General features: G+C 43.8%; 3 protein-coding genes across 3 annotated transcripts; 1 reads left to right on the top strand and 2 right to left on the bottom strand.

Annotated features, from left to right (window-relative positions):
- Window positions 1-28,208: 28,208 nt before the first annotated feature.
- Window positions 28,209-84,256, bottom strand: septin3 (septin 3). Its single transcript, XM_084319076.1, has 10 exons — window positions 84,154-84,256; window positions 82,024-82,374; window positions 75,889-76,017; window positions 48,082-48,163; window positions 46,556-46,693; window positions 41,417-41,534; window positions 40,572-40,667; window positions 32,551-32,647; window positions 30,042-30,093; window positions 28,209-29,782 (listed from the first exon to the last, which is right to left on the bottom strand). Exons 2-10 carry the CDS (start codon window positions 82,370-82,372, stop codon window positions 29,653-29,655), a joined length of 1,191 nt encoding a protein of 396 aa, XP_084175202.1. The 5' UTR covers window positions 82,373-82,374; window positions 84,154-84,256; the 3' UTR covers window positions 28,209-29,652.
- Window positions 84,257-92,921: 8,665 nt separating this feature from the next.
- On the bottom strand, window positions 92,922-111,112 carry serhl (serine hydrolase like). The gene is made up of 12 exons (XM_084319077.1): window positions 110,904-111,112; window positions 108,081-108,218; window positions 106,859-106,972; window positions 106,057-106,098; window positions 105,828-105,847; window positions 105,550-105,624; window positions 105,323-105,426; window positions 105,144-105,223; window positions 104,719-104,753; window positions 104,550-104,626; window positions 99,879-99,966; window positions 92,922-95,504 (listed from the first exon to the last, which is right to left on the bottom strand). Exons 1-12 carry the CDS (start codon window positions 110,971-110,973, stop codon window positions 95,358-95,360), a joined length of 990 nt encoding a protein of 329 aa, XP_084175203.1. The 5' UTR covers window positions 110,974-111,112; the 3' UTR covers window positions 92,922-95,357.
- Window positions 111,113-115,749: 4,637 nt separating this feature from the next.
- mb (myoglobin) lies at window positions 115,750-116,860 on the top strand (the record flags this gene model as incomplete). The annotated part of the gene is made up of 3 exons (XM_084319079.1): window positions 115,750-115,837; window positions 116,269-116,488; window positions 116,720-116,860. The coding sequence occupies exons 1-3, from the start codon at window positions 115,755-115,757 to the stop codon at window positions 116,858-116,860; spliced, it is 444 nt and encodes a 147-aa protein (XP_084175205.1). The 5' UTR covers window positions 115,750-115,754.
- Between the last annotated feature and the right edge of the window lie 13,020 nt (window positions 116,861-129,880).

The raw sequence follows: 129,880 nt of genomic DNA on the forward strand, positions 1-129,880 counted from the left end.
CGTGTCCGAGTTCAATTTCATGGTCGCCAATATCCCGGCCTGCATGAGCACGGCCCATCCTGGCATTTCCTTGTCTGTCTCAGCCGAGACTCCCCCTTCCTCCGCCTGCTCCTTCTCGGTCTCGCCTCGGGGGTTCTGCTCCATCGAACTCTCCTCTTCCTGTAAGTTCTCCATTTCTCTTTCCTTCATATTTGTTTTCTCCTCCTTCCTTCTCGTTTGCATCTTCATTTTTAATCACTTTTCGTCACTTTGCGGGTCCTTATTTCTCCGTTTTTCGCTCTTTTGACCAGGAGCCTCACCGCATGCATGCTACTCCTCCGCTCTCATACCGGAAGCCCGGAGGGCAGTGTTTTAAGAAGATTTAACTCTGTCCCCAAACGCCGCTTGCCGCTCTACTAATGATGGTGAGTAGCCTGTGGAGGAATTTTGTTTGCTTTTTTATGCACCTTATTTTCGTCAGTTCAGTTCAGTTCGTTAGTGAATTCAGAAGTGTTGAATAAATGGAGACTTTTCAAAGATATATAATAGAATAGATGTTATGTGGGGGTATGTTTGTGCCCTGATCAGGCGCTCCTAATGTGAGTTGTCATGTCTAGATTTAGTCCTCTGTCATGGTGTGTAGTCCCCATTGTTCTCCCCCAGGTGTACCCAATTACCATTACCCCAGGTGTGTGTTGTCTCGTCAGTCCCTTCCGTCTGGTGCTGATCTTGTCTGTATAGTTCTGTGTTTGTCTGTTTATTATTCGATGTTCATTTCCATTACAAAACCATGGTAATTATAAATTAAATATTCTTTATTTAGGTACTTTGGCTGCCGTCTCTTTATTATGTAGCATTGACCAGATAACGAGCCTTCCTGTAGTCAATGGTTACGTAATATGGGGGCTCGGCCAAACGACTCGGAGCAAACATTTGGTGGTGGCCGCTGGGCTGGATCCACACTGTGAGGTATGGTTGACATTGTCGTGTGTGTGACCCATGTTTTAGACCCCCTTGGCAAATACTTCTCCAATAGGGAGCGTTCTCAACCAGCTAGGGCAGTCGGACCATTTTATATATGGTGCCTTCCATCGCCTGGGGACACACCACATGCGGTCGGGGTATTAGAAGGACCCTGTCAGGCTCCTCCTAGGCCGGCGTGTGTATAGTGTTTACTTATATAGGGGTGCTATAGTGAGGGTTGAGAACGTTTGGGGATGGGTTTTTTTTTTTTTTTTTGACACATGACAGTGGTTGATCTGCGAATATCTCTAGGTGTGGAGGCGTTAGGCGGTCATGCCAGTGCTCGCTTATATCTCTTACATACAGTACCAGTGTTTTGGTAGTGGAGCGGTGGCCGAAGTAGGTAGGGACCAGGACTATACAGACACATAGGGTGAAGCCGTTTTTTTTCTTTTTTTCTCTATTTTTTTTGTTGTTGTTCTTTAGGGGTTGATTGTTTCGTTTTTTATATATGGTGGTTATAGATATCTCTCTCTTTCTCCTCCCCTGTTCCTCCCCTGTTCAAAAATGCCAGTGACAGTGACAGACTTTGTGCATAGGCCGACAGTAGGGTTGTTGGGCGTGTGCACGAAAGATGAGCTGGCGGGGATAGCAGAGCATTATGGGGTTAAGCTGCCCCCGGGTAGGAAGGCACAGCAGCGAGGCATATTGGTAGAGGCTCTGACCACTCAAGAGGTGTTGCATGACGATGACGATGAGGAGTCAGACCGAGCCTCTGAGGGCTCTCTGGGGCTGCGAAAGTTGGAGTTAGAATTTAGGTTTGAACAGCTAAAGCAGGCGGGTGCATGCGCGCGAGTTGGAGCGGGTTGGCCGTGACCAAGCCGAGGCGGAGCGCACTCACGCGCGCACGCTCGAACTCAGGAGGCTTGGGGCAGAGGTGTGCCCACACCTTGAGGATAGGTTCGATGTGACCAAATATCTACGTCTCGTACCGCAGTTTTTAGAGAAGGATGTGGATAAATATTTCTCCATGTTTGAAAATGTAGCCACGACACTGAGGTGGCCGGCCGAACACTGGACGTTGCTGCTCCAGAGTGCTCTTACGGGTAAAGCCCAGCATGTATATGCGTCACTGTGCCCGAATACCCAAAACTACGAGGCGGTCAAAGCTGCGATTCTCAGGGCGTATGAGCTGGTGACTGAGGCGTACAGACAGCGGTTCAGGGCTCTGAGAAAGGGCAGCTCGCAGACTTATGTGGAGTTTGCATACGAGAAAGAGCTGTTGTTTGACCGGTGGTGCGCGTCAGAGAAGGTGGACACCCTGCTTAAGATGCGGGAGCTCGTGCTCCTTGAGGAGTTCAAATTGTATTGTTTGCCCGATAATGTTGCGATGTACATGAATGAGCATAAGGTGACTGTCCAATGTCCTGTGTCCTGCAGTGCCACATGTCCCTTCCCCCTCCTAGGCCCTCCCACACCCCACCCTGTGCGTGCAAGGGCGGCGGCCGATAGATTGATGTGGGGGGCCCGCCCCGGGCCTCAGAGGCCCGGGGCGGGCCCCCCCCATCAATCTATGGCCGGCCGCCGCCCTTGCACGCACAGGGTGGGGTGTGGGAGGGCCTAGGAGGGGGAAGGGACATGTGGCACTGCAGGACACAGGACATTGGACGAGAGAGGAAGAGGGGAGGGATTTGCAAGTTCACTCACAGGATCCCCACATGAGGCTAGTTAAGGCTTCATTACTAGAATGAAATGGAGACTTTGAGTAATGAGGGGGCGTGTGCATGTGACGTAGGTTCTCTCTCTCTCTCTCTCTCTCTCTCTGTCTCTCTGTCTCTCTGTCTCTCTCTCTCTCTCTCTGTCTCTCTCTATCTATCTCTGTCTCTCTATCTATCTCTGTTTCTCTGTCTCTCTTTCTCGCTCTCTCTCTCTTTCTCTCTCTGTTTCTCTCTCTGTTTCTCTCCCTTTCTAGTATCTCCTGTTCATTAGAGTCTCCTGTTCATTAGAGTATCTCCTGTTCATTAGAGTCTCCTGTTCATTGAGTCTCCTGTACATTAGAGTCTCTCCTGTTCATTAGAGTCTCCTGTTCATTAGTCTCCTGTTCATTAGTCTATCCTGTTCATTAGAGTATCTCCTGTTCATTAGAGTCTCCCGTTCATTAGTCTCCTGTTCATTAGTCTATCCTGTTCATTAGAGTATCTCCTGTTCATTAGAGTCTCCTGTTCATTAGTCTCTCATGTTCATTAGAGTATCTCCTGTTCATTGAGTCTCCTGTTCATTAGAGTATCTCCTGTTCATTAGAGTCTCCTGTTCATTAGAGTCTCCTGTTCATTAGAGTATATCCTGTTCATTAGAGTATCTCCTGTTCATTAGAGTCTCCTGTTCATTAGAGTCTCCTGTTCATTAGAGTATCTCCTGTTCATTAGAGTCTCCTGTTCATTAGTCTCTCCTGTTCATTAGAGTATCCTGTTCATTAGAGTCTCCTGTTCATTAGTCTCTCATGTTCATTAGAGTCTCATGTTCATTAGAGTATCTCCTGTTCATTAGAGTCTATCCTGTCCATTAGAGTCTCCTGTTCATTAGAGTATATCCTGTTCATTAGAGTCTCCTGTTCATTAGAGTATCTCCTGTTCATTAGAGTATCCTGTTCATTAGAGTCTCTCCTGTTCATTAGTCTCCTGTTCATTAGTCTCCTGTTCATTAGTCTATCCTGTTCATTAGAGTATCCTGTTCATTAGAGTCTCCTGTTCATTAGAGTATCCTGTTCATTAGAGTCTCCTGTTCATTAGAGTCTCTCCTGTTCATTAGAGTCTCTCATGTTCATTAGAGTCTCCTGTTCATTAGAGTCTCCTGTTCATTAGTCTCTCCTGTTCATTAGAGTCTCATGTTCATTAGTGCCCGCCCCATCAATCTATGGCCGGCCGCCGCCCTTGCACGCACAGGGTGGGGTGTGGGAGAGCCTAGGAGGGGGAAGGGACATGTGGCACTGCAGGACACAGGACATTGGACGAGAGAGGAAGAGGGGAGGGATTTGCAAGTTCACTCACAGGATCCCCACATGAGGCTAGTTAAGGCTTCATTACTAGAATGAAATGGAGACTTTGAGTAATGAGGGGGCGTGTGCATGTGACGTAGGTTCTCTCTCTCTCTCTCTCTGAATGTGTGTGTGTGTGTGATTAGTGGTTTTGGATCACTGCCTTACATCTATGTAAGGCTCATGCAGATGGGTACATTGCACCACTTCTGAATACAGTCTATGGTTAGTTTATGTAAGATGGCAGATGAACAGGAGAGACTCTAATGAACAGGAGACTCTAGTGAACAGGAGATACTCTAATGAACAGGAGACTCTAATGAACAGGAAACTCTAATGAACAGGATAGACTAATGAACATGAGACTCTAATGAACAGGAGAGACTAATGAACAGGAGACTCTAATGAACAGGAGACTCTAATGAACATGAGAGACTCTAATGAACAGGAGAGACTCTAATGAACAGGATACTCTAATGAACAGGATACTCTAATGAACAGGAGACTCTAATGAACAGGATACTCTAATGAACAGGATAGACTAATGAACAGTATACTAATGAACAGGAGACTAATGAACAGGAGAGACTCTAATGAACAGGATACTCTAATGAACAGGAGATACTCTAATGAACAGGAGACTCTAATGAACAGGATATACTCTAATGAACAGGAGACTCTAATGGACAGGATAGACTCTAATGAACAGGAGATACTCTAATGAACATGAGACTCTAATGAACATGAGAGACTAATGAACAGGAGACTCTAATGAACAGGATACTCTAATGAACAGGAGAGACTAATGAACAGGAGACTCTAATGAACAGGAGATACTCTAATGAACAGGAGACTCTAATGAACAGGAGACTCTAATGAACAGGAGATACTCTAATGAACAGGATATACTCTAATGAACAGGAGACTCTAATGAACAGGAGACTCTAATGAACAGGAGATACTCTAATGAACAGGAGACTCAATGAACAGGAGATACTCTAATGAACATGAGAGACTAATGAACAGGAGACTCTAATGAACAGGAGATACTCTAATGAACAGGATAGACTAATGAACAGGAGACTAATGAACGGGAGACTCTAATGAACAGGAGATACTCTAATGAACAGGATAGACTAATGAACAGGAGACTAATGAACAGGAGACTCTAATGAACAGGAGAGACTCTAATGTACAGGAGACTCAATGAACAGGAGACTCTAATGAACAGGAGATACTCTAATGAACAGGAGACTCTAATGGACAGGAGACTCTAATGAACAGGAGATACTAGAAAGAGAGAGAAACAGAGAGAGAAACAGAGAGAGAAAGAGAGAGAGAGCGAGAAAGAGAGACAGAGAAACAGAGATAGATAGAGAGACAGAGATAGATAGAGAGAGACAGAGAGAGAGAGAGAGAGAGAGACAGAGAGACAGAGAGACAGAGAGAGAGAGAGAGAGAGAGAGAGAGAACCTACGTCACATGCACACGCCCCCTCATTACTCAAAGTCTCCATTTCATTCTAGTAATGAAGCCTTAACTAGCCTCATGTGGGGATCCTGTGAGTGAACTTGCAAATCCCTCCCCTCTTCCTCTCTCGTCCAATGTCCTGTGTCCTGCAGTGCCACATGTCCCTTCCCCCTCCTAGGCCCTCCCACACCCCACCCTGTGCGTGCAAGGGCGGCGGCCGGCCATAGATTGATGTGGGGGTGCCCGCCCCGGGCCTCTGAGGCACCCCCACATCAATCTATCGGCCGCCGCCCTTGCACGCACAGGGTGGGGTGTGGGAGGGCCTAGGAGGGGGAAGGGACATGTGGCACTGCAGGACACAGGACATTGGACGAGAGAGGAAGAGGGGAGGGATTTGCAAGTTCACTCACAGGATCCCCACATGAGGCTAGTTAAGGCTTCATTACTAGAATGAAATGGAGACTTTGAGTAATGAGGGGGCGTGTGCATGTGACGTAGGTTCTCTCTCTCTCTCTCTGAATGTGTGTGTGTGTGTGATTAGTGGTTCTGGATCACTGCCTTACATCTATATAAGGCTCATGCAGATGGGTACATGGCACCACTACTGAATACAGTCTATGGTTGGTTTATGGAATATGGCAGATGTCTTCTAATATGACCTCTTTGACATGCTGACGTGGCCTTATTAAATGAATGTTATTGTGAATAGGATACAGATGAATACCTTTGCGTTAATGATTCTTCATTGAAGAACAATGACATATTTATGCAGCCCATTACGGTGTGTGATGTTACATTATTATGTTGCCATCTTGGGTCCTGTAATCCGATATGGCCCTCTTTGACATGCTGACATGTCTTATTAAATGACCCTTATTGTGAATAAGATACAGACGAATACCTTTGCGTTTAATTATTCTTTATTGAATGACAATGACATATTTAGGTATCACATTACATTGTATGATGTTACATTAATATGTTGCCATCTTGGGTCCTGTGATTTGATCCCTCTTCCAGTATTGTGCGTTCTGGGCGACGACAGAGGGGGTGATACCGCCTGCAACTAGGTTCAGACCCCCCGGGCCCGGGGCATTGGAAATGTACCCTGCCCAGTTCTGTCTTGTGTGAGGCGTCTTCTTAATCTTCCATAATATGGATACCTTTACTGTGCAGCTGACAGTTTGTTTCATCTCAGACATACCATCAACACCTAAGGTGGGGAGAACCCGAAAGAATACCTGTGGAGGCGGGCGTCTACATACTGGAACCCCCATATTGGAACATGTTACGTCACTGTTGGCAGGGGCCGGTTTGAATATAGGTCTGTTCAGGTCTATCTCTCTGGTATCGGTATTGCCCACTCTACCTCTTGCACCGTCGCTATCCGCTGACCCATACGTCTTTACCTCGTCCTTACCGGCTACCTTTTGTACCCTAATTGCTTGGGTGAGCCCTGCATGATGTGAGATACGTCCCGAGAATGTTGGATCTAATTTGTATAGTGCGCTCGTACTATTGTTGTTACGTTCATTCATCAGAAGCGTGGTGTTCTCAAATAGCATGGGGAACGTGTTCTCTGCTTCTAACTCTCCGACGACAGCGGTCCCTGTGCCCATCATGCCAATGCACTCTGAGGGATTAGCCCTTCCCGGTAGAAAGGAGCATAGCTTCTGAGGATCCTCTGTCATGATTCTATTGAGGTCGTCACTATTACATCTGTAGGCGTAATCAGGCTGCCATGGTGGGGTGGTATAAATGTTGTTCTGAACCCATTCACATTCCAGACCGTACCTCACCTTTATGTTCCCCTGCTGGTTGATAGCCTCCACTACACCTGCCTCTATCACTGGCACACTACAATCCATCTGGCCGGCCTTCATAGATGTAATGGGAGAATTCCACCACACGTTAAACATCCTCTTGGGTGGCGCTTGTATGATGTTATCGGCCCAGTTCGTTTTCTTGTCCCATTCCTTGTTATGCGAGTCATATTCCATCTGATATCCTGTCATGACAAAGGGGAATTCGTCATTAGTCCTCCTGGCAACAGCGATGAGACCCGTAGGCATAGGGGTTGTAACCTTGGTTCCACCTATGTCGGTCTCCGTCACGCACTGGAAGTTTGCATAATCTGCTTCCACTATCATAGGCTTGTAACAGTCATAGTCCATTAATAGCCTTTGTAGATCATTGGGCTGCCACTGTCCCTTCATGCTGTTATAGTCCGCATAGTACCAGTCATACTTCACAGATCCCTGTGTATGTACGGCTCCATTGGGCTGTTTGGGGACGGTGTTTGATTTCCATGACTGCATCGTGCTTTCATTTAAGAGTCTTTCATTGTGGAAGAAGAACCTCCTTGTGGATGTTGTGATCACATGTCCGTCTCTCTCATTCCATATAGCCCGATTTACAATCAGGACCGGAGGTGGTATCGCACCTCCACCTCCTGCCGGTTCACCTACCGGTCCCTCTGCTGGATATGGGGCAACATCAACAACATCCGTACCCTCAGGCCCGGTATCGACCTGAGTAATATCCATTTTGATTACACCATCGGTCGACTGAGGGGTCTGAGATATTGCCGTTTCTTCATGTCCTACCGTCTCACCGCGTATCCTTTCGTAGGATGTCCGGTGTTTTTGGTGGGATCATCCTCTTCTCCCCTCCTCCGATTGGACTATCCTGTAAAGTGGGATGGCCGGTGGAATGTATCGTGTCTTCTAAACTCCCTGCCACTGTAGGGAGTATCCCCGCCTCCCCTAGCCTTATATGGTTTCCTCCTCCAATTGGCCTATCCTCTACAGTGGGACGGTCGGTGGAATGTATCATGTATTCTAAGATCCCGGACACTAAAGGAAGTATCCCGCAACTCCTATCTTTATACGGTTCCTCCCTGCGATTGGCCTATCCTGTACAGGGTGACGGCCGGTGGAATGTATCATGACTTCTAAACTATCTTAAAAACGATCACCCAACAGAGAACCATGATAGTCAAAAACAGTACACTATTGATGATGAATGTAACAGTCTGATATAATTATATCACACAAAACAGAACTGGGCAGGTTACATTCCCAATACCCCGGGACCGGGGGGTCTGTACCTAGGTGCAGGCGGTCAACCTCCATCTATCGTCCGCCAGAACGTAAAATATTGGGAGGATAATCAGATTACAGGACCCAAGATGGCAACATATTAATGTAACATCATACAATGTAATGTGATACCTAAATATGTCATTGTCATTCAATAAAGAATAATTAAACGCAAAGGTATCCGTCTGTATCTTATTCACAATAAGGGTCATTTAATAAGACAGGTATTCGTCTGTATCTTATTCACAATAAGGGTCATTTAATAAGACATGTCAGCATGTCAAAGAGGGCCATATCGGATTACAGGACCCAAGATGGCAACATAATAATGTAACATCACACACCGTAATGGGCTGCATAAATATGTCATTGTCCTTCAATGAAGAATCATTAACGCAAAGGTATTCATCTGTATCCTATTCACAATAACATTCATTTAATAAGGCCACGTCAGCATGTCAAAGAGGTCATATTAGAAGACATCTGCCATATTCCATAAACCAACCATAGACTGTATTCAGTAGTGGTGCCATGTACCCATCTGCATGAGCCTTATATAGATGTAAGGCAGTGATCCAAAACCACTAATCACACACACACACACATTCAGAGAGAGAGAGAGAGAGAACCTACGTCACATGCACACGCCCCCTCATTACTCAAAGTCTCCATTTCATTCTAGTAATGAAGCCTTAACTAGCCTCATGTGGGGATCCTGTGAGTGAACTTGCAAATCCCTCCCCTCTTCCTCTCTCGTCCAATGTCCTGTGTCCTGCAGTGCCACATGTCCCTTCCCCCTCCTAGGCCCTCCCACACCCCACCCTGTGCGTGCAAGGGCGGCGGCCGATAGATTGATGTGGGGGTGCCTCAGAGGCCCGGGGCGGGCACCCCCACATCAATCTATGGCCGGCCGCCGCCCTTGCACGCACAGGGTGGGGTGTGGGAGGGCCTAGGAGGGGGAAGGGACATGTGGCACTGCAGGACACAGGACATTGGACGAGAGAGGAAGAGGGGAGGGATTTGCAAGTTCACTCACAGGATCCCCACATGGAGCTAGTTAAGGCTTCATTACTAGAATGAAATGGAGACTTTGAGTAATGAGGGGGCGTGTGCATGTGACGTAGGTTCTCTCTCTCTCTCTCTCTGTCTCTCTGTCTCTCTGTCTCTCTGTCTCTCTCTCTCTCTGTCTCTCTGTCTCTCTGTCTCTCTCTCTCTCTCTCTGTCTCTCTCTCTCTCTCTCTCTCTCTCTCTCTCTCTCTCTCTGTCTCTCTCTCTCTGTCTATATCTGTCTCTCTCTCTCTCTCTCTCTCTCTCTGTCTATATCTGTCTCTCTCTCTCTCTCTCTCTCTCTGTCTCTCTATCTGTTTCTCTGTCTCTCTGTCTCTGTCTCTATCTATCTCTGTTTCTCTGTCTCTCTTTCTCGCTCTCTCTCTTTCTCTCTCTGTTTCTCTCTCTGTTTCTCTCTCTGTTTCTCTCTCTTTCTAGTATCTCCTGTTCATTAGAGTCTCCTGTCCATTAGAGTCTCCTGTTCATTAGAGTATCTCCTGTTCATTAGAGTCTCCTGTTCATTGAGTCTCCTGTTCATTAGAGTATCACCTGTTCATTAGAGTATATCCTGTTCATTAGTCTATCCTGTTCATTAGAGTCTCTCCTGTTCATTAGAGTATCTCCTGTTCATTAGAGTCTCCTGTTCATTAGAGTATATCCTGTTCATTAGAGTATCTCCTGTTCATTAGAGTCTCCTGTTCATTAGAGTCTCCTGTTCATTAGAGTATCTCCTGTTCATTAGAGTCTCCTGTTCATTAGTCTCTCCTGTTCATTAGAGTCTCCTGTTCATTAGAGTCTCCTGTTCATTAGTCTCTCATGTTCATTAAAGTCTCATGTTCATTAGAGTATCTCCTGTTCATTAGAGTCTATCCTGTCCATTAGAGTCTCCTGTTCATTAGAGTATATCCTGTTCATTAGAGTCTCCTGTTCATTAGAGTATCTCCTGTTCATTAGAGTCTCATGTTCATTAGTATCCTGTTCATTAGAGTCTATCATGTTCATTAGAGTCTCATGTTTATTAGAGTCTCCTGTTCATTAGAGTCTCATGTTCATTAGAGTCTCCTGTTCATTAGAGTATCCTGTTCATTAGAGTATCCTGTTCATTAGAGTCTCTCCTGTTCATTAGAGTATCTCCTGTTCATTAGAGTATATCCTGTTCATTAGAGTATCCTGTTCATTAGAGTATCTCCTGTTCATTAGAGTATCTCCTGTTCATTAGAGTATCATGTCCATTAGAGTCTCCTGTTCATTAGAGTATCTCCTGTTCATTAGAGTCTCCTGTTCATTAGAGTATCTCCTGTTCATTAGAGTCTCCTGTTCATTAGAGTATCATGTTCATTAGAGTCTCCTGTTCATTAGTCTCTCATGTTCATTAGAGTCTCATGTTCATTAGAGTATCTCCTGTTCATTAGAGTCTATCCTGTCCATTAGAGTCTCCTGTTCATTAGAGTATATCCTGTTCATTAGAGTCTCCTGTTCATTAGAGTATCTCCTGTTCATTAGAGTATCATATTCATTAGAGTATATCCTGTTCATTAGAGTCTCATGTTTATTAAAGTATCCTGTTCATTAGAGTCTCATGTTCATTAGAGTCTCCTGTTCATTAGAGTCTCCTGTTCATTATAGTATATCATGTTCATTAGAGTCTAATGAACAGAATACTCTAATGAACAGGATACTCTAATGAACAGAATACTCTAATGAACAGGATACTCTAATGAACAGGAGAGACTAATGAACAGGAGACTCTAATGAACAGGAGATACTCTAATGAACAGGAGACTCTAATGAACAGGATACTCTAATGAACAGGAGAGACTCTAATGAACAGGATATACTCTAATGAACAGGAGACTCTAATGAACAGGATATACTCTAATGAACAGGAGAGACTAATGAACAGGAGAGACTAATGAACAGGAGATACTCTAATGAACAGGTGAGACTCTAATGAACAGGAGACTCTAATGAACAGGAGACTCTAATGAACAGGAGAGACTATAATGACAGGATACTCTAATGAACAGGAAAGACTAATGAACAGGAGACTAATGAACAGGATACTCTAATGAACAGGAGAGACTCTAATGAACAGGATACTCCAATGAACAGGATACTCTAATGAACAGGAGAGACTCTAATGAACAGGAGAGACTCTAATGAACAGGATACTCTAATGAACAGGATACTCTAATGAACAGGAGACTCTAATGAACAGGAGACTCTAATGAACATGAGACTCTAATGAACATGATATACTATAATGAACAGGAGACTCTAATGAACAGGAGACTCTAATGAACAGGAGACTCTAATGAACATGAGACTCTAATGAACATGATATACTATAATAAACATGAGACTCTAATGAACAGGATAGACTCTAATGAACAGGATACTAATTAACATGAGACTCTAATGAACAGGAGATACTCTAATGAACAGGAGACTCGAATGAACAGGATATACTCTAATGAACAGGAGACTCTAATGGACAGGATAGACTCTAATGAACAGGAGATACTCTAATGAACATGATACTCTAATGAACATGAGAGACTAATGAACAGGAGACTCTAATGAACAGGATACTCTAATGAACAGGAGAGACTAATGAACAGGAGACTCTAATGAACAGGAGATACTCTAATGAACAGGAGACTCTAATGAACAGGAGACTCTAATGAACAGGAGATACTCTAATGAACAGGATATACTCTAATGAACAGGATATACTCTAATGAACAGGAGACTCTAATGAACAGGAGAGACTCTAATGAACAGGATATACTCTAATGAACAGGTGAGACTCTAATGAACAGGAGACTCAATGAACAGGAGACTCTAATGAACAGGAGATACTCTAATGAACAGGAGACTCTAATGGACAGGAGACTCTAATGAACAGGAGATACTAGAAAGAGAGAGAAACAGAGAGAGAAACAGAGAGAGAAACAGAGAGAGAAAGAGAGAGAGCGAGAAAGAGAGACAGAGAAACAGAGATAGATAGAGACAGAGACAGAGAGACAGAGAAACAGATAGAGAGACAGAGAGAGAGAGAGAGAGAGAGAGAGAGACAGATATAGACAGAGAGAGAGAGAGAGAGAGAGAGACAGATATAGACAGAGAGAGAGAGAGAGAGAGAGAGACAGAGAGAGAGAGAGAGAGAGACAGAGAGACAGAGAGAGAGAGAGAGAGAGACAGAGAGACAGAGAGAGAGAGAGACAGAGAGACAGAGAGAGAGAGAGAGAGAGAGAGAGAACCTACGTCACATGCACACGCCCCCTCATTACTCAAAGTCTCCATTTCATTCTAGTAATGAAGCCTTAACTAGCCTCATGTGGGCTGTGAGTGCGAGCCTGGCGGACGAGTTTGTGCTGATGCACAAGACACTCTTTGAGAGGCCAAGTTACCCTGTACGCAATGTGGAGAGTAGGCCGAGGTGGGGTTTCGGCGACAGGACTGTGGGCACTGGTGGTATCAGTGGGGGCGAGACGGTTGAGCGGGGCGCGAGGTCTGAAACACGCGAGTGTTTTAACTGCAGGAAAAGAGGCCATATAAAGGAAAATAGTTTTGCCCTTACTCGTCCCAGTAAGCAGATTTCGTTGGTGATGGCACCCACACGCACATCGGTTGAGTACGACAAAAGGGGTGAGGATATTAAAGCTTACCTACCATTTATCAGCGGGGGTTTTGTATCCTTGGCTAGTGATGGGGTGAGGGTTCCTGTGACCATATTAAGGGACACGGCTGCATCCCAGTCATTTATTCGGGGGGATGTGTTGCCCTTCGACAGTAGTTCAGAGGTGGATGCTGGGATAACAGTTAGGTCTTTTGGGATGCATGTGATGAAAGTCCCGCTTCACATTGTCCACCTGACATCTGAGTTGGTGTCGGGCCCGGTCGTCATTGGGGTAGAAAGTTGTTTCCCGGTTGCGGGGGTGTCATTAATCCTCGGGAACGATTTGGCAGGGGGTAGGGTCCTCGTGAAGGCAGATGTGACTTGTGTGCCAGCACAGTCTGGTGCTGTAGACACCCTGGCAGAGGTGTATCCGAGGGTGTTCTCTTCATGTGCGGTGACGCGAGCCATGATGGTTAGAGCTCGGGCCGAGGAAGAGGGCGATGTGGACTTGTTCGATACCATAGTAACGGCTGACGGCGAGGAGCCTGAGAGGGAGGGGGTGCTCCAGGGGCAGCCTGGCTCGTTGTTATTGTCTCAGCTTGCCCCTACAGTTGACCAACTTGAGTCTGATGATGTTGTTTCTTCCGTTTCAGCCGGTTCATTGCTGCCCACTATTCCCTCGGCTGAAGTTGCCAGTAGTGCGGCTGGGTTCTCTTTCGCTCGTGAGGAACTTATCGCGGAACAGGGTAGGGATTCAAGCCTGTCGGGGCTTTTTGCGTCCGCTGTGGGGGAGGGAGAGAGTAAGGGCCTTAAAAGCTGTTATGTCCTGGGAGACGGGGTGTTGCTGCGTAAATGGTCCCCTGATCCGGATGCGTCATTGGGGAATGACTGGAATGTGGTGACGCAAGTTGTGGTTCCGTTTAAGTACCATCATGATATCCTTTGTTTGGCTCACGATCATAGGCTTGCAGGGCATTTGGGGGTCAACAAGACATTTGATAGGGTGCTGCGTATTTTTTTTTGGTCAGGGTTAAAACGGGATGTGGCGCAGCACTGCAGGGGGTGTTCTACGTGTCAAATGGTGGGGAAACCCAATGACGTCATTCCACGGGCGCCGCTCTATCCTATCCCGGCAATGGGGGAACCCTTTGAGAGGGTTATTATTGATTGTGTGGGGCCGCTCCCTAGAACTAAGGCAGGTAATAGCTTTCTTTTGACCATTATGTGTGCCAACACACGTTTCCCTGAAGCGATTCTGTTGAAGCGGATAACGGCCAAAACAGTGTCACAGGCCTTGGTGAGGTTCTTCTCTGTGTTCGGTTTACCTCGCGTGGTCCAATCCGATCAAGGGACGAATTTCTTATCTCGTATCTTCTCGCAGGTTTTGAAACAGCTGTATATATCACATAGCTTCTCTAGTCCATACCACCCGAAGTCACAGGGGGCGTTAGAAAGATTCCACTCCACGTTAAAGACTATGCTTCGGGCGTTCTGTCGTGATACAGAGGATGATTGGGATGAGGGGGTGCATTTGATGTTGTTTGCCGCAAGGGAAGTGGTACAGGAATCTTTGGGTTTCAGCCCTGCGGAGTTGGTGTTTGCACACTCTGTGAGGGGGCCGCTCAGGTTGTTGAGGGAGAAGTGGTTGGGGGAGAGCGAGCCGACAAACCTGTTGGACTATGTCTGTGGCTTTAGGGAAAAGCTGAAGAGGGCATGTGATCTGGCGAGAACAAATCTGATCGACACACAAAAATGGATGAAGGGGTGGTATGATAGGAAGGCTCGGGTTAGGACGTTTGTGCCAGGGGAGAGGGTCTTGGTGTTACTTCCGGTAACAGGGTCCAGTCTACAGGCTCGGTTTAGTGGACCGTATCGGGTTAGGGAAAAGGTAGGGGAGCTGAATTACCTTATTGAGACACCGGATCGTGGGCGGAAGACCCGCCTGTGTCATATTAATATGATTAAGCCGTTTCATACAAGGGGTCCTGTGGCCAGTACTGTGGTGGCTGCTATGCCGGTGTCGGCTTGTGTGTTGGCCCCATCTAGTGTCGATATGAGTAATGACAGTCTTTCTCTTTCAGACGGCGGTCGTGGGCTGGAGGATGACGTGATTATCCCGTCTAAAGCGGTTGTGGAGGGCCGTCTTACAAACACGGAGTCTTTGGTCACTCTTGGCTGTCGTCTGGGCCATTTATCAGAGCTACAGCAAGCTGATATCATGGGCCTGGTTAGGACTCATGGCGAACTTTTCTCTGATATCCCTTCGCGCACGAGTGTCTTGTACCATGACATTGATGTGGGGGAGGCAGTGCCCATTAAACAGCACGCGTATCGCGTGAATCCACACAAACGCGCACGGTTACAAAAAGAGGTGGAATATATGCTCGCTAATGGCATCGCTGAGCCCAGCTTCAGCCTGTGGAGCTCGCCGTGCTTATTGGTGGATAAATCTGATAAGACAGACAGATTTTGCACTGATTTTCGTCGGGTAAATAATGTGACTAGGCCAGATAGTTTCCCGTTGCCCAGGATGGAGGACTGTGTCGACAGGGTAGGGGGCGCATCTTTTGTAACTAAGTTGGATTTGCTAAAAGGGTACTGGCAGGTGCCACTTACGAACCGGGCTAAACTAATTTCTGCATTCGTGACCCCTGACAGTTTCCTGCAATACACGGTGATGCCCTTTGGGATGCGCAGTGCGCCTGCGACCTTCCAGAGGTTGGTCAATCATGTGCTGTCGGGCGTGGCTTGTTGTGAGGCCTACCTCGATGACCTCGTCATTTACTCTGACGATTGGGAGGGGCACATAGCTAGTTTGCGGGAGGTGTTTGGACGGTTTGTTGGGGCGAACTTGACACTGAACCTGGCCAAGTGCGAGTTTGGCAGGGCGACCGTCACCTATCTTGGTAAGGTAGTGGGGCGGGGGGAGGTCCGCCCTGTCCATTCTAAGGTGGAGGTTATACTTGGTTTCCCAGAGCCAGCTACACGTCGGGATCTCCGGTGTTTTCTGGGGATGACGGGGTATTATAGGGGGTTTTGTAAGAACTTTTCGGCGGTAGCCTCTCCCCTTACAGATCTGCTGAGCCCGAAGATCCCGTTTCAGTGGACGCCTAGGTGTTCCTTCCCGTTTCAACAGTTGAAGTCCATTCTGGTCAGTGCCCCTGTCCTTGCGGCGCCTGTGTTCACGAGGCCTTTTAAATTGGCGGTGGATGCTAGCGAGTTGGGCGCTGGCGCAGATGATGACAGGGGTATTGAGCACCCGGTGTCGTACTTCTCCAGGAAGTTTAATATACACCAGAGGCGCTACTCGACCATCGAGAAGGAAGCATTGGCTTTGATTCTGGCCCTCTCCCACTTTGAGGTGTATGTTGGCTCCTCTCAATCACCTATTAGAATTTACACGGACCACAACCCATTGGTCTTTATAGGCAGGATGCAGAATTCGAACCAGCGGCTGAAAGAGGCGCTGGAGCCTCTTCCTGCAAGCCTTTGATGTGGAGGTGGTACATGTCAAGGGCAAGGACAATGTGTTGGCCGACGCGTTGTCACAACTGTAGTCAGTGGTGGGGTGTGGGGTTTGTGCTGTGTTTCTGGGGGGGGGGGGGTTGTGTGAGAGGTGTTGTTGTATTGTTTTTGCTTTTTGTTGATTTTGCTCTGTGTTCCAGGAGTCGGGAGTGATGAGGAGTAAGGCTGAGGCTGCCCATTCTCCTTACCTGGTTGATCAAGGACTTTATTGACGGATTGCGGGGTGCAGTGCAGTGCGGTGCAGTGCGGTGCAGCTCAATGTGCACGGTTGTTGGGGGGATGCGGTCCGGAGGGCGACTTTCGTCTTGTTTGCATCGGGGTTCCCCATTTATCGACCGCTATATGTTTTTTTTTCTTCCCCTTTATTTATTTATGTACGGTTTTCCTTGTTTATGTCCATTTCCCCATTTCACTTTGGGGTTATGGCCATAAATTTGAGGGGGGGGTGTTATGTGGGGGTATGTTTGTGCCCTGATCAGGCGCTCCTAATGTGAGTTGTCATGTCTAGATGTAGTCCTCTGTCATGGTGTGTAGTCCCCATTGTTCTCCCCCAGGTGTACCCAATTACCATTACCCCAGGTGTGTGTTGTCTCGTCATTCCCTTATGTATAAGTAGTCTGTCATCCCTTCCGTCTGGTGCTGATCCTGTCTGTATAGTTCTGTGTTTGTCTGTTTATTATTTGATGTTCATTTCCATTACAAAACCATGGTAATTATAAATTAAATATTCTTTATTTAGGTACTTTGGCTGCTGTCTCTTTATTATGTAGCATTGACCAGATAACGAGCCTTCCTGTAGTCAATGGTTACGTAATAATAGAATAGAAATGTATTATCCTGAGGGAAATTTGACACTCCAAATCACTCAACATTAAACATTTAGACAGAACAAGTCACAAATAAGAATAACAAAACAAATGGCCTAAGAATAAAATTAAATAGAATAAAAATAGAATAAAAGATACAGTAAATAAATACAGTAAAAATATACTGAAGTCTACAGTAGGTGTAATATTGCACAGTGCTGTTTAAAAAGTAAGAGTCCAGGAAGATGGTAACTGTCACTCTGTCCTCAGTGATGCAGTGAGGCACAGTGATGCATTGTATAGTCTGATGGCTGTCGGAATGAAGGACTTCCTGTGCCGTTCAGTGCTGCATTTAGGTAGTGTGAGCCTATAACAAGACATGCTCCGCCTGTCAGCCAAGTCTGTGTATAGTGGGTGGGAGGGGTTTTCCCTGATGGCCTGGAGCTTAGCAAGGCTCCTCCTCTCCGCCACCCTCGCTAGGGCGTCCAGCTCCACCCCAACCACGCTACTGGCCTTCCTGACCATCTTATCCAGCCTGTCTGTGTCCCCTGCTCTCAGTCCGCTGCCCCAGCAGGTCTGTTATATATATCAGTTCAGTCTGTTTTTGTATAAGTGAATGTTCTTAAGATAGAGAGAAATTTGATTTTTCAATTGCCTCTCTGCTGTTTAGTTCAGCACCGTGGGCAGCGCCAAGCAAGCCACAGCGCCGTTGTCCCAGCTGAAACGTATAAAAGGGAACCTGTGTTGAAAAACCATTGTGCCCCCCCGAGAACATTTTATGCCCCCCCACTAATTTGTTTCTGCAGCCTGGTCTGTTTATTTATCACATACATACCAGCCAAGGGCATACAGTGCAATGTGGGTGGTCATGCCTGCATCGATTGTGCAATAATACTAATAATAAAATAGACATAAAAAAACAGGTAATAAGAAGACATAAGATGTGCATGATAAAAATAGACATGATAAATTCCTGAGAAGGCACTGGTCCTATGTACAATATACAGTTTTAACTCTGTCATTATGCTATACTTGTGTAGTGAGAACGTTTTTTCAACTAAGACATTTGTTGAAAAAACTTGCTTTTGCGCATAGGCTGACAGCAAGCCTAAATACATTTCCAATCTGTCAATGACAAGTATTTTATTTGAATTAATTTCCACCATTGTCCATTGAAATTAATATTGAGGGTAAACATAGATCACTCTACACAAAGCCTCACCTATACTCCGGTCAGCTCTCTGGCAACAGTTTATAACATGGCAATGCCTGTGTGAATCTCATATGTAGTTGATATACGTTGTTTTATTCAATATTGTGCTGTCAGAACAGTCTTATGTTTGCAGGTTAAGTATTTAAGCAAGCCATTCAGAACAAGCCTAGTGTTTTGGAATCTACTGGTGATTACACTGATTACACAGTCTGATGTGACCCTTGCTTGCTTGTTATTTATTAATTAATTTGTCTACTCTGTCACTGCCTGTCTACTCTCCCAAAGTTACAGGTATGGAGTTCAGGTGTGTGGGAGCCAGAGGAGCAGCTTATTGACATCTGCTTGCTGATGTCATCTATAGCCCTGGCTCAGATGTCATCATGCTGCCAGATTATAACTTTGTGTTTCCAGTCAGTCCTAGTATTTAGCGCTCGTTAGTAGATTATTCCGTTATCCCTGTCTAACCCTGTATTGTCCTTTTCCCTCAGTCCTCTACCTGGCTCCGCATCCTGTTCTCGTGGCCCTGGATCCTGTGTATGACCTCCGCCTGCCTGACTACTCCTCTACTCCCTGGACTGTCTGAGAACCTGTTACTATCTACGACCCACGCCTGTCTGACTACCCTGCCCCACGTAAGCCCCTGGACTTTATGAGATCCCCCTCCGTGTATGACCTATATCTGCCTGGATATGCTGGACTATTCTTTACTATTTTTGAACAGTTTTACAATAAAAAGACTTGCACAGTCCAACGTTTCAGAAACTAGGCTCAACCTCTAAAAATCTACAAGTATACAAAGCCTTATGGTAGTGTAACTGTATGTTACTTAAAATAGTAACTTATAACAATTGCTTTTATTACTAAGTGATTCGTAAAAGTAATCCATACTAATTAGGCATAATAGGTACAGTCAGGGGTGTAGCTCCAGATTCTGGGCCCCATGAAATAATGTATTTGTAGGCCCCCACTCAATGGGAGCGCGCGTAAGCGCACGAGCGGATTTTTTTTTTTACATTTTTTTATTGATGAAAACGCATAATATGGTTTTTACCTATACATTTGGATCAGCAGTTCAGCACCTGCACTGTTGGTGGGTGAGCCTAGTAAAGGATGTCGCATTGCGTTCATCTTCAATGAATGGACCAATGCAATAGTCTACCAAAGCCCCCCCTCTCTCTATATATATCTCACACACACACACACACACACACACACACACACACACACACACACATACACACCCACACACACACACACACACACATGGCCGCCTAGTTATAGTTGAAAGTGGGGGTGCAATTTTTTTTTTTTTTTTTTTTTTTTTTTACATTTTTTTTATTCTTTTTTTTTTTGCAAGGGGTGGTTTGGAGGGGGTCCGGCACGACCCCCTCCACGGCAGATTCTTTTACATTTAATGAACACCTGTATGTGCAATTTCCTGCAATATAGAGCCTTCAATCTTGACCAAAATAAAGCTGCTCTTTTCACTATAAAACTCAGTTTATATTGCAGTATGATAGCTATAATAATAATAACTTCACTGCGAGGGCTCTTTTAGCTAACGCTAGCTAGGCACGTATGATAGCCAATTACTATTATAATAATAATAATAATAACTTTCCCATCCTCCCAAAGCCCCTCCAGCCCCGTTCACATCCGCAGCACCAACAACAACAACAACTAATTGACGCTATCAATAGCCCCAGTGAGCGCGGCGGCTGAATGAATGAAAACTTTATTTAACAGATTGCAGAATGGGTACAATACAGTACGGCTCAATACACACAATTGTTAAGGGGATGCAGACCAGAGAAAGACGTTTGTCTTGTTTACATCAGGGTCCCCTTTCGTGACTATGTGCTGCACCGAGTGAATCCACAGTCACTTGCTCCTCAATGGGAAACCAACCTAAGATTTACCATGAAGGACTGGTTCTGGCCGAACCGTTCGTTATACAAGTATCACAGAGACATTACAAAGGTGCTCACAGTTGCACGAGGGGTTCGCACAGAGATACGGGATGGTTTGAAAGCTCGGCGTTGCTAATAAATATTTTTAATATTTTTTTATAAACTGCTCAAAGCGGCATTATTTCCGCCGTTGGGTGATCACAGCGCCTGCGCACCATCCTGTATCTCTGGATTCACTCGGTGCAGCAGTGCCGAGGCTCACCATACGAGAAATATTCAGTTTCAATCTGTTTGCGACTAAGTGATGATTTGCTCCATTTTGATGTAAACGCCGAAGAATAATCCTCACGAGTCACAATGTTATCCAATATCCAGCCTGAATTTTTCAAACGCTTTCGAAAAAGCCGCCTCCCCCAAGCAACATGTCGTATACGTCATGCCGACGAACCGTGGCCCGTGGGCACTGGATCAAACCATTAAAGTGGGGGGGTCACACAATCTTTGGAAACTTAAAAACTTGCTATTAAGTGTCATTGCGTATTATTAATTTGATTGAAATTACGTAGTTATGGTTCGATAAGATTTATATATTGGGGGGGATATTTATATCATATGATATGATCAAAAAGTGAGGGAGCAAAGAGACAAGCTTGCTCCCCCAAGTTCAATAGTCCTGGAGCCCGTGCATCGTCTGCTCCGTTAAGTGGGCGCCTATGCACACACACACACACACACACACACACACACACACACACACACTTCAGAAACAAACATAGTATCAATGAAAGCATCAATAATACACCTGAGTGATGTCTAGTAAAAAAAAAAAAAAAAAAAAAAAAAAAAAACTTTTTTTGGGGGGCCCCCCCCAGTGCTGGGCCCTTGGAATCATCCTAAGCTACCCCCCCCCAGCTACGCCCCTGGGTACAGTACCCTTTTACAGTCCTGCAAGGTCTCTCAGGTTTTTAGTTGGCTTTTCCAAGATGGAAGCTGAAAATGCTTCAGCAGTACTTGGCCCCTTGAATCTAGAACCGCCGACTCCATAAGTATCAGATCTGCCAATTCAGGCACATCCTAAAAACCTATGTATTACTCCCAGGCGTACCATATTTTGTATCTTTTCAACTATCGTATACTACTTCCGTGAGCCTGTGGAACATAACCCCCCCCCCCCCCTAAGCCATTTTGGTCGGTGTAACTAAGCACATACACATTTTAGATTAATTATTCCCATCCCTGGCCTCCCCCACACCCAAAAGGGAGAAAAAAGAACATTTATAATCTGGGTAGATTTAGATTAGGTAGATTATCTCACAAAGGGGGATAACTCTGAACAGCTCATAAATCTGAAGACTTCTTTCAGGTAACAGCCATGGCCAAACAAATACCTACGTATGTAATTTCCCCCCAACACCACTATACAGACAAAGAGTTCAAAACCTTGATTCATTCACGAAAGATGGAAAAAGTACCTTTATTAAATAAAGAATAAATTACAATAAATAATACATGAATTTATAAATAACTTAATATAACACTGAAATTACATCTCAAAGTATCACAACAATGTTGAGAAAAATGTGTAGGCTATTAAATGCAAAGAATGCCCACACTGGCACTGTTGTGTGAACTGACTGGCTGGCTGTATGTCTGGAGTGAGCAGGTGGCTACTGGCATGCACGGCATCTGAAACACTGGGTAGAAATTGAGTGATTACGTATTCTGTATCAGTAAAACCACACTATAACTATATTGTGAACAGACACCAAATGGTATCATATCAAACTCACACGATATGTATGATAGTATAAAATATGTTGGGGTTATTAGGGACAGGATACAATTTAGATCCCAAATATTGATATACTGTATATTGAAAGATGTATTTGCTTGTACTCTGGGAATATCTGTGCTCTATTGAAAACAGTGCATAACAAGCCACTATGAAGGTTGATTTCCTGAAGAGACCTAACGTTAGGTAAACACAACATGAAGTGATAAATTGGCTCATTTGGAATGATTACTCTGGTACTCGTGAGTACATATCTGCAGTCACTAACGACTTCATGTAAACTTGAATTTGATATGACTCCCCTTATAGACGGTCTCAACAATAAGTGACAACAATAATATTCTAAAAGGACCCAAGTTTATTTCCTGTTGCAATGTTGGCTGATGCAATCTTTTATCTTCTCTCTTTCTTACACAGTACCGTATATTTGTATGTCTTGTATGTCATAAATGTCTTGATGAATTGAAAATGGAGGACCCTTATGTAAACAAGACGAAAGTATTTTTCTGGTCTTCATCCTCTTAGCAGTTGTTTGTATTGAGCTGTACTGTATTGTACCCATTCTGCAATCTGTTAACAAAGTTTTCAATCATTCAATCAATCAATAACTGACAGGAAATACATTTGGGTCCAAATAGTTCCCTATAGCAACAGAATTCCAGTGGAAACCGTCTATAGTCAGTACCTGAAACAATAAATGAACCTGAACCCTGTAAACCTCATCAGAAAACAACACTGGCCTGGATGGATATGAGCATAAATGGCAAAGAAATCCACCCAGCCAATCTGAGGAGGGAACACGGCTGGCCAAGCGCTTGCAGGACAGGACTCAGGTCTGTTGAGTCACTTATGGAATATAGCAGAGCACTGACACCCAGTGGAGAGGAGGAGGAAGTTGATCTCAAAATTGCATTGGCACAAAAGAGCTTTTGAATGCTCACATTGGCATGGCATGGCACAAGACATCGCATGAAGAATTATAATGTGTTAGATTTCATGCATGTCTATGGTGCATGTACTATTGAAATAACCATAGCTTGATACATTTTCAACCGTTTGGTTTGTTAAAAATGTCAGAGATGTAGTTATCATACTGCATATTTATAATGGACTTTGATATGAAAAAAAACAATTATAAAAAACATTCTTCCACGTGAGAATCATAGCCACGTTAACTCTTTGACGGCCAAACACATACTATTACGTGTTTCACCGCCAACGCTTGAGCGCCAAAAACGTAATAATACGTTTTTAGATCCTTTGATATTTTTCCTTTGATCCCCATTCTAAATGTTCATCTGGATCACTCTAGGTGTCCCTGGCTCGTTTGCCTACGTTGGAATTGCAATGCCGATCGAATCTCACCAGGTGGCAGTATCGCCTACCTTTTGAACTCTGATAGAAAGGGATCAGTAGAGACTGGACTGAACTGTCAAGACTCGCTCTGAGGGGGAGGAGCTCTTGCAGAGCAATCGCTAGGAGATCTGCTCGCCTCAAAACCTATAGCTTCCTGTAAACATGAGGAAATTATATAATGAACGCACTCCAGAGAGTGGTGCGCTCAGCAGAGCATACTACGGGAGTACGGGTATTGCACTACCACCCCTGCAGGACTTATATAACAGGAGGTGCAAATCCAGAGCCTGCAGAATTATGAAAGACCCCCACCACCCCAACAATAGCCTGTTCAAGCTGCTGTGGTCAGGCAAGCGCCTACGGTCACACGCTGCAAGAACAGAGAGACTCCGGCTCAGCTTCTTCCCCCAGGCCATCAGAACACTGAACACTGAACTCTCCACTCACAAGTACACTACACATGAGCACACACAGACACACACACACAAGACTCATGCGGCAACCGCTAAAACAATCACTTTAAACAAAATGTCACTTTAAAAAATAGAAAGTCACTTTAAAGGAAGGAGGTAATGTATAGTATAGTTTAGATACTTTAAGAGTTAAAGAGTTAAAATTGTATATTGTATAGTAGTGTATAATAGGAACCAGTTCTCAGGAACTTAGCATGTCTTTTTTACCATGCATATCTTGTGTCTTACCTATTAAATTTTTTCTATGCCTATTTTATTATTGTATTTTGCACAATCAATGCGGGCATGACCACCCGCATTTCACTGTATGCCCTGGTATGTATGTGACAAATAAACCTCTTGATTCTTGATATAAACGAGTAATCGCGATCGCCAATGGGATCATTGGAATTATTCTTTTTGGAGTACCTTCTGGCTAAGGTAAGGACCCCCTATGTCTATTTTACCGAACCTGAAACATGTTTCTGTAATGATCACAGTGTCTTACCTTTGATTTGGGAGTATTTGGGGTTTCAGGGGATCAACCAGAACGGTTTGGGCTTATTGCATATATAACACGTCTTATCTCGCTATCTATGGGAAAAGACTGGATTATTTTGGAAATGGGCGATGTTTAGCGTGTAATAAACTACAAACTACAGTGTGTAGAAACAAACTATTTTTTACATGTTGGACTAGAAATAATGTCTGTCAAATGAGCCATACTATTGTCTCCATAACTATAATATAGAATATACAATAGATAAATATCAATAAATATCATGAAAATGGTCAAGAAAACCTGGCGCTAGTCAGTGCAGATGGGGATAGCTTGTGGCCGTCAAAGAGTTAATAACATTTGTAATAAACCAAACCGTTTGTAAATCCGTCAAGATTTCAGCAAGTTACAGTAAGAGTATTTTTGTTTGTGCAGATCATCACGTTAACTCTTTGACGGCCACCAGCTTTCGCCATCTGCAGTGTTTGGCGCCAGCGTTAATGACCATTTTAGCGATGTTTGCAGACCCATCGTGTGTTCTGTATTATAGCTATGGAGACAATAGTATGGCTCTATTTACAGGCATTGTTCATAGTCCATTACTGACTAATCAGTTCATTTCTACACACTGTAGTTTGTTACACGCTACATGCTAAACATCGCCCGATTTCCAAAATAATCCAGTCTTTTTCCATAGATCGCGAGATATGACACATTATATGCAATAAGCCAAAATCGTTCTGGTTGATCCAGGGTTTCCGTTAGCCGGTAATTACCGGTATTTGACCGGCAAAATCTGTTGAAGTCCGAGATATTTAATCTCTCCGGTCATAATGTCCGGTGAAAATAATTCCCTCTAAGCACAATTTGATTATTTGAATTGTATTAAAATAGGCTCAAATTAAATAGCCTATGCGATGAACGAAACAATCATTACATTTGTTTCATCGTTGCTTCACCAAGCAGGTCTAATAATGACAACGAGCTTAGTGCTGGGTTTGCGAGTGCATGCAGCTGCAGAGCCACAGAACCCACCAGCTGCAATACTCCAATTCAGCCATTGGCAATTCAGCTGTTGGGTGGGGGGCGCTGCTGAGCGGTCCCCAGATAGGGCCTGAAAACAGCTGAATCTGCGGCTCTGCAGTGGCATACTCTCGCAAATAAGTCGTTGGGAGGTGGAGATTCATCACGCAAACCCACGATAATGTTGCCGTCTCTCTCTGCCAAATTTCTCAGTTCTTCGCTTGATATAATTAATACAAATGTCCAATATAACGGAATTCGTTAGCTCATAAAAATTTGATTATAACAGACTGCTGTTTATTAATGTCGGGCCGACTGCCCACAGACACCTATTTGATTTAAAGTCAGCAGCAGCACGGAGTCTCAGGACTTATTTTATTTGGAATATAATGACTGTATACGCAAAAGTAGCCTAGTTTTAAGTTAAAATATTATAAATCTACATGCCTTGAGGATGTCATTCTTTATATAGCCTGCCTATCAATTGTTTTTAAGCTCAATAAACTCTGACCGGAATTTCTCTCATTTGACCGGTAGATTGAACACTGAGGCCGGCAACAATTTTTTCTAACGGAAACCCTGGGTTGATCGCCTGAAGCCCAAAATAGTCCCAAATCAAAGGTATATACCATGTACATATGTGTCTTCACAAAATAATCAAGGGGGGGCAGTCGTTTTAACTCAAAACTGTGATCGTTACCAAAAGCAAGTTTTACGTCTGGTAAACTACGACACTGTGATCGGTACAGAAGCATGTTTTACGTAAATAAAATACCAGCAGGTTACCTAAGATATACCTTACCTCAGTCAGAAGGTACTCCAAAATAAATAAATCCCAGTCGATCCCATGGAGATCGCAATTACTCGTGTATATTGGGCATGGCTACCATACGGGAAATAATAGCTCTGAGGCACCAAATCTTCCACCGACTGCTATGTTGTGATCCACTCCTAGGCAGAAACAGTGGATCACAAGACAAGTGATATCCCCAGTTCCCAGTTCAAAAGGTAGGCGATACTGCCACCCGGTGAGATTCGATCGTCATTGCAATTCCAACGTAGGCAGATCACCTAGAGGGCTCTGGCTGACCGTATAGAACACGGATCAAAGGAAAAGATCAAAGGATCAAACCCTGAGTATACTCGAGTTTCTGGCACTCAACGGTTGACGAGATAACCCGACTTTACTCGGGTTTGGCCATCAAAGAGTTAAAGCAGTAGTCCACCCTTGCAAGATGGCCACCGGTGAAGTACGCGGGAGACTCCGCCTTGAGCCATCTAGTGGTATATATCTATGGGCTTGTGGGTTAGTCTGAAAAAAATGGGAAATTCTGAAATATTAGCCTACACAAGAACCCACAAATCAAATCAAAACAAACAAAAGTGGGGCCCCTAGAGAAAAGAGCACTGCTATTGCATTATACATTTTAGAACTCCTTCATTGTTTTCTGATGCTATTGCAAGAGTAGCATCAACCTTGTGATAATGAGCACCACAAAAGATTATTTGCACAAGTAGTTTTCATTTCCTCTGAGCCCCACCACCGTGCATCAAAGCCACCTAAACTGTATTGTCTTGAGAAAAAGCATTGAGAAAAGCAATCTCTTTCTGGAAGACATTTGGTCAAATACAGTGAAGCTATGGTCGTGAAGCACTCCTGACATGCAACTAGGCTTCCAATTCTCAAATGACTTATCACAAGCCACACATACTGCAGTCAACCTATTCAGTGAACATCATGCAGCTGTAAATTATACTTTATTTTATTCATTAATTAAATGTTTACGTTATTTTATTTAGCCGAAATAAGTGTTTAGCTAGTCGGGCAGTTGTGATTGAGATCATTAAAGAAAATGCAGCGCATGGGGAATGTCCCACACATAACTGCTATAATTATAAAAAAAAATGAAATCATCGCAGCAAATCCTTACCTTTGTCAAAATGCATATATCAATATACTGAGACAGATGTAATGATATATATATATATATATATATATATATATATATATATATATATATATATATATATATAAAAGAATGTATCCACCAAATTCAAATGTTATTTATTTCTTATTTGTATCCACCTCATGGCAGGGCACTGAGCACAAAAACTATGGTGGCACTTCTTAAAGCCCAACTTGCAGGTTAAATCCTACTGATCAATTCTGGGTAGTTTACATCATTGGTATATAATTTCATTATTAATTTTTTTCCATTTGACGTCGGAAATGCCACTCAGAAATGGTTAAAAAGGTCCACGCACGAATAACATGCACGAGCAAATTAAAAAGCTTATCAGAGCTATCAGGGCCATGACGTCACATCTGGTATCTTTCCCCTACTTCTGATCCACTACAAGGAGTTTTGACGAGTGCAGAAAGCTATTTCCTTGATCCAAATGGACAAGACGCAAATGGCTTTAATCGTCGGAGACTTTGATGGACCAGCTACAACTGGTTGAAAAAAGATAGTTATAATGTTTTTAATGTCGTAAAAAAAAGAACTACATTTACCACTAGGCAGCCTGTTGTTCAGTACAGCAGCGCTACTGGTCTGTGGGCTGTCGCCTGATCCCCGGGTCATAGTACCAAGCTGGCTATATCGCTCTGGCTAACGTTACCCCGCTAACGTTAGCATTATGGCTACTGTCGTGCATGTAAAAGAGTTTTGGGAACGAGTAAAATGTGTAGGTCCTGTGGGGCAAAGCACTGCACACGCATCATGCAAGCTACGTTAGCTACACGTTGCGGCATGTTGATACAATAGCCCCTTTAGCTGCACTCGGTGGATAGCCCCTTTAGCTGCACACGGTGTATATGTACAACGACACAATGATCAAACACCTTATAACTACTATTGTCGTGTCCATAAGTTCCCTGGCAGAATACTTGTGAGGACAAAGGTATACAAAGAGGAGAGAACCATTTTAATTCGGGCTTTGTTAGGAGTTTCAAGAACGGCGGCTACCAAGCTAAGCTACGTTAGCTGCTAACGTTGCATACACAATATGTACAACGACGCAATGATTTACATTATTACAAATATGGTAACGTGGTTGTGGCTGTTACAAATAGTGGTTAGCTTTAGAGATGAATGGCTATGATCACGGAACAATAGTGTTAGGTGAAACAGATACATTTTCATTCATCACTCCTCGGCTAGTAGTAGCAAGGCTCTGCTTCCTGCCACTACCTGCCTGTGAGTCTCAGAGCCCCTGCTGCCCTGCCCCTGATGTGACGTCAGCATTAAGATGACACACGCACGCTATGAAACATGCAATTAAAATATGCATGTGCGTGGAGCTTGTGGTTTGGTCAACAAAATGTTTGATAAAAATGCTAAAACTGGGTCAATTTCTCTTCATGAAAGTCAGCGTTGGCCTAGTCACATTGTTTATTGAACAAAAATACAACCTGCAAGTTGGCCTTTAAGCTTAAACGATATCTGCTTTTGTTGACTATAGGAGGAACTGCTCTTTTCATTTCTAGGAGGGGCCTATGATGTGGATGTGGAGGGATGACCTGCAGAGAGGAGTGTAGAGAAATATGGTAGACATTTGGAATGAGATTAAATTAAATCGAAATAATCGATTCATGTGATTATTATTGATTCAACCTTTTGCAACTGTTGTTCTTCTTGTATCAATTTACAAGATTTTTCATCATTAAGTGTAACATTTGAATCGTGATCTAATTGAGAGGTTCCTGGTAATTCCCCCCATGACTGAATTACTATGATTTCCACAGAAACACAAGGTTCCAAGCATGCAGTGATGCCTTGATGACACAACAGATTCATCAATCAGCTTCATTGCACTGTATTGGTTCTCTCTCTCTACTTCTTTCCCTAACTAACTAATTACAGGTTGCTTTCTTGAGTGCCATTGGAGGATATTTGGTGCAGACCTCCATTCTCGTTGAGTCTCTTGGCACGGTAAGTTTCATAGTGAATGTTGTGGGTGACCTCCTTCAAGTCCTGGAGGTGAGACCTGGGTGGGGGAGTGTGGGAGTGAGAGAGAGAGAGAGAGAGAGAGAGAGAGAGAGAGAGAGAGAGAGAGAGAGAGAGAGAGAGAGAGAGAGAGAGAGAGAGAGAGAGAGAGAGAGAGAGAGAGAGAGAGAGAGAGAGAGAGAGAGAGAGAGAGAGAGAGAGAGAGAGAGAGTAAATACACACACTAAATGCAATAGATATGTATCCCCTTACTGGAGCGCCACGATTATCATGGGTTTGGGTTTGATTGATTATTTTACCTGATTAGGAAATCTCTCAGCAGAGCAAACTCACAGTGGTTGGAGTTTTCAACTGCAACAGAAGAAAAAACAAGGGATAAAGAACTAGTCATGCAACTGAATCTCTCCGCAGTGTCGTGATTGGAGGATCAATAAAAGAGGGCGGGTTTGAGATAGGTCACTCTGTACTGCAGTTTGCGTACAGAGCCAACCGTTCCACGGACGATGCTGTGAACATGGCTCTGCATTACATCCTGGAACACCTGGACACTGCAGGAACCTAGGCCAGGATTCTGTTGGTGGACTTCAGCTCGGCCTTCAACACCATCCTCCCGCACATCCTGGAGCATCAGATGTCCCTGCTGCATGTGCCGGACTCTACCCGCAGGTGGATAACGGACTTCCTGACTAACAGGACACAGCAGGTAAAGTTGGGAATCAACATCTCTTATCCCAAGGTCATCAGCACTGGCTCCCCACAGGGCTGCGTTCTGTCCCCACTACTATTCTCCCTGTACACCAACAGCTGCGTCTCTCTGCATCCCTCGGTCAAGCTCCTGAAGTTTGCGGACGATACCACCCTAGTGGGTCTCATATCCAGGGGGGATGAGTCTGCCTACAGGAGGGAGATCGAGGGGCTGCAGAGCTGGTGCAGCTGCAACAACCTGGACCTCAACGCCCAGAAAACAGTGGAGATGGTGGTGGACTTCAGGCGGAAGGAAGCCCCCCCCACCCGATCATTCTGGGAGGCACCCTGGTGGCCTCTGTGGAGTCCTGCCGCTTCCTCGGCATGACACTCTCCCGGGACCTAAAATGGGAGCTAAATTCCATCGCTCTCAACAAAAAGGCCCAGAAGAGGATGTTCTTTCTACGTCAGCTGAGGAAGTTCAGGCTGCCGAGGACTATGATGGTCCAGTTCTACACCGCCATCATCCAGTCCATCCTCACTCTCTCCATCATCACCTGATTCCTTGCAGCCACGGTCAGGGACAAGGCCAAGCTGCAGCGGGTGATACGCCCGGCGGAGAGGGTGATCGGCTGCTCCCTTACCTCCCTCGAGTCCCTACACTCCACCAGGGCCTTGAGAAGGGCGAGGAAGATCATGGCAGACCCTGCCCACCCGGGTCACAACCTCTTCACCATGCTCCCCCACGGCAGGCGGCTACGGCTGCCCAAGACACTTAGGTCCCGCCATAGACTGAGTTTCTCCCCCTCAGCAGCTCGCCTGGTAAACAAGTCAGGTGTCCCCCTGCTCCACCCCCCCCCCCCCTCCGCGCCCCCCACCTCTATGGCGAGCTGCTAGGGCTGGACTTCTGGACTTGAACTTTGTGCTGCACTGTATCCATGTCCCGAACCACTGCACTTTACAGTCTTATTGTTGTCTCACTGTTCTGTCCTGTTTTGCACTTTATAATTATTTATTTACTGTTGTGTTGTTCTTAACACTATCAGTGCCGACCTTGTTTACCTTTTTACCCCGTTGAATGCCATCATCCACTTCAATGTTAGCGTTAAAAACGCCTAATCTATGTTTTAAATTATGGCTATGTGTCTAATCTGCCCGTCGCTTATCAATGACTTGTTTGCAGTCAACATTGTCGAAACGGATATTTTTTTAATCGGTTCATATCCTTTTTATAGCATTTCGAAAAGCTATCGTTCTCTCGAAAATTTCCGGAAAATTGAAAGATTCCCCCATAAACGGCATTTATTGGAATATTCTCGAATACACTAGACACGTTGTCATTTGTCTGCCTATTTATGAATAGTTTTCAAATAAACGCTAGATTATCGATAGTATATGTGTACTTATGCACGCTATAGAGGTGGGCTGAAAAATCTATTATCCATTTCCTCAAGATCACGCACACACACACACACACATACACACATACGGGACACGCTGTTATCTCAGTGAATACAGGTCTGATTATCCTAAAACTGGTAACATAGACTCCTTACCTTAGATCAGATGTTATCCAAAAAGATTATTCCAATTCCTGATCGCCATTCCAAATATCGATCGCGTTTATTGATTGATTATTGGCTGCTGTAAATATATATTCCAGGCTGCTTTCCATCTCGCGATCAGATCCCTCATCATCAGACGGCTCGCCAGCACAATGGAGCCAGTTGGCCACCCCCACAGGGATCTCCCAGTCTAATCGACTGACCTGCAGTTACACAGGGATAGACGATAGGGGGCGGTTTTTTCCCATCTGAGCTCCTAGAGAGTCTGCTGTACCAACGGGAGACTCGGTTGATGAAATATGAATTCAGATCGCTAATAAAAAAATCAAACGACAATACACGTCGTCGGCACTCAACGGGGGGTCTGATGAGACGAGAATAGTCGTCGTCGGCATTCAAAGTGTTAATTGTGAAAAAAAAGCACTGTAAATGTCGAATCACGTTCCATTTGTACTACAATATGGTGAATAAAGTAATCTGAATCTGAATCTGTACTGTTTAGAGTGCAGAAAAAGGTCAGGGTTGTTGTCAATAATGGGGGCCTGGCCCATAAACCTACCTTCTACCACTCCCCATGCTGTCTTCCTGCCCAGAACCTGTTTACCATTCACTTGGTACTCTTTGTCACTGCCCACCACAGCAAAGGGCATTGCCTCCTGTGAATGGAGATGTTAAAACAAGGATTAATGTACAGAGAAAAACTTTACAAGGTTCACAAAGTGAAACATACACACAAGAGACCCTGACATATCGGCTCCAATGAGAGGCAGTGGCAATTCATTGGCAAAGTCATTTGAATTACAGTTCTGTTTTTTTTTCTGGGATCTCAAATCATTTGTGGGCGGCATTGTAGCTTGAGCTTAATATTTTAGACTTTTCCCAATCTTATTATCATTGAGAGGAGTGTATGAATACTCTGTTGATTCAAGTCATGCATATGACAGAATGTGGCACAAGTAGGGCTGACCCTTATTAGTCGATTAGTCGACTAATCGGTCGAAAGGAGCCGTAGTCGACTGCCAACCTCTTAGTCAAAAAAATTATATATATATATATAAACTTCCGGTTTGAGAACGATATGTAGCGGACACGTTTGGTCAACGATCCGCTCCCGTTAACGTCAATTTCGCTTCAAAACCTTATTTGCACAATACTAAAGTGTTTAAACCTCATCGTATATATTAAATAAGACCTTCTACTAACTGGGCGGCTACGTGGCGTAGTGGGCAAGGCGCTTGCCATGAAATGCTGGAGACGCTGGGCTCGCCTGTTCGAGCCCAGCGCTCCACATTTGCTTTCAGTTTAGCTGGTCGTCCGTACTAATACACATTGGCCGTATTAGGGGGTGGGAAACTGATGGGTGGGGATCGGGCGTTGTGGACAGCGACTCCTACAGGTCGGTTGGTGCGCCTGCGCAGTAGAATCAGGAAGTGTCGGGGGCAGCGTGAGCCTCCCACACGTTACTCCTCGCCACTGAGAGATCGAGCTGCGCAGGTGAAAAGATGCGACTGCTGTTACCTCAAGTACCGGAGGGGGCTTGTGCTATGTATGACTTAGTCCACATTGCAGCCGGCTTGTGGGAGGCAAGAAACAGCGTCCGTGACAGGGGAGGGTTGAATTGGATGATACGAAATTGGGATGGGAGAAAATATAGAAAATGGGAGAAAAAGTGAAAAAAATAAAAGACCTTCTACTAACTATATCAACAGAAAGAAAGATTCAATATGGGACCAAAGGAAAAGAAAGAGACTGGAAAGAGACACGGAGTAGACAGTACAACGGACCCGGCTGTGACACGCTCAGCGAGGGATATAGCAGCGGCCAATACAACGGCACCGGTGTTGACTTGCCCCGTTGGGGAGACAGCAGCTGATAATATAACGGTCCCGATGACGGCTTGCCCCGGGAGGGAGATAGCAGACGACAATATAACGGCACCGGCGGGGACGAGCTTCGTGAAAGGGAAAGCAGTGGAAATTGAGAAGAAAATATCCGACAATACCGCCGCGGCTCCCAACGCTCCTACAACCTCAACTGACACAGGCATGGAGAATACACCACCCGATTTCAAGTCTCTGACTAACCTGATAAAGGATGGGATGGATAAAGCGGACGTCAAGGCGGACGCCAAGGCTGACGCTTTCAAATTACACATCGACGCCTTCAAATTACACATCGATGCTAAATTCGAAGAGGTTATAACAGCGGCCGCAAATCAAACCGAGCGTATTACTGCAGTGGAAAACACTGTGGTCGAAATCACATTGAAAGTCGAGGAGAACAAGAAAGCATTTCACGATGGATTCATGGAGCTAGCGGAGGAGATACAACAGGTGGACAAAGCGCTTTCGAAGAAAATACAAGACAACGAAGAGAAAGCAATGGAGAGGCTGCTCGAGACCGAACGTCACTACCGTAGATATAATATCCGTATTGTGGGATTGGATGAATCAGTCAAATGCACAGACGACACATTTCCAGCAGTGTTAGCTGATATTCTAGGTAAAGAAATCCTCCCCACAGTGCCGTTAGTGGACCATTGTAATAGAATCGGTACACAGGACCCCAACGGCAACAAGACGAGGGTTATCATTGCTACTCTGCGTAAAACAGAAATAAGAGACACGATCATCAGAGAAGCACGTAATCGATGGGGGAGACTGAAATATAATGACAAACCAGTGTCGTTCTACGAGGATTTATGCAGGGAGGCTATAACCCGACGTGCCCCTTACAAAGAGGTGCTGCAGAAACTCTACAGGAGAAAACTCAAACCCAGCCTTCGCTACCCAGCGTCCCTCTCCATCGTGGGAGAAGATGGAAAAAGATTCGGGTTACGCTCGCCTGAAGACGCAGAAGAATACATGAAGCAACATGATACCGGCCCACCGGGGCCGGACGCACCATAGGCCCGTCTCAGAAGACAAGCTTATTCATCTCTTCTTCTTATTTTTTATTATCTTTATTGGAATGACTTTGCCACGGCTCAACTACAAAAGCGACAGCAAATAAGCCTGTAGGCAACATTGAGGTACAACAAGTTTAATACGAAAACGATAGGCACTATATTTATAGATTTCTGGTTTTTGTGCAGGCAATAATCTAACGCTGACATTGGGAACACTCTGGAACATTCTGGATTCCTCTTCCGACCGTTCAGGGTCATATGAGAATATACTGGAAAACACTAGAAGGACATAACTCTTGGACATGAAGAATATTCTGGAACATAACATCAGTGTTTACAAATATACAAGGGTATTCTACAACTTTCTAGAATACACTGTACTCCTACAATGAAGGCCTGTGAACAATAACATCCGGTATGTATATGCAAATGACCAGATATGGAAGTTCAATAAACCCTCATAACGGTTTAACGCCCACACTTGTCGGGGGACGAACTGCATACAAGGTTTTAAAAACCTCATCCTCATCTAAAGGTATAAGTCTGACAAAGTTATTTTAATATTTTAAGCAATTGCTCCACCGCTTTAGGGATTTGCATAATTTAGTTCTAAAATTATATTTTTTTTTCTTCTTTTTTTTCTCTCTTTTTTCTTAAGGTTCCAACATATACATGTTAGTAGAAGGTTCAAATAAATATACCAATGGAGGTATATTTTTCATTTTTCACACTATTTTTATTACATTAATGGGAAGGCGCTCTATGAGTGACATTCTATTAAATTAGAATGAACGTTTTATATCCTATGGCAATTAGCATAGGAAAGTTAAGGTTAAAAGGCTCATTTTGGGCAATCCGGTGGTTTAAGGGAGGGAGTTATACGCGAAGGTTGTGTCTATGGAACACAGTCCAGTACGACTCTCTGAGGGAGGGGATTTAGGGGATTATTTTTATATATGTATGTTTTTGAGCTCGGCTCTCAACGGGACCTCAATAGTTGGATGTACATCCATTGTAGATTCGCACTCCAGAAGCATTACTAACAACTACACAACAACATGTATAGATTATGGCTAGTTTGAATATAATGATATGGAATACTGGGGGAATAAATAATCAACATAAACGTAGAAGCGTGCTCACACTGATGAAAAACAAACAGGTTGACGTGGCCCTGCTAAGCGAAACGCACATTTTAGTGGAAGACAATGCTACGTTAGCGGACAACATATACCATAACATTAGTCACTCTTCATTTGGAACGAGAACCTGTGGAGTTGCTATAGTCGTGAAACGGAAGTTGAATATTGAATTGAAGGGAGTATGGTCTGATGCAGATGGTCGGATAACCATAGCTAAGATTGTACACAGGAATAGGAAAATAGCGTTGGTAGCGGTATATGCCCCAAATTTGTACGAAGCTAATTTCTACACAACACTTACCAGAACAATGTTAGACCTTCCTGAATACTCATTTATAATTGGTGCGGATTTTAATGCCATTTGGGATCCTGGGATGGATAAATCTTATCCCACCTTTTCCAACGAACAGAAAAATTCATCTAATGCGTTAAAGGATTGGTCGAAGAATACAGGTGTAAATGATCTATGGCGATCACTCAACCACACGACTCTGAAGTACTCTTGTCGATCTGCAGGACATAACACACTTTCCAGAATAGATTATGTTTTTGCATCCCGAGATTATTTGATAACTATGACGTGAAATGTCAAGTTAGACCGCGCTCTCAAGATTCGACACTGGGTGCTGAAATCCCATTAAGTATTATATAAAAAAGAAGCAGTGAAGCTAGACCAGCACTCTCAGGTTCAAGTATTTAATGGCAGCCTGAAACAAACATGTTTCGGAATTACATATTCCTTCGTCAGTGTTATAGCTTGCATAACTATGACGTAGAAATGGTACCCAATGCACTATCAGATCACTGTTATTTACTCCTAAAAGGATCATTTGGTATACTGTCATCCCGAGCCCCAAGATGGCGATTTAACTCGATACTGCTGAATAACAAGGAATTCATTACACAACTCAAAGAAGCTCTTTCTGTATTCCTACTGGACCCCAGAATATTATGGATGTCGGTAAAGGGATTGATCAAGGATTTTACCGGGTGCTTTTCCTCCAAAATACGCAAGAATCGTTGCTCAAAACTGGCAGAGCTGGAAACACTTTACTCTACGCTATTTTCTTCTTTACAATACAACTACTCTGTTCGACTGGAAACTCAAATTAATGTGCTAAAAAAAGAGATTAACGCCATTTATAAACAACAATCTGAAGTACAAATACGTAGCACAAGACAACAGCACTACTCTCAGGGTTCTAAACCAAGTCACCTACTAGCTATGCGGTTAAGAGTCAACGCAAAATTTGCAGATATAAATTCCATTAAAGCACAACAAGGACTTGTTACAGACCCTAAAAAAATCAACGAGACATTCAAAGAGTTCTACTCCAACTTGTATAAATCAGAAACGACCTTCGATCAAAACAAAATGGACACATATCTTAATCAAATTAACCTCCCCAAACTATCAGAGGATGACGCTAAACAGTTAGAAACACCCATCACACTAGATGAACTTAGGGAGGCCATATCTGAAATGCAAAGTGGTAGGGCTCCTGGAAGAGACGGTATCCCACCAGAAATGTACCTCTCATGTTGGGACGTAATTGGACCCCTATTAATTAATATGATTTTATACTCAATCAAGGAGGGGAACTTCCATAAGAACGACAATATTGCACTCATAACAGTCCTCCTTAAAAAAGACAAAGACCCCACCGATTGCGGTAGTTACAGACCCTTAAGCCTCCTCGGAACCGATATCAAGCTGTATTCTAAGGTATTAGCCATCAGACTCCAAAAGCATATGACGTCTTTAGTTCATCCGGACCAGACTGGCTTCATAAGAGGCCGCTTGATCACGGATAATATAAGACGATTACTACACATACTAGATGCCAGCAAGGATGACACCACACCTAAGGCGATGCTGTCCCTGGATGCGATGAAAGCTTTTGATAGGTTGGAATGGTCTTATCTATGGGCAGTATTAGAAAGGATGGGGTTAGGAAAAGGATTCATTGATATGATTAAAGTATTATACAAAGACCCATCGGCCATGATTACAACAGGTATAATCACCTCCGAAATCTTTCCGGTATCACGCTCTTCTAGACAGGGTTGCCCTCTTAGTCCCGGACTATTCGATTTATCATTAGAGCCTTTAGCACAATACATAAGACAATCACAATTCATAGAACCAATCACAATCAAGGGCACACAACACAAAATTTGTTTATATGCGGACGACGTAATACTGTTCATGCAAAACCCTAACACCGCAATGCCTCATCTTCTCAAGTTGATTGATGAATTTGGCAGTCGATCGGGATTTAGGATAAATTGGCCAAAGTCGGCTTTCCTTCCACTTAATGCCCCTGCAAAAAATATACTCCTTCCAGAAGAAATACCAATGGTTAAACACTTTAGATGTTTGGGAGTTGAAGCATTCCCTACTATAAGCCAAACGGTGAAGTACAATTACATAAAATTCCAAAATAAGATCAAATACGACTTTGACAGGTGGTCAAAACTTAAAAACTCAGTTCAGGCACGGGTATCAATAGTTAAGATGGATGTCCTACCTAGAATCAACTTCATTAGCTCAATGCTACCGTTACCCCCTCCAGATGGTTACTGGAAAAAATTACACTCTACCGCATACAAATTTATTTGGAATAACAAACCACCACGTATAAAAAGATCCACCGCACAGAGAAACAAAGCCAATGGAGGTATGGCATTTCCAGATTTTTACCACTATTTTAAGGCGTACACTTTAAGACCACTGACAACCTGGTTTGATTCCCAAGCATCAGTATCCTGGAGAAATTTAGAAGTAAATATAGTAGCACCACATAGACTGCAGGACATAGTATACACCAAATTATCAATTAAGCAATGCGAATTGAAATTTGGCCCCATTATTACTCATGCGATCCGGATATGGCGTGAAACACAAAAAAAATATTCTAACCCACATAAATGGCATAGTCATACTCCCATATTCAATAACAATGCACTCCTGATTGGAAAACAACCTATAAGATACCCTAAATGGGAAAAGCAGGGCATACACACATTAGGAGATGTTTTCAACAAACGGGGCTTTTGTATATATGAAGAAATACATAAAAAATGTAATCTCACCAGATCCACATATTATTTTTACGCACAGTTATTGGTATGTTTGAAGGCTCATGGAGTCCCATTAAGGATACCAATTAAACACCACAGATACCACAAATTCTTCTATGAAAGAGAGACATCGAGAGGTTTTGTATCAGATTTTTATCATCAATTACTAACGTCCTCGTATGAAATCCTCCCCCTAGACTCAGTCTGGAGGAGGGATATACCAGACCTGGAAATAAATTTTGATTGGCAAGAAGCCTGGGCAAACGTTCGACTTGCGTCACGTAACCCGGACCATCAACAAATAAATCTTAACTATATTCATAGGACATACCTGACTCCTATAAGATTGAACAGAATGGGACTTAAACAAGACTCCAGATGCTCCTTGTGTACAAATGGGGACGAGGGTACATTTATGCACATGTACTGGGATTGCCCACCAGTTAATATATTCTGGAAAGAAGTGTCCCAGTAATGATCAAATTTTTTAATTCTGGATATACCTGTACACCCCTCTGTATTGCTGTTGAATGATGTTTTTGAGTTTGCAGTCCCTATACAGCTAAAGAGATTAGTTTTATCAGGTATCACAGCGGCTAAAAAGCTGATAGCATCACGATGGTTTAAACCGGAAATAAATCTCGATGTGATTTATCTAGAAATATCTACAGCAAGGATTTTAGGTGTCAGTGAATCCAAAATTGCAATGTGGTTAGAAGTGGTGGAGAGAATAAAAGCTAGCATATGAATTGTAGTGCCTGGTAAGGAGCGAATGATAATGGATGGATTATCCAAGTGGGGGTCCGGGGGGGGGGAGCGAGCGAGAGCATATGTGTGTAGGGTATTAGATAGCAAGTATTAGGTATATTTCTTGTATAATACATTTATTCAAATGGTGATTTAATTGGAGCTGTACTGTTAATTAATGCTTGTATATCTAATTGTATGTTGTTATGTTTATGTTTATGTGTATGTTTAAAAAATAATAAAAAAATATATATATAAAAAAAATATATAGATTTTTTTATAATTTTAAATTTTTTTTTTATCATCATTCTTTCCAAAAGAAGATAGGCCTAGAAGCGTGGCTAACGCTAATGGCATGCATACCAGAGGCTAACTGCCTACGAAAACAGGCACAGAGGCACTGAAAGAGAATTTCACCCATCTAATGAACACACTAGACTAGACAAATATCAGTGGACCAATTGCATGCTTTTGCAGAGGACAAGAAGCCTTCAGTCAACTCCTTCAGACATTAAGCACCCCCACAGCTCAAATGGAATGATAAAAAAAATATATATATATATATATTATACTTTTAATTTTAATTTTAATTTTTTGTCGACTTATAGTCGACTAACGGCAAATTTTGGCCAATCATAGTCGACTATCCAAATCCTTAGTCGGGGACAGCCCTAGGCACAAGCAAAAAAAATAACTTACTCTGATCTTGTCATTGTCGCTCTTGTCCTCCATGTCGTCGTCAAACTCCTTCTGTGGATAGAATTCTATCCCACACATCTCCAGCTCCTTCCTCACCTACAGGACAAAACAAACATAGTGACAATTGACCTATCTCAAACCCTGCCCTCCAATCACAACGGTTGCTTCCCTGTTTGCCCAGTTGTGATTGGAGGATCGAGGAAAAGAGGGCAGGGTTTGAGATAGGTCAATAAAGAAAAGTGAAGTTATCATGCAATACAACTTTATTCTGAATATCTTTACTTAGCCTTTCACTCAACACATCTAGAGAAATTCCACAAAACAACATTAATCTCATTTACCAGATTAAAGCATAATTGATTAAGTCTCTCTGTTTTTGCAGGCTAAAAGCAATCTCTGCTCAGAAATATCAGCAGTGGAAGGTGCTAATTTGCACACACACATAGCTTTGCCCTCTCAATTTTGAAGAACTACAGTTTCCTGATATCTCAATCATAGCAATGTGTTTCCTGTCAGTTATTGTATTAGCAATGTGTTTCCTGTCAGTTATTGTATTAGACAGGAAACAAATGTGGGTCCATTTAGAATAGCAAGTAGCCATGGTGACATCATGTTCAGTTCTCAAAATTCAAATCTTATACTATGTGATTTTTTATTTTAAAATGTTTGATTGATTTTTTAAAGATAGCTGTTGCCTAGGTGACAACTAATGGGGATCCGAATAAACAAATAAACAAACAAATAAACACCTGAAAGGGTTAAACAGCCATAAACAAAGCTATGGTTGACCGCAGTGCCACTGGCGCTCTGAAAAGGTTGACTGAGTAAACAACAAACTGTCTCACCCTCTGTTTGAACTCCTGCTTCTCGTCAATGGTCATTGTGTCAGACTTAGCTATGATGGGGATGATATTGACCAAGTGACTCAAGTGCTTCAGGAACTCCATGTCCAGCTGCCGAAGACTGGGAGAGAGAGAGAGAGAGAGAGAGAGAGAGAGAGAGAGAGAGAGAGAGAGAGAGAGAGAGAGAGAGAGAGAGAGAGAGAGAGAGAGAGAGAGAGAGAGAGAGAGAGAGAGAGAGAGAGAGAGAGAGAGAGAGAGAGAGAGAGAGAGAGAGAGAGAGAGAGGGAGAGGGAGAGGGAGAGGGAGAGAGGGAGAGAGACAGACAGACAGACAGACAGACAGACAGACAGACAGACAGACAGACAGACAGACAGACAGACAGACAGACAAAGGGGAGACAGGCAGACAGAGAAAGACAGAGGATCAGATGGACACACAGACATACAGATAGAGAGACAGGGGGACAGAAGGGGACACAGGTATACAGAAATGGACGGGTGGAACCACAGACAGAGAGAGACACAGAGAGGAACATATGGACACACATACATACAGAGACACAGAGAGGAACAGATGGACACACAGACATACAGAGAGACACAGAGAGAAACAGATGGACACAGACATAAGGAGAGAGACACAGAGAGGAACAGATGGGCACAGACATATATAGAGAGACAGGGAGAGACAGATGGACACAGACATATAGAGAGAGACACAAAGGAACAGATGGACACAGACATATAGAGAGAGGCAGAGAGGAACAGATGGACACAGACATAAGAGAGAGACACAGAGGGACAGAAGGACATGCATGCAGACATACAGAGAGGAACAGATGGGCACAGACATATATAGAGAGACAGGGAGAGACAGATGGACACAGACATATAGAGAGAGACACAAAGGAACAGATGGACACAGACATATAGAGAGGCAGAGAGGAACAGATGGACACAGACATAAGAGAGAGACACAGAGGGACAGAAGGACATGCACGCAGACATACAGAGAGGAACAGATGGGCACAGACATATAGAGAGAGACAGAGGGACAGAAGGACACACAGGCATACAGAGACAGAAAGGGACAGATGGGATCGCAGACATACAGCGGGACAGAGAGGGATAAATGGACACATAGACATACAGAGAGACAGAGGGGGACAGAGAGCAGAGATGCAGAGAGAGGAAATCAATCTGAATCAATCAAGAGATGTGAGTCTTGCACAAGGCTACAAAGCAATTGTAAAAAAAATAACAAGCACTGTGGAAAAGCGAAGGGATTTGTCATGTTTCATTAAATCACCCAACATTATATTCCCAAGGCCTTGAGGCAATTACACAAAGGCAGTATTTCGTTTTTTAAAAGCAATTTTAGTTGGATTGGATCAATTTCTTATTTCGGCTAAATAAAATAACGTATAATAATAATAGAAAGAAAGAAAGAAAGAAAGAAAGAAAGAAAGAAAGAAAGAAAGAAAGAAAGAAAGAAAGAAAGAAAGAAAGAAAGAAAGAAAGAAAGAAAGAAAGAAAGAAAGAAAGAAAGAAAGAAAGAAAGAAAGAAAGAAAGAAAGAAAGAAAGAAAGAAAGAAAGAAAGAAAGAAAGAAAGAAAGAAAGAAAGGATGCAGGCACAACAACTGTAACACACAAAAGACACATCCATTTATCCGTTAAAGAGAAATTTCACACATGGCATGAGCTGTTTAGAAGAAATAATTTGTGTTGTCTGCGACATGACTATGACTTGTGGTTATGTTGGAATCTGAATTTAAACATGTGTGTATTTGGATGTAAAGAGCAGTGCATCAGGGGAGCCACTGATCCTAGTCAACATCCGGGGCGAGGATGTGGAGGTGTGTACAGACCTACACGTATTGAAGGGACCACATCAACAATAAACAATGAATGAGTTTTCATTGTTGTCAAGACTGGTCTGATAACATGGATGCTCTGTACAAGAAGGGCCAGAGCACACTATTCTTCCTGAGGAATCTCAGGTAATTTACAGTGTATGTCTGTGCCCGTCTGTTGGGGCCAGTGTGTGTGCTGGGAGGGTAACATCAAAGCTAAGGAGGCCGGCAGGCTCAACTAACTGACCGAGAAGCTCTGTGACAGCGCAGAGACTGGACACCCTGCAGGCTGTGGTGGAGGAGAAGATGGGGTCCAAACTCATCTCAATGAATCATGAACAAGGCCTCCCGTCCCTTGTATGATGAGCTGGTGCAGCTAAGGAGTTCATTCAGACATCTCACCCCAAGGCCAAGGAACGCTTCAGGTGCTCCTTTATACCAAGTGCCATATGTCTCTACAATCAGAATGGCGGCGATGGCCCTGACCTTAGATAAAATACCATGCAAGAGGGCCTGGACTCCATCAGACTCATACATTGCTACTCTTGCACGCAGGGCCGCCTCAGGGGGTGTGCGAGCAGTGCGGTCGCACAGGGCCTCGCGGGAAGGGGGGCCTCGCAAAAAAAAAAAAAAAATAAAAAATAAAAAAAAAATATTTTTTATTTATTTTTTTTATTATTTTTTATTATTTTTTTTTATTTTTTTTTTATTTTTTTGCGAGGCCCCCCTTCCCGCGAGGCCCTTTTTCATCACAGACCTAAAATCTAGTTTTGCTTATATGCTTATATATTTCACATTAGACACGTTTGTAGAATGTGTCTGACTTCCTGGCTCTGCAGACTGCAGTTTTCCGGTTTCTGCGGATTTGCTGCTCTACAGATTTTAGGATAGTGTTTCCGGCCCGTCCGCCGACCGCCGTAATACCAAATAGAAGAAGAAGACACACGAGGTAGATAATTCAGCGCTATTCAGAGGAGCGAGGCGAGTGGATGTCTTTTCAAAAGAAGGAGAAGAGAACTTGTGAGCAGATAAATCTGTTAGGCAGCAATATGCCGAAAGGTGTCCAGTCTGCCGGAAAGTACTCGAAGAAGAAGAAGAAGAAGAATTACACCGTGGGCCAAGTCGCCATGATGCTGTCGCCGGCTAGTAGCTAGCTTAGCTAACGGCTAACCTATCCAGAGGAGCGAGGCGAGGCGAGTGGATGTCTTTTCAAAAGAAGCAATACGCCGAAAGGTGTCCAGTCTGCCGGAAAGTACTCGAAGAAGAAGAAGAAGAAATTACACCGTGGGGCCAAGAAAGTCTCCTTCCACGTGACGTTGATACTGCGTTATGGTGAGTGACCGTGAGTCAACATATGATTATGTACCCGCCGTGGATCTGTCTTTCTCTCTCTGGAGCCAAACTGGTCGACTACTGTAGCTAATACTACTAGTAGCTAACGCTAACGGTGTGTGCCTGCTGGTGGTGAGAGCACCTGGCTGTATGCAGCTACATAGAGCCACGTGCCTGATTGAGCTAACTGTTAGCCAGACGCCATGTGTGGGCTGGCTGTCGGCCCACCACGTCCTCCCCACACCCAGTCTCCTCGGCCGGAGCCGTGGCCCCCCGTACTATACCAGGAGGGAGGGGTGGGGAGCGAAGGTGGAGGGAGGCGCGCTGAGGCCTTTCGTCAACGTGGAGACCTGTGTTGCGCGGCCTTTCGCCCTGCGCCCTCGTGCAGGTAACTAAGATTAATGAAAATGTCATGACATTACCCCACTCTTACTTCCTTCCCCTCCCGAATGTTTTGTTAATAACAATGTTTTTTTCCAGGCAAAACATATGCTACTTCACAACATTTGGAGATACGACATGTGCTGTGTGTGAATGGTGTAGCTTGTGTAGCTTGTGTAGCTTGTGTAGCTTGTGTAGCGTTGGGCCATTGGCCAAAGCTGTGTGTGGCCTGGTGTCACAGAGTACCTGGCTAGCCTATTTAGCTGATGTCGGCCATTGGCTCCTTGCTTTGGTTTCTCTGGTATACCCTGCTCTTCTTGTTGGATTTAAGTGTTGATCTTTGTCCTTTTGAATCTGTCATACATGCTCTAGTCTCTAACACACACACACATGACAAACACACATGTTCTCTCTCTCTCTCTCTTTCTAACACACACAGTCTGCCTATGGCGGCCTTTCTCGATGGCTAGGCTGTGCTCAAGGATCTTCAGTCACAGTGCTCAGGTATTCTGCCACTGTGTACTCTCTGTTTAGGGCCAAATAGCATTTCAATTTCTTTCCAATGTGTCTCTCTCTCTCTCTCTCTCTCTCTCTCTCTCTTTTGATCTTTGTCCTTTTGAATCTGTCATACATGCTCTAGTCTCTCTCTAACACACACACACATGACAAACACATGTTCTCTCTCTCTCTGTACACTGTATATTGACTGTAGAACGGGAGCTCTCTCTCGCTCTCTCTTTTGCTATATGTTGACTGTATCATGCCCCGCCTCGGGCAGCGCTATTATTTAAGAATATGTTGACTGTATATATAAAAAAAAAAAAAAAAAAAAAAATATATATATATATATATATATTTTTTTTTTTATTTTTTTACCTTTGGGGGGGGGGGGGGGGGGGGGGGCTCGCGTTAAATCTCGCACAGGGCCTCGCATTTCTCCCAGGCGGCCCTGCTTGCACGCAACACTAAATTATTCAGTATTATAGTCCCTGTATATATATTTTTCCATCTGCAGCTTTGCACATCAGTTATGTACATTTTACTTTTGTGCAAAAATGAATGTATGTTGTTTGCACACTGTGTATATAACTCGTTTCATAACCATGTACAAAACTGTGACTATACCTTGTACATACTGTTACATACTATTAGTAAAGACCAAACTGTATGTCCAATTTCTACCTTTATTATTTTTTTTTTTTTACTTTTTACCTTATTATTAAATTTTTTCTTTTAATCGTAATAATCTGCTGTGCTGTAATGTAAAAACAGCGGGTGTTAAATCTTATCTTATCAGTCTGCACAGTGTGTGTGTGTGTGCGTGTGTGCGTGTGTGTGTGCATGTGCGTGTGTGTGTGTGTGTGTGTGTGTGTGTGTGTGTGTGTGTGTGTGTGTGTGTGTGTGTGTGTGCGTGCGTGCGTGCGTGCGTGCGTGCGTGCGTGCGTGCGTGCGTGCGTGTGCATGCACAACCTGTGCTGGCCTATATGAATGCAAGCCCAAAACGGATTGCATAAAGGAACATGTCATTCCAAGTGATTACATTCCTAATCTCCAATCAGGATGAAGTTTAACTCACGAGTGTCCGGTGGGCGAAATGAAATAGAGACAGCAGTGCACCCTTGTGTCAGGTATGCGCTTCTTTCTGGCAATGTTGACCTCCTCCTTAAGGAACTTCTCATACTGCTCATTGATGTACTTGGCGATGGGCTCCCAGCTGTGAACATATGTAAAACAGTAGGCGTTAGGATAGAAAACAAAACAACTGAACAATAATGAGAAGAGTAGGAGCGATATATCATTAGAGTCTCATGCATAACTGAACCTTCATTATTTATGTGAAGTGTTTCCTCTACATTCATTAATTAGTGGTGGACCACCACAGCGAGAAGAACCACCACAGCTAAATAAGATAGGAAATCAACAAAACATTATAATCTAGCTCATGTATTCAAATGTATCAATAATACCACTATCAATACTTTTCTATTATTTGGTAGAAATAATAGAAGCAAGCAATCAATTGACCAAATGACAGAGCGAAGTGCACAAGCGCGTGAGGCAATTACATTTAATTCAGAGACTTTATTCATCACTGAGGTATACAATTGATAGACTATAGACAATCGATATAGGGAGGTGTAGTGGTTACGTCATTGCCGTTTTTCGTGTTCCACCCTCTGTCCAATACAATGTATTTCCCCATTGCCCATTTCTAAATCGTCTCGTTTAAAACAAATAAAGCATTAACATTTGCATGGTGTACCTTTCTGTGCTTATTCATCCACAATCTATAGCTCAACATGAAAATAATCGCAATTAATCATAAAAAAAATCGCCACATTTTATTTCAACCAAAAATGCTTAAACAATAATGTTAGTGATAGAAGGGAACTCATTTTGTGAAAAAATGGAAAGCTTTTCAATTTCCAATGCGGCAGAATTGTTACAATAGCCGATAATCCATTTCCCCAATGATAAATCCCTATACGGGTGGAACAACCAGTGACGTCAGACTACACCTCCCTATATGTTTGTGCACCACTGATTTGATTTACCATATAACAATTGTTTGAGTTTTGAAATCTTATTTGATTGAATGTTAATAATGACCTAATGACATGACTATAGATAACGTTATAGGACTCGCTAGTCTCGATAGCAGTATCGATAAGCTCGGGCCTTATTGATTTTCGGGTTTCGAGAAATTTGGAACTGGGTCCGTATAGAACTGGATCCGTATAGAACTGGGTCCGTATAGAACAGGGTCCGTAAGGAACTGGATCCGTATAGAACTGGGTCCGTATAGAACTGGGTCTGTATAGAACTGGATCCATATAGAACTGGATCCGTATAGAACTGGGTCCGTATGGAACTGGGTCTGTATAGAACTGGATCCGTATAGAACTGGGTCTGTATAGAACTGGATCCATATAGAACTGGATCCGTATAGAACTGGGTCTGTATGGAACAGGATCCGTACAGAACTGGGTCCGTATAGAACTGTATCGGTATAGAACAGGGTCTGTATAGAACTGGATCGGTATAGAACTGGGTCCATAAGGAACTGGGTCCCCATCCCTATTCATGAGTCGCATCACTCACCAGTTTTCATTGTTGATTTGATCCCCAAAACCTGGAGTGTCAATTACTGTCAACTTCATCTTCACACCACCCTCCTCAATGACTGGAACAAAGACAAAGAGACAAATCAATCAAGTGCTGCTTTGAGTACGATGTCTATGGGATTATCATGTATAATTTTAAATAATAAAGGGACATCAGTCAGGAATCATTCACGTTAACCATTCATTGTAATGCAGAATAAATGGCAATGGTAATACAGTTAACATGGCTGCTGCTCACGCAGAGCTCTAACCTGTTAACATGGCTGCTGCTCACGCAGAGCTCTAACCTGTTAACATGGCTGCTGCTCACGCAGAGCTCTAACCTGTTAACATGGCTACTGCTCACGCAGAGCTCTAACCTGTTAACATGGCTGCTGCTCACGCAGAGCTCTAACCTGTTAACATGGCTGCTGCTCACGCAGAGCTCTAACCTGTTAACATGGCTGCTGCTCACGCAGAGCTCTAACCTGTTAACATGGCTGCTGCTCACGCAGAGCTCTAACCTGTTAACATGGCTGCTGCTCACGCAGAGCTCTAACCTGTTAACATGGCGCCAAAATGATAAAGCAAGACGTTCTGCAGCACACAGGTGCTACTTAGGGGAGGCTCCCTACAGCAAGAGAGGTGAAGCATAACAACCTACACAGAACATGAAGCATAACGGGATACAGAAACTGAACAGCAGGGAGCACTGCAAATGAATCCCTCATAGGGGATGTAACTTACAGTACAACACTAGGGTAGTAGTTGCATACGATACAGAGTAGAACCAGATCAGGTGGAAGCTGGGGTGGTGGTGGTAGAGGTAAGTAAGTATATTAAAAAATAATAATAATAATAATAATAATAATAACGTAAAAATGAAAACAGTCATTTGCTGAGCAGTTTGGGAGAACAGGTCCGCACAAACATGTCCGTTCAGTAGCAACCGGAAGTAGGAAATGCACTAAACCAATGCACTTGTACAGTAGGTAGCAATGTTAGCTCTCATAACGTTAGTGTAGTTACGTTTTTATTAGTGGTCGCGTATTGTGTGCGTATGTACCCGTTCCCTCATCTAAAGAGTTGGGTCCATAAGGCTTTTCCAAGGTGGTGGGTGGTGTCGGTGGGTGGTGTCGGTGGCTGGGGTGGTGGAGGCTGGGGTGGTGGTGGTGGAGGCTGGGGTGATGGTGGTGGAGGTTGGGGTGGTGGTGGTGGAGGCTGGGGTGGTGGAGGCTGGGGTGGTGGAGCCTGGGGTGGTGATGGTGGAGGCTGGGGTGGTGGAGCCTGGGGTGGTGGAGCCTGGGGTGGTGGTGGTGGAGGCTGGGATGGTGGTGGTGGTGGTGGAGGCTGGGGTGGTGGTGGTGGAGGCTGGGGTGGTGGTGGTGAAGCCTGGGGTGGTGGTGGTGGAGGCTGGGGTGGTGGTGGTGGAGGCTGGGGTGGTGGTGATGGAGGCTGGGGTGGTGGAGGCTGGGGTGGTGGTGGTGAAAACCTTACTTGCAGGTTACAGCAGCAGCAGCAGTGAACAGAGTGTGTGTGAAAGGGGGGGGTCTTTAAATAGATGCCAAATCAATGTAGGTGGGACGATGGCGCATCAGCTAAGCTGTCAGTCACAGCTCCACGCATGACTTAAGCTGCTTTTCCACCACAGGGTACCGGCTCACCTAGACTCTAGTCGCTTTTGGTACCAGGTACTTTCCACTGTAGATAGTACCCCCATCAGCATCAACGTAGCTGTCGTCATGGCAGCGCCACATGAAACTGCCATGCCTCAACAGTTGCCCTCAACAGTTTTTTCTGATCTACATTCTCTCTGGCACCTGTGTAATGCCATAGTGCACCTCATATTGTTGTTGATATACTGTACATGCATTAAAAAAACATTTTCCCCAGCAAATCTCTTTAGTTACATCAATATTATGCTGTCAATCTTATGTTTGCAGGTTGCTACAAGGCTCATTCTGATAGTGGCTTTGGTAAATCAGATCACGCGTCAATCTTTCTTTCACCAATGTACAAACAGAGAATCAAAAGTACTCCTGTAGTCTCGCGAGAGGTGCAGAAATGGGATTTGACGTCAGAGGAGACGCTCCGGTCTGCGTTTGACTGCACAGACTGGAATGTGTTCCGCGACACAGATAACATTAATGTCTACACGGAAACAGTGCTGGACTATGTTTGTACTATGGTGGAAGAAACAATCCCCACTACCAAAATGAGAGTTTACCCAAATCAAAAACCCTGGGTAGACAAATCCGTCCGTGAAGCTCTGAGAGAGCGCACCAAAGCATACAACGACGGCCTAGTGGCAGGCAACATGAATGACCACAAGGTGGCGCGATACAACGTAAGGAGGACAGTGTCAGAGGCCAAACGGCGCTACAGGGATAAAATTGAACTCCAGTTTGAACAACCGACCAGGCGACCTTGCCAGTAGAGACCCTAGTGGGTTCTAACGTAACTGACCAAGCTCACGGGGGGGACCAGGAGGGACATGACATGACTATACCCCCCGACAACGTCAACGGGACGGTCCCCGGAGAGCTCCAGGATAAAGAAAGCGCGCCAGGAGAACGGATCTCCAACGAGCACTGTCAGAAGCCGATCACCTCCATCAGTGTCTTCCCCCAGCGAGGCGGACAAGATGCTGGCGCAGGCATTCATCGCCACCCTGGCAGCCTCCACTGAACGCGATCGACTCCAAGCACAGACGCTTAGCGAGCGCGAACATTCTTCCATGGAACAAGAGCGCCTCCGGGCGCAACAGCTAAGTGAGCGCGAACACTCTACCATGGAAAGAGAACGCCTGCAGGCTCAACAACTGAGTGAGCGCGAACAATCTGCAGACCAAAGAGAGCGCCTTCACGCGCAACTCCAAGCGCAAGCCCTTAGTGAACGCGAACACTCTGCGACCCAGCGAGAGCGCTTCCAGGCGCAGCAAAGGAGTGAAGACGACCGCATACGCCTGGAGACCAGACGCCTCCAGACGGAAGAGAATATTGAAAGAGACCGCGCCGATGCCCAGCGCGCCGCCGCCGATGCACAGCGCGACGCCGCCAATGCACAGCGCGACGCAGCCCAAGCCCAGCGCGAAGCAGAGCGCGACCTCGCTCACATCAAGCACGAAGCCGAGCGCAAACGACTACAAGCGCAGATAATGGAGCAATTGATTGCCAGGGCGACACCCCCTCCCTCCGCACGGAGCTCCAGGGCATCGTCAAGACAAGGGTCTAGGGCACCTTCCCCTACCCGACCAAGCGACCCGGAGCCCGGCCTACAGAAAGAGCCTATCCACGTCTCCGAACCCCCTCCCCGACCGGTCCATGCGAGACCCAGCAACCGGGAAGAACCGGCCTATGCCGCCGAGAGACTGAATAGACGTCTGCAAGATCTAGAAGACCTAGCAGAGAAAGAGGAAGAGGAAGAGGAGGAAAGTCAAGCCCACCAGCAGCATCGTACTCCACAGGACTAGGAGGTCCAGTACAGCCCAGACTTTACCCCCGAGGCCCTGCGTTACAGACCCCCGACTCAACTCAAGGGTGAGTTTGACGCACCGCCAGCCCCGAGGAACAGCACCTGGGTACCCGGGCTTTGGTACCCACCAAGTACCAGCCCACGACGACACGTACGGGGAGACTCGCCCAGGAGGCCTCTCCCCCAACGCTCTCCGATGTGCCAGCCATCCATGGCATCGTACCTTGGCACACCGACGTTCCCGGATTTTACACACGAGGACAGAGCACAGTACACGGAACTACGGATGTGCTTAGAGACTATGATGTCCGACGTCCCCGATGAGACGTACAAATATGCTATCCTCCTCAAGCACCTGAAGGTGCCCAGAGCGCATAATATAGCGCTGGCATATTCCAACTCAAGTACCCCATACACCGCGGCTCTAGTAGCCCTCGACCAACGTTATGGACGCATATGGGACTACGTGATACAAAAGATAAGGAATATTGACCGTCTCCCCCCAGCCACAGACAATCGCTCCTTGGATGACCTCTCTATCAAGGTACAATCCCTAGTAGGGATGCTGGGGGCACAAAAGGAAAAGGGTAGACACGAACTGTACGCTAACTCTAATGTAGAAAGGATATTAGAGAAGCTTCCTCCCGCCCGACAAGAGCGCTTCAGGCGGCAAAGAGACCACCGTGATCCCAACGGTCCCGAGCCATCCCTCCTAGACCTGGCCGACTTCCTCGCGAGAGAAGTCAGCAGCCTACGACTGGATACGTTCGTGCGGAGTGGACCAAGCCCCAGAGATGGACCTCGGAGATCCAACGATAACCGCAGGCTGGTGACCGTCATGCACCAAGCCGAATCAGTACCGCGGAACAAGAACCACAACACCCCCTCGACGAAAGAGAAGTGGAAGATTGTATGCCAGTACTGCGAGAAAGAACATTGGCTGTCACAATGTGACACTTTCAAGAAGATGACCGCCGACGAGGTGAGTCAATGGATAAAGTCCAACCGCCGCTGTTACCGCTGTGCGCGCAGCCATATGGCAGCCGAGTGCCGCTTGAAGAAGAGGTGCAGCCGGTGTGACGGCACCCACTTGGACGTCTTGTATGACAGCAACAGGAAGAAACCCGCACCCCCAAGCAGCACCAGAGTAAGCGTCATGTATATTGACCCCGCCAGCAGCGGGCGCTCCCGAGTGCTCTTGAAGGTGGTCCGAGTGACATTAAGCTACGAGGACAAGGTCATGGACACTTACGCCGTCCTTGACGACGGGTCAGAAAAGACTCTCCTCCTCGCATCCGCTGCAGCCCAGCTGGGTCTGCGGGGGAGCGAAGAAACGATGACGATTCGTACTATAAGAAGAGACCTGAAGACAATAAAGGGTGAGAACATCTCCTTCACTATCGCAGCAAGCGGGCAGCCAGAGAGGCGGTATAGGATCACTAACGCTTTCACCAGCCAAGACATAGGCCTGTCGCGGTACACCTACCCCATCTCCAAGCTGATGGAAAAATACGTGCACCTGCGTCAACTACCTATACCGCTCATAGACGGCAGCACCCCGACCCTGCTCATAGGATCCGACCACGCACACCTCATCGTCCCGACGGACCGGGTCCACATTGGGCCCAGAGGCTGTCCAGCAGCAGTCGAGACCCGCCTAGGATGGACACTACAAGGCCCCCTCTCCAGGTCTCCCAACCGACCAGCAGCCACTCGCTGCCTCCACTCCAGAGTGACAGAAGAAGACACCACCCTCTTACAGCACGTCGAGAGGCTATGGACACTAGAGACAATGCCCTTTAAGAACGAAAAGAAACACATTCGTTCCAAGGAAGACATTTATGCCATAGCCCTCCTCGAGCAGGGGACAAAGAGAGTCAAAGTCAATGGAGTGATGAGATACGCAACTCCACTCTTGAGGCGAGAGGGTATGCCCACCTTCCACGCCTCAAAAGAAGCGACGGAGCGATATCTACTGAACACCGAGCGGCGCCTAGCCAGAGACCCCGCTCAAGCCACTGTGTACCGCGCTGAGATTGACAAGCTAATCACAGCGGGACACATAAAGAGAATTGACATTCAAGAGGCCGATCAGACGACCGAATCATGGTACGTGCCCCACCACAAGGTCCACCACAACGGCAAGGATCGTATTGTGTTTAACTGCAGCTACCAGATCGGATTACAAAATCTGAATAAAGAGCTCTTGCCCGGCCCAACACTCGGCCCCTCTCTACTAGGCGTGTTGCTACGTTTCCGCCAGAACAAGGTGGCCATCAGCGGCGACATCAAAGGGATGTTCCTGCAGTTGCGACTAGTGGAAGAGGACAAGCCCCTGCTGCGGTTCTTATGGAGAGAGAGGATCGGGGATGAGCAACCATCCATCTATCAATGGGAAGTCCTCCCTTTCGGAACCACATGCAGCCCATGCTGTGCTACGTTCGCACTGCAAAAACATGTCGCAGAGGACCCAGCAGCTGACGAGGAGGTCCGACAAAGTGTAGAGAAGAGTTTCTACGTGGACAACTGTCTGCAAAGCGTCTCGACGCCAGAAGAGGCCGAGGCCCTCCTACTCAAGCTCCGCGCCTCCCTGATCAAAGGCGGCTTTGATCTCCGGCAGTGGGCCAGCAGCGACCCTCAAGTACTGCGCAGCCTCTCCCCAGAGGACAAGGCAGCAAGCAGCGAGACCTGGATGGCGACCATCCCAGGTGAAGCCCAAGAAATGACATTAGGACTAGTCTGGCGCTTCAAAACAGACTCGCTCCATTATAGACACACACCCCTGACCAAGGAGCAGGGAAGGTCGATTTCACTACCGACCACCAGACGGAGTGTATACAGAACACTCGCCAGACAATATGACCCGTTGGGATGTATTCTACCTTACACCACCAGGGCAAAGATGATTGTACGAGAGCTGTGGGACAAGGACCAGGGCTGGGACGACCCCATACCCGACCACCTTGCTTCCACATGGAGAGAGTGGGAAACAGAACTCAGCTCGCTCCCAGGTGTCAACATACGCCGCAGCTACTTCCCACCCACAGTGCGGCTGGAGACGTGTCAGATGGACCTGCACGTCTTCAGCAACGCCTCCGAAGTAGCCTACGGTTCGGTGGCCTACTTGCGGGCCCGAGAGGAGGGAGGAGAAATACATACCGCCTTCATCCTGGCTCGTTCAAGAATAGCCCCCCGCAAGCAACAATCGATCCCGCGTCTAGAGCTCTGCGCAGCCCTAGTAGGAGCGCAACTCGCCACGTTAATCCAACGTGAACTCACCATCCCGGTGCAAAGAACAATCCTGTGGTCAGACTCCATGACCGTACTCACATGGATCCAGTCCGATTCGTGTAGATACAAGGTCTTCGTGGGAGTCAGAATCACAGAGATCCAAGATTTAACAGAATCAGCATGCTGTAGGTACGTGGACACAAAACAGAACCCAGCAGACGTCATCACACGGGGAATGTCCCTGGATGACCTCACACGTCACAATCTCTATAGTGACGGTCCCGAGTTCCTCAAGCTCCCGGAAGAAGAGTGGCCTAACCCCACCCCACGGGAGGCTAGTCAAGAGGAGGCAGAGATGAAGAAATCTATGTTCTGTGGGTTGACGCACACACCAGTCCCCACAGATCCCAACATAGACGACTGCCCTACCCTTGAGAGTGTGCAGTTAAAGACATTCCTGTGGCACCACCCTGAGGTTCCCTCCACTACTGACATTAATGCAGCTAATTACGAAGAAGCAGAACTCCTTCTGCTACAGCGAGCCCAAAGAGACTCGTTCCCCGACGAGCTAGACTGTCTGCAGGGATCAAAGCCAGTCCCGTCAGACAGCAGACTGCTCCACTTGGCCCCTGAGCGCGACGCCCATAATCTCATCAGAGTGGGTGGTCGTCTGAGAAGGGCCCCGGACTTAACGGATGACGTCAAGTTCCCGATAGTTCTCAACAGCCGACACAAGGCCACAGAGCTCATCATAAAGAAATACGACGAGGACGTGCACCACGCTGGGGCAGAGAGAGTCTTCGCTGAGATCAGACGTCGCTATTGGATACTGCAAGGAAGAGAAGCAGTACGACGCTTCCAGCGGACCTGTCTAGACTGTCGCAAGTGGCGAGCACAGCCCAGTATACCCAGGATGGCTGACCTACCCCCCTGTCGCCTCCGACTCGGCGACAAGCCCTTTCACTCCACCGGTATGGACTGCTTCGGCCCGCTGTATGTGAAGAAAGGAAGAGGGACAGAGAAGCGGTGGGGTATTGTATTCAAATGCATGACCACCCGAGCGATACACATAGAACTCCTTCCAACCATGAGTACGGACTCATTCCTTATGGCCTTCCGGAGATTCACAGCGCGGAAAGGAAAACTGTTACGAAGGATCAGATTAAACCGAATATATATATTTATTTATGGATATATATTGAATAGTATTTGTATATCGTTTGATATCCCTTGTATATTCCTTGTACATATACACGGAATATCCCTTTAGCCTACTATAGCCCATAATAGTTCATTCTCTTATTGGACAAAAGGACCAGGCGCCAGGGGACCAGCCCCTGGCGTCAAGTTCAAAGGTACCGACGAGACATGTCCGTACTAGCCCCGGCTCCGCTCAGGGATACGGCTACCGAAATGAGAGTGGCACTATTTGTTCACCGTGCATATAAATATGGCGCAAGTAAATGTAGAATTCCCTTAGTCCTTTACCCTTCTTCCAACTTAGTAACAGAACGTGAAGCCTCACCCACGATACCACGTGCGGTGTAGTATGGCCTGTTTGGCCTTAGAATAGGATCGAGACTTCGTGCGAATTAATAGCTGAATCGTCAGAGTTTGGCACTGTACCGTCGAGTGCGACGTATTTCTATTAAGTAATAATAGTCTATCGTGTATGGTGCATCGTGCGGTTAGAGTTCTAAAGTGACCAGCATCTCCAACGCTTCCTCGTGTTATCTAGAGTCTTATCCAGGCTGGGCCGACCACATGGTGCTTTCATCCGAGGAGATCTAGGCGAGGACCGAGGGACATGTACACTGGATTACCTACCCGACGACTGCTGAGCCCTATGCGGCTGGAATATATATTTGCTTTGGTACTGTGATTTGTGGAGCGGATAATCGCCGACGCCTGTGAGTGTTGGATTTACCCCCGAGAGGAGTCAAGTTGAGTCGGCGCTCAGAGAGACTGAGGTCGCCTAGCTTCTTCTTCATTGTGGAGCTACAGCCTACAAGAGAACCAAGGTGTATTCATCTGCGGATCAAGAGTCTACTGCACTGTCTTCTGTACTTGAAGTCTCCCTAGATATCGTTGACCAGACGGTCTACTACCGACGGCTCTCCTACCCCCCCTACCGGCTTACAACCGGGAGGACCCCTTCCAGAACATCCCGCTATATCATTAAGTGTACCATAGATCTAATTCCCTAAGAGCCAGGTTGTATACTTGCTTCCTGCGTAACCAGAGATTGGACATTCAGTGTTGATTTGCCTACGAGTACTCATTTGCCTTACAAGTGCATTCAAATCATAAATGTAATAGTAAATATCATATGTACCTTTTGCTATATTAAATATTTGATTATTACCTTTGTCTGGAACCGATTTCATTGTGGGAAAGTGTTCATCATATTTAGATATCGTGTACTGTATGGCCAGTAGTTAAAGTACATAAAGCGGTAGTGGTTTAATGATACCATACTTATCAATACAGTCAGGGAATTGTACCCCTCAGTTACAAAAACCGTCTATATTATTGTCTGATCACGGGACAAACTTCAAAGGCGGAGAAAGAGAGCTGAGAGAGAGCTTCCAAGCTATGGGCCCAGAACTTAAGACCCACCTCGCTCCCTCTCAGATTGATTTCCAGTTTAACCCCCCGAACGCCCCTCACTTCGGGGGAACTTGGGAACGAGAAGTACGTTCAATAAAGACAGCCCTGTACGCCGTGCTTGGGGCCCAGACCGTGGCGGAAGAAGTCCTCACGACAGTCCTCACGGAGATCGAGGGAGTATTGAACTCAAAGCCCCTCGGTTACGTCTCAAGTGATGTAGCAGATGTCGACCCAGTCACCCCCAACACTCTCTTGATGGGGCGGCTGGACCCCGCGCTCCCACAGACAGTGTACAGACCTGAGGAAGCGAACGGCCGAAGAATGTGGAGGTACAGTCAAGTATTGGCTGACAAGTTTTGGAACAGTTTCCTCCTCCACTATCTACCGTCTCTACAGACCCGCCAGAAATGGGTAAAAGAAAGAGACAATTTGACGGAGGGCACAGTCGTCATGATTATAGACCAGTCACTACCCCGAGCTATGTGGCCGGCCGGCCGCGTAAGCAAAGTGATCACTGGTGCCGACGGAAAGGTCAGAGCGGCAGAAGTGCTCGTCCAGGGACGGACATACACCCGACCCGTGGCGAGGCTGATAGAGTTGCCAAGGCTACCTGATTCCCTTGATGACGACCATGACCCACTGACTTTGTGAATTGCCCTACTCCTCACAACGGACATTGAGTAGTGGACAAGACGGTTAATCTGTCTCTGCTTATCTAATTAGGTGCGGACTAATTAGGAGGCGGCTGTTACAAAGGGTCAGATTAAACCGAATATATATATTTATTACTTGAGATATATTGTATAATATTTGTATATCGTCTGATATCCCTTGTATATTCTTTGTACATATACACGGAATATCCCTTTACCTAGGTACAGGCCAGACCATAATATTCGTTCTCCTATTGGACAGCGACCCCTAGGCGCCAACGGCCATACCCCCAATGTCGAGTTCAAAGCCACCGCTAAGACATGTCTCAACATGCCCAGGTTTGCGCAGTAATACGAGACAGAACTGAGGTTGGCACTAGATTATTCACCTTACGTATAAATACGTCGCAGGTGGATACAGAAGCACTTATCCCAAAACGTTGAAGCCTTCACCACGATACAACGTGCTGTGAAGTGGGCCCTTTTTGCCCCTAAATAGAGCCTTGAGAACCGCGTGCGAATTGATAGCTAAAGTGTCAGAGTTTAACGCTGTATCGTCGAGTTCGACTTATTCTATTATAAAGTAATAGTCTATTATTTATAGTGTATCGTGCGGCTACCGTTCTACAGTGACCAGCATTACCACCGGTTCGTCGTACCGAGCTAGTGCACTTATCCAGGCTGGGCGGCCTAACCTCGTGCCGCCATCCGAGGAGTCCTAGACGAGAACCGTGTGGATATGTACACCGGAGAACCTACACCGACGAATGCAGAGCCTTTTCCGGCTGGATTATATTGCTTTGGTACTGTGGCTGCTGGAGCAGAGAACCGTCTACCCCACTGCTGTGTGGGATCTACCCTGTGAGGAGCACCGTCGAGCCCGCCTCTAGGACCCACAGAGGCTGGCTAGCTTTCATCCATGCTGCCATGCATACCGGAGTATAGCTGTTGCTTTGTCTACGGACCAAGGGATTATTGCACCGTCTCCTGTATCTGGAGTCTCTTTATTCCTCGTTGATCCAGACTTTTGCTCCCGACAATTCCTCTCCCCTACTGGCTTACAACCGGAGGGAACCCCCTTAGTATCTCCAGCTGACTACGAGTGTGCCTTATATAATTCTTATGCTACAGGTGGTATTAATTATACCCATCGTAATATGCTCATGGACTTACGCTCTTGACCTACTTAAGTGTTCTTCGCCATATAAGCGCAACTCATAATTCTCAATATTGTAACCTACTATTGCTGCTCTGCTAATAAATACTTCTAAATATGACTTTCTTTGTTAAGCCGTATTATTGTGTGGGTGTTCACCATATATACTGTGTACTGTATGGCCAGTAATTAAAGTACATAACTAAGTAGTGGTTTAATGATACCATACTCTCAATACAGTCAGGGAATTGTACCCCTCAGTTACAATAGTGTTTGTGAGATGTTTTTCCAGAGATTCTGGTCATATTTTCCATCAAAAAGCTTGTTTTGAAAAGTACCGCTGTGTGCTACTAACTTTACCCAGGCTGCGGTGCGTTAGCTGCTGAGCATGGCTAACGTGAACACAACTGATTGATTGATTGATTGATTGATTGATTGAAAACGTTATTAACAGATTGCAGAATGGGTACAATACAGTACAGCTCAATACACACAATTGTTAAGGGGATGCAGACCAGAGAAAGACTTTCGTCTTGTTTACATCAGGGTCCCCCATTTTCAATTCATCAGGACATATATGACATACATGACATACAGATAGTCAGTACTGCTACATCTATACATTTATGACATACCAGATTTGCAAATACAGTACTGTTTGTGATACAGAAGGAGTCAAGAAAAGGGAGTATATACATTTGACGTAGAAACTGTACATTGGAGGAGGTTGGGTGGGGGGGTTGGGTACATTGGGATATTGACAACCATACTGGGTAATTTACATTGGAGGTGGTTGGGGGGGGGGGCACACTGTATAAACAAGCAAAACTGTACATTGAGGGGGGGGGAGGAGACACTGTACGTACAAACAAACAAAATTGTACATTGGACTATTGACAAAACCATACTAGGTAAATGACTGTACATTGGAGGGGGTTGGGTTAGGATATTTACAGGGGCCAGTGTTGAATTGCAGTCTCCCGTAAGTGTCCCTTGAGAGAGGTTTTGAAAGTGGGTAGTGATCCACATTCCTTTACAGCTTTGGGTAGGGCGTTCCACTTTGATGTGGCATAATTGCGAAACGTGTTTAGTCCCTTATTTGAGCCGAATCTGGGTTTAACATGATTTGTGGAGCTCCCTCTGGTGTTGTGATCGTGGTATTCACTGACCTTTGGGAAGTATTTTGACATGTACATGGGTACCTTGGTCGTGTAGTGTATCTTGTAGACCAGGCCCATTGCAAGTTGCTGTACTCTGTCGTCTACTCTAAGCCATCCTAGGTTGTCAAAGTGGGCAGGGGTGAGGTGGGTTCTAGGAGTAAGGTCAAGCAGTAGTCTGACCAGTTTGTTTTGAGATGTTTGTAATTTTGTTTTTAGCGCTTTTGAGGTGCTTTGGTACCATGAGGTGCAAGCATAGTTGTTACAAAGGATCAGATTAAACCGAATATATATATTTATTTATTGATATATATTGCATAGTATTTGTATATCGTTTGATATCCCTTGTATATTCCTTGTACATATACACGGAATATCCCTTTAGCCCAGACCATAATATTTCATTCTCCTATTGGACAGCGGTCCACCGGCGCCAGGGACCGGCCTCCGGAGTCAGGTTCAAAGTCACCGTCAAGACGTGTCTGGACATGCCCGGCCTTGCCCAGGGATACGCGACAGAAATGAGATTGGTACTAGTTTGTTCACCGTGCGTATAAATACGGCGCAGGTGAATATAGAAGCCCCTTCTTAGCCTTAGTGAGTTACCAATAAGTTGAAGCCTCACCCACGATACAACGTGCGGTGAAGTATGGCCTGTTTGGCCCCAGAATAGAGCATTGAGACCGCGTGCGAATTAATAACTGAATTGTCAGAGTTTGGCGCTATACCGTCGAGTGCGACATATTTCTATTAAGTCAATAATAGTCTATTTGTGTATAGTGTATCGTGCGGTTAAAGTTCTACAGTGACCAGCATCTCTAACGCTTCCTCGTATTAGCTAGAGTTCTTATCCAGGCTGGGCTGACCACATGGCGCTTTCACCCGAGGAGACCTAGACGAGAACCGTATGGACATGTACACTGGATTAATCTACCCGACGACTACATAGCCCTTTGCGGCTGGAATATATTTGCTTTGGTCCTGTGATTTATGGAGCGGATAATCGCCGACGCCTGCACGTGTTGGATTTACCCCGCGAGGAGTCAAGTCGAGTCGGCGCCTCAGAGAGCCTGAGGCCGACTAGCTTTCTTCACTGTGGAGCTACAGTCTACGGAGAACAGCTGTATTCGTCTGTGGATCAAGAGGCTATTGCACCGGCTCCTGTACCTGGAGTCTCCTTAGTCATCGTTGACCAGACGTCCTACTACCGACAGATCTTCTACCCCTGCTGGCTTACAACCAGGGGGAACCCCTTCCAGTATCTCCCGCTATATTACTAGTGTACCATAGATATAATTCCCTAAGATTCAGGTTGTATAATTACCTCCTGCGTAACCAGAGAATGGACATTCATTATTGATTTGCCTACGCATATTCCTTTGCCTTACAAGTGCATTCAAAGAATAATGTAAAGTATATTATGTACCCTTTGCTCCATTAAATACTTGATTATACCTTTGTGTGGAACCGATTTCATTGTGGGAAGTGTTCATCATATTCATATATCGTGTACTGTATGGCCAGTAATTAAAGTACATAAAGCGGTAGTGGTTTAATGATACCATACTTATCAATACAGTCAGGGAATTGTACCCCTCAGTTACAATTGGTCCTTCGAGCCGGAGGGTAACTAGTGTAATATTAATATAGCGGTATTAATATTGACATGGCCTATGATGAACACTCCACAAAACGGTTCTCCTAAAGTAGATCGCCCGCAGCGTAGACGGCAGACACCTCAGTACTTAGAGGATTACGTTGCCAATATACTACCTAGCCTTCTACAGACGGTAAACGCGGAAAAAGTAGATAGTAAAATTATGTCCGACCCTATCGCCCAGGCTACCCCGCCAATAGAGGCCCTAGTGGGTTCTAACGTAACTGACCAAGCTCACGGTAGGGACCAGGAGGGACCTGACACGACTTTACCCCCCGCCAAGACCAAAGAAGTAGTCCCCGGAGAGCTCCAGGATAAAGACAGCTCTCCAGGGATGGAACTCTACCCGCTACAAGAAGAGGAGAGCACCCCGGAGATGGATCTCCAGGACTCGCCACAGGAGAACAGATCTCCAACGAGTACTGCCAGGAGCGGATCACCTCAACCAGCGTCTTCCCCCAGCGAGGCGGACAAGATGCTGGCACAGGCATTCCTCGCCAGCCTAGCAGCCTCAACAGAGCGCGATCGACTCCAAGCACAGACGCTTAGTGAGCGCGAACATTCTTCCATGGAAAGAGAACGCCTTCAAGCGCAGCAACAGAGCGATGAAGATCGTATACGTCTAGAGATTAGACGCCTTCAGACGGAAGAGAATATGGCAAGGGACCGGGCCGACGCCCAGCGCGCCGCTGCCGGTGCCCAAAGAGAAGCAGAGCGCGACATCGCTCTCACCAAGCGCGAAGCCGAGTGCGACCGATTACAAGCGCAGATAATGGAGCAGCTGATCGCCAGGGCGACACCCCCTCCCTCCGCACGGGGTTCCAGGGCCTCGTCAAGACACGGGTCAAGGGCACCCTCCCCTACCCGATCAAGCGACCCTGAGCGCGACCACCAGAGAGAGCCTATACCCCCCTCCGAACTCCTTCCCCGACCGGTCCACGCGAGGACCAGCTACAAGGAAGAAACGGTCTACACCGCGGAGAGGCTAAATAGACGACTACAGGATCTAGAGGACCTGCCAGAGGAAGAAGAAGAGGGAGAGGAGGAGAGTCAAGCCCGACAGCAGCACAGTACTCCACAGGACCAGGAGGTCCAGTACAGCCCAGGCTCTACCCCCGCGGCTCTGCGCTACAGACCCCCGACTCAATTCACGGGTGAGCTTGACGCACGACCAGCCCCGAGGAATAGCACCTGGATACGCGGGCCATGGTACCCAGCAGGTACCAGCCCACCAAGAGGCGTAAGAGGAGACTCGCCTAGGAGGCCTCTCTTCCAACGCTCACCGATGTGCCAGCCATCCATGGCATCATACATTGGCACACCGACGTTTCCGGACTTCACCCACGAGAACAGAGCACAGTACACGGAGCTACGAATGTGCTTAGAGACAATGATGTCCGATGTAGCTGACGAACCGTACAAGTATGCTATCCTACTGAAGCACCTCAAGGTGCCCCGAGCGCACAATATAGCGCTGGCCTATGCCACCTCTACTACCCCATACACAGCGGCTCTAGCAGCACTCGACCAAAGATATGAACGCATATGGGACTACGTAATACAAGAGATAAGGCATATTGACCGCCTACCCCCAGCCACAGACAATCGCTCACTAGATGACCTGTCTATCAAGGTACAATCCCTGGTAGGGATGCTGGGGGCGCAAAGAGAAAAGGGTATGCACGAACTGTACGCGAACTCTAATGTCGAGAGGATTTTAGAGAAGCTTCCGCCCGCCCGACAAGAGCGCTTCAGGCGGCAAAGAGACCACCGTGATCCTAACGGTCCCGAGCCATCCCTCCTAGACCTAGCCGACTTCCTGGCGAGAGAAGTCAACAGCCTACGGTTGGATACGTTCATGCGGAGCACCCCAAGCTCCAGAGAGGGACCTAGGAGAGCAAACGATGGCCGAAGATTGGTGACCGTCATGCACCAATCAGAATCAGTACCGAGCAGCAAGAACCACAGTACCCCCTCGATGAAAGAGAAGTGGAAGATGGTGTGCCCGTACTGCGAAAAGGAACACTGGTTGTCACAATGTGACACGTTCAAGAAGATGACCGCCGACGAGGTGGGTCAATGGATAAAGTCCAACCGACGCTGTTACCGATGTGCGCGCAGTCACATGGCAGCCGATTGCCGCTTAAAGAAGAGGTGTAGTCGGTGTGACGGAGCCCACCTAGATGTCCTACACGACAGTAACAGAAGAAAGCCTGCACCCTCAAGCAGCACAAAGGCAAGTGTTATGTACATTGACCCCGCCAGCAGCGGGGGCGCCCGAGTGCTCTTAAAGGTGGTCCGCGTAACACTGAGTTAACAAGACAAGGTCATGGACACTTACGCCGTCCTTGACGACGGGTCAGAGAAGACCCTTCTCCTCGCGTCCGCTGCGGCCCAGCTGGGGCTGCGGGGGAGCGAAAACCAGATGACGATTCGGACCATAAGAAGAGATCTAAAGACGATAAAGGGCAAGAATGTCTCCTTCACTATCGCAGCAAGCGGGCAGCCAGAGAGACGGTATAGGATTACTAATGCTTTCACCAGCCAAGAAATAGGCCTGTCGCAGTACACCTACCCCATCGCCAAGCTGATGGATAAATATGTGCACCTGCGTCAACTACCTATCCCGCTCATAGACGGTGCCACCCCGACCCTGCTGATAGGCTCCGACCATGCAGACCTCATAGTCCCGATAGACCGGGTCCACACAGGGCCCAGAGGCTGTCCTGCAGCAGTCGAGACCCGCCTAGGATGGACATTACAAGGCCCCCTCGCTAAGTCTCTTAACCGAACAGCAGCCACTAGCTGCCTCCACTCCAGAGTGACAGAAGAAGACACCACCCTCCTACAGCACGTCGAGAGGCTATGGACACTAGAGACAATGCCCTTTAAGAACGAAAAGAAAGACATTCGTTCCCAGGAAGACATTTACGCTATAGCACTCCTCGAGCAAGGGACAAAGAGAGTCAAAGTCAACGGAGTGATGAGATACGCAACTCCACTCCTGAGGCGAGAGGGTATGCCTACCTTCCACGCCCCAAAAGAAGCGACGGAGCGGTATCTATTGAACACAGAGCGGCGCCTAGCCAGAGACCCCGCTCAAGAGACTGTGTACCGCGCTGAGATTAACAAGCTAATCACAGCGGGACACATAAAGAAAATTGACATTAAAGAGGCCGATCAGACGACCGAATCATGGTACGTGCCGCACCACAAAGTCCACCACAACGGCAAGGATCGTATTGTGTTCAACTGCAGCTACCAGATCGGATCACAAAATCTGAATAAAGAGCTCTTGCCCGGCCCAACACTCGGCCCCTCCCTACTAGGCGTGTTACTACGTTTCCGCCAGGACAAGGTGGCCATCAGCGGCGACATCAAAGGGATGTTCCTGCAGGTGAGACTAGTGGAGGAGGACAAGCCCCTGCTGCGGTTCCTATGGAGAGAGAGGATCGGGGATGAGCAACCAGCCATCTATCAATGGGAAGTCCTCCCTTTCGGAACCACATGCAGCCCATGCTGTGCTACGTTTGCACTGCAAAAACACGTCGCAGAGGACCCAGCAGCTGATGAAGAGGTCCGACAAAGTGTAGGAAATAGTTTCTACGTGGACAACTGTCTGCAAAGCGTCTCGATGCCAGAAGAAGCCGAGGCCCTTCTACTCAAGCTCCGCGCCTCCCTGATCAAAGGCGGCTTTGATCTCAGGCAGTGGGCCAGCAGCGACCCGCAAGTATTGCGCAGCCTCTCCCCCGAGGACAAGGCAGCAAGCAGCGAGACCTGGATGGCGACCATCCCAGGAGAAGCCCAAGAAATGACATTAGGACTAGTCTGGCGCTTCAAAACAGACTCGCTCCATTATAAACACACACCCCTGACCAAGGAGCAGGGAAGGTCGACTGCACTACCGACCACCAGACGGAGTGTATACAGAACACTCGCCAGACAATATGACCCGTTGGGATGTATTCTACCTTACACCACCAGGGCAAAGATGATTGTAAGAGCGTTATGGGACAAGGACCAGGGCTGGGACGACCCCATACCCGAACACCTTGCATCCACATGGAGAGAGTGGGAGACGGAACTCAGCTCACTCCCAGGTGTCAACATACGCTGCAGCTACTTCCCACCCACAGTGAGGCCGGAGACGTGCCAGATGGACCTGCACGTCTTCAGCGACGCCTCCGAAGTAGCCTACGGTTCGGTGGCCTACTTGCGTGCCCGAGAGGAGGGAGGAGAAATACATACTGCCTTCATCCTGGCCCGCTCAAGAATAGCCCCACGAAAGCAACAATCTATCCCGCGTCTAGAGCTCTGCGCAGCCCTAGCAGGAGCGCAACTCGCCACGTTAATCCAACGTGAACTCACCATTCCGGTGCAAAGAACAATCTTGTGGTCAGACTCCACGACAGTACTCACATGGATCCGGTCTGATTCGTGCAGATACAAGGTCTTCGTGGGAGTCAGAGTCACAGAGATTCAAGATTTAACAGAAGTAGCAAGCTGGAGGTATGTGGACACAAAACACAACCCAGCTGACGTCATCACCCGGGGAATGTCCCTGGATGACCTCACCCGTCACAACCTATACAGTGACGGGCCAGAGTTCCTCAAGCTCCCGGAAGAAGAGTGGCCTACACCCACCCCACGGGAAGCGAGTAAAGAGGAGGCAGAAAACAAGAAATCTATGTTCTGTGGATTGAACACACTCGTCTCCACAGACCCCGACATAGACGATTGCCTCACCCTAGAGAGTGCGCAGCTAAAGACATTCCTGTGGCACCACCCAGAGGTTCAGCTCACTACTGACATTACTGCAGCTGACTACGAAGAAGCAGAACTTCTTCTACTACAACGAGCCCAGAGAGACTCGTTCCCCGATGAGCTAGACTGTCTACAGGGAGCAAAGCCCGTCCCATCAGACAGCAGACTGCTCCACCTAGCCCCCGAGAGCGACGCCCATGGTCTCATCAGAGTGGGTGGTCGTCTGCGGAGAGCTCCAGACTTACCGGATGACGTCAAGTACCCGATAGTCTTAAACAGCCGACACAAGGTCACAGAGCTGATCATAAAGAAATACGACGAGGATGTGCATCACGCCGGGGCAGAGAGAGTCTTCGCGGAGATCAGACGTCGTTATTGGATACTGCAAGGGAGAGAAGCAGTGCGGCGCTTCCAGCGAACCTGTCTAGACTGTCGTAAGTGGCGAGCGCAGCCCAGTATACCCCGGATGGCTGACCTACCTCCCTGTCGCCTCCGACTCGGCGACAAGCCTTTTCACTCCACCGGTATGGACTGTTTCGGCCCGCTGTATATAAAGAAAGGAAGAGGAACCGAGAAGCGGTGGGGTATTGTATTCAAATGCATGACCACCCGAGCGATGCATATAGAACTCCTTCCAACCATGAGCACAGACTCATTCCTTATGGCCTTCCGAAGATTCACATCGCGGAAAGGTAAACCGTCTATATTGTTGTCTGATCACGGGACAAACTTCAAAGGCGGAGAAAGAGAGCTGAGAGAGAGCTTCCAAGCTATGGGCCCAGAACTTAAGACCCACCTCGCTCCATACCAGATTGACTTCCAGTTTAATCCCCCGAACGCACCTCACTTCGGTGGAACTTGGGAACGAGAAGTACGTTCAATAAAGACAGCCCTGTACGCCGTGCTTGGGGCCCAGACCGTGGCGGAAGAAGTCCTAATGACAGTCCTCACGGAGATCGAGGGAGTATTGAACTCAAAGCCCCTCGGTTACGTCTCAAGTGATGTAGCAGATGTCGACCCAGTCACCCCCAACACACTCTTGATGGGGCGGCTGGACCCCGCGCTACCACAGACAATGTACAGGCCTGAAGAAGCGAACGGCCGAAGAATGTGGAGGTACAGTCAAGTATTGGCTGACAAGTTTTGGAACAGCTTCCTACTCCACTATCTACCGTCTCTACAGACCCGCCAGAAATGGGTGAAAGAGAGAGACAATTTGACAGAAGGAACAGTCGTCATGATCATCGACCAGTCACTACCCCGAGCTATGTGGCCGGCTGGCCGCGTAAGCAAAGTGATAACCGGTGCCGACGGAAAGGTCCGAGCAGCCGAAGTGCTCGTCCAAGGGCGGATCTACACCCGACCCGTGGCGAGGCTAATAGAACTGCCAAGGCTCCCCGATACCATCGATGACGACCATGACCCCATGACTTTGTGAACTGACCGACCCCTCACAACAGACATTGAGTAGTGGACAGTGCGGTTAATCTGTCTCTGTTTAGCTAATTAGGTGGGACTAATTAGGGGGCGGCTGTTACAAAGGATCAGATTAAACCGAATATATATATTTATTTATTGATATATATTGCATAGTATTTGTATATCGTTTGATATCCCTTGTATATTCCTTGTACATATACACAGAATATCCCTTTAGCCCAGACCATAATATTTCATTCTCCTATTGGACAGCGGTCCACCGGCGCCAGGGACCGGCCTCCGGAGTCAGGTTCAAAGTCACCGTCAAGACGTGTCTGGACATGCCCGGCCTTGCCCAGGGATACGCGACAGAAATGAGATTGGTACTAGTTTGTTCACCGTGCGTATAAATACGGCGCAGGTGAATATAGAAGCCCCTTCTTAGCCTTAGTGAGTTACCAATAAGTTGAAGCCTCACCCACGATACAACATGCGGTGAAGTATGGCCTGTTTGGCCCCAGAATAGAGCATTGAGACCGCGTGCGAATTAATAACTGAATTGTCAGAGTTTGGCGCTATACCGTCGAGTGCGACATATTTCTATTAAGTCAATAATAGTCTATTTGTGTATAGTGTATCGTGCGGTTAAAGTTCTACAGTGACCAGCATCTCTAACGCTTCCTCGTATTAGCTAGAGTTCTTATCCAGGCTGGGCTGACCACATGGTGCTTTCACCCGAGGAGACCTAGACGAGAACCGTATGGACATGTACACTGGATTAATCTACCCGACGACTACATAGCCCTTTGCGGCTGGAATATATTTGCTTTGGTCCTGTGATTTATGGAGCGGATAATCGCCGACGCCTGCACGTGTTGGATTTACCCCGCGAGGAGTCAAGTCGAGTCGGCGCCTCAGAGAGCCTGAGGCCGACTAGCTTTCTTCACTGTGGAGCTACAGTCTACGGAGAACAGCTGTATTCGTCTGTGGATCAAGAGGCTATTGCACCGGCTCCTGTACCTGGAGTCTCCTTAGTCATCGTTGACCAGACGTCCTACTACCGACAGATCTTCTACCCCTGCTGGCTTACAACCAGGGGGAACCCCTTCCAGTATCTCCCGCTATATTACTAGTGTACCATAGATATAATTCCCTAAGATTCAGGTTGTATAATTACCTCCTGCGTAACCAGAGAATGGACATTCATTATTGATTTGCCTACGCATATTCCTTTGCCTTACAAGTGCATTCAAAGAATAATGTAAAGTATATTATGTACCCTTTGCTCCATTAAATACTTGATTATACCTTTGTGTGGAACCGATTTCATTGTGGGAAGTGTTCATCATATTCATATATCGTGTACTGTATGGCCAGTAATTAAAGTACATAAAGCGGTAGTGGTTTAATGATACCATACTTATCAATACAGTCAGGGAATTGTACCCCTCAGTTACAATAGTCGTAGTACCCCTGAATGAGTGCTCCTGCCAGAGTCTTCAGGGTATTCTTGTTTACCAGAGAGGAGATCCGGTACAAGAATCGAGTTCGTTGGTTGACTTTTTTTATTACATTGAATGCCATTTTGTCACAGGAGAGATTAGCCTCTAGGATGGAACCCAGGTAGGTAATTTCATCTTTCCTTGTGACAATATTGTCACCCACTGTAACTGAGAAGCCGTCGGTCTTGCTGAGTTTGTTATTTGAACCGAAGAGAATGGACTCTGTTTTGCCCATGTGTAATGATAGTTTGTTATCAGCGAGCCATATGCAGATTCTGCCTAGTTCCGAGCTGAGGGTTTTTTAAACCTGTAACTTGTTCTTGTCAGAGACCAGCAGCAAACAGGAACAAGTTGCAGTCACAAGCTGACGACATGTAATTTGCATAAATTAGGAACAGTAGCGGTCCTAGTATGCTTCCTTGTGGAACACCACAGCTCACTGTGAGGGGGGGGATAGGGTACCGTTTACCTCCACCATCTGTTCCCTCCCCTCAAGGTAGGATTGCATCCAGCTCACTGATAGACTATCAAAACCAATTGCTTTTAGCTTGTCAATCAGAATGGAGTGATTGACCGTGTCAAAGGCCTTTTGTAGGTCCAGCATGACCATGCCGCAGTATTTGCCTGCGTCCACCTCTTGTTTGATGTGGTCATTCAAATAGAGAAGGCATGTGTCAGTGGAGTGGGATGTTCTGAAGCCAGATTGGAATTCGTAGATTAGATTTTTTTCCGCTAGGTACTTTTCGACCTGTTCGTAGACTATTTTTTCCATTACTTTCGAGATGGAGGTGAGAATAGAAACAGGGCGGTAGTTGCCTGGGTCTAATTTGCTGCCCTTTTTGTGCAGAGGGGTCACCCTCGCAATTTTGAAGTCCTTGGGGACGTGTCCCTGTTTTATGGAGAGGTTTATTATGTGTGTGATGATTGGGGTGATGGCGGCTGCTGAGTCTCTGAGGAATTTGGAGGGGATGTTGTCATGGCCAGTGGCCTTGTTAGGTTGGAGGGCGCTCAGTTTATTGAGTACCTCATCTGTTGTTACCATTTCCAGCTTGAAGTCGTCCTTGCGGACCCCTAGGTTTTTGTAGTAAGCTACTATGTGTTCTACCCCATAAAGCCCTGAGTGGGAGGGTAGTTTGTTTACCAGTGTTGTGGCTATGTTTGTGAAGAAAATGTTTAAGTAATTGGCTACATCCAGCTTGTCTGTGATGAGCGTGTTGTCCGTTTTTATGTTTATGTTTGAGAATCTGGTTTTAAGTTTTTTACTGCATCCTAGTTGATTATTGAGTAATTTCCAAAGTTCACGTGGTTTGTTTTTGTTTTCCTCAGTTTTGTCATTGATGAAATTCTTTTTTGCAGTTTTGATCATGGAGTTTACGTCGTTTCTTAGTCTGTTTCTTTCTAGTTTGAGTTCAGTCACGTGGGCTTGGAGTTCACTGCTCGTGCTTTTAGTAAGCTTTGACTGACTTTTACGAAACTCAGAGCATTTTTTGTCTCTGGTTTTCATAGCGGCCAGTATTTCGGAGTGCATCCACGGCTCAGCGTGATTTTTTACCCTGGTGGTTCTTAGGGGGGCCATGTCGTTTAGTATTGTTGAGAATTTGGTACGTATTGACGTATTTATTTCGCAAATGCAGTGTTTTCAAATAGCCACATTGCTGTATTTAGTGTATTCATTAGTGGCTCATATTCGTATATATAACATATTTCATTTTATCAACCTAGAATTGACGACAAGGCCTGCTGCTTGACGCTAGCTCCCATGCTAGCATTGGCTAATAACATACAGCTGAGAACCAGGAAGACCCAGGGCGGGCCACGCTCCTACCCTACCCAGGAAAGATGCTTCTAGGGCGGCAGAGAGTATGGAGGAAGACAAGGCTCTATGAAGAGAATGGGGTAAGTTTGAAGAAAATGTTTAACACAAACATGAAAGTTTTATAATTTCCATCACAATATGTAAAAAAATTAAATTTATCATTTTTTTTATCTAATCTAGTTTCATTAATTAATTCATACCTTTTGAACAATAGATGCTCTAATCTGTTAGATTAGATTAGATCAGCTGTTCTATATTGCCAACAAGATTATCTACATTCCATTCATTACACATAAATCTGACATAAGCAAGGAAAGTGCTTGAAAATTAATTTGTATCTTCCAAGTTTAATTTCAACAAGTTCAAGTGCAACTACATATGAACCATAATAATAAAAATGATGATGATAATCATACACTTATTTTATATCATTGGAAAGCCCTTGTTGTTAGCTTCAAAATGGTACCAAATATGAGGTCCTTTGAAATACCCAGTAACTAATAATCTATCACAAACCAATGCAAGTTCAAGTTCAAACTGATTTCCTAAATGGACCACAACTCCGTGGTTTAATGTTATGCTATTGCCTATTAGGCCACTGTCATCTTATCAACCAGGAAATGCTCATGTGAAACCTAGTTTTATGTGTGAAACTTGTATTAGAAGTGAATGAAAAAAACTATATTTTTTCTGTGAAGCTAAGCAGGGTTGTGTGTATACAGTAGGTGAGGTATATCCAGTAGGGATGTTCGATATTGGCTTTTTTAGCGATATCCGATATACCGATATTGTCCAACTCTTAACAGTTTGAGCGCCAGGGGTCGCTATGGGCGTTGGGCCGTTGTGTGCCAGCGCTTTGTTCAATGGGAATAAGTTCCGGTGTTTGCAGTGCTAAACCTATATTAAATATCTATATCTAATAACGACGTTGATTGTCAGTGAGTTTCTTCCGGTCAACATGCAAAAAACTGATTATTTTTTCATCCATACATTTCCGTTTTATACCGTGGTGAATATGAGTATAGTTGTAGAGTGATCCTGTGTAATCCCAGGGAACTCCGTCAAACAGCGCTTTAGTGAAATTCACTAAACACGTTGCCATTTCTCGCCTGATTATTGAATCATTCTGAAATCAACGCTAGATTATCGGTATTATGTTTCATCGTGCATGCACGAAAGGGGGGGGATGGAAAAGCAAGTAGATAGAAGAAGCTTCTATCCTCAGGCCATCAGAATGCTAAATGACAATAACACTATGTAACAACCATCAAATGCACTCACAGCACACACATCCACACGCACACACTCACTTTAAACAAACAACTCACTGCAGCACCCACTTTACCCACTTTAGAACAACTAAACACACTTTATATTTATTGGTAAAGAATTTGCACTACAACCCATACCTCATTACACCTTACTGTAAATTGTACCTAAATTGTACCTCATCCCATTTCTGCTTTGTACTGTATACTATAGTATATTGTATTGTAACTCAGTTACTTCTACTCTGCATTGTACATTGTATATATACTGAACACTTTGTCTACGTACTTGACTTCTATTTTATACTTACTATACTTATTTTATACTTATCTATTTTTATCTAGCACAATCTCTGGAGCAAAACAGAAAGAAGCATTTTATATAATAGTATACTGTACTTCTGTATGACAACTAATAAAGAAACTTGAACTTGAAACTTGAACTTGAAACTCTGTGCTTTGATCGCAGCCAACGGCACACACACACACGCTGTGATCACTGCGAAAAAATCATCAGATCAACGCAAGATTGGTAACATATAGTCCACTCCTTACCTCGTCTATGATGTACTGCAAAAAGAATAATCCAATTATCTGATCGCCATTCCAAATATTGATCGCGGTCGTGTGTCCAACATTTATCCACCAAAACACATGAATCCACGGTGCTCCAGTGTCCCCAATCCGTGTGTTATAACGTTACTCATGCCCGAGAAGGTAAACCCGGACCGGACTTCTTAGATCGATGCACAGCCCAAGCCAGAGGGATTCCAATGATGTGTAATACCGGCCGCAAGGCATTAGGCGGCGGTATTGGCCGTTTGCGATCTCAGAGCCATTCCCAATGATAACATCAGGCTGGATGGATGAATTATGAATGGATATAGCGAATAAAAGAAATAACGATTAAAACCCAACTTTTCTCAGGTTTGGTGCCCAGCCCAGAGTTAACACGAATTATTACATGGCGTTTTCACATTCGCCGAAATGCTTGCTTGTGATTGGTCAATAGCCCCCCGACAGCGGTCATTATTTTTCAATAATGACCGCTGTGGGACAATAATGACCGATGTGCGCAGCTGTTCGCAATCAAGCCCACATCAGTGCAGCAAATCAGACACACCTGCCGCGGCTGCACTGACAGCGGAGTGTGTGTAGATTACAGCGGAGCCAGAACAGAGGCTGCCCGCGATAATAATAATCACTTTATTTGGGCTGACAGAGCCACAGAACAACTGCGATTTGTCAAATGAATTAGGTATATTGTTAGTAAGTTAGCCATGTAATAAGCGGGATAATGTATAGCTTTACTCGGTCATTGTCGCAAAATAATTGACCTTCACTGACGTTTAAAACACCTCGCCGAAGCGGCTCGGTATTTTAAACTACGTGTCGGTCAATTATTTTGCTACAATGACCTCGTAGCTATACATTATCCCTTACATATGTCGTCCTTGGCGCTGAATGTGTTAATTTCCAATACCGATATAAAAAACGGAATAATTTCAGGTAATTAACATTACATATCTCTTGTCGTGGAATGAACACAACATTATGCATTCTTTTGACAATAAATAAAATAAGAATTTGTTCTTACTTGCTTGCCTGGGTAAATAAAGGTTAAATAAATGTTAAAAAAATATATATATTTTTTTTAACTGATACCGATAATTTCCGATATTAAATTTGAATGCCAATATCGGCCGATAATATCGGACATCCCTAATATCCAGTGTTCACTATTTGGTGAAACAAGACAGATGCTCTGGCCAGAAATCAGAGTAGCCATCTTGTTTCACCAAATAGCAAAGATTGGAAATACTTCACCTATAACTACAACCCTGATTAGCTTACACAATGTTGTTCTCTATGGTTCACCTATGGGCTCTGTTCTCTGTGGTTCCTATGGGCTCTTTCTCTATGGTTCCTATGGGCTCTATTCTGATTCCTATGGGCTCTGTTCTCTATGGTTCACCTATGGGCTGTTCTCTATGGTTCCTATGGGCTGTTCTCTGTGGTTCCTATGGGCTCTGTTCTCTATGGTTCGCCTATGGGCTCTGTTCTCTGTGGTTCCTATGGGCTCTGTTCTCTATGGTTCACCTATGGGCTCTGTTCTCTGTGGTTCCTATGGGTTCTGTTCTCTATGGTTCACCTATGGGCTCTGTTCTCTGTGGTTCCTATGGGCTCTGTTCTCTATGGTTCCTATAGGCTCTGTTCTCTGTGGTTCTCATATGGGGGGTCTTGCTATTGATCACTATCTGCTCTCGTGTTTGGTTGGCTTTAACTTATGCTTAGCAGTAAGCAATAAGAAACAGAGCCTCGATGCGAAAAATATAAACTATTATTTTACACTTTTTTTCATCAATAAAATATCTTATTTCAATATGTGAGTTGTCTGACTGACGTATTGCCATAGGCTATGAACATAGTGACAGTAGAAACACACAGCCTGTGAAAGCACTGGGAACAGCAGCCAGTTTCCTTTCGGCGCCCATGTTAACAGATTGGAGCTCCACGGCCGGCTTGCAATCTGCAGGGATGGTTTCGGCTTCTGGTCTATTTTCTCCACAAGCCGTGAGCGAATTGGACATACAGTATACCAGATTAAAAAAATATCTAAACTAGATAAACAAACACATTACTAAGATCAATTGTATGACGTGGTTAGTGTAGGATGTTCTTTTAAATGTTTTAAATGTTGTCATTTAAATTGGTTTGGTTTGTCATTATTATTTATTCATATTATATTACATTATTATTATTATATATTATTATTGTTATTATTATTATTTGCAGGTTGGTTGCCGACTCGCAAATTATATGAGGAGAGGAGGAGGGAAAGCAGAGAAAGACACGCACGCACGCACGCACGCACACACACACACACACACACACACACACACACACACACACACACACACACACACACACACACACACACACACACACACACACACACACACACACACACACACACACACACACACACACACACACACACACACACACACACACACACACACACACACACACACACACACACACACACACACACACACACAGAGGGGGTTAAAGTATTTTTGTCTCTCTCTACTCACAGTGGGACACTGCTTTGATTTCAACAGTCTTGGGAATCTTTTCATCACGGGTCCATCCTGCACTCCTCCTGCTAACCTGGGACTTGAACAGCGTGTTCACCAGAGTCGACTTCCCCAGCCCGCTGTGCCCTAACAGAGACAGAGAGAGAAAGAGACAGACAGATAAAGAGAGAGAGAGAGAGAGAGAGAGAGAGAGAGAGAGAGAGAGAGAGAGAGAGAGAGAGAGAGAGAGAGAGAGAGAGAGAGAGAGAGAGAGAGAGAGAGAGAGAGAGAGAGAGAGAGAGAGAGAGAGAGAGAGAGAGAGAGTATTTGTAAGATGGAGTCAAATTGAGTGAGTAACGAGATAACAGATCAGACAAGGGATGCAACAAAACTAGTCTAGAAACATAGGTCCACCTGCATAGGGTGGATTTTTTTTCACCACCTGTTTTTTCTTAATCCTTGAAGTGTCTATTTTAAGATTCTGCCAGGTAAAATAATGTCCCATGGGGTTTACTTTTAACCCTTTATTGCACCTATCTTGAACCAAAACCTGAAAAAGAAGAAAAAGGAAACAGCATAACTTTTGAAGTTAACAAAATATAGAGACAAATTAAAACATTTTCCCAAACAAGTTTGACCCAAGGAATTCAGTACAATTGTTATTTTTAAGATTCAAACACATCTTGATTCAATTTCAGGCCAGAAAAAGCAAAAAACGCTGGAAAAAAAACATATGTCACATCTCTATTGTCCCTTTTTACTAAAATGTAGTGCATTGGACGAGATCGATTTAGGTTAATATTGGAAATAATATTGTAATAAAGATTTTCTCCATGCTGTTATACCCTAAATATTGTAGATTTTGTGTAAACATGGCCAAAAGTGGAAGACGAATGTGAAAAGACTAATTTGTCCTACATAGACAAAAATGAACACATTTTCCTATACAATTTGAAATCCAGTGAAATATGTTTTGTTAAGGTTCAAACAAAGTACTAACAGTACATCTTCTCTGTTAGCACAACATTCAAACCTAAACTACTAATCATCATCATGATCATCATCGCCAAAGAGATCGTCAAAGTCTATCTCTCCAATCTCCATCTCTTCCTCCTCCTCATGCATGTTACGTTTTGCATAATCTGCCTCCTTATTAAGAGCTTCTTGCTCTTCTGACTCCGCTTTCTGGGCCAGTACCACAACAAGAGAAGGAGGGAGGATGGGTCCAACCGTCCAGACAGGCTCTAACACCCCCTCATCCATCATTGTGGGGCGGTGTGGCTCAGGGGTAGAGCGGGTCGTCCAATGATCGAAGGGTTGGTGGTTCGAATCCCGCTCAAGCCCATGTCCATCCCACTGCCGTTGTGTCCTTGGGCAAGACACTTAACCTACTTGCCTCGTATGAATGTGTATGCATGTGAATGAATGTTGGTGGTGGTCGGAGGGGCCGTAGGCAATGATTATTCGCCACGCTTCTGTGAGTCTGCCTCAGGGCAGCTCTGGCTGCAATTGTAGCTTACCATCACCGGTATGACTGTGTATGAACGAATAATGGACTCTGTAAGCGCTCTGGGGTCACTGGGGTGTCATGAAGAGCGCTATATAAATCCAATCCATTATTATTATTATTATCATCTTCTCCCAGCCCATATCCTTGATCATAGGGTTTGGGCCTCTCAAATATTGACTGGTCTGCTCTTTTGTAGCAGGCAACTCTGAAGTTGACTCGCTGTACATGTGGGATGAGACAGACCTTGGGAGGAGGCAGGCGTTCAAGGTCTACTTTGGATCTGGATATGCCCATCAACCTCCAAGAACTCATGCATTACCCCCTCTCACCTCATGCACTTACTCCGCTCTCTTCCTGATAGTAAGTTAGCAGGCCTAGATAACCTGGATAGTAAAGTGCTGAGAATGACTGCTGGTATCATAGCATCTCCTATATGTCATATTATGAATAGATGTTTGGATGTGGGCCTATGTCCAAAGATGTGGAAGGAGGCTAAGGTTTTTCCTTTACCTAAGGACACCAAAGCTGCTTTTAATGAGGGAAATTCTAGACCTATAAGTATTTTACCTGTCTTGAGCAAAATCATGGAAAAGTTGGTGCATTCACAAATTCAAGCGTATTCAAGCTTGCAACAGATTCTCAACATGCCTATACAGTAGAGCTGGTCACTCTACTTCTACTGCTTTGATACAGATGACTGATGACTGGCTTAAAGCTATAGATAACTCTATGCTGGTGAGCTGTGCTGTTTGGTTTTAGTGCTGCATTTGATGTGCTGGACCATTCTCTACTGGTTGAGAAACTTAAATGTTATGGTTTTAACACTTCTGCTTTAAAGTGGATACTAAGTTATTTGTCCTCTAGATCACAGAAGGTGTATCTAAATGGCAGCCTGTCCAGTAGCAGAGGTCTAGAGTGTGGCGTTCCGCAAGGAAGTTGCCTAGGACCTTTGCTCTTCTCTGTATTTACTAACGACCTATCTTGGGCTACAAAATGTGCTACAACAGTTCTTTATGCAGATGATTCGACATTGTATTACGCTGCACCATCATGCAATGTACTTAATGAAGTTTTGAGCAGAGAACTTAAAGTTGTGCATGACTGGGTAGTATGTAATAGACTTGTCCTTAATATCTCCAAGACTAAATGTATTGTGCTGGGTACAAGGCACAGGTTATCTACAAATCCAAAGCTTCATTTAAACTTGTGTAATTCAGCAGTTCAACAAGTTGAAAGTACTAAACTCCTTGGAGTGATGCTGGATTGCACTCTGTCTTGGTCTCAGCATATTAATTATATTGTTTTGAAAATGGGAAAAGCAATTGGTATTTCCAGGAAATGTGCTTCTTTTGTTGCCCATCCCCTTTTATGTCAGATAGTGCAAAGTTTAGTTTTATGTCATCTTGACTATTGCTCTGCGATGTGGTCATCTCCAGGTGGTCCAGAACAGGGCAGCACGGTTGGTACTGGGCTGCTCACTAAGGTCTAATGTGAGCACTATGCTTGCCCGCCTCTCTTGGCTTAACGTTTAAAATAGATTGTCTTTAATATACTTGTGCTGTTCAAGTTGGTCATGAGCAGTAAAACTCCTGTTTTTATACATACCTAAACAGATTGTTTTTAGTAATACTGTGCATGAGCATTACACTAGAGGTTCCAGAAGTGGGCAGCTTGATTTGCCAGGTCCAAAAACCAATGCTTTAAGGAGATTTTTTATTTTTAGAGCATTAACTCTTTGAATAACCTGCCTCAAAACCTCTGCTGCATTTACAGTAGATTCACTTTTAAAAATAATCTTAAATTGTATTTAACACTGTAAAATATTTTGTTTTGTTTTTGTTTTCTGTTTCTGTGCTTAGCCTTGCATGTAATTTTAGCTATTTTAATTGTTAGTTTCATTATTTATTTTACCTTTATTTTACCGGGTAGTCACTTGAGATCAAAGATCTCTTTTTCGAGCAAGACCTGGCCTAATTATGCATTGTGTGTTGAGTACTGACTTTTAATTAAAAAAAATTGCAATAATAATTGTTTTTGTATGTTTTTTTTGTGTGGACCCCAGGAAGACTAATGGGGATCCGTAATCAAATCAAATCAAATCACTTGGCTCTCCCGATGGCTTTTTTGCCAAGACAAACAATGATGATCCTCCTCTACCAGCATGACCAACCTCTCTATATACTGATGATCCTCCTCTACCATGTCAGCATGACCAACCTCTCCATATACTGATGATCCTCCTCTACCAGCATGACCAACCTCTCCATATACTGATGATCCTCCTCTACCATGTCAGCATGACCAACCTCTATATACTGGTGATCCTCCTCTACCATGTCGGCATGACCAACCTCTCATATAATGATGATCCTCCTCTACCGTCACATCAGAAACTCTCTGTCAACAAAAGCAGCAGCACTGTATTTTAATGCCATTATTATGTACTTAACATACTGTCTGACTAGCTGGACACAAGCCTCCTGTACAACACTACGATCTGTACAGGTAGTTTACCATCAGGCTGTGAAAGTTCTGGACAGGAAAACAAACAGCCACCACCATTGTTATAGCATAGCAAACCAGAACCTACTGAGCTGGGACAATTTCGTCAAATTCAAAGATGCCTGCCTTACCTATAAAATCCTACATGGCTTGGCTCCCCCCCCCCCCCCCCCCCCCCCTCTGTACTTTCATAAAACAGAAAGCATCTGCTGACAGATGTACCAGGTCTGTAGTCAGAGGGGACTGTGTAGTCCCAAACAGAAGGTCTGCTTTTAGTCAGGCAGCCTTTTCCGTGAGAGCAGCCCACACGTGAGTCTGCCAACACGGCTCAGGGAGTATCAAAGTTACATTTCATTTCAAACTAACTTAAACCATGGTTGAGAGATGATCAAGTGTGCGACCATTTTAACTGAGGGGTTGTGATGTATTGTAATGTATTTTAATGTATTTATTTGTATGTATTTTAGTGTATTGTAACCTATACTGATTCCTACTGTGTTTTAATTATTGTAGTATGTTTTAATTATTGTAGTGCTCATGTCACCTGCCAATAAATACAAATACAAAATACCAACATGATCCTCCTCTACCATGTCAGCATGACCAACCTCTCTATATACTGGTGATCCTCCTCTACCAGCATGACCAACCTCTCTATATACTGGTGATCCTCCTCTACCAGCATGACCAACCTCTCTATATACTGATGATCCTCCTCTACCAGCATGACCAACCTCTCTATATACTGATGATCCTCCTCTACCAGCATGACCAACCTCTCTATATACTGATGATCCTCCTCTACCATGTCAACATGACCAACCTCTCCATATACTGATGATCCTCCTCTACCAGCATGACCAACCTCTATATACTGATGATCCTCCTCTACCATGTCAGCATGACCAACCTCTATATACTGATGATCCTCCTCTACCAGCATGACCAACCTCTATATACTGATGATCCTCCTCTACCATGTCAGCATGACCAACCTCTATATACTGATGATCCTCCTCTACCATGTCAGCATGACCAACCTCTCCATATACTGATGATCCTCCTCTACCAGCATGACCAACCTCTATATACTGATGATCCTCCTCTACCATGTCAGCATGACCAACCTCTCCATATACTGGTGATCCTCCTCTACCAGCATGACCAACCTCTCTATATACTGATGATCCTCCTCTACCAGCATGACCAACCTCTCTATATACTGATGATCCTCCTCTACCATGTCAGCATGACCAACCTCTCCAGGTTGAATCAAGATGTGTTTGAATCTTAAAAATAACAATTGTACTGAATTCCTTGGGTCAAACTTGTTTGGGAAAATGTTTTAATTTGTTGTTAACTTCAAAAGTTATGCTGTTTTCTTTTTCTTATTTTTCACGTTTTGGTTCAGGATAGGTGTAATGAAATGTTAAAAAAAGAAACAACATGGGACATTATTCCAACCTGTTACCTGGCAGAATCTTAAAATAGACACTTCAAGGATTAAGCAAAAACAGGTGGTGAAAAGAAATTAACAGTTAAATAACAGTGCCACTTTTCCTTTTGATAAGAAATCCAGCCATATTCCTTTCATTGTATTTCAAATACTGCACTTTAATTTCAAGTGGAAAACGAATCTTTCCATTAAGAACTGACAATCAGGGAATTTAAACATTGTTGAGATTGTTTTTTTGTGTTTATTTTAAAGAAAGGAAAGTCTAGTGCTGGCTGAGCATATTGTTTGTTTGCACTAAGTTAATACTTTGACAAATGTAGCCTATATTTTTCAGTCAGTTCGGTCTTTGTGTGCCAAACATTATTTAAGGCAAACCACTGTAAACCTTTTTTTTCTTTTTTTATATATATAAATGAGAAGCATGTTTACCGTGATACGAACCGAACCGTCTATTTTGTGAACCGTTCCACCCCTACTTATTACTGGATCTTGTAAACAAGTCACAGTAGAACAGTAATATGATTTATTTTCAGTGTTTTACCTATTCTGCCACTGCACAGAAATTAGGCCTTTTCTTTCTAAAGCAGTTATCAATGGTTACAGGCAGCCATGTTGGAAGAACGAGAACCACACAAACATTCCATGTAAGGGCCTCTATTCACAGGAAAGCACCCGTCTGACTTACCCACGACCATGATGTTGAAGTCGAAGCAAGTCTTCATGGTTTTCCTCCTCATCTGCTCTATGATGGTGTCAATGCCGATGTAACCCAGAAGTGTGGACCCATCACTGCCCGTTCCCTGATTACCGCCATGACCCACACCGGGGCCTGCACCATCTCTCACGGCATGGCTGGGGCCGTGACTTCCGATCGGAACTGGAATCGCACTTGGAGGGGGCGTGGCGGAAGGCCCACCCCCAATCCCTAACCCCTGCGGGGCGAAGGGGCTGGAGGGAGAAGGAGCCCCCACATGAGGAGGCTTGGCAGGGACGGCCGGTTTGGGTCTCACCTCAGGGGGAACGATGTCGGACATGTCTGCAGCAGAGGAAGTGGGAGATGTGTTTTACTGTGTAAGGCATGACTTCCTGAGGAACTAGGTCAGTACAGTAGAAATAGCAATTATAAGAAGAAGGTGGGAGTTCGAGGACTCTTTTTCCCAATTGATCCACAAGTGAAGAACTAGGCTACTGCAGAAGGTTTAGTTACTCACTCTGTCGAAGAAAACATTGCAGGCATATGGTAACAGTCACATGCATACGGTTGGACCCTGATGTGCATAACCTAAGGCCTCCAGGGCATAGACTGTACACAAGGAACAGGCTTCTGCTGTGCTTGAGATCAGATAATCCACATGCCTTGATTCAGATCGTAGTGGTCACAGAGGCAGTCACTGTGTCAGCTTGATTCAGGACAACACTCAGCCCTGCCCCCTCTCTGTCTCTGTCTTTCTCTCCCTCACTTGCTCCTTCACTCACTCACTCACTCACTCACTCACTCACTTACTCACTTGCACACACGCAATCAAAATGAATAACTCACCAGATTTGCAGAATTAAACCTCTATCTCAGATTATTACAGTATTAATCATAATCTAGATTCTCTGGCTGTGTCCAAGCAGATCAGACATTGCCCTTGATGTACTGTAGAGGCAAGGCATCCTGTGGTGAGAACCTGAATGCATCACCACCATCATGTCCTGTTTTTCATAAAGGAAAGCGGCTAACAAAAAAGGAAATGCCTTTATCATGCGTGGGTCACAAGACTCACAACTCACAATACATTACTAACGTTTAGATATTTTTTTTAACAATAGGACAAAAACAACAATTGTCCAGAAATATGTATCTCGGACTCTTGCAGCACACATCAGACCCTACTGTCCCCATTGTTTCTCTTCATCCATGCCGGATAGAAATGCTACCTTAGCTCTACAACGCAGCTCTAACAGAAAAGCTAGCTTTAATACGTTAGCTGGCTAGCACGCTACGCGTCCGTAACGGCCAGATTCAGCAGCAGTGATGTTCGAAACATGACTTACCAATTCCTGGTTAATTTAATTGCAAAATTGCTTAGGGTGAAGAATCGCCGTTTCGCTGCTAATCGTATGGTCCAGGGTACAAAAACAAACGCCGAATGTCCAACACAGACTGTAAGATGTAGACTAGGGTCGTGTGATTTGTCTGGGTACCTCTTTTTTCATTCCCTCTGGTCTAGAACCCCCCCCTTTATCGTTACCAAGGCGACAAGAGGAGAGGGAGCGGTGCGATGCAGCGCGCATGCTCAATATAACTCTCCGCGGGCAACCTTTTGGGCCACGAGATCTACTTTGCCCTTTTCCCAGGCTGGAGAGATCTACCATCGCGAGACAAGCAGACAGAGTGAGAATAACCATCGCTTTTTTAGGCTAATCACAATAATGCAAACATGTCATTTATTAATATTTTTTTAATAATAAAATGTAAATACATTGTGAATATCTAGGGAGAAAATATATTTATATTTACATTTATGCAATTTAGAGGGACATTTTCATGTCCTCTATTATCCAGCCTAATTTCAGGGAACCAGTGAGAAAACGGATGTGAATCAATAGTTAATACAATTATACAAACCTAGCCTATAGTAATATCAGTAGTAATATCAGATACACTATTTCTGCTTCATTAACTGTTTCATTTTCTATTTACACATTTTATTGTGTTAATATTTCCTACTTCCTATAACATTTTCACCTAGTTCCCTATCAGCAAAAATAAACAGCTAAATTCAGTGGATAAACAGAAATAGTACAAAACACTATAACAATTACTCACACGTTGGGACTTTGTTGTTCTTCTCTCACTTTCATATAGGCTACATGTTTTCTTTGTATTTGTTTGTCTTTGTAGCATGCCGTTTCAAATGTTCTGCTTTCACTGTCCTCATTCACATGTAAAAGTTTGCCAAGTTTGTTTTATCTCTCTTAAGCATGTCTGTTACTCTACTGATAAGGAGCTAGGTCACAAAGCTCTTTACTACCACCACCAACACCACCCCTCTCTCTTTCTCTCTGAGTCCCTATCTTCCCCACAGAATAGATTTTTAGGGGGGGATCTAAAAGGAAAGAAGAAAGGATGCCTATCATTTTCAGTGTTCATGGAGGAATTAGTTGACTTTGTTCACAGTGCCAGTCAGTTACAGTCCCTCAAGATGTTAAGTTATCTCTGTACTCACCCATCGACATATACACTGCACCGGGATGATACATGGTGACGTAATATGGTTCCTCTGGTTCCTCAGTGTTGATAGGTGACTTGCTTAGCAGAGGGGGATTCAGTTCGGGTGATGGAGGGAGAGTAGTTGCTGTCGCCGTCATCTCGTCTGGTGCCCGGTGTTCCTGTGGTTGGGACGGGAGTTCAAACACCCCAACTGAACCAGTGCCAACCCCTGTTGTGTTGAATGGGTTGCGCTCCATGGATAGTAGCCAGCTTACAGCGTTTTTTTCAAAGGAATATTCTGGTGGTTTTGTAGGCTCCTTGTGTCGAGGTGGTGGTAGTTCCGTTTGATATGGTTTCAGATGACTTGGTTTCACACCTTTGTGGTCTATGTTACAATTTGCAGTTTGGAGAGGAGATAGCTCATGGTCTAATTGATGTTTCCGCAGTTTTGAAACCTTTGACGTGTCATGTTCAACAGGAGCAGTTGCAGGGGATTTTAAAGAGGAGCAGAGTAGGCCTTGTTGTCCAGCTAGAGAGGTTCCACCTTCGGGATTAACTGTGGTGGTCTCAGTTGAAGGTACCGCCAGACAGATCTTGTAGTCTTTTGACTGAGGGACCGCAATCTGAAGGGCTTCCCATTTCTGATTAGTGTCTTGTGAATGGCTGCCATTATCAACTGAAATCTGTGGATTTTTACACTGATCTCTGAACAAAAATCTGGGTTTCTGTGTGGTCTTGATATTTCCAGGTGCGCCAGTCTGTTTAATGGGTTGAAACGAGGAATCTGGTGAGATTACCTTTCTAGACTCCTCCTCATAAGATTTTTCATGTACAGTGTCCTTTAGGAACGTTGACTCGTTCCTCATTCCACTGTCGAAATGTCTTCTATGGCTTTCTTTAGTTGGCAGAAGAATTGATTGACCCGAGACATGGTCAGTGGAAAGTGTCTTTCTGCTGGGCTGCATTTTATCATAAATTGGGTTTTTAGAATTAATGATGGAGCGCGCAGTCTGGAGAAAATGCTTATTTTGAGAGTGGTCTATGTGCTTATTTGGAGTCCTAAGCCTTGACTGAGAGGCGGGTCCATCCCTCATCGAATACTTTTCTCCCTCAACAGAATGTATGGCCTTAATCCCTTCAGACACTGAGAAAGTGCTTCTTCTAGCTGCCACTCCACCTGGCAGAATTGCAATAGCTTGAGCCTCTCTGTTTGACTTAGATTTTTTGATTGTCGCAAGATCCTCTTTCCCGACAGGACACGTAGCCGTAGGTATAGGTTTTTCGATTTTCTCCGATTTCCTTAAGCCAAGTTTAGCTTGCAACAGGCAAGCATTCTGAGACACGACTTTAGGTCTGTGGGATTGAGAATGGTGAGTGACCAAGTGATTCACTGACTGTCTGGGGAGCATATCCCTTGAAAACGATGCTGACACAGATCTTCTCAAATCAGAGCGAGTAAAGTTCAATAAAGCATCTTGATCAAGAATGTTGTGCTTTTCTGTCTTCAGTGACCACTGTTTATTGAGCTCAGGCTGACCTTTGACATTAGAAATTGGTATTGATTTAGCCCGTCTTTCTTTGGCTACAGGAGAACTCCTTTTGTCTCCTATGTTTTCAAAAGGCATCGTCTGGCATTGGGATGTCGGAGAGGGACTCAGTCTGGGTGTGGGGACAATCGACGTTGGAGATATTCTTGGCTTAGGTTCTAGGACTGTGATTAATGAAGAAGAAACACTTAACTTTGGGAAGGGGGGCTTTATGGTTATGCTTGGCTTCAGAGTAGGCAAAGAATTTGGCCCTGGGGTAGGAAGAAGAAAAGAGACGTTGGACCTTGTGAGAAGATCCGGAGAGATGTATGTTTTGGGCTTTTCCCTGGGAAGTGTTGCAGCCCTGTCTGTCCTGTCTCTCTGTGAATGCTGATGGCACAAAGAAAACGAAGCAGGCTGATCTGATACAGATATGGACGATCGAGAAGCACAGATCGGAACAAAACATCTGGAGCTAAAAGGGGGAAAATATAGAAAACAATGGGGAAAATATTTAATATAAAGAAAAGTCCCAATTACTAAAATACATTTCAAAGTAATTGATGACCACATTACACAGAAAAAACACTGGCCATTACCTGTCATAGGCTAACTGTTTGTTGTGTCTTTCAAAGATGAGACCCTGGTCATCAAAGGATGGGATTTGGATGGGTTTCTTTTTGACAACGGGGGAAGAAAGGGGGAGAGGAAGCGACAAAGGGACTGGTAGCGTTTTCTTAGGCGACTCAGATACTCGAGGGAGCATGGGTGTGAGGTGGTCAATAACACTCATTGTGTGGTGGATTATTAAGGGAGACAGATGTAAAAGGACAAAGCCTTGAGAAAAATGAAAGAGGAAAAAGGGAGGCGAAATTGTTCTTAGTTGCAATTATCAAAATGTCCCGCAGAAACCATTTATTCAAACAAAATATACAATGTATCAGGACGAGAGTGTACAATTTCACTGTACCAATGCATTACTCACATATTTACAATATTAATACTTTTCTCAAAAACTGATGCAAAGGAGAAAATGAAAAACTGACCTGGCGCGCTACTTCCAGCTCTATCTCTGTTGTTGATGGGGAGTGTGTCAGGAAAAGAAAGAGAGCATGCAGAGAATGGGACAGTAGGAAGTGGTGGGTAGTGGGTACAGAAGTCACATTCTCTCCATTCCTCCACTCTAAAGCTGCACTGTTGCATTGCCCACACTCCTCTACTTTTGATTTAGTTATCTTCATGCAAATCTCTCGTCTGTCTGTGAATATGAAATCTTGTTTGTGGGTAAATTGGAATGCTTCTTTGTGGACGATTTCCACTAGTTTAGAATTAGATTTGTTCCTCATTTTGTGGTAAATACTAACACAGAAAACATTTAATTGTAGTGAAAGTAAGATAAGAAGGCAATTAAGAGTTGATGATAAAAACTATTTTTATTTTTCATATGAATACAAGGAAGCATTTGGTGAGTAATTTTTGTGTTATAGACTACACACAACCACAATTCCCTTTCCATGCTGTCCAGTAAAAGTAGAAATGAGAACAAATAAATATACACTTTTGAGCTTTACGAAATATACTCTTTCTCTAATCTAACATTGGCACCTTAAAGAACGTGTTGCCTTTATTTAGTTTATTTGGCATGTACCATAGTGTGGTAAAGTCAGACCCTCCAACACCGCAGCATACTGGCTCAGTCGCACTAACATAGCAGCTGCCTTGCCATGCTGAAGTTGCCAGGTTTGCTTTCTTCCCAATTGGCAACAAATTCATTGCACTTCGATTATTAATCTCATTCATTAAATGCACTACATAAGTAAACGTCATGATGTATGCAAAGTGATTGTCCAAGTTACAAAACATAATGTAAAATTTGGCACAAGTATAAGATGGCATGAAATCTATATCAAATACATCTTCTTGTTTGAGTGGCATTACACATTTCTAAAGGAGCGCATGTCTGTCATGCATCTAGTCCTCTCTCCCTTCCTCCTTCCATTGAGTTGCATTCAAATTCTTAAAAAAAAAAAAGTCCTGTCCTTGACAACTTTCCCCAGATCTCCATAGTAAATAATGAGGGAGGTCAAGGGAAAGTTGCAATGAAAGGACAAAGGGTGCATTTGTAGAGACCACAACACAGCCTCTTTCTTCCCCCTTTATCTCTCTCCGCAGGAACTGTTTTCCATCCCATAGGTGTCCAGACAGCGCCCCCGTCCAGATGGCCTGTCCTCCACTCCATGTCCCACTGGTCATATCAGGGCATTGCTATCATCATCCATGCAGTTCACACTGGCAACCAGTGGGTGGTGCCGGACTGTCTTGCTGCTCCACTTGTGTGCGTCCTGGAGCCCGGGCTCGAGGAAGTACAGGCAGGCGCCGAACCCGGCCAGCACCAGAACAGACACCAGCAGGTAGAGGGGGACAAACCAGTCCAAGAACATCCAAGACATACTGACATGGATGGAGGAAAGGGGGGATGAGGGGCGAGGAGAGAGGATAAGAGTGGAAGTGGAGGAAATAAATAGATGGGAATGAGGGAGGAGAAAGGGAGGGAAAGAAGGCATAGCAGAGTTTAAGGGAGGGTGGATAAGATTTGGAGCGGTTACTTGTTCAAGGCCATCTAAAAGTCTTCCTCGTTAAAGTCTTTTGAGACCAAATGTAATGAAAGACCTCTGCAGCATCAGTGTTTCACTAACACATCAGGAACAGAGTTCTTCCTCATTGTAGTAACCTTATTCAGAACATTGTGGTGGGGGTTGCAGAAATTACTCAACCATCATCAACTATTATATGATCATTCAACCTCCTTATTAATCCCATCAGGCTAGAATTACATCATTGCCAATCTATCAATTACAGTTAAGCACATACATCCGAAGCTTAGTCTTACATACCTGTAGTCTCTGCTGTATCACTTTGTCCCTGTGAGGTTTGTTGTTATGTAATAGTCCGTGGCGGACAGTCAAATCAATAAGATAATCTTCAGACCTAGTGCGGTCAGTGCTGCTGCCGTCTGTTGCACATGGGATAATAGAATCACAGGTGCTCTCAGAGACAGGAGACAGAAGCTGCATGCGGGTTCATCATCCAGCTCTCCATTCTGACGTCACGTTCAGAGGGTGAGGGTTGCCATGACAACATCCTTGCTGATGGGTGAGAGGAGGGAGTGGGAGGGAAAGTTATATAACTATAACATTTTTTTTTCTTTTTGGGAGGGACAGAGCAAGCCCTTCAGATCTCTCTGGATGCTTGCCGCCTTGCTGCGTAAAATCAATTCCACTCCACTTAACACGGAGGCCATCACAGTTTATGTGACATTGAGAGGGCCATTTTTGTGTGAGCAGCAGCTCTGAGATCAACTCATAGGGTCTGCAGATGCAATGTTTTAGTCACTGCCTTTCCCCTTTATGTTGTTCTTTTTTGTTTATTTATTTAAGCAAAAACACAAACACATCAGACAAATCAAAACAATACAAACACATCACACACTAAAGAAAACCACTACGTACATACTGTACATGCTGAAGATCAAGTTGGGCACTCAGGTAAACAACCATACATATATAAACAGTATATATAGACACACATGTATACATCTCTCCACCTAGTTGAGTAATTTGGTATATATCCAACAGACCATATACACATATATATATATACAGTATATATATATATATATATATATATATATATATATATATATATATATATAGATATAGACTTTACCTATAGACGTTTATAATTCTATAAAATATTTACAGTTGAAACATTCTTGAATAGGTATAATTTGTTATTTCATAAATCATAAAAAAGAAATAAGTTTCCACAGTATGCAAATATTGAATTAATCTTCCCAATATGTGCCAAATGTATGCATTCTTTTTTAGACAAGGACTAAATATTATACACAGAAAGCATGGCCTACATATTTCAAAGCTGCATGAAAAAGCAATCTTTTAATAATTTTTTAGGTCTTGGTCAAAGAACATAAAATACAATGAAATGTAGATGAGCTAGGCAGATGGGCTCCAAAGACAAAACCTTGTTATATAGCAACAAGTAGTTTGACTGTCTATGACTTTCCATGTAATTGATTCACATAAACACAGAATACATTCTCTTTAAATTATTTAAATGATGAAAGCATTTATTTCAGTTCTGTAACATACACATTTGAAACAGTACACTATGCACAAACAGTTACAACTTGTTTGATTAATTAATCAATAATTAATCATATTAATTAAAAGGTATGCCTAAAATAACATGAATCAGATGGTTAATCTCAAGTATGATTGACTTGACTACAGTTACAATGCACTAATGTGAAGAAGAGAAGAGATTATCTTATTGTCAATGTACACAAGGCATTTTGGGGGGTCCAGTGCCTTGCTCAAGGGCACTTAGGCAGGATGGTGGGCACCGTCAATGTAACACCAGCCACCCTTCAGTCACCAGCTCACAGCTGGAATACACTCTCCTGTCAGAGACAGGGATCGAACCAGCAACCTTTTGGTTACTGGCCTGCCTCTTTATCTCTCTAGGCCATCCTGTCTCCATCCTGCCTAGTGTGTGCGTGCGTGTCTGTGTTGTATACAGTACAGTATGAATACATTTTAATATGGCTAAAAACAGTCAATAACATGTTTACTTCTTAATATTAGTTTAAGATTACATTCTCATTTCAGGTACTTGTGCAGACAACTATTGTATTCATCCTAATGACCTCTATGAATGTTTACACAATACGTTCGAATTCTAAAGTAGCTTTGTAGAGAAGTGTAGATTGTCCCAGTTCATACTGGGAATATAAGGCACCATGGAATACTGCGGTAGCACAATTAACTCATTCCCCGCCAACGACGAATATACTCGTTATTGGCCGCCAATAGAATAACGCCAACAACGTTATTTGATCGTTATTTCTTTAACACTTTGGCTGCCATGGGTTAAATTCATTATCAACCGTAGGTTGCCGGCTCTATTTGTCTATAGAGAAAGTCCCCTTCTTTGCAGGGCTATAACTTTTTTAATTCTATTGCTACATTGCCATTATTAGGGCCCATTCAAAGTCCTATATGTATTGTTCATTGTGTAGCAACGTTAAACGTTTTCATTCACATATTCATAGTAAAGTATGGTCTAATGTATAAGTATGTTTTCATCTCTTTCTGCAGCTTTCTCCAGAACGTGATCTATAGCCCCAAATACATTATATTGATGATGCAATACAGTTTTATGGCAATCAGCGCGATATAAAAAATTCCAACTAGACGTACTTCTAGAAGTTACTACACGTCATCTGATGTTGACCGGATGGGCTAGGGGGCGTTTATAATTCCGTGGGCAGCGTTATACCAATCATCTAATGTGGGTCAAATGTTGATAATAGCAGTTAGTATCGAAGACGGTAACTTTACACACTAAAACTCACCCCAGTCTCCGCGCGCCGTTGGGCGATCATCGTAGAGTAGAAATTTTACCATTATGGGATGTCGATTTACCCGGTCCATCTCCAGCTTGTATAATGGTATATACGTCCAAATCATGTTGTTTATCGAGTTATTGGCAATCGATCGCTATGTAGTGTGTCGAGATCGAGTCCCGGAACCTATAGCTAGTGCCCGGAAGTAATACGGCCGACCAGCACAATCTCCATAGCACTTCCTGTTAAGAAATATGAATCCGATCCCAGATTTTTGAAATATTGATATTAAAGACGCTGTAAAGCGTCTTCGGCAACTTGAGCATGGCCGGGAATGACGTGTTTAGGCGTTTTCCGGCAGCCAAAGTGTTAATTAGCTATTTCCATTCATAAATCATCCAGGAAGGCTGTGGTACCATAGGCAATGTGTCTGAGATCGCAAAGGTCCAATACCGCCGCCTGGTGGTATGCGGCCGATTTTGCACTTCCTTTGAGACTCTGTATCTCTCTGTGCGTCATTGAAATTCCTCCGGGCGGACATTTCTAGTAACGTGGATCAAGAGCATCACCGATTGCATTGAATAGTTTTCGGGACGCCCGATTCATTATGCTGTGGGGGGTTATGTCGTGGCCCAAATGGACATACGATCTAGCAGATGGCAATCAAATAATTGGAGTATTCTTTTTGGAATCTCATCGGCCACAGGTAAGAGCAATTTAACGTCCATTTCAGCTTGGTTGTGCATTGTTTCATAGCCATCGCCCTGATCAGCATAGCTGTTGTACTAACGAATGGCATTATTGACAATCAATTAATCAGAAACGTGTGTATAGGGACGAAATGTCAATGGATTAAGTATAATATACATCGCAGGCTATTACTAGCCTCCCAGGAATTACCCTAAACCGCTCTAAAACCATACTTATATTCACCACGGTATAAAACGGGAATGTATGGATGGAAAAAAGATTCCCTTTTCACATCTTGAACGATAGATACTCAATGTCAAATGGGCCATAGTATTGCATCCATAGCTATAATATTTAAATAGTTATAGCCCTGCAAACAAGGTGAGCGACTCCCATCGTTTACAGCGGTGGCGGTAGCTACTACAGGATGAGGCTAATCCCCGGCAGTCAATGAGTTAAGCACCGTATCTTAGTGTTTTGAGGCAAGATGATGAAGAACATAATACTATGAATTATGTATCACAGTTTTCTGGTATAATGTGTGTGTGTGTGTGTGTGTGTGTGTGTGTGTGCAGGGGCGTAGCTGGGGGGGGGGGGGGGGGAGCTTAGGATGATTCCAAGGGCCCAGCACTGGGGGGGGTCCAAAAAAGAAGAAAGAAAAAGTATATTTTTTATTTTTTACTAGACATCACTCAGTTATATTATTGATGCTCTCATTGATACTATATTTGTTTCTGAAGTGTGTGTGTGTGTGTGTGTGTGTGTGTGTGTGTGTGTGTGTGTGTGTGTGTGTGTGTGTGTGTGTGTGTGTGTGTGTGTGTGTGTGTGTGTGTGTGTGTGTGTGATATATAGAGAGAGGGGGGGCTTTGGTAGACTATTGCATTGGTCCATTCATTGAAGATGAACACAATGCGACATCTAGCCCCTTTCGTGACTGCGGTGCTGGGGCTCAACCGCAGTCACTCTCAGGTGGGACGCGACCAGTTTAAAAAGAAACTACTAAGCGTAATCGGGGGGCTCGGGGTGTGTCAAAAATAGATCAGATATGAATTTCAAAGATACCCAGCGTACAATATGGGTTTAACACAGCTTTACAGTGGGGTCTGGAAGCTCGGAGTTGCTAATAAACAGTTTAAAGGCCAACTTGCATGTTGTATTTTTGTTCAATAAACAATGTGACTAGGCCAACGCTGACTTTCATGAAGAGGAAAAAAAGATTATCGAAATTGACCCAGTTTTAGCACTTTTATCAAACATTTTGTTGACCAAACCACAAGCTCCACGCACATACATATTTTAATTGCATGTTTCATAGCGTGCGTGTGTCATCTTAATGCTGACGTCACATCAGGGGCAGCAGGGGCTCTGAGACTCACAGGCAGGTAGTGGCAGGAAGCAGAGCCTTGCTACTACTAGCCGAGTGATGAATGAAAATGTATCTGTTTCACCTAACAACACTATTGCTCCGTGATCATAGCCATTCATCTCTAAAGCTAACCACTATTTGTAACAGCCACAACCACGTTACCATATTTGTAATAATGTAAATCATTGTGTCGTTGTACATATTGTGTATGCAACGTTAGCAGCTAACGTAGCTTAGCTTGGTAGCCGCCGTTCTTGAAACTCCTAACAAAGCCCGAATTAAAATGGTTCTCTCCTCTTTGTATACCTTTGTCCTCACAAGTATTCTGCCAGGGAACTTATGGACACGACAATAGTAGTTATAAGGTGTTTGATCATTGTGTCGTTGTACATATGCACCGAGTGCAGCTAAGGGGGCTATCCACCGAGTGCAGCTAAAGGGGCTATCCACCGAGTGCAGCTAAAGGGGCTATTGTATCAACATGCCGCAACGTGTAGCTAACGTAGCTTGCATGATGCGTGTGCAGTGCTTTGCCCCACAGGACCTACACATTTTACTCGTTCCCAAAACTCTTTTACATGCACGACAGTAGCCATAATGCTAACGTTAGCGGGGTAACGTTAGCCAGAGCGATATAATAATAATAATAATAATAATAATTTAGGACCTGCTCCGAGGTCACCATTTGGCACACATGCGAACCATGCATACAATGCGTATCTGCGATTAACCCATCCCGTCGTCCTTCCCCCCCAAGGGCAGCCGGGAGCAGACAGGCGCCACGTGAGCCGCGCCAGGGGACCAATCCAAGTGCTCCTGTCCGTCTTCGTCAAGGACGCCACAGCGTTAGCGATCTTGTTGTTGTGCATGTTTTTCCATTGGGTTTATCTTATCGGGGGGGGAAACCCTTGCGAGCACGGGGAGAACATGCAAACTCCACACAGAAAGGCCTGGGAGATACCCCACCTGGGTAACTGGCATCATGGAAACCTGGTCCGCAAGCGGGATTCGAACCCTGGACCTTCTTGCTGTGAGGCGACAGTGTTAACCACTACACCACCGTGCCGTATATATAGCCAGCTTGGTACTATGACCCGGGGATCAGGCGACAGCCCACAGACCAGTAGCGCTGCTGTACTGAACAACAGGCTGCCTAGTGGTAAATGTAGTTCTTTTTTTTACGACATTAAAAACATTATAACTATCTTGTTTCAACCAGTTGTAGCTGGTCCATCAAAGTCTCCGACGATTAAAGCCATTTGCGTCTTGTAAGGCGTCCATTTGGATCAAGGAAATAGCTTTCTGCACTCGTCAAAACTCCTTGTAGTGGATCAGAAGTAGGGGAAAGATACCGGATGTGACGTCATGGCCCTGATAGCTCTGATAAGCTTTTTAATTTGCTCGTGCATGTTATTCGTGCATGGACCTTTTTAACCATTTCTGAGTGGCATTTCCGGCGTCAAATGGAAAAAAATAAATAATGAAATTATATACCAATGATGTAAACTACCCATAATTGATCAGTAGGGTTTAACCTGCAAGTTGGGCTTTAAATCATTGTTACAAAGCGAGTGGTACTTACAGAGCGAGCCGTGTATTTCCGCCATTAGTGTCACCGCGCATGCGCACCAGGCAGCAAATGCGATTTCACGTGCTCGCATTCGGTGGGGGCCTACAAATACATTCTTTCATGGGGCCCAGAATCTACAGCTACGCCCCTGTGTGTGTGTGTGTGTGTGTGTGTGTGTGTGTGTGTGTGTGTGTGTGTGTGTGTGTGTGTGTGTGTGTGTGTGTGTGTGTGTGTGTGTGTGTGTTATAACTTGGCTGTTTGTGAGTCCTCAGCAGGACTGTCAGCCTGTGAGGCAACTTTGGTCTGCAGGAAGTCAGAAACAAAGGGGGCAATGCTCTCTGGACAGTTCAGGTGGACATGATGATCTCCTGGCACTGTCACCACAGTACCCTGAGAGAAGTGAGAGAAGTGAGAGAGAGAGAGAGAGAGAGAGAGAGAGAGAGAGAGAGAGAGAGAGAGAGAGAGAGAGAGAGAGAGAGAGAGAGAGAGAGGGAGAGAGGGAGAAAGATAATCAATACTCTTCCCCCTGACTGGCAGTGTGTAGTGGAAATACCTCTTTAAATTCACGAATGTGTTGCACATTTGAAGAATATCTTTCAGTCATTAATGATGTCAAAGTGATTGTCCACATTTTCCAGAAGACTTTCAGTCCATCCCAAAAGGTTTCTGATATATTGTTATCAGCACAAGTTGAAGTCAATGGGAGCATGAAACAAGTCAGATTAATTCCAAGCTCCACCATCGACTTCCACATTTTAATTGAGGTGGGAGCAGGAAACACATAAAAAAAAGACATTTAACAGATAGTCTTTATTGTTCCTTCACTCCATCAGCTGCATTCTGTGCCAGTATATGTAGGTCAGTGTCGGGTCTGCAGCTATACATGTTTCTGCTGCCTCTGATGTTGAGCTGGTACTATGGTGCTTCACTGGCAGATATGCAGTGGTCTGTCTGGAAGGTACAGCTAATCATAGATTTAAGAAATCAAAAACAGTCACTCACACACGCATGCATGCGTATCAGAGCATGTGAGCGGCGCGGCGCGGGGAGCGAAGCGGGTGGTTTTGAAGTGAGCGGCGGAGTGGGTTTTAAAATGGGTCGGCGCGACTTCCGGAGCGAGAGTTCTCCTCTGCTCCAATCCGCTCCGGGCCGCTCACAGTGGTTTAACACTGATGTAATATACATGTAGTACAATGCCAAAGCAACAGGTGGCGATGTACAAACATGAAGGCCATTTTCAACCAATGAGAAGGGTGAACCGTCACTCACATCCTGCTAGACCAAAGTATATTCCACCATTGTTGTTGTTGTTAGCTTACATGCTAACGTGAATGGCAGCGACCATAGCATTGTGGCTAGGCTAGCTACCATCGCTTAGTAGAGCTAGTTGAATGGATATTACGTTATTTAACATTGCAGAATGGGTACAATTACAATACGGCTCAATACAAACAATAAGGGGCCCAGGGGTGTAGACTGTTGTAGTTTGGTCAAATCAAGCTAATTTAAATCATGCTCCAAAAAAAAATATTCTGCCGAGCGAGCTGTGGAGCGATGTGGAGCGGGGAGCGCTTGATTCGTAAATGAAGGTGAGCGGTGAGCGACTTGGGGGCGGGGTCAACATGAGCGATTAGCGGAGCGGAACAAGCCGTCTAGAGCGAAGAGCGGATATCTCGCCCGCGCCGATCCGCTCACATGCTCTGATGCGTATGCAGTATGCACACAAACAGACAGACACAAAAAATTATGTGAATCCCTACCCTCCTTCAAAACCGCTCTCAAAGAGCACCTACGGTTGGCTGCAATTAGAAACTGGCCCCCGGTAAATGTCCAACCCCCCCACCCAACCCCCTCCAATGTACAGTTTCTTCCCCTTTGAATGTATATGTATTTTTTATGATCTCTCTCAGGCCCTGTCCACACGATCACGGGTATTAATGACACAGTTTTTTTTTTAATTATGCAAAAAAAAATAACTCTGTCCACACGACTGGTTTAAACTCTGCACCGAGTGACGTCATATACATGTAGTACAATGCCAAAGCAGTAGGTGGCGATGTTGTTCAGACATGAAGGCCATTTCAACCAATCAGAAAAGGTTGAACGCTCACTACACTTCCTGCTTAAAAACAACAAAGTCACCATCTTTAAATACCTCGCGTTAGCCATTTAGCCAACGTAGCATTTATTTTTCAGCAAAGAAAGTGCAATAAAAGTGCAATAAACAAAACGGATACATTCACTGTGTGTTCTGCCTCTCATTTGTTGATGAAACAAAACCAACATCAACACAATTTACCACCAAGAGCGGATACTTTAGTCTCACAAAAAGATCTCCGGTGTTGTTAGCTACATGCTAATGTGAATGGCATTCTCCATGTGGGCCCTTTTGAGGATGATTTGCCCACCGGCACTATGGCGACCTCTAGTGGCTCGGGTGTGCATATTTTTTTATACAATATATATATATATATCGGGCGGCTAAGTGGTGCAGTGGGCAAGGCGCTCGCCACTAACGCAGGAGATGCTGGGTTTGAGCCCAGCTCTCGGCGTTGCTTCCGGCTTGGCTGGTCGTTCATACTAATACAATTGGCAGTATTAGGGGGTGGGAAAGCCGATGGGTGGGGATCGGACGTTGTGGACAGCGACTCCTACAGGTCGGTTGGTGCGCCTGTACAGCAGAATCAGGAAGCAACGGGGGCAGCGTGAGCCTCCCACGCGTTACTCCTCGCCGCTGAGAGATCGCGCTGTACAGGTGAAAAGATGCAACGGTTGCCTCCTCGTGTACCGGAGGGGACACGTGATGCAAGGCTTCGTCCACATTGCAGCTGGCCAGTGGGAGGCATGGTCTAACAACGTTCGAGACAGGGGAGGGTAGAATTGGATAATACGAAATTGGGATGGGAGAAAAATAGAAAATGGGGAGAAAAAGTAGATAAAAAAAAAAAAATATATATATATATATATATATATATATATATATATATATATATATCGAATTAAAGCCCCATTTGTTGCCTGTCGATAGCCCTTTCAGGTGACAAAATCCGTTCAGCGGTTCTCGAGTTACATGCCGATATTTGAGGCTTGCGCAAAGTACACAATATTGCGCAAATTGCTGGATTATGTCGTAGATCAGATGGACATCAGATGGACCAGATGGCGATCAAACAATTGGAATATTCTTTTTGGAATACCCCTGACCACAGGTAAGGACTATCTGATGTCAATTTCAGCTTGATCCAACAATATTTTCATACCGATCCAGCTGATCGGCGTGTGTTGTGGTAATAACGAATGCCTGTTACTGGCAATCAAAGCATCAGAAACGACCCCCCCCTTTCATGCATTCATGATGAAACATAATACCTATTATATACATTTGATTTGGAAATAGTAGCGTGTCCAGGGACGAAACGCCAACGCTTTTAGTAGAATTCACATTGCGCCCTATATCCAGCCATCCAGGAATTAGCACGGATCATTCCGAAATTATACTTATATTCACCACGGTATAACGCGCGAATGTATTCATGAAAAAAATTATTCTTTTTTGCATCTTGGACAGAAGATGACTGTCAAATGTCCATAGTATTGTATCCATAGCTATAATATAGAATATAGATATAGCTCTACAAACAATGTGACGCACTCCTATCTTTAACAGCGTGGCCTAGCTAGAACAGGATGAGGAATATCCTCGGCCCTGAATGAGTTAACACATTGGGCGCCAGCCATTAGCCTGGTCCTTGTGGCTAACGTGCCAGCTTTCCATAGCATATTTTCACTGTGCGTCACTATGTTTGGAGAGCTATATCTATCTATATTCTACATTATAGCTATGGAGACAATACTATGGTCATTTGACAGTGACTTTCTTCCGTCGAACATGCAAAAAAGAGATAATTTGTTCATGCATACGTTCGTGCGTTATCCCGTGGTGAATATAAGTATAGTTTAGGAGTGATACAGGATAATTCCTGAAAAGCTTTAGGGCGCTATGTGTATTCTACTATAAGCGTTGGGGTTTCTTGCCTGGACACGCTACTATTTCCAAATCAAATGTATATAATAGGTATTATGTTTCATCATGAATGCATGAAACGGGGGGGGGGGGGTTGCTTTGATGGCCAGTAACGGAATTCATGTTGAACACTACACACGCTGATCAGCTGGATCTATATGAAAACATTGTTGGATCAAGCTGATGTCAGATAGTCCTTACCTTTGATCGGGGTTATTCCAAAAAGAATATTCCAATTGTCTGATCGCGATTTCCAGTATTGGTGTCCATCTGGTCCCAGACATAATTTGGCACAATTTATGGATCGAGTGTGCCAGATGCGTTTCGAAGTGGTCGGATGAAGCGATTTACTCGGCTCCGTCTAAATTTAGCGCCCGGAGGGATTTAAGTGTAACACAGGGTGAGATATAAGGTTTCAAAGGGTGGGCAACACTGCGATCTAGCAGGATGCGGCCGGTATTGCACTTTGGCGAACTCAGAATCCTTTCCTATGGCAACACTAGGTCAGTGGATGAATAATGAATAAAAATATTGAATAAAAGAAAAAACGACCAAATAACGAGCTTACTCGTTGTTGGCGTTCAACACTTACTCGTTGTTGGCGGGGAATGAGTTAACAATTGTTTGTATTGAGCCGTACTGTATTGTACCCATTCTGCAATCTGTTAATAAAGTTTTCAATCAATCAATCAAACACACACACACACACACACTCAGATTTATTTCAGGTGCATACTTACATTTAGGTCCTTATAGCCCTGGATTAATGCTGTGGTAAATATCTTTTGTTCTGGTTCAGCAAAAATCTTTTCAAAGCCTTCCTCTGCTCTGTAGGGACAAAAATAGATATAGTTATAGTACACTGTGTTTAGGGCTGGGTATTATTTGACATTTTTATTAAATACAGATACAATAACAGAACAATATATTGTGCATGGTGTACTTAAGTGATCCAAGGCAATAAATCAACCCAAAGAGATTTGTGATGATTTTGTCAATACAATAATGCTAGTAGTAAGACAGCTTTTTTAAGTATTGAAGTATTGAAAATTGGTATTGTTTGATCACAATATTATTATTATTTAGGCTACTACTGGGCCCAGTATTTAATTTTGCATAATGTATATTGTAAGTACCTGGAATAACTTTGGCCACATAATTAGTACCCATTAAAATGGTTTATCTGGGGATCCATTCTAATACCAGAGAACAGAATGCTGTGAGTTGTTTGCAAATGATCCATCAGGCAGATCTCAGTGTGCAGGTTGAAGGTAGCACGTCTAGCTCTCTTAGTGTATCCAAGGGTTTGCCCCAGGGATCAATCCTGGGAACCCTCCTATTCACTATATACAGGGCTCCAGGGTGCGCCCGTTTTGGTCGCATTTTGCGACCAAATCTCAGTGCCGTGCGACTGGATGTTTTCCCTTGTCGCACTGGTGCTCCCAGCAGGTCTGTCTGTCTGTGTGTATGTATAGTTTTTTTTCCCCGTGGCCAAGTGCGTTCTAAAAATGTTTTATCTCTGCCTTTGATTGGCTATAACACGTGCATTATGCAAAGACCAGCCCCGATCTGGCTCTGATTGGCTCTGATCATCACCCTGCCATTATTATTCGCTGAATGACGGGATAAACAAAAAAGCCATGTGAGAATTGAAACGATAAAAAAAAACACAGTGTCTCATACTGGTTTCATAATACAACGTTTCCGAATGGACGTTTGGATTAAACAAAGTGTATGCAGTGATGCTTTCCCAGCGGAACACAAGCTGCTTAATGTTACACAGGTATGTTATACACGTTAATTAAGCTATGTAACGTTAGACCGCAGCCCTTTAGCTTTAGCTAACGTTAAGATAGCAGGAGCCGTCGGCCAACAAAGCTGTTTCAACATTCACACAAACACAATGGATTATCATTCAAACGTTATTCAAGCCTTCCGTGACCAGTAAGTAGGTACATCTACTACTCAACCGCAGCAATGTGCGCTATGTGCTTAAACTTTGCTAGTAAAGACTCGACAGTACGCTTACGCTGGGTTGAGGCGTGGGCGGAAGTGGCCAAAATAAAATACCTGAAAGACTATTAGTATAGGGAGGTGTAGTGGTTACTTCCTGGTCTATAGGGAGGTGTAGTGGTTACTTCCTGGTCTATAGGGAGGTGTAGTGGTTACTTCCTGGTCTATAGGGAGGTGTAGTGGTTACATGATTGCTGTTTCCGGCCGGTCCATCATCTTGAAAACACAATGTATTTGCCCATTGCCAATTTCTAAATCGTCTCGTTTAAAACAAATAAAGCATCAACATTTGCATGGTGTACCTTTCTGTGCTTATTCATCCACAATCTATAGCTCAACATGAAAATATTCGCAATTAATTGTAAAATAAAAAATCGCTGAATTTTATTTCAACCAAAAATGCTCAACAAATAATGTTAGTGATAGAAGGGAACTCATTTTGTGCAAAAATGGAAAGCTTTCCAAATGTTCATGAGGTAGAATTGTTACAATAGCCGATAATCCATTTCCCCAAAGATAAATCCCTATACGGGTGGACCTCGCAGGCGGTCCAAAGTGACGTCAGACTACACCTCCCTATTTAGGAGCAAATTGTTTGCATGATTAAAAGCGATGGTTCAAACATCCGTTCGAAAAACCCTGGCGAATGTTCGAATCCCAAAAACAGGCTTGGGACAGCTCTAACTGGAGCTGAGCTGAATGTGTTAAAATAGACATAAAAAGGTGAAGGATTGGACTTTGCGAGCTAACTGTAATACAATGTTATTTTTTTACAATAATTTACATAACATCTTAAGAAATTACTAATGTGTATGGAAACTGACAAAAAAAGGCGCAGTGGAAATGTTTGGGTGCACCTAAATTATGTGCTGGTGCACCTAAATGAAAAAGTTAGGCGCACTGGTGGAACCAATGTAAAAAGTTAGTCTGGAGCCCTGATATATATATCAACATTATTTTGTTTATGTCGATGATACTGTGATATACCGCTCGGCGTCTACACCAAACCAGGCTCTTTGTCAGCTACAACATGGTTTTAATACTGTATTACTCACCCTGTGTGATTTAAAACTTGTTTTGAATGCTGACTAAACCAAACTCATGTTGTTTTCAAATGCAAAGACAACCCCTTCATCTATCATCACCTTTCAGGGCTCTGAGATTGAGTCTATATCTCAATATAATAATAATAATATCTAGGAATCGTACCTCACATTTGTCAATTGGTAAAAAAAATAATAAAGTTGAAATTGATTTAGAAAATCTTGATTTTCCTTTTAGATTTGATTGGTTTGATTTGATTTGCTCTTTGTATAGTCATGTTGGATGGTTTGCCTTGTTCACCCGTGGATTTAACCACTGGCATGATTTTATTCATAAGGCTATTCTTGGTTTGCTTCCATCTTACCTACAGATCTACATCCTTCAGAAAAGTATGGGAAGTTATCATCTTTGTTCCCAGGAAGTATTCCTACTATCTGTCCATAAAGCCTGTACTGAATCAGGAAAAGAGTTTAAGTTGCTGTTCCCTCTGCTTGGAATCAGTTGCAAAATGGTCTGAATCTTCGGGAGCTGGTCTTACTGGATGCATTTAAAGTCATTCTTAACACTTTCTGCGCAAAACGGGTTTCGCCGCCATGCGTTGAGCGCCATACCCAAGAATTCTCGGGGTTTGATCCTTTGATATTTTCCCTTTGATCCCGTTCTATACACTCAGCCGGAGCTCCCTAGGTCTCCCTGGCATATCTGTCTACGTTGGAATTGCAATGACGATTGAATCTCACCAGGTGGCAGTATCGTCTACCTTTTTAACTCTGATCGTTTAGTTTAGACAGTGTCTGTCCTGATCCCTCTCTGTCCTGACTCGCTGTGAGGGGGAGGAGTTCTTGCAGAGCAATCGGTCTGAGATTTTCTCGCCTCAAAACCTATAGTTTCCCGTATACACGAGTATACACATATAAACGAGTAATCGCGATCGCCGATGGGATCACTGGGATTATTCTTTTTGGAGTACCTTCTGGCTAAGGTAAGGTACATTCTATGTCCATTTTACCGAACCTGAAACATGTTTCTGTACCGATCACAGTGTCGTATTTTACCGGACCTAAACCGTGCTTTTTGTAACGATCGCATTTTCGGGGGTAACACTACCCCCCCCCCCCTTGATGATTTTGTGAAGACACGTATGTATATGGTATATACCTTTGACTTGGAAGTATTTGGGGTTTCAGGCGACAACCAGAACGATTTGGGCATATTGCATATACCGCGTCATATCTCGCAATCTATGAAAAAATACTGGATTATTTTGGAAAGGGGCGATGTTTAGTGTGTAATAGCACACAAACTACAGTATGTAGAAATTAACTGGTTAGACCGTTTTGGACTATGAGTTTTGGACTATGAACAATGCCTGTCAAATGAGCCATACTATTGTCTCCATAGCTATAATACAGAACACACGATGGGTCTGCAAAACATCGCTAAAATGGTCAATAACGCTGGCGCCATTGAGTAAAGATGAGAAAAGAGCGTGGCGCTCAATGAGCTAATGACTTGGAGGCACATCTGGCTGCAGATATATTTTATTTGATTTTTTTATTATTATTATCTTTTTTCCCCTCCTTTTTCCTCCGTTTTTCTCCCATCCCAATGTTAGTCGTTATGCCAATTCCCAATCCCCTTCCTGGTCGCTGGGCACCTACCCCCTACAGTCGGTCTGGGAGAGTGGAGGCTATCACATGCTTCCTCCGACACACGTGTAGCCAATCAACCGCTTCTTTTCACCTGGCAGCGCGGACTCTCACTGAGAGGGTGTAACGTGTGGAAGGATCACACTACCCCCCTTAGATCCTTTCCTCGCTGAGCAGGCGCCCCGACCGAACTGTAGGAGTCGCTGTTTACAACGACCAGGACCCACCCACTGGCTTTCCCACCCTCTAGCACTGCCAATTGTGTTAGTACGACGGCCGGCCAAGCCGGAAGCAACGCAGAGAGCTGGGCTCGATACCAGTATCTCCTGCGTTGGTGGCGAGCGCCTTGCCCACTGCGCCACCGGCCGCCCTTGGCTGCAGATATCTTGATATATTTTTGTACTGCCCCTGTATGAACCCTGATGTGTGACAACTACTGATGGATATTTTGTAATTAATTAAAAATTGTATTGTACATTGTATGTTTTTATGTCTGCAACCCTGTTCATTGTGCTGCTGCCTGTGTCTTGGCCAGGGCGCTCTTGTAAAATGGATTTTTTATCTCAATAAAGACATTTTCCTGGTTAAATAAAAGAAAAATAATCCTATCACTTAAAATGAAATTGGTGTATATTTGTTTTTAATTAATTAATGAATTAATATAATGTAGTGCAGTACCAGTGGGAATAAAGGAGTGTTACTTACAGAATCACTAAGATGCGGGCCTGTATCCTTGACTGCAACTCCAGAGACTGTTCTTTACTAACACGCACTATGTTTTTCTGAAAACATTTTAGGAAACATGAGCACAAAATAAATCTTGAACAAAACACAACACCGAGTCCTTCTGTGTAAAGGTTCAAAAGTGACTTACTAGATTAATTCGAAAGTCTCTGGTGAATACAACTCCTGTTAAAAAAAGAAAAAAAAACACATTAAATTCCCAGTTCGAGAACAGAAAGAACACTTGGGATTATTCCATTCCATGATTTTACATTTAGGACGTCCAGCTACTTTTCAAGAGGAATGCAATCTCAAGATTCAAGAGGTTTATTCATCACATACATACACAAGACATATAGTGAAATGAAGGTGGCCATGCCCGCTTCGATTGTGCAAAAAATACAAATAGAATAAAATAGAATAGAAATAAAATAGACATGATAAAAGTACTAAGATAAAATACAAAAGGTAATGAGTCCTATGTAGTGTACACTATTATACAATATACAATCTATAATTGGCTACAAAAACAAATGGCAACAAGAAGGAAGAAGAGAACACAGGATGAAGTTGTACCTCCTTCCACTTCAGCAAGACCTCGTTCCAGGAGGGTGTGTACTGACGGCTCAGAGAGAGTGGGGTTTGCGGCTAGCAACCTGAGAGAGACCGACCATTTCTATTACAGAAAGCAATTTAACAAGCCCTTCACAATAAGGAAATAATTGAATGGCCCATCAGCTGGAGCAATGGATTACCTCTCAAACGCTTTCTCATACGTATAGACCCTCTTCTCCTCTTTCTTCTTCTCAAACTGCAGGATCTCTTCTATTCCCTGTCTCATCACTTTGGGCATTTCTTTCTAGGGATGAAAAGGATAAAAGCAAAAGACAAAAAAGACGAAAAGTGGGAAAACTTCACAATCATACAAAAGGTAACAATACTGCAGTAATTCAAGGAGGATGTGTCAAATCTGTCCTGGTACCTGATCTGTAGGTAAGAATCCATAGGAGTCCAGTAGAACGATGGAATCAACCATCTCAGGATACAGAGCACTGAACTGTGTGAAGCACAAAGAAACTACATGGACCATAGATATTCTCTGGGTGTTGCATTAATGACAGAAACTACATGGACCATAGATATTCTCTGGGTGTTGTATTAATGACGGAAACTACATGGACCATAGATATGCTCGGGGTGTTGTATGACGGATACGTGGGAAAACACACAGGAAACTGTTGTAACGCTTCTGTCACTTACCATTCCAGCGATGTTACCACCTATGAAAGAGAAAAGAGAGCAGACATACCAGTATTTCATAACATACAATGCACAGAAATGCCTTAGATCATCCAAATATTTGTTGGAGGGAAAAAACGATATATACTGTATGTATATATATATATATATATATATATATATATATATATATATATATATATATATATATATATATATATATATATATAGTACATAGTCTGCCACTCACCCATACTGTGGCCTATGATAGAGAATCTTGTCCACTGGAGAGCTGTGAAAGCAATTTCATGAATCATGAAGCAGGTACAATCAATGAACATATCTTGATAGTACTGCAAGGCTATTGCAGCGGCTTCTCAGTTCTAAAAATGAACAGAGAAACCACGATTTACAAATTAAGCCTACAAATGACGAAGAGCTGGATAAGTCAGCATTAAAATGTTTTTGACTAGCTGTTGTACTGTCTGTTTTACTGTCAATCCATATGTTTTGTCATGTGAATGTAATCCATCAACCCAAAGTAGTACACATCATTCTGTCTTGGTGAATTTATGCAACATTCCAACTTACAGTCTTTAGTTAAGTCTTTACACGACATGTGCTTTCATAGTGCTTAAGCCTGCAGTAGGTAACGTCCTCTAATTAACGTTTTGTTTGAATTCTGACAAACACATAAACACACACCCATGCGAGAGGCTGGAGCAGAGAAACATGGCAGACGAAAACAACGCAGAATGGCAACAATAAGGTATGAAAACAGCTTATTTTGTGATTTAAAAAATTTGTATATATTCTCAGAAATGTACCACAAGACTGAAAAAAATTTACATATTTGTTTGAATGTGATCGCAGATGACCCGCCCTCTTGCAAGTTACCCACAGCATGTTTATGTGTACGTTTTTGTTAGTGCACGACACAAGAGGTGACCCACCCTCTCTGGTAGCTATAGACCCCTCTGTGCATCAATGCACAGTGCACGCACAATTTCCATCAAGTATGAAACTATACATGAAGTGTTACATTCACACACCGTCAATGACTCTCCGTACATCAGCCACATAAGCAGGAAAGGTATAGAAGACTCCGGGAGGACGATGGGATGAGAGACCATGACCTGATAAGTCCACTGCCACATATTTACATTCTGTCAATGGAGAGAGAGAGAGAGAGAGAGAGAGAGAGAGAGAGAGAGAGAGAGAGAGAGAGAGAGAGAGAGAGAGAGAGAGAGAGGATAAAGAACAGTGTAACTAAAGTTTATGAAACCTTTCTCCTACTGCACTGAACCCCTCTTAAAGAGTAACTATCACAACTATCCCATGGTAATTTTTCTGCCCTAGTGGTTGATATTTGCACCCTGCCGCACCCCCAGCTGTGATGTCATAAGAGTACCTCTTATTATAAATCAACCAGTACCTCCCCTGGTAGTCAGGTGTTATAAATTAACCAGTAGCTCCCCTGGTAGTCATGTGTTATAAATCAACCAGTACCTCCCCTGGTAGACATGTGTTATAAATCAACCAGTACCTCCCCTGGTAGACATGTGTTATAAATCAACCAGTACCTCCCCTGGTAGACATGTGTTATAAATCAACCAGTACCTCCCCTGGTAGACATGTGTTATAAATCAACCAGTACCTCCCCTGGTAGACATGTGTTATAAATCAACCAGTACCTCCCCTGGTAGACATGTGTTATAAATCAACCAGTACCTCCCCTGGTAGACATGTGTTATAAATCAACCAGTACCTCCCCTGGTAGACATGTGTTATAAATCAACCAGTACCTCCCCTGGTAGACATGTGTTATAAATCAACCAGTTTGTTGAACTTCCAGTGTGAAGCAATAGAGGCCTTGCACAGAATGTTTGCGTAGTTCTTTCTTCCAGCATGACTGACTGTAACATTGCAACAATTGTTTTGTACACAGCAATGGAAGAGACAACGGTTGATTGTGTTGATATGAGAAATATATCAACAAAATTATAATAATGTGGTGTCTTATTACTGGATCTTGTAAACAAGTCACAGACTCACAGTAGAATAGTAATATTGTGATTTTCTAGTGTATTACCTACTTTACCACTGCATTAAAATTTGAAAATATTTTATTTAGAAATGGTTACAGGCACTTAAAGAAAGAACTAAACAAACATTCCATGCAAGGCTCCTATTGGTAACTTGCTTTCAGAGTTGCTTCCCCAACACTTCCATTAACTGACTTATGTATTTCGCTGGTACTGTGTACCAAGTTACCGTTTGGTAGTAGGGGAATAAGAGTGTTGAATGTGCCACAGTTGTCAGCCCATCCATGGAGGCACAGCACCCGGCGGCCATGATCAGGACCCCAGACTTTACCTCTCATCTCTCCCCATGGCACTGGCACAATTAACTCTGAAATTGGAATAAAATATCAAATTAACGACATGGTATAACCTAAAGAGTTGACACTAGGGGTGGGACGATACATCGATCCAGATCGATACATCGATGTAATTATCAACAATCGAATCGGATCGATGCGATGTAATAAGATCGATTCATATCGATACTCTTATTTTGAAAATCCTGTGGCGAGTCTCATATCCGCCCAAGAACAACAGCAGTAGCTCCGTGTGTGTAGATGTTACAGCATAGCATTCTCCCTTTCTGTGTGTGTGTGTGTGCGCGCGTCTTTGGAAAGACCAGATGAGGTCAGAGGAGTTTGATGTTTAAATGTTATTTAAACATAAACAATATAATACATAATAAATGTAGGCCTATACATGATCATGCAACATCAACAAATTGTTGTAGGAACGGTTTGGGAGAGGGAGGTTGTGAGTTTTGAGTTCCAAAAAATTTAGCTTAAAGTTTAAAGCTCAATATATAAAAACGTGGCACTTTACAGTGAACAGGAGGTCTATTTGTATTAAAAACAATAGATTGATTTTCCTTTAAATGTCTGGAAGAGCTCAAAAATACAAATGTCAAATGATATTTTCATTACCTTTTTTTTGTTGATCTAAATGTTACTGATTGTGTTAAATGGGCATATGATATCATCTCATATCGATCGCAGGCACCTGAATCTAATCGTATCGTATTGTATCGTGAGAGACTTTGTGATATCGGCAAATATCGTATCGTTGTCCAAAGAATCGATATCGTATCGTATCATGATGAAACTGGTGATTCCCACCCCTAGTTGACACCATGTTGTGTTAACCCTTTGGAGGCCAAACCCGAGATAAGTCGGGTTAACTCGCCATGCTCTGGGCGCCAAACCCGAGATATCTCAGGTTTTAATCGATATTTCTTTTATTCGCTATATCCATTCATTTTTCATCCATCCAGCCTGAAGTTATCATTGGGAATGGGTCTGAGCTTGCAAAGGGCAAATACCGCCGCCTAACGTCTCCCGGATGGTATTGCACATCATTGGAATCCCTCTGGCTGGGGCTGTGCATCAATCTAAGAAATCCGGTTCAGGTTTTTCCTTTTCGGGCATGCAGTATCGTTATAACACATTGACAGGGGACACTCGGAGCAGCGTGGATTATGTGTTTTGGATATATAACGTTGGATCAATAAACGTGATCAATATTTGGAATGGCGATCAGGAATTGGATTAATCTTTTTGCAGGACATCAGATGTGAGGTAAGGACTTTATGTTACGAATCTTGGGTTAATCAGATGTTCCTTTCACCGCCATCGGAGCGCGTGTGTGTGTGTGTGTGTGTGTGTGTGTGTGTGTGTGAGGTTCGCGCTGACCAAAGTACAGAGAAGCGATTTTTCAGACCCTGCTTCTGTTTGCCCATTATAACACATATAATATCGATAATCTAGCGTTTATTTGAAAACTATTCATAAATCAAGCGACAAATGGCACGATTTCTAACGAAATACATTGAAGCTCGATTTGCTGGAGTTTATTGAGATGAGACAGAACGCTCTAGAAATATATTCATATTCATCATGGTATAAAACGGAAATGTATGTATGAAAAAATTATCTGTTTCATGCATGTTGACTGGAAGCAACTCATTGACGATCGCTGTGTTATTTAGATATATTATTGCTATTATATTTGATATATTTTAATATTATTTAAGCACTCGCAAATAAGTCCTATCCTACATTAGATAAAGCACTGGCACTGAAGGGCCATCAGCGCCCTCTGCTGTTGGCTCTGGAAGTGTTAACACCAGAGAGGTCGCATAGGAGGCTACACAAAATCATGTTAAACCCAGATTCGGCTCAAACAAGGGACTAAACACGTTTAGCAATTATGCCACATCAATGTGGTACGCCCTACCCACAGCTGTAAAGGAATGTGAATCACTACCCACCTTCAAAACCACTCTCAAAGAGCACCTACGAGAGACTGCAATTCGAAACTGGCCCCTGTAAATGTCCAAACGCAACCCCCTCCAATGTACAATAAATGTCCTATTAAACCCAATAATATACGAGACCCTCTTCTTGGGACCAAGTAAGGTTTCGTCGATAATCCAATGTACAGTTGACCCCCCCACCCCCTATGTACAGTTTCCCCCCCCCCCCTCCACCCCACCTACCAACCTTCTACCTATCAACCTCCTCCAATGTACAGTTTCTTCATCAAATGTATACTCTCTTTTTTAGACTCTTCTTGTATCACAAACAGTACTGTATTTGTAAATCTGGTATGTCATAAATGTATAGATGTAGTAGTACTGTATGTATGTCATGTATCATGTTATGATGAATTGAAAATGGGGGACCCTGATGTAAACAAGACGAAAGTATTTCTCTGGTCTGCATCCCCTTAACAATTGTGTGTATTGAGCTGTACTGTATTGTACCCATTCTGCAATCTGTTAATACAATTTTCAATCAATCAATCAAAAACACATTTGACTGATAGATTGCCCCATGTAAATAGCACCTGTTTAAATCTGACAAGGGGGGCAGATAACAAACATATATTACGATAGGTGCTATGGGTTATTGATTTAATAATAATTTGTGTCAACAAAGCACATGTCACCCCCTGATTACCTCTCGTTAGCTCCAGTCCCCTACTAGAAAGAGAGAGAGGGTGTTAGTTAAGTTACCTGCTTGTTTCAATGTAGCTGATGTCATCGTCACCAAATGTCTGACGCCTTTCAAAGTAGTTTGCATCATTCTGGAAGGCAATCTACGAATCTGGATAATGAATTAAACAGTAAAAACATAAGCCCGCAATGTCCACATACTATATCTACTTAATATATCATAAAATCGTTGGTTAACGGAATACCTATATTGATCATGCAGCTATTTTCTACCCATTGAAACGTCTATTATTTCCGCATGTTACACAACTAGATTCCATTGGATAACAGAGAAGTCATAATGGTCATACCGAACCAATGTACAATCGCGGAAAAACGTAGGAGGGACTTACCTCTCACCCAGTCATAATAAACATTATACCACTTTGCCACAAGGGGGCATCTGTGTCTGAGAATAAGATTGCTCCAAAGAGGATGCCTATATTAAAAGATGATTCCAAACTGCTTTTCATTGGACCACATGAAATGTACGCAGCAGACATAGACATGGCCTCATGGATTTCAGATAAACATTAATCTATTCTATGCCATTCGGTCATGCAGGCCAAAGCAAAATAAGTCATGTTTAATTCAGTTGATACATAATCAAAAACAATCGTTGTCTATTACCTATTAGTCCCAAGTGATTGAGTGTTTGTATGATTACTTCACATGGGATTTGGGTTTTAAACAACAATTACTAGTTTAACTATACTGTTGCGTTAGAAGGAGTTTAATACATTCAATTAACATATTTAATCAGATATGTTTATACCTATAATAATTTTTTCGTTTTTAAACCTGTATCGTTTGCAACAATGACAATGAGTGATGCCTGTGAGAACTGTGTACACATAAATGTATAATCCAGGGGCACAACGCAGAATTATTTTGAACATAATCTCACACATATCCCAAGGCTCTAAACAGTTTTTGCGCATATGCATTTAGTTTGTAGTAATTAACACAACGCAAGGATTCAGTGTCCTCTGTTGACATCAAGGGGGGAGATATTCAAACTCATTAACTCTCAATAACTGTCAAACTAAATTAATGTGTGCAAAACAGTTTAGAGCCTTGGGATATGTGTGGGATTATGTGCAAATAAAATCTGCATTGTTTTTCAGTGAAGTGCTCCTTTAAATAAATAGCATATTCCTTCAATTTAAACAATTACCTCTATTTTAAATTTACACTGGCAGTATAATGGAATCCATTCTAGTCTCAACCATCACCTTATATGTACTTGTTTCCTGTGCCTGGGGGAACGTGTTTGGGAGCGTGTGAGGTATGGGTGACAAATATGTAATACTTAGCCCAGCAGTGACATCACTGGGGGCCAACCAACGGAGGACAGGGATTTCTGTTTATTCAAATATATTCATTTTTGTATCTACTGTATATTGTCTATAATTCCATTTTGTATGCTTATTGGTTGACCTTTGATGCTACGTCATGTCCCTTTCCTATAAAATGTCTGTGCCATCATTGTGAGTCAATCTTTTGTTCTACACTGTGGTCTGTAACAAAGTGTTTCCCAGATCTGGTCAAATAAAACAGTTATCACTTCCTGAGGGAATCCTCAGGTGAAGGTGTCTTTCTTCGGTCTTGAGTCACTAAACTTCCATAAGGGCACTTTACCTTACACTACAAGTTGCAGTAGTTGGGTTAACGTTTAATTACATTCAAAGCCCAGTAGCTTTTCCAGTAGTTAACCATGTTGGGTCATGATGTAGTCATCTACATATTTCCCAAGAAATTTAGCATTTCCGTAATTCCACCTGATCAACTGCTTCCAGTCCTCTCTGTGAAGTAGCTAGTAGTTTGGCAAACTACAAACAACACTGGCCATATAACTCTTTGGTAGTAGCATAGCCTACTTTTAACATTCTTGACCTTCTTTGACAGACAGCCTTTATCAGGATTTAAACTTGGTCTGGTCAGCAGACGTTGAGTAGAAAAAGGAGCCATGACCTTAACATGGGCAGGCCTAAATGTTATGACCTTAACACTGCCAGGCCTAAATGATATGGCCAAAAACCATTAACCTGGCTGATGGCAGCGGTTATTTATAAAGCTTGCTAGCTGGCGGAGAGATAGGAGAAGAGTAAGAAAGAACACTGGGGTGTTTGGGACAATGAGAGAGAGAGAGAGAGAGAGAGAGAGAGAGAGAGAGAGAGAGAGAGAGAGAGAGAGAGAGAGAGAGAGAGAGAGAGAGAGAGAGAGAGAGAGAGAGAGAGAGAGAGAGAGAGAGAGAGAGAGAGAGAGAGAGAGAGAGAGAGAGAGAGAGAGAGAGAGAGAGAGAGAGAGAGAGAGAGAGAGAGAGAGAGAGAGAGAGAGAGAGAGAGAGAGAGAGAGAGAGAGAGAGAGAGCGCGAGAGAGCAGAGAAAGTAAATGCATTGTGGTACAGTAGCCATCACTTCCCTCACATTCAAATCTAAATTGTCCATGTCAGAATTACAACTTGCTAGACAGGTTTTGGTCTGTCATGTTCTTTATCACACTGAGTGTGATGTCAGTATTGGACAATGCATTTAAGCCCTTTCTTTATATTTATAATTAAAATAAAATGAAATAAAACGAAATATCTTTATTTATATTTACTTATACATATTTTAATATATATTTTTATATTTTATTTTATATAATAGATGTATTTATTTATTTTGCCATATTTATATTTTTGTGTATATTGGTGATCATCTGGGTTACTGTGATCATTACCTGAAGTTCATACTTTACCCTCCTTTTTACTTTACCACTGCACACTATGACTGTCTGCAGTACTACTCTGGTAATGGAATTTTTAAAGAAAATCCAAATTAGACTGACACAGGTTCAAAGTTCAATCAAACTAAATAGAAAACTAAAATTGCAGCATCAACCATAATGGTGTCAAAGAATCCCATTTGATGTATGGAAGCATGGAGGGATCAGACTGAGAGGTGGGGTTGACATCTGGAGTGAGCTTCACTGACGGATGGGTTGGGTGAGTGAGTGGGGCGAGAGCAGAAGGAAGGGGTATATAAGGTCAGGTTTGGTACAGGTCAGGTCATAGCACATCTTGGAGTTTGGTATTGGTATCGTCGCACAGGATATTAACTGCTGGTAGGTATAGTTATATTCTTTATGCTTATTAGTTATAATTTATAACACTGGAATTTCTTTCTACCAATTTACACTACAAGTCTACAACAAAGTGTAAGTGTAAGCTGGAAAATTAAGACACTGATATTTTTGTGAATTTGTGAATGAGATAAAGTTGAAAATTCAAATAATAAATTCAAATAGCCTGTTCTGTGTTTACTGTAGGAATACAGCAGAGATGGTCAATCCTTTTCAAACACCAGATAGGGGACTTGATGGACTGATTTTTGGGACCAGGCAAATTTGTGCCAGTCAGTCAAGGAGTAGTTTCTGATCCACCTCTCAGTTATTATCTCTGATTCAGGATGTGAAGATAATTAGCTGGTATAAAAGGTCACTTTAAACAAAACAGCCTGTAAACATGAAGACAAATATTTGTTGTAATGTCAAAGTCAGTGTCCTTGATAATCAACACAATTTGACGTGACATTTAGCTGATACCTTTGTTCTATATATGTTTTTCATTACCTTGACAAGGACTGAAATGAATAATGTGAGCTCAGTGAGAATTATTAATCCACCATAATAACTCCCCAGACTTTACCCTCTTATATTATTTACAATTTCACCTTGAACACATCTCACCTCATTATAAAGTCATTGAGTGTGAGGACGGCTAATGTAATCTATCCTGCTCTTCAGAGTAATGACTTCTGTGTTTCGCCTCAGAGCCACGGTCCTCATGGCTGCTGACATGCTGGTTTCCCCAGCAACTCTCTCTCTCTCTCTCTCTCTCTCTCTCTCTCTCTCTCTCTCTCGCTCCTTCATAATTTCGTCTTTTCATAATTTCACACAAACTGATACTATATGATGTTTTTTCCTGCTTTTTCCTCCCACAGTTCTTGGCAGTATAGCTGACTTCATTATATGTTTCTCACGTTCTCTTTATTTTCTCAACCCTCACAGTTTACCCTAAGAGTTAGGAAGTAATACAGTATGTTATGGACGGTGTCCTTATGTATATATATAGAGGGAGTAGGCATGTGCTGTTTGTGTGTTCTGTAGAGCTGTGGCCTTTTGGGCATTAGGAATGGTGTAGAGCTGGTGGCAGAGCTCTGGTTCATTAGAATTGTTCTTTAGTGGAATCATAGTATCTTTTGGTGTTCATTATCTTTTGTGTACATTTCTGTTTTGTTCCTAACCCGTGTATTTTGTTCTCTTGTGTCACCCAGCCTATGGTGATTGTTTTTCTTGTATATTAATCTTTTGTTTCACACACAGGGACATTGAGGACAGGAAGATACCCTGGGGTCTATATTTTGCATCACGTAGGTATACTGTTAAAGACACCAGTCTTAGAAGTGAGCACCGCCACCTGTACTTTTGGGCGTCCGCGCCTGTAAGGGGGGGTGGGCTTTAATTTCCTTTTGATATTTCATTTGGTGCCACTGGTAGGTCCTCCTTGTTGCTGAGTTTTGTGTTTTGTGAAATAAATATTATTATTTTGCAAATTGTTTCTTGGGTTTTGTGTCGCTGCACCCTCACCTACTCTGTCTGTGGCCTTGTGTTGCATCTCCCCACTGGGGTGCGTAACACAGTATCATTCAAATAATGTTCTTTTGTCTAAGTAGCCTGCGACAACCTTTTTCTTTTTTTAACATCCTCCCTCCTCACAACGTTCTTCACTTTGACAAGTTCAGTTCACAAGTTAAAAAGTAAAATATTTGTATAATAACGTTGATGGAATATTTACGACTCCTTCTCTTGTTTCAAGCTCCTCAGATCATGGCTGACTTTGATTTGGTTCTGAAGTGCTGGGGTCCAGTGGAGGCTGACTATACCACCTTTGGAGGCTTAGTGTTAAACCGGTATGGATATGATATTGCAACACATGTACAGCATGGTACATTAGGATATAGCATACAATGTGGGGTCCAGGATCCCTAAAGAATCCAAACACTAGAATAATCTTTGTCTATTGGCTTGCAATGGAGCAATGATTCGCCTAGCACTGAGAAACCTTTGGGAAACAGAACCCGGACCCAATTAATAATGACTCAACAAACATGAACATGGCCTGGCCGGCCCAAGTTGTTGTGTTTGATGCCTTTGCTAAATGTATGGTAATATGCACATTGTTTAGGAAGGTTGTAGTTATTATGGTCGGATAACTAAAAAATCTAAACGTTTTGTTCTCAAATATAATTCTGGTCCTATTTCCCTTTGCTGTCCTTTGTCTGTCTGCCTATACTGTATGTCGCTCTTTCTCCAACTCACTCTCCCCTTCTCCTCTCTGCAGTTTATTCAAAGAGCACCCAGAAACTCAGAAGTTGTTTCCTAAGTTTGAAGGCATTTCCCAAGGTGACCTGGGGGGCAACTCAGCAGTTGCTGCCCACGGTGCCACTGTCCTGAAGAAGCTGGGTGAGCTGCTTAAGGCTAAAGGCAACCATGGTGAAATTCTCAAACCCCTGGCCACCACTCACGCCAAAACACACAAGATCGCCCTCAACAACTTCAAGGTCAGTCTGCTTTACTTGCCGAAAGTCACTGTGTGGATGTTTTGCCAAATCAAATGTCACTGGTTCTCTTATCGTACCCAGTCTCCCTTATTCCCTCATCTGTGACCTTATTTTAACTTTGTTTCAACATGTTCTTCTTCCTTGTAGTCAATCTATTAGTCTATTAGTCTATTAGTGAAACGACTTTCTGAACCTCAACCTGATGTGAAATTCCCTTTCCTCCTATATCAGCTGATTACTGAGATCATCGCCGCGGTGATGGGTGAGAAGGCGGGGCTTGATGCCGGTGGACAGGAAGCCCTGAGGAAGGTGATGGCGATTGTCATCGGCGATATCGATGTCACTTACAAAGAGCTGGGATTCACTGGCTAAACCTCAGATCTCGACGGCCTCAACCACAGGGGTCATGCAAGTGACTACGGATACAAGACAACAGCAGTCTTCAGAATGGGTTTTGTAGAATATAGCCCTGTTTGGGACTAGCAAAAACCAAGTTTTGTTAACTGAAATAAAACATTTTAGTTAAAAGAAATAAAAAAATGTAATAACTGAAAGGATATTGTGTACTTACAAAATTAACAATGTTTTTAGAAATATACAGAACATTTCTTTAGTTTTAGTCTTGGTCAACACTGGTACATTGGTACATTATGTTTACTGAGACTGGGATGTGTACATGACTGTGAGTTAATTGCGTTCACAGAGTGATATGTTTGTATTACAAAAATACCTATTCTGAACTTCTCTTAAATATTGCCACTGACAAATACCACCCACATTACAATAAACTAAAAACAAAAACAAATACTGAAACTAATAAAAACTAAACAAAAACTAAGCAATTTAAAACAATAAAAACACATTTGTGTTTGAAACATTTTCGACAGACAGCCCCATGACGGTCTGAATGGAATAGGTCTATAGGTTTAATGAACATCTAAACTAAAATTGCAGTGGAATAATGGAAATTAGATGCAATAATTACCCTAGGAATAGGTAGGGAGTTATTTATAACTGTTTTATATGAAACAAACATTGTAACACATGACCAATACAAATCAGTTTGAGTGTTATTGTGGAGTCATATATTTAGATGCAAAGCACCTCTATAACCAGTAATGTCACTCAGTCACTCTTCCCCCTAGTGGCGGCTCATAGGCACGGCACCTTGTGTAAAACTGTACCAGTTCTATCATCTCCTTGTTGAGTTTCTTTTCAACCATCTAGCTAAAACAATAAGCTACAAAATAACCAAGCCAGATCATTTCATTAATATCCCAATCCTGACACACGCACACTTGCTGATTACATGGCAGTCTATTTTTGTAGTCTGTCTTAAGGGGAATTACGCCTAATTTAAGAATGCATATATGTTACTCCTATGGTCCAGACAGTCCAAAAACATTAGTGAAAACAAACAACTCATTATTTAAATGTTCTTGTTTTCATTAACCTTTATTTAACCAGGTTAGACCCATTGAGATTAAAATGTCTTTTCCAAGAGTGACATGGCCAAGAATGGCATCAGTACAGCAATTTTACAAGATATTCCTTTATTGATCTTGTTGGATTCTTCTGTTGTCAGCCAATCTCATCTCATCATCTCCTTCGTGACTCTCTCTGTTCTGCGTTGTGTTTGTATTCAACCCGTTAGTACATCCGTTAGTCATAAGAAACGACACTGCAATGTGATCTCTTTCCTCAGATCCTCATGTTTATTTTCATGAACATAGCCTCGTAATCAGATGTAACCCCTTCTGTATTGTCCTTGAAAAGTCCTAATTCATTCGTCTCCACCGTCTCTCCTCTCATTAGTCCGATGGTTCTGGGTCTTGTCGTAGCCAAACCACCATTTCCTGTTAGCCGAAGCTAGTGATGATGTGTCACTCCCCTCCCCCACCCAGCGAGGGTGGGGAGGGATGAAAGTCTCTGATCAACGCGTCCGCTCTTCTGTGGTTCGTATCTCAGTCTAACCTTACCCGGAAGGAACTCACATCATAACGTCTTCTCCCTAGCTACGACAGGCCCGCCCCCTCTTCTCGTTACTATGTGACACGCTGTCTTTGACAACTGGTCCTTTGACCCAAATCACTATAGCAACGGCGATGTCAAACTCTCCCCATAGCGCTCTCTCTGACCAAAACCCTGCCTGCTCTCAGTCCTTATCAGTGTTTATGTTACAAGCTGCCGAACGACTTCGGAGCCACACAACCTGCTTTCTACCGTGGAGACACAGCACTGGCTGCCCTACTTTTAAGATCTATAGATCAGTCTGAGTAGATGCTGTCACCCACCGATATATATATACATTATATACACATTGAAAAACATAGACATCCTTCAATCTCCTTGGGATACAGTACACACACACACACCTCAAATGTGCTTTATAATTTAATAAATAATTATTTTAATTGTATATAATTATAATTAATTTTATATAATAATATTAAGAATAAGAATAAATTAGAATAAAAAATAAAATACGGTCCGGGATATACATTCTGGTATGTATATACATTCCAAATGTATAATCCTATTTCAATAAAAACAATTACAAACATCAATAGAGTAAATTTATATAGCTCACCATGCTATTCCATGCAGATGGTGCAGAAAACATAAAGGCCCTGTTTTCTGGTTAGCAAGACAGATAAATAACAGGGGAGTCTACCCAGAATGGCATTATAGATAAAAACATACAAAAGACTAAGCTGACGTCTTGACAGAGCAGGCCTATTCACTTTGGAATACACTATACAATGATGAGTGAAAGCTCTACAGTTTGTAACAAACCTTAAAGTGCCATGATATACAATATGCAACATATGGAGACAATGGGCTGATGCATTCATGTATAACACATCACCATAGTCAAGAACCAGCAAGAACGTTGCTTCAACCAGTCTTCGTCTGACATCAAGAGAAAAACAAGACTTGTTTCTCAGCTTTTTGCCTGACTCTGTGTGTGAAGTTTAAAAGAGAGGTCATCAATTAAAAGTCCTAAGTATTTGTATAAACTGCTTAAATCTGTTGGCCTTGAGTAGTAACAATGCTCGATCTTCCTAGGGTTAGAAAATGCGCTCTGTTAAAATAATTGTGCAGGTACTCAAAAGCTATATCTGATCTGGCTTGTCATCAAGTAGAAAGTCTGGAGCTGCTCCATAGACAATGAATTTGGAGAGATTTTGTAGACGACACAGAGCACACAGGGGAATGTTCTGTGTATATGGATACATTTTTGGTTTCAAAACACTACTATAGAGCAAAGTCTTTCATTCAGGACATCACTAGTCTGAAACTTACTTCTCTGGTTTCTGGATTTATGAGAGCATGTTCACAAATATGTATTGAACTTTCCTGGGCCATGGAAATGACATACATGAATTATCAAGAGGTTCCACTTGAATATCTTCCCTCTCCAACCGATCAGGCACTAAGAGAGGTTCAGAATGACTTAATTATTGAAGAAGCTAAATTAACCCCAACTCTCAATTTCATTCATTCAACTTCTGTCTGTGTTGCTAGCCCACAAGCCCCCTTTCACAGGCTTCATTCCAACAATCTCAGTCACCTACCTCCAAATGAAAAGTGTTGTTTTGGCAAAGTTGGTGCCCAGCTGATGGGAGACAGGTGATGATGGCAGATAATTGCTATGATGAAAGTCTGTTTGTCTGTCCCTGCCTGTGGACGTGACACCAGACAGCATGCCTATGGCATTTTGCCAAACCAAGTTTACAGGTTCCAGAATAGTTTCCTCTCCCCCTTCTCCCCCCGGCTCCAGCATGACCAAACAGTTTCAACTGCTGACTCACGGTCTAATGAGGTCAGTATGGCCAGGGCTCTCCATGTTATGAGTGGTGAGCTTAGGTTGTCCACTTAGCGTAAATGATTCAGATAAAAATGGAATAACAAAGGATACAAAAACCCCAATAACAATGATGATAATAATAATATATAATACTAATGTGAATATGCCTAATTATGGTCCAAAAGATTACAGATTGGGCCTCATGAGCAATAACTGTGATGAACGAGCTGCTGTAGTCATGCCTCATTACTTTAAACCTTTATCCTCCACCCCACCTCAGCAGAGACTACACTGGCCACTATAAACTGATGGAACATACAGAGCAGTCTATATGCCCATGACCTGAGCTTTCTGAAGAACAGTATGTGTGGTCCTTTCTTAGTGCAGCTGAACAGTCCAGTTTGTTGTCGACATGGACACCCAATAAAGTCTGCACAACATGGATGCTTTGGTTGCAAATCGTATTACTTCGGACATGAAATAACATAATAACTATATGAGGTAAAAGAGAAGACGGTCAACTTTAATTTGAGGTAATCAGATAGAACATTTAAACAACTGCATCTCTTCTTCCTTTACTGCGAGGCAACCTGTGGTCATTATGGCTTGATAGGACATTTTTCATTTATTATCATACGGTTGGGAGGTATACCATCATGGATCCATGCAAAGGTATGGAATGTTACTATACCGACATCCATGATATATACAGTATATTTGTATATTAAAAAAAGAAGAAAATATATACACACACATACCATTTCATTAAAATAAATTCCTTGCAGCAGACAAGAAAGTACATAAATAAATAAAAAGTAGACAATTTTGAATGAAATGGCTCCATGACAATTGTATTACAAGTTAATGATGATATATATCACATTCGCAGAGATGTCACCAGTCAGCCATCAAATGGGAGATGGGGTATGGTGCATGCTCAGATTGTGCTGGTGTTTAAGGAACAAATATGGAAATGAGGCCAAATTGTAACTTCTCCTTGATGACAAACAGGAAATAATTTGTTACTTGTGAATGCACAATCCAATTTACACCAAAATTGACAATAGTGGTGTTATTCCCATTAAATTAAAAACATTAACTACTCAACAGCTCGGATTAGGGGTATGGTCAGAAGGTGGATTGAGAATTTGGGCTGGTCTCTAGGATATGCCCACTACCGACTGCCCATATATATATTTTTATATCAAACTATTTAGTTATTCAGCACATTGAAAAAATTTACTCTTTTACCCACTGAAGTGGAAAGTGTTGTACCATGCAAAATAGCGTTGTTTTTCTTTATTAAAATATAAGCTCATTTTTGTGTATGTTCTTGTTCTGAAGGTCCAGATTAACACTGAAAGTCTGCGTTTATTATTTTGTATAACTTATATATTGTTTATATATATAAGATATATATCTGTATGTCATCCGTTTGCCTAACAGTATTCTCCATTCGCTTATGGTAGATCCCATTCTTAACGACTAGGCGCCAGAGACGCGCCCCCTAGACATGTTTTCTAGACATGTTCAGACATGCCCGGACAAGCCCAGAGCGAGCGCATTGATTCTGTACAGGTGAACAGGCTGAGCCCAACAGGGACCAGATAGAGTATATTGTGTAGACGGTGCAAGCAGCAGCAGCGGCAGCAGCATAACAGGAAAACTAGCAGAGCGAGAGTGAAAGACGTCTGGTGCAGTTGTACACAGACCGACAGCGGTGTATCGTTATAGAGAGCTAATGGCTATTTAGATAAGACTATAATATTGTCGAGCCTTTATTGGCACAGTATAGTGACTTGTGTAAGCGAAGTAACGTGGATAGACTCATAGTTAAACCCAGCGCCGTTTGGATATAACTAGTCATTGGAGACCGTCTGCGGGTTAGCTTCACGTACAAACGAAGCAAGCTAGCTACCATCTATGCCAACGGGCTTTTGGATTAATAGCTATTAACCCTGCCATCGGGCGCTAGGATTACAAGGACCGGTTCCGTACGAGACCCCTTCTTCCAGCGACGACAGGATTATCCGACCAGTCTACAGTCTCTCTAGGGCAGGAGCTCTAGAGAGAACCCATCGTCTCCAGCCACCATCTTGCTTTCCCTGTATCGCCTCGCTTCGTCTCACTCCCTTCAGAGCTCCACCGGTCGAGTATCCGTAGTCTAGGAACTATTCGTTACCGCTGACTTTGTTGCACTGACATTCTATTATTAAAGGAGAACCGTACTAAATAATATGTATGTTGCTATGACTATTAAAATGCTTATTAACTTGGTATCCCTGTCCCCGCGCAGTCAATTGAGTGTCCGCCATTTTGTCTAACTGTACTGTCTGGCTATTAATATTCTTTAGTAGTGGTTTAATCTAAACAATCTTTAATACAGTCAGGGTTGTGTAGCCCCTTAGCTACAGTTCTTATTAACCTCTTAACAATCGCCCCCAAAAGTGGTCATTTTAGTTTTAGAGGACTGTATACTTTTCTTGCAAACAAAGATACTATACTTTATACTTATAGCACATGCATGAGCCTGGTCTCTTTTGAAAGATGACATTCTGAAGTTTCTGATACAATAAAGACAATTCACTTTTAGTGCTAATGAAATAGAGTAACATAGGTCTGAACTTGAGTTGTAGAAAAACTTGTTACACACGTTTTTCTGTAGTAGTTAGTAGTCGAGAAGTAGTATTTCCCCGAAAATTGGTATGGCTGATAAGACACCCTGGGTCCATAGCCTGAAGTCTTGTGTAGTACATGTCCAGATTTCATAAAGATCCGTTGAGAAATTAGTGATTAGGGGCGATTTTGGTAAACTGCACCGTTCCTGGTTCCTTTTCCTCATAGACTTCAATTCATTCAGCATTTTTTCTCTTCCTGTTTTCGCTTGTGACTTTTCACCTAGATCCCTGATTCTAAAATCGTCCTCAAGAGGGCCCACATGTGGGCCATTGCATCCCTAGCACTATTTTCAGAAGATTCGCCTAAAAGTACATACCAAAGTATAATGGAAGATTGGTCCCCCCCCCTCACAGTGAACTGTGGTGTTCCACAAGGAAGCATACTAGGACCGCTACTGTTCCTAATTTATGCAAATGACATGTCGTCAGCTTGTGACTGCAACTTGTTCCTGTTTGCGGACGACTCAGCCATGCTGGTCTCTGACAAGAACAAGTTACAGGTTGAAAAAACCCTCAGCTCGGAACTAGGCAAAATCTGCATATGGCTCGCCGACAACAAACTATCATTACACATGGGCAAAACAGAGTCCATTCTCTTCGGTTCAAATAACAAACTCAGCAAGACCGACGGCTTCTCAGTTACAGTGGGTGACAATATTGTCTCAAGGAAAGATGAAATTACCTACCCGGGTTCCATCCTAGAGGCTAATCTTTCCTGTGACAAAATGGCATCCAATGTAATAAAAAAGGTCAACCAACAAACTCGATTCTTGTACCGGATCTCCTCTCTGGTAAACAAGAATACCCTGAAGACTCTGGCAGGAGCACTCATTCAAGGGTACTACGACTATGCTTGCACCTCATGGTACCAAAGCACCTCAAATGCACTAAAAACCAAATTACAAACATCTCAAAACAAACTAGTCAGACTACTGCTTGACCTGACTCCTAGAACCCACCTCACCCCTGCCCACTTTGCCAACCTAGGATGGCTTAGAGTAGACGACAGAGTACAGCAACTTGCAATGGGCCTGGTCTACAAGATACACTACACGACCAATGTACCCATGTACATGTCAAAATACTTCCCAAAGGTCAGTGAATACCACGATCACAACACCAGAGGGAGCTCCACAAATCATGTAAAACCCAGATTCGGCTCAAACAAGGGACTAAACACGTTTCGCAATTATGCCACATCAATGTGGAACACCCTACCCAAAGCTGTAAAGGAATGTGAATCACTACCCACTTTCAAAAACACTCTCAAAGAACACCTACGGGAGACTGCAATTCGAAACTGGCCCCTACAAATGTCCTAACCCAGTTGTACAGTAAAGACCAAGTATGGCCTTGTCAGTATTCCAATGTACAGTGCCCCCCCCCCCCCAATGTACAGCCCCACCCAACCTCCTCCAATGTACAGTTTCTATGTCAAATGTATGTCAGTATTCCAATGTACAGTGTGTGTGTGTGTGTGTGTCCCCCCTCCTCCAATGTACAGCTTCTATGTCAAATGTATATACACTCTTTCTGGATTTTTTTAGTATCTCAAACAGTACTGTATTTGCAAATCTGGTATGTCATAAATGTATAGATGTAGCAGTACTGTCTATCTGTATGTCGTGTGTGTCATATGATGAATTGAAAATGGGGGACCCTGATGTAAACAAGACAAAAGTCTTTCTCTGGTCTGCATCCCCTTAACAATTGTATGTTTTGAGCTGTACTGTAGTGTACCCATTCTGCAATCTGCTAATAAACGTTTCAATCAATCAATCAATCACTTCTACAAGGTCCATTTGCATGTTCTCTCCAGTGTCTGTATTTCGAGTGTCAGAATATTGTGTTTGTTACTATGCTTGAGTAAATTGTAATGAACCAAAGAAGAATATAAATTATTGTTTTTATTTCCATCTTTTGACTGTGAATAACACCATGCTAACATTGACCAAAAGTGAAAAGTGCCACTGAGCTAATTCAGCACCTTCTTGAGATCAAGTGTACAAAAAATCTAAGTGATTTAATCTACTGAATTTTTCCATACTGACACATTTGAAATAAGAATATAAGACCTATAAATTACCTTATTATGGCCAGGTCATACATCTATGGATCGGCCCAAATCTCCTCTTTCCAATGGCAGAGTTAAATCTGGATTTAGTACCACCAGGCGTCTGTTATAGGGCAGCAAAGACTGTGAATGAAATCTACTGTGCGTACAGTTACTTTTGTATAATGTCCATAGCTCCACCATTTTTTTTACCAGATTGCGACGTGATTTTTTCTAGACGTTCACAGAAAGGTAAAGAAACAATATACAATATATTTTTATGGCAATAACGTTGAGGTTTGTTCGACCGTGAGATATAATCACGATTTTCACGTCTATTTGTCAAATTAAAATGGTTGGACTAGGTTTGTATGCAGCTGGTGCGAGCTAGGTAGTGTAGTTTTATGAAATGTTGACGCCAATTCAAAGTCCTGAGTCTCCTCTTTCTAAGGACTACAACGATTTCATGACAGCTTTCCGTCCTCGTGTCTAAATCATCTGGGTTCCGGTGCAATGCACAGAGATTTTTACAACTCATATTTAGCTGGTAAACAAACATAGTGCTGAAAATATACACTTTGACTGCTGTTTTGATAGGGTTAGGGTCTTTACTCTTGGCTACATTTAAAAAAGAATCGCAACATTGGGATGGGAGAAAAATAGAGAAAAGGTGGATTAAAAAAAAGAATCAGTGACATTCTTCATTCAGGAGAGTGCAGCTGAGTGGCTGTTTAACAACACATTTTCATGCGTTCATGAATCGGGCGGGGATCTTTCTTAAGTTTGTTCTTAAGAAGATATTCACGAAGACACTTACGAAAATGTTAGTGAATGACGTCCCATTTTCTGATTCTAGTGGCAATTTCTTTTTATAAAACCTTCGGGTCTTTACTCTTGGCTACATTTAAAAAAGAAACGCAACATACTTAATACTGTATTGATCTATTTGTGACGTGAAATTAATTTGTCGGGCCGATCGGGGCTTAAGACGTTAACAAAACATATAAACAAAATATATAAAGTGACAATTTGTATATTAAAAACGCCTGTCTCCTCCAGGCTGGACTACTGTAACGCACTCCTCGTCGGGATCCCTAGCAAGAACATCCAAAGGCTACAATATATCCAAAATAGCACTGCTAGGATCCTGATGGGAGTGCAGAAATACCACCATATCACACCAATCCTCAAGTCCCTTCACTGGCTCTGTCTCACTCAGGATCGAGTACAAAGTCTCCCTGCTCACTCACCAATGCCTCCACGGAAACGCCCCCTTCTACCTCAAAGAACTCATCACCCCTCACGACATCTCCGCTCCGGGCGCAAACCTCCTCCAGTGCGTGCCCAAGGACCAAACTCCGAACCATGGGAGATTGGGCTTTCTGCTCATCCGCTCCCACTCTGTGGAATGCTCTCCCTGACCACATGAGCACCAGACTGTGCATGCTTTTAAAAAGGGCCTCAAAACTCATCTTTTTAGTAGAGCCTTTCATTGATTTTTATCATTTTATGTTCTTTTACCAGTTTTAGCTTTTTTTTTTTTTTTTACTAGTTTGTGTTCTTTTTACTCCTTACTAGTTTTAGTCTTGCTCATTTTATATTATTTATTTTTACTCTCTTGCTAGCTTTTATGTTATTTTACAATGTAGCACTTTGAGATTTGCTTCACAATTATAAAGCGCCCTACAAATTAAATATATTATTATTACAATACAAGAGAATGCATTTAGTTGAGAATGAACATGTATTAAAAACTACAACATATTTACAGTTTCAGGTCAGAAACTAGCATTAGTCGCTGAAGGGCTAGTGCAAAGCAGTAGATTCAGCTGTACAGCAATTACACACAACTATTTACATTTACCCGACGCTTTTATCCAAATCGACTTACAAGTTCTGTACGACAAGTCATCAGGAAGGGCACAACTCTATCAGCCGAGTAACAATGTTCATCAAAGTGTTGAGTGCTACAGTGTATGTTAGTATATTAGGACAAGCGATTTAATTTTATTTTATTACGGATCCCCATTAGCTGGTGTCATAGCAACCAGCTAGTCTTCCTGGGGTCCACACAACAACAACAACAAAAACAATTATTGTTGCAAAACAAAATTATTAAATGTCAGTACTCAACACACAATGAAGCTAACAAATAAGATAGCTCAAATGTAGGCAAAGAAACAGAAAACACTTTACAGTGTTAAATACAATTTAAGATTATTTAAAAAAGTACATTTACTGTAAATGCAGCAGAGGTTTTGAGGCAGGTTATTCCAAAGAGTCAATGATCTAAAAATAAAAGATCTCCTTAAAGCGTTTTTTTTAGACCTGGTCATTCATGCTGCCCATTACTGGAACGTCTAGTGTAATGATCATGCACAGTATTACTATAAACAATCTGTTTATGTATAAAAACAGGGGTTTTACTGCTCATGGCCAACTTGAATAGCACAAGTGTATTAAAAGACAACCTATTAACAACTTTAAGCCAAGAGAGGCAGGCATGCATACGGCTCACATATCCAATTTGCATATCACCCCAACAGGTCCACGGAGGACGCCATAGCCCATGTGCTGCACACAGCAGCATCACACCTGGACAAGAGGCAGGGGATCTCAACACCTTCTATGCGAGGTTTGAGGCTGTGAATAACAACACCAGCCTACAAGCCACGGCAATGGGGGGGGGGGGGGGTCTGCTGATGGAGACTCAGTGTTCAGGGTAACAGAGCATGAGGTGAGGCGGACCTTTAAAAAAGTGAATATCAGGAAGGCAGCAGGACCGGACGGCATCCCCGGCCGCGTCCTAAAAGTCTGTGCCGACCAACTGGCCCCGGTATTCACTGACATCTTTAACCTGTCCTTAGAACAGGCTGTCATCCCCACCTGTCTGAAGAAGTCCACCATCATCCCTGTACCCAAAAAAACTACGCCCGCTTGCCTCAACGACTACCGCCCTGTAGCCCTCACCTCCATAGCCATGAAGTGCTTTGAGAAGCTAGTGAAGGGCTACATCTGTTCCTCCCTCCCCATCAACTTGGACCCCCTGCAATTTGCATACCGCCCTAACAGATCCACGGAGGATGCCATAGCCCATGTGCTGCACACAGCAGCATCACACCTGGACAACAGGCAGGGGAACTATGTGAGAATGCTGTTCATTGACTACAGCTCAGCATTCAATACCATAGTCCCCTCCAAACTCATAGCCAAGCTCAGGGACCTGGGCTTGAACTATGACCTCTGCCAGTGGGTCTTGGACTTCCTGACGGGCAGACCCCAGGTGGTAAGAGCAGGCAACTGCACCTCCTCATCCATCACGCTCAACATAGGGGCCCCCCAGGGCTGTGTTCTGAGCCCCCTCCTCTACTCCCTGTACACACATGACTGCGTGGCACAGCGGAATAACAACACAATCATCAAATTTGCTGATGACACAGTAGTGGTGGGCCTGATCTCTGCCAACGACGAGAGGGCCTACCTGGAAGAGGTAGAGAATCTGTCACAGTGGTGTCAGGAGAACTGCCTCTCCCTGAACGTCAGCAAAACAAAAGAGATGATTGTGGACTTCAGGAAGTCATGGGTCAAGGACTACAGCCCCCTCAGCATCGACGGGGCACCGGTTGAGAGAGTGAACAGTTTCAAGTACCTCGGAGCCCACACATTTACAACAAGCGGTGCAGGGGGAAGGCTAAGAGAATCATCAAGGACTCCAGCCACCCGAACAACTGCCTCTTTGAACTACTGCGGTCAGGCAAGCGATACCGGAGTCTTAAGGCGAGCACAGAAAGACTCAGAAGAAGCTTCTATCCCCAGGCCATCAGGCTGCTGAACGAACAATAAACACTATGCAACAACCATCAAATGCACACAGCACACACATCCACACGCACACTCACTTTAAACAAACAACTCACTGCAGCACCCACTTTAGAACACCTAAACACACTCTACACTTTATATTTATTGGTAAAGGATTTGCACTACAACTCGTACACCTTACTGTAAATTGTACCTAAATTGTACCTCATCCCATTTCTGCTCTGCACTATATAGTATTGGATATTAGTACATTGCATAGTATATTGTATGGTAACTCAGTTACTTCTATTCTGCATCGAACATTGTACATATGTCTATACTGAACACTGTGACCTCTATTTTTACTTCTATTTTACATGCTATACTATTTTATTTCATACTTATCTTGTCTAACACAGTCTCTGGAGCGAAACAGTAAGAAGCATTTTGTATAAAAGTATTCTGTACTCAGCTCCGGGGTTGTCACCAGCTTGGCTGGCCGTCTGCACTAATACAATTGGCTGTATTAGAGGGTGGGAGAAGCTGGCGGGGTGGGTCCGGGTCGTTGTAAACAGCGACTCCTACAGTTCGGTCGGGGCGCCTGCTAAGCGCGGATAGGACTCGAAGGGGATAGTGTGGTCCTCCCACAGGCTACGCCCTCTCGATGAGAATCCGTGCTGCCAGGTGAAAAGAAGCGGTGATTGGCTGGACGTGTGTCGGAGGAAGCACGTGGTAGCCTCCACTCTCCCAGATGATCTGACTGTGGGGGGTAAGTGCGCAGCGACCAGGAAGGGACTGGGAATTGGCATACGACTAACATTGGGATGGGAGAAAATCTGAGGAAAATGGAGGGGGAAAAAGACCAAAAAAAAAAAAAAAAAAAAGTATTCTGTACTTCTGTATGACAAGTCAACTATTAAAGAAACTTGAACTTGAAACTTGAACTATGTGAGAATGAGAATGCTGTTCATCGACTACAGCTCAGTGACACAGTAGTGGTGGGCCTGATCTCTGCCAACGACGAGAGGGCCTACCTGAAAGAGGTAGAG

This window comes from Notolepis coatsorum (genome assembly GCF_963971535.1).
Source record: "Notolepis coatsorum genome assembly, chromosome: 7".
NCBI lineage: Eukaryota > Metazoa > Chordata > Actinopteri > Aulopiformes > Paralepididae > Notolepis > Notolepis coatsorum.

Bases quoted from the DNA above. Each gene is read 5' to 3' on its own strand.
- serhl (XM_084319077.1), bottom strand. From the start codon at position 110,973: ATGATGCAAACTACTTTGAAAGGCGTCAGACATTTGGTGACGATGACA. The intron at 106,099-106,858 runs GTGTGTGAATGT...TTGCTTTCACAG, and splicing joins TGTACGGAGAGTCATTGACG to CTCTCCAGTGGACAAGATTC. The intron at 105,224-105,322 runs GTAATCCATTGC...GGTCTCTCTCAG, and splicing joins TATGAGAAAGCGTTTGAGAG to GTTGCTAGCCGCAAACCCCA.
- septin3 (XM_084319076.1), bottom strand. From the start codon at position 82,372: ATGTCCGACATCGTTCCCCCTGAGGTGAGACCCAAACCGGCCGTCCCT. The intron at 46,694-48,081 runs GTGAGTGATGCG...ATATGTTCACAG, and splicing joins CAAATCAACAATGAAAACTG to CTGGGAGCCCATCGCCAAGT. The intron at 41,535-46,555 runs GTGAGTTAAACT...TCTCTCTCCCAG, and splicing joins ATTTCGCCCACCGGACACTC to TCTTCGGCAGCTGGACATGG.